The sequence below is a fragment of the Lepidochelys kempii genome, chromosome 6 (assembly GCF_965140285.1).
Source record: "Lepidochelys kempii isolate rLepKem1 chromosome 6, rLepKem1.hap1, whole genome shotgun sequence".
NCBI classification, from domain to species: Eukaryota; Metazoa; Chordata; order Testudines; family Cheloniidae; genus Lepidochelys; species Lepidochelys kempii.
This window is the reverse complement of record NC_136385.1, coordinates 123447464-123591642: the sequence shown is the minus strand read 5'-3', so window position 1 is coordinate 123591642 and position 144179 is coordinate 123447464. Positions and strand designations below refer to the sequence as shown.

The following is a 144179-nucleotide window of genomic DNA, read 5'->3' as shown; positions in this document are numbered from 1 at the left end:
AAATCACACACTGGATGTTGGGAAAATGTCAGTTCACCAACCAAAAAAAAAAAAAAAAAATTAAAGAGCATCAACATCCAGGAACCTTGAAGCAAAGCTCTGAGAAACTGTCCATCACAATGGAAAATCCTAAGGCTGGTGAATTTGGCTGTTTTCAACACGGTGTTCAGCAAGCAATGCCTGTTTCATTGGACACTTAAAGCTCTAGAGTCACATCTGTTTGTACCAGTGTGAGATTGGCACACTCCACTTGGCAGATGAAAGCTGAAGGGATGATGCCAAGCTGCCAGGTAAAAGCACGGCTTTCAGGATTTTCCTTTCTTTCCTTTTACTGCAAGTATTTTAAAACAGTGCCAAGCCAGAGAAGGTGTGAGCACACACAAGTTTCCTTAGCCTGTGCGAGAGAAGAGGGGAAGAGGGCCACACATGAAAGCTGAATTCATTCTTAAGACTATTTTCTATTTGATGATAATAGAGCAGATCAAAATCATGGAACCAGTTCTGGCATTGAAGTAGATGGAAGTGTTACCATTGACCTAAATAGGGGCCACTTTAGTCTGGCATGTTTACTAGTGGAGTCTAAGCAGAAGGTGCGTACATCTTGGCGAGGTCTACGTTTTCAAGAGTGAATAGTGGTTTTGGGTGCCTCACTGTTTGGGGCCCAGCTTGAGACACCTCAAGGGGCCTGATTTTTAGAGTGTTGAGCATCCACATTTTAAAAATTAGATCCCTTTAAATCGTGGCAAGTTTGGTACCCACGAATTTAGGCCTCACTTGCACACATACATGCTGCTCTGAAGAAAGTGAGACAGAGACCGTAGCCAATTAAACAGATCATTAAAATAGATCACAGATGTGTTACCCAGTTATGAACTGTGATTGCATTTAGAGTGAATTCCCAACACATTCAAAGAGCTTGATAATCTACAATAAAATATCCTTTGCACACAACTAGGAGTATGCGATATGTACTTCCCTTTATGCACATGAGTAGTGTGGAAGGGGACTGCTCAAGCATGGGGAGCAAGAATTTGGTAACAAAGGGCTCTTCAATTTAGCAGACAAAGGCATAACAAGAGCCAATGGCTGGAAGATGAAGCTAGGCAAATTCAGACTAGAAATGAGATGCAAGTTTTTAACTGTGTGGGTAATTAACCATTGGAGCAATTTATTGTGGTGGATTCTCCATCATTGGCATTTTTAAAATCAAAACTGGATGTTTTTCTAAAAGATGCTCTGGTTCAAACTGGAATTAATTCAGAGAAGTCCTATAACCTGTGTTATACAGGAGATTAGACTCAATCACAGTGTTCCCTATTGGCCTATAATCTATGAATCTACGAACCTAAAGTCACGCACAAGTGTTTGTGAACTCAGGGTCTTAATCCTCAAGCGTTAGTAGTGAAAGAATTCATTGTGTTTAATACAGTTTATCTGTAGAAGTAATAATGTGTCATATTATCAATAACTGGGCCTCTTCCATCTATTGCACTTCCTGGGTTTTACCATCATTAGCTGGCTGGAAATGGTGACTTTCCCTCTCTGATGCAAACCACACCATAGTTATGCATGTCCCACCACATCCTGGGCTACACTTCAGAAGCTTCATCTAGTCCAGAAAGTGGCCACGCATCTCCTGGGTCAGGGGTTAGGATGATGTGAGCAAAGAATGCTGATGGCTTCTTGCTTTGCAAGGGCTTCTAATCAGCTCTCAGGTTCAGCTCAAGCTTCTAACTATATAGTTAGCCAAAGGAAACAACTGTGGGGGTTGGAGATTGGGGTTGGATTAATTCATACCTTCAAGTGAAGTTGAGGGGGCTTGTTTGCCTCCATCCGGAACCCCAAAATGCATGGTTCAGTCCTTATCTCCTTTGACATTTTTTGCCCTAGACTGAGGCAGGTACTGGATGATATTTGTATTTGAGTTAATGATGTTATAATTAGAAATGGGTCTGAGCTGCAAAATTCTGATCCAGAATTTGACTTCTCCACATCTGGAGTTTGGTTTCAGCCCATTGTGGAGAAAGATAGGAGATGAGAAATCCAGAGCCAGATCTGGATTCAGCTTTTAACTCCCTCCCCATCTGTACTCAAATACATCTGTGAAAGTTTAGATCTGGGTGTTTTGTTTTTTTTTAATTAGGCCCACCTCTCCTGAGAGTAGTTCATTTTCATTGCCTTTATTTGTTTACTTTTCTAACTTTATTATATATATCTCACACATCTTTGCTTTTCTCATCATTTTAACTTCACCTTAAAAATCTCTTTTCCTTCCCTTAATGCTCATTGTTTTAATGTTTTGATGTTTCGCTGGCAATTTTTTTTCTCTCTTTCTAAACAAAAGATCTGTACCCAAAGTATGAGTGTCAACTACAACTTGGAATTTGACAAACAGGGCGGGCTCCAGGCCCCAGCGTTCCAAGCAGGTGCTAGGGATGGCAGTTCCTCTGGCCACGGCGGCAATTTGGCAGCAGCTCCTCTGCCCTGCCAGCCGTGGAGGCAGTTTTTTCCACTGCTTGGGGCGGAAAAAACTGTAGAGCCGGCCCTGGTGACAAAACAAGCTTTTAAAAGTCAGGAAATGCAGAATTAAAAACAAAAGCTCATCCTTAACTCAGCTTCCTCTTCTTATGCCTTAATATGATCTCTCTATGCAATTATTTGCCACTTAATACAATCTGGCATTTCTTGTACAGTCATGCATCCAACATGTTATAGTAGACTATACATAGTTTTCAGACTTGACTTGATTTTTAAGTCTCACTGAGCTCCACAGAAGAAACCAACTTAAAGAAACCAGCTATTCAAACCACTATAAAAAAAACCTAAAACGGCAAGAAAAAAATGCCTCTTCCTTCGGCATGTCTGCATACAGAAAGTTTCTCCCACAAAATTACAGTGGTCAAAGCCCACATATGCCAATATTGAACCCTGGAATAGTGACAGGTTTAAAGTGCAAAGTCTGATGAACCCACCAACCAGGAAACAATTGTGTTCTAACGTCAGAAAGCTCTGGATTTCCCTTTCCAATGGGATACAGCACTTGTGTCTAGCCCTGGCAGTTCATGAGAGATCAGATATTAAATATACAACACTACAGCTGGTAGAAAAAATTTGGATCCTTTTTAGAGGGCTCTAAACTCCGTTAGTTATCATTTCAGTCTTCTGACGGATGCCTCTCAGTACAAAAGTGCTTGATTTTACAAGCAGAGGGGTACATAAAAACAGTACCAATTAAAGTAATGTGAATGCTATTTTATAACTATTTCTGTGAAATATGCAGCATAAGCAAAATATATGATGGTAATGTGGAAAATATGTTTCCTAGGCAGTCGTCGGGAGGTCATATTTCACTTCTGAGTAATGTAGCTGTCCCAAAACATAACCAATAAAACCTTTATACCATACCCCATTATCCTGCATTCTCTCATGTTATACAGGTAAAGATAACTATTATAAAACAAAAAGAAAAGGAGTACTTGTGGCACCTTAGAGACTAACCAATTTATTTGAGCATAAGCTTTTGTGAGCTACAGCATCCGATGAAGTGAGCTGTAGCTCACGAAAGCTTATGCTCAAATAAATTTGTTAGTCTCTAAGGTGCCACAAGTCCTCCTTTTCTTTTTGCGAATACAGACTAACACGGCTGCTACTCTGAAACCTGTTATTATAAAACATATGATAGTGGGATGTGATATAAAGGTTTTATTGACACGAGTTTGGAGTGACCCTGGTACTCATTGGAAGGAAGTGGTTTGGGTGAACCCTACAGGTGGGGTTTTCAAAAGCTCCTAAGTGAACTGGGAGCATAAATTCCATTGACTTTCAACAGGATTTGTGCTCCTAAATCACTTAGATGCATTTGAAACTCCCACCCTACAACCGCAGCATGGTTAATATTAAACAACTATATTCCAATAACTCAACAGCCTCAATCTGTTTAGGGCTCTGTTGTCCTGTGCATTGTACTGACATGAAATAAATTGCAGTCACTACCCCAAAGCTATTCCAGAAATCCAAAACCGAATCTGAACTTAAGTGTTTCCCCTTTATTTGACACTTAAATCATCAGCCAGGGGAGTCAGTGGAAGTTTACTCTTGACTTCAGTGGGAGTTGGATCAGGCCTATAATCAAGATCACACAGAGACACAGTGTAGTACAGATTAGTTAAGCTTTGTTAACCTAACACTGATGATCTCTCTGGAAATTTCAAGTTCTTTTCCCTTTCCAATATTTTAAAAATTCCTACCAATGTATTTCAGCAATCAACTATGCAATAGCTACATACCCCACAAATCTTTGAATCCAGTGTAAAAAAAAAAATCCTAAGTGTTTGGCTGACATCTATGATTACTATTTATTTGTATAACGGTACTGCCTAGGGGGACCCAATCATGGATCAGACCCCATTAGGGTGACTAGATAGCAAGTGTAAAAAATCAGGATGGGGTGGGAGGTAACAGGTGTCTATATAAGAAAAACCCCCCAAAATCAGGATTGTCCCTATAAAATCAGGACATCTGGTCACCCTAGACCCCATTGTGTTAGGTGCTGTACAAATACAAAGACAGTCCCTGCCCCCAATCTACTTGTATAAATAGTGTCTGATCCCTCTTTAATATAGTGAGTTGAGGTGCACTTTGGGAACTGACTCTTTTGTAGGGTCACGCATTCCATGAGCAAATCTCCTTTGCAGTTGCAGCAGGGCTGATATTCCAAGAAGGCACCGTAAAGCCGAGCCGATGTTGCCAAATTCATCATAGCAGAGCGCCTTGGAAATATAGCGTTTCGATTAACGTAGCATGGAGACTGTTACAAGAGCTCTGTTTGTATATATAAACATGCCAGAAGATGGCGCTCAAGAACACCTAGTACATTTCCTGCAGGGTGGTTTTGTACAGACAAATACCACTTGTTGTGCATAGCAAATGGCTTCCTCTGTGAACTCTTTACATGAACTCTTAATGCAGGCAGGTCAACTGGGGAAAAGGAAAAAAGCCAAGGATTGGCAGAGAGGGGCCCGAGAGCAGCAAGATAGTGAGAGGAAGCAAAGCTGGAGGGAAGCACAACGGCAGAAAGAAAATCTAGAGAACCTTGCTTAGTGGAGGTGGTGGGGGACTTTTGTGCAAACCAACAGAGAAGGAGCAGAAGGAAAGACCGAGTAACGGACAGATGGCACTGTAGATGCAGAGAATGAGACAAAGGCCCTGATTCCAGGTGGTGGCCAAGCACCTTTGCACCTCCTGGGTTCTGGAGGCGACCGGGGATCAGATTGGTTCTGCTGTAAATTATAGGTGCTCAAGTGGCTGTCCATCAGTAACAGAGCACTTTGGCCTTGCCCCTTCCTTCTCAAGCCCCCCTGACATGGTTCTGTGCCAGGAGCTGCGAAAGGGTGACATACAGTCATTCCACTTAGGGTTGCCAACTTTCTAATTGCACAAAACCGAACACCCTTGTCCCGCCCCACCCCTTCCCCAAGGCCTACCCCACCCCATCCCTTTTCTGATGCCCCCCCACTCACTCCAGCCCCTCTCCCTCTGTCACTTGCTGTCCCCCACCCTCACTCACTTTCACTGGGCTGGGGGTTGGTGTGTGGGAAGGGGTGAGGGCGCAGGAGGGGGTATGGGGTGCAGGCTCCGTGATGGGGCTCAGGGCTGGGGGAGGGGTGCAGGCTTTTGGAGGGAGTTGGGTGTGGGAGGAGGTTCCGACCTGGGCAGGGGGTTGCGGTGTAGGCTCCAGCTGGGTGGGTGCTTACCTCAGGCAGCTCCTGGTTGGCAGTGCAGTGGGGCTAAGACAGGCTCCCTGCCTGCCCTGGCTCTGCAGTGCTCCCAGAAGAAGCTACATGGAGGCATGGCCAGGCGGCTCTGTGTGGTTCACGCTGCCTGTACCTGCAGGCACTGCCCCTGCGGTTCCTGGCCAATGGGAGCTGCGCAGAGCCAGGGCAGGCAAGGAGCCTGCCTTAGCCCTGCTGCGCCACTGACCAGACTTTTAACAGCCCAGTCAGTGGTGCTGACCGGAGTCACCAAGGTCCCTTTTTAACCGGGCTTTCCGGTACAAAAACAGATGCCTGGCAAGCCCTATGCCACAGGGGAATTCCCTCTGCTATCACTGGGTTATATTCCCTAGTAATGAGATGCTCTGGCTTTGCAGTTTCTGTACATTCACAGAGCCCGTGTACAGGGTTAGCAGTAGAGAGCAGACTCTGGTCCAAGGTCTTGTGTACACAGAGCCAGGAAGAGTCCTGCAATGAGACTGCATTAGAGAGAACCCCTCTGGAAAATGGTAAAACAGTAGCAAGATCACAGTGTAAATGACTCAGAGTGACTCAGGTCCCTTAGGAAAAGAACAGAATAATCTGGAGGTTGGTCCTGAACTCTTTACTCAGGCACAGCTAGGGGAGTGGGGAATTTCCTCTGTGACAATATGTACTGGAATAAAGCCTTGGCCCACCAGGGCTCCTCCCCAGCAGTTCAAGAAGGAGCCCCCAGTGCCATTCATGAGAGAAAGACAGAAATGAGTTAAATAGCCCCCCTCCCGTCTGGCAGTTCAGTTCCAAACACTGGAGCTATGCAAAATGAGTTCAATAAAATATTTTATCAGGTTTGGGGATTACACTATATTTTGTCTAGCACAGTACTGAACTCCACGTATCATCCTATAGTGATGATCTCCTGCACGGTCTAAACTCAAGAACAAATTTTGCAGACCAGGACTTGTGCTTATATTGCATTTGCAATATCAAAATATTACAATGTACAGTACACTGGATTACATTCCAGTGTAGCCAAAATCTCCAGCTGGTGTGAACTGGGATAGCCCCACTAAAATCCATAGAGATGCACTGATTTACATGAGCCGAGAGTCTGGTTCCACACTTAGGAGATGCAAAATAAACACAACTCCATCAACTATCTGACACAATGCAATACATCCAGGATGTACTTGCAACAGAAAGGGTTATGTAACTGGGGTTTACAGACGTGCATCCTATGGCATCTGACCCTGCTAGTACCCTCTATTGACTTGAGGAACTAGTATGTGTATCCAAAGCAATTACAGAAGCATGCCTCATTGAGGCAGTTCACTTGTGTAGATGCATTTTATTTCTCCCACCCAGCAAAGTAAAAGGCCAGGAAAGAATTGTCAGCTCAGCCCATGTGTTAATCTAGTCACAAGTATAATGTGATTTCCCTCCACCGCAGCAGTAGGTATCTCAACACCTTACATATGGATCATTTTAATCTAATATAATCTGGCTGGCTATAAAGGGGGTTTCCCTGCACCTGCTTGTGATTAATGCTCAAATATAGATGCCAGCTTTCAATCTACAGAAGTGTACAGTTTAGGAACCATGTATTTGGTAAATCAACAGTAAAGCGCCATCCTTTTAACAGACATGCATGAAAATCTGTGCGGTAAATCATACCAGTTTGCGTCTTTCTGTAGTAGTTTTTCTTTTTAAATATGTGCTGTTTTTCTCCATTTCTTTGAAATGAATAGAGACCTGTTACCATTTATCCTTTAAGCAAAACAGCTTTTAAAAGCTGCTGATCACAGAACATAAGCAAGTATCACCTTGCCTTTAAAAATAACAAATGTTTTGAAATAAGGTCATTTACCTGCTTGTCATCTTTATTTTGCATTTGTTTTCTATAAACGCCAGCAGGATAAAGATGACATTTTTGTGGAAACCAATATCCAGCATGTGTTATAGTAAAAAAAATGTTTTAAAGTCAATGAATAATAGCTTTTTAATCACTAGTCAAAACAAAGATATTTTATTATGATTATCAAATTAGGATTAATATAATCTTGTATATTGCTTCCCTTGTGGTGATTTAAATTTTGTGAAAAGTTTCCTACTAGTAGTCTTACCCAGCAAGAAACATTTTAATTGTAAATTTGCCTTTTGGAGTCTTTAAATTACACACACACACAAACACAGAGAGAGAGAGAGAGATGACAACGATGGGCACTGTGTATCCACTAATCTGTAAATAGACTCTCAGTCCAGGACTCATCTCTGAAATGTGGCATCAATTACTCAGGCTCCCATTTAGTTTTAGTTGAATAAAGCACCCTAGATATGCAAATAACATCAAACTTGCTGGATTAGAGAGGGGCACCTCATACTCTAAATCATGATTGTCAATCATCACCCAGGATTAAGGGATATAGTTTAAAAACCTAAAAGCAAGCACTTCCTTTTAACTTCTGCCTACTGTGCATTTTGGACTATCGCCCAGAAATAATATTACTTGAAACAAGAGTGCCTCCCTTCTACCATCTAAGGGAAGTGCATTGTTACCATCTGCTACCCTGGATTTGGCATAAGAATCAGCAAGGCGTACAATTTAGATCTGAGATCTATTGCTGAACTTGGTTATATTTAGGATTCGCTTGTCACATAAAAATGGGGTTTATTTTTGGCTTAAGCGTTTTCTGAACACACTAGCCATTCTTATCACAAAGATGTAAGACAGTTAAAAATCAGTGCAGCCAACCTATTCTCATACAGCATTGGCAACCTTCCTTATACATGATATTTTACATTGAGGATTTTGAGATAACGGCTTGCAGTTTATTTCCCTGCATTTCTAAAAACTGAACAACAGCATCACACAAATATTTCTGCCTGTTTCAATACATACAATACATTAATATAACCTTTCCATTCCCCCCCCCTTCTTAAATTCTTATGGTTGAATGGAATGATGTTTTTCCACAACCAGAGATGCTGCTTGCTTGCGTTGCACATAAAATCTCTTCTGCTTTACTCCAATTGACAATTATCAGTTGCTAATGTCAAATGCTAGGCATTTTTTTCAATGACATTATGATCCAGTGATCTGAGATGGAGGATCAGGAGCCACAGACTGTTGAGATATAATCCTGGCTACTCTGTGTGGCCTGTAACAACTCAGCACTTCGGGCTGGATTTTCCAAACAAGTCAGGCAAACAGTTGTACAACTCCCATTACTGTGTGCGCAAAGTCTGATAATTGCCTGTGCACGTGGCTGATTCTGGTTAATTGCTTGATTCAAACACAAAGTGGTGTGCTTGCATGCGCAAGTTAGGCACACAGCTGTGCACAAGTTTCAGCCCCAATTGTGTCACCAGATTGAAACAGCCACGTTATCCTTGCAGCCAAAGGGATCCTTCCATTGTAGAACTGGGATCCTTACAGAGTGCAACTGCGTGTCTTATCTGAAAACCCTGGTCTTCCTGGTCTCTGTGCTCGAGTTCCCCTATCTGCATCCTGGAGGTAACAATACTTATCTGGCTCTCAGTTTCCTCCTACTAACGTGGGTTGGGGTCACTCTACCTCATAGGATCTGAGCCAGTATAAAAATTTTTTCATATATATTTAAATATATAAACGTACAGAAACATAACACACACACACATCAGGTCTAATACAGTCAACATGCAAGTGAGGCACAACAGACCAAGCAGGGAAAGTATCATTATTGTTATCTATACTACAGACATACAACTAATTAAAAAAACGCATTTTTTAGGAATAGCTTCAATTAATCAGATCCTGTCCAGAAACTGAGGACTAAAATCAGATCCTCAGCTGGTGTACATGGTCACAGATGCATTGAGCTACAATGATTTACACAAGTTGATGAGCTGGCCCCTAAGATATAGTTTACGGCTAGATTTAAGACTAGAAAATATACGCTGGTTCTTTAAACAAAGGGGAAAACACAGCTAAGGCTAATCTTATCAACACAGAACCTTTTAATCAGATTATTGAAACAACGTGTTAATTTATGAAAAGTTCAGCATTCTATTAAATTGCAAACAACATAGTGAATTGCAACCCAACAGGTTGCTTCATTGAATTCATGCAGCCTCTCCTGGCAAAGGCATTCCAAATTTGAACTTAATTAATATTCCTACTCCTGGTTTCCATAGTTTCTTTTTAAACACAAGTACCAGCAAAAACTGGCAGTAACTTTACCCATATTCTCAATAATAACCCCCCTCTGGCTGTCAATATGTATGAAAGGGAACATTTTTTGCATACCCAGAACAGCCTGTCATTTTCCTGTCTTTTGTCAAAAAATATGTTGGTACTTTTTTTTTTTTTTTTTTTGCTTACACAGCTTAAGATGCTTAACTGTTTCTCCTCCTCACCTCACAGGTTCCAAGCCCAGAAAGGCCCATTATGATCATCTAGTCTGACCTCCTGCCTACCACAGGCCAGAGAGCTTTGCCAAAATAATTTCTGTTTGAACAAGAGCGTACCTTTTAGAAAAAACATGCAAGATTCAAACCATACTACGTATTTATGTATGTGAAATATACAGATTTCATTCCATGCTCACATACTCACGGAGCCACTGTAGACAGCCAGGTTGCACTTGCTAGCTCACTCAGGCTTCAATCATAGGCGTAGTTTGGCTTATGGATTTGGGGGGCAGCTCCAGCCAGGCCACCAGGTCGTGGGGAGGAGAGGAAGGAATTCTGCACCTGCCTGAGGCTTGCAGTTGGGGGGAAGCTATACCCTCCTCCCCCGATACCTCCCCTACGAACTACTCCCATGGCTTCAATCCTGCAATGAGTTCCATGCTGTTCTAAGAATCTGTTCACATAGCGCTCACTGCAGAATCAGGCTCTCAGGGGGGAAAATGCTCTCCTTTTTCCTGCATGGCCTCCTTCAAGTCTAGTTTAAGGTCTAAAACTATACAAATTTGACAGCTCCCATAGGAGTCCAAGAGAACAATAATGGTTATTACCAAGACACTGTCATTTTCTGTATGCAGCTTTGTGTTTCTCTGTTCCATCAGCCGCAGCCAAAATGGCCAATCATCTCACTCAGCGTTTGACTGAAACTGGGGCAGTAGAGGGGAGCCGGCTCACTGAGCCTTATTCCAAGCAAGGCTGAGGTGATACTGAGTTGGCTGAGGTTAGCCACTGGCCTGAGTAATATCCGTGCCATTGACTGAAGGTGCGCATCCAGCTTGTGTTGATCAGGTCCACAATCTAAAAGGACTGCTTGGGCTCCCAGTTTCCACTAGCAGATCAGGCAACAGCAACAATCCAGTTAGCTCGTTAGCTTTCACGTATGAGATGGTGGCTCTTCCTTTCGGCTGCCGACCTCGCAACCACCATCCGTGCCTCTGTCACCTCCAGATGCAGTATTACAATGCCTTCTACAGGAGGCAACACCTTGAACTCATCCAGAAGCTGAAGCGGCTGCACTGTGGGGCAGCATCCTTGGGAAGCAGAGGGTCTCTCCAGGAGTATATCCATGACGTGCACTGGCTGCCTGCAAGTTTCCGGGTGAAATGTAAGATGTTGATTTTGAACTATGAAGCCTTATACAATTTAGGACTTGCCTGAGAGCATGCCTTCCTTTCCGTGCCACACCACCACAGCTGAATCAGGAGAGGTGCTCAAGGTGCAGACCGAACGGTACAAGAAGGGGCTGTTGGCAGGGTATTCTGTATGAGGGTCCTGAGGCTTTGAATTTGCTTCCTTCCTTGGTTCAAAATAGCCTGACTGGGAAACGCCTTCACATTGTAAAGCTGGTCTATTTCCCCCTGGCATTTGATAACAGGTAGAAATGCTCGGAGTGGTGTTTGGTGCCATGGTGGTTAAAATGCCAGCAGCTGCCTTATGCCTTGGATACATCTGAGCTCCACTGTTGCTTTCACCAGTTCACCTCCCCCAGTTACCACAAGAGTGGGGTGTATTTGAGGGAAAGCCTATCGGAGAGATTCCCCTTCTTCCTGTATGGACATGTACATATTTACATATACATAAACATACACACACATTACAGCTGCTTACCTAATGAAAACGGTATTCACAAATAATGTATCTGCTAACTGATAGGAATAAGTGCTGAATAACGTTCTTGACAAATATATTTCCACCATCTATAGAGCCGACAATATTTTATTTGCAAATATTTTTTTAAATAAATGAATCGAGGCGAAATAAACTATTTGCAATTATTCCACCAGTTCTACTATACACACACACAGGGAGAACTGATCTGACTGGATTTCTTAGGTTTGCATCCCCACTCCCCTCTCCAACAGAATATTCAAATTGTAATAGAAATTAGTTTACCTAGAAATCACTGTACTACATACATGGTATTAAAGGGATTTCCCCTCCCACCGAACTAATGGGGACTTTCAGGTTAGCAGTGCTGAATGATTATTCATTTGCTCCCCGGAGGTGCTCAGAACCTGTAAGTACTTGTAAGTAGGTTTGGAAGAAAGATACAGAGAGCAGCCAGCCAGAGACTCCAGCTGATAGGGGCTGAAGCAGCCAGAGCAGGGACTGCTGCATTTGGGGGGTGGGGGAGAAATGAGGTTTGAGGGTTCCACCCCTCCCACTCAGCACCTCCTTGCACCCAGAACTCCCTCCTATGCCCAGGGGCACTAGGGATGGGTGTAGTGTCTTCCTCCCTTTCCCCCCATTAGGCTTGAGAGGAAGCTGAAAACAGGAGCCAGCCGTTGGGATACACATCTACGCAGCAATTAAACACCCATGGCTGGGACCCCAGAAGACAGGAGGGGCCCAGAACCCAGGCTCCAGCCCAAGTATCTATACAGCAGTTTTTAGCCGCGGAGCTTGAGCCCCAAGTCAGCTGACCCAGGCCAGCCACAGGGTCTTTTATTCCTCAGAGAACTTTCTAGTTTTGACTGGACTTTCTCTGCCCTGTGCAGATTGGCTTCTTTGCTCCAACCCTCGCCCCTACATCTCATCACCTCAGTATCACTCCTCTCGCCCTCTTCTCCCCTTCCCTGTCCCCCTCTCCCTTCCTTCTGAACTAAACCCACCAGAAAGAAACAAAGGTTGCCACCATCACAGGGTTCGCTCTGCTTGTGTGAGAGACCGCTCCCCCAAGCCTGTGCCTGCCCTCTGGTTTGTGAGCTCCTTTGGTCAGGGACTGTTTGGTTCTGTGTTTTCACAGCACCTAGCACAATGGGGTCCTGGTCCATGACTAGGGCCCCTAGGTGCAATGGTAACAAAAAAAAAAAAGATACTTAATCTTATTGAAGTCGAGGAGAGGCTTACTATCTCCTCCCCTTTGGCAGAAGTAGGCTAGGTCACACAGTACTCACCCAGTTCTCAGCAGCCAGAGGTCTCATCAAGATTCCAATGAAGAAATTAATCCTGGAATTCTCCACTAAATCATCCACGCTCGGGCGTATAATTAAAACCCGTGGTGGACCCAGCCTTCTATCCCTTGCAAAGAGCATTACAAGCAAGCTGCTCCTACCACGTGCCACAAATGCTAGAACAATTCAGCCAAAGCTGGGTCATAGAATCATAGAATATCAGGGTTGGAAGGGACCTCAGGAGGTCATCTAGTCCAACCCCCTGCTCAAAGCAGGACCAATCCCTAATTTTTGCCCCAGATCCCAAATGGCCCCCTCAAGGATTGAACTCACAACCCTGGGTTTAGTTAGGCCAATGCTCAAACCACTGAGCTATCCCTCCCCTGCAAACAGGTGGATAATGGTGGATAATGGAAATACAGGATTGCAGCTGATGGTTGGGTCCCACCAACCATCAGCTGCAATCCTGTATTTCCATTATCCACCAACCTGTTTGTCCAGCAGATGCTGCTTCGGCCACAAATCCAAACTGCAGGAGGGGAAGGAACACTCAGAAGTCTGGTATAAAGGAGACCTAGTTAAGAAAACTGATATTAACAACCCAGATCTTCCCTGGGGATGCCAAGTTCATTGCTTTTGGCATATATAGGAATAGAAGCAGTAAGATCCCCCCATGCCCAAAAATCCAGTGGGCACATGGCAAGTCCTGTTGTTGAGATGGCTACACCAAATTCTAAAGGTGTCTGTGCTATATTACAATGGTCTCAGGCTGATAAAGGCTAGCCTCTCTTTCGGTATCACATTAAACTGGTACTGGGGGCTAGGGGCTTATTTCCCATCTGGAGCAGAAGCACCCATTGATTCACTGCACTATCAAATGAGCTCTTAAATATTACCAGGCAGAAAGACCACCCTCTCCCCAAAGGATGACTTGAGATTCCAGGATCACATATCCCCATCTTCAAGAAGTGAACGGTGATGACCTGCCTTGTCTCTACACCATCCACCAACTAGAGATCATAAACGTTCTATTGTGTTCTGTGCCAAACCTGGAAACAGCTTCCTCCACCCAAAAAGTAGGTGTTCCTCCCTGCCGTGGAACGCACTCCTCGGACAGAATGAAAGGCTTCTGGGCGTCTGGAGCGTGATGGGCCAGCCTGGCTGTTCTTTGGTGGCAGAGCTGAATGCACAAGCTTCCTACATCCTGCAGGTTAGGAAAACTCTAAACAGAGTAGTGTAGCCAGCAAAATGCATGCACCCTGCTTTCTCACTGAATTATAAACAGGCAGGCCGGCAGCATCTTGATTCACCAGGGTTATGATGAATTAAGCTGTTACTTAAGGGTCCAGAGGAACTGGGGCATCACCGAGGGAGGGACTCAAAGGAAGACAAGAGGTGCCGAGGGTGCTACTGTTCAACAGTAGCATATGCCTAGCAGTGAAAATAATATGAACCGTCACAGGAACAAATGCACATTCATCTCATTATCTTGTGCAGATCACTAAACTGCCAGTTGCTGGTTAGAACTCAGGCCGATTGAAAAATGGTTTTTCAAATTATACAAATGTCTTTCACAAAAGCGTTCATAATTGTTTGAATTTTTCCAGCATTTGATTAATGAAAATGTTTCATTTGGAATCAAATTGAATGGAATTTAAAATGAATGGTTTTCGATATTTTGTCTCCCCCGCTCACCTTTCTTTCATTAGCATGTTTTGACCAGCCCTAATCAAATGGTCACTGAGTTGTTACTCCAAAAACAAAATTGCTTATCCTCTAGCTCAGTGGTTCTCAACCAGGGGTATGTGTATCCCTAGGGGTACTCAGAGGTATTCCAGGTACATCAACTCCTCTCGGTATTTGCCTAGTTTTACAACAGGCTACATAAAAAGCACTAACAAAGTCAGTACAAACTAAAATTTCATACAATGACTTGTTTATACTGCTCTATGTATGATACACTGAAATGTAAGTGCAATATTTATATTTCAATTGATTTTCTAATTTTATGGTAAAATGAGAAAATCAGCAATTTTTCAGTAATAGTGTACTGTGACACTTTTGTATCATTGGGTCTGATTTTGTATGCATGTCATTTTTAAATGAGGTAAAACTTGGGGATACACAAGACAAATCAGCCTCCTGAAAAGGGTACCGTAGTCTGGAAAGGTTGAGAGCCACTGCTCTAGTTTATCCCCCTGCCCCCAGATCAGCACTGCCATGAGCACATGAAGTTTTCATGCCTGTATCGCGCCCTGCACTGAGCCACCTCTGGGCACATCACTCTCATTGGAGATAAACCTAGATGCCAGGCCCTGCCTATACAACCAACTGTACTTGCAGTCCTGATAAAGATGCCATTATACACTTTTAGGAAGGAATCCACTCAATCCAAGCATTCCTCTCTTCACAGGATTTTCTAATGAAATTATGCCAACTATAGACTCTTCCGTTTGCAGTGGAAAAAATGAAACCCAAATGCCCTCCTGGGAGCCAGGCAATTTTCAGGTGTCAAAGCAATGAGGGCAGCTGGTTTAAAGTGACTTTCTTGGCTTGTATGTTAACAACGTTTGGAGACGGGCCAGTTCCTCACTGAGGGCCTGGATTTACCCACCACCAAGTGTACCTTGAAGCCCTGAGGAGTCAACCACCATTTAATGTCCATAAGCTATGGGGAGCCTTGTATGCCTCTGTGACTGCTCAACAAGATTTTAAAAACATGATCAGGCAGGTATCGGCACGCCTTTGATTTTTTGCGACCCGAAGAGAGATGATCACACTGCCCAGACTTCAGCCTGCTCTAAACAAAGGAGTTGAACTTTCATAAATGGTGCAGGAAACTTCATTATTCATTGGCATCATGTCAAAGAAAAATTGGCCAGAAGAGAAAATTCCTAGCCAGTCAGACTCTCCCACATACTGTACCCAGGAAGAAGGCAGATTTAATATATTTTGATATTAGCACTCACTCTCACCGTGTGTGTCGCATAATCATAAGACAGTAATACACCAGAAGGTCAGAAGCAATACAATTTTAACGGAGCTGTTCTGGGTATGGAATTAGTGGTGGTCTGAATTTCTCCACGGCCTTCTTGAGCATAACCCTTGAAGGAGATGTGCCCTCTGACTGGGATCTAGCCAAACCTTTCAATCCGCCTGGGTTTATATAAATGCCTATATATGCAGTACATTTACCTAAGATTCAGCAGGTGGCACTCCTCTCATTTTTCAGAAGAGAGTTCAGATGCTGACTATCCATAGCAAGTTTTTTTTCTGAAGAGCAGGGCTGTAGCCCTAGTGTCCTGCCCCCGAATACGGGTAATTATATTCCCCCCGTCCTTTCAGTGGTTCCACTTCAGACACACATTGTGGTGGAGAATGTAGCTGCATGCTTTACATCACAACACATTTCCTCCCTGAGCTGGCTGCATTCCATTTCCTTCCTAGAATTCATATAGCTCTATGTCCAAAATTAAAGTGAAACTAAAAAATCCCTGTTATTCCCTTTTCTTGGCTCCCCAGTACATCCAATCTTTTCTATGCCTATTTTTACAGGCTATAAACTCTTTAGGGAAGGGACCATATTCATTTTTGTCTTGTGCAGCACAAAGCAGATTGTTGGCACTTGAAAAACCCAAACAATAATAAATGCTTCAGATTAAAAGCACAATATATGTGCAAAATCCTGTATCTGATGCCACATTGTGTAATTAATACACATTTTCTAGCTTGGCTTGACAGTCCAACCCTCAGTCACTCTCAAGAATTCCCAAGGAAAAACACTTTTTATACACTTTAATGATCCAGTTCAAATCACCAAAAACCTGGAAATAAGGAGTCATGAACGCTGTCCCTTAGTTGATGCTGCTGTTCATTTCTGCCCTCACAACATGAGTTCACAGCTGAGTATTCAGCATCCACTTAGGGTTTTTCTTTTCCCTTCTCCTTTTATGCTAGGCCCCTAATGTTTCTAAAATGCACCATTTTTGTATGAAACAAAACACCAAGCTGCCCACCTCCATGTACTCTACCTCATATGGTGGGTCTGAATTGAAAACAGCAAAGCGGATTGCATTATTAGTTGCACAAAGAATTCCTTGGGTTTTCTCAACATGTGCGGTGTCTTAAAAGAGTAATGGATAAATTTTGGATCATCTCACTAATGTAAAAGGCATCCTCCCCCTGGTGGTATAATCTGAGTGTACACTTTGGAATAATTTCCTAGAGAGTCAGTCCTACTGCTTTTTTCCTATAAGTCCTGCATCTCCATTCATCCCAGATTTCTTATGCACTTTTTAGGACCAAATATTAATTTATTTTTATTCTGTAAAGTGTTTGAACTTCATAGTAGCCCCTATAAAGATGAGGAGTACTTGTGGCACCTTAGAGACTAACAAATTTATTTGATGGTACTCCTTTTCTTTTCGCGAATACAGACTAACACGGCTGCTACTCTGAAACCTATAAAGATGAGGTAAGGGTTTTATCTATTGTACTTCATACTGCAGATGTTTGTAATTCCCCAAAAGTAACTTTGAGCTATTTTTCAATTCCCAGAAAAGGATAATTTTCAACTTCTAACTGAAGTACCATCCAAATATCCAAGTCACCAAAAAATGAGCCATACCGAATATGCATACCCTAAGGTTAGCACTAAGGGTATGTACCAGCAACGTATCTGACATTGTGGTAGGTTGTGTCTTAGTTTGTGATTTGAACAGAAGCAGCTAAATAGAAATTGTAATGCCTACACACTACTTTAACTAATTTTGATCCTCAGCTGTCGAATTTATTTAGTAATAATCAGGGGGCAGAGGTTAATAGACCAACTTGAAAATGGTGATGCGCGTCTCCTAAATTAGATTTCAGCCAAGCAGTTTACCTAGTTTATCTCAAATGTGTGGGAATTGTTACACTGAAGCAGCATTAGTGGTTTCAAAGTCATGCTGGATTTATGCACCAAAGGAAATCTCCCAGTATATAAGAAGCCCAAGGTATGTGTCTAATGTGCATGATTATAATAAAATAATTAAATATCTTAATTCCGGTCATGGAGTTGTGCCTGTTACACTACCAATGAATTTGGCACAATATGCCTTATTTTGCCTAGGTAATAGATAATTCTGGTCTCAACCAGTAGAGCGACACTTAACCCTCTACCTCTAAATTATTACTTGTGCTCTCACTGTTACAGGGGAAAAGCAAGATGATTCACAATAGCTAAGCAAGTCTTTATTTGTCCATCTCAGCAGGGGGCTCATTCACACTGATGCGAATGGCAGGTGGTGTTAGATACCATATCAGACTGCATTTGCATTTTAAACAAGCTTTTGATACATGATGTTACTTCAAGATAAACAAGTTTCAGAGTAGCAGCCCTGTTAGTCTGTATCCGCAAAAAGAAAAGGAGGACTTGTGGCACCTTAGAGACTAACCAATTTATTTGAGCATAAGCTTTCGTGAGCTACAGCTCACTTCATCGGATGCATTCAGTGGAAAATACAGTGGGGAGATTTATATACACAGAGAACATGAAACAATAGGTGTTACCATACACAGTGTTGCGAGAGTGATCAGGTAAGGTGAGCTATTACCAGCAGGAGAGCGGGGGGAACCTTTTGTAGTGATAATCAAGGAGAGCTGAGGAAGCCCACATCCCCTGATGCCCCTACTCTACTTGCGCTACATTGATGACATCTTCATCATCTGGACCCATGGAAAAGAAGCCCTTGAGGAATTCCACCATGATTTCAACAATTTCCATCCCACCATCAACCTCAGCCTGGACCAGTCCACACAAGAGATCCACTTCCTGGACACTACGGTGCTAATAAGCGATGGTCACATAAACCCCACCCTATACCGGAAACCTACTGACCGCTATGCCTACCTACATGCCTCCAGTTTTCATCCAGACCACACCACACGATCTATTGTCTACAGCCAAGCTCTACGATACAACTGCACTTGCATTTACATTGGCCAAACTGGACAGTCTCTACGTAAAAGAATAAATGGACACAAATCAGACGTCAAGAATTATAACATTCAAAAACCAGTCGGTGAACACTTCAATCTCTTTGGTCACTCAATTATAGACCTAAAAGTGGCAATTCTTCAACAAAAAAACTTCAAAAACAGACTCCAAGGAGAGACTGCTGAATTGGAATTAATTTGCAAACTGGATATAATTAACTTAGGTTTGAATAAAGACTGGGAGTGGATGTATCATTACACAAAGTAAAACTATTTCCCCATGTTTATTCCTCCTTCCCGCCTGCCGCCACTGTTCCTCAGACGTTCTTGTCAACTGCTGGAAATGGCCCACCTTGATTATCACTACAAAAGGTTCCCTCTCCCCCCCCCCCCTTCTCCTGCTGGTAATAGCTCACCTTACCTGATCACTCTTATTACAGTGTGTAAGGTAACACCCATTGTTTCATGTTCTCTGTGTATATAAATCTCCCCACTGTATTTTCCACTGAATGCATCCGATGAAGTGAGCTGTAGCTCACGAAAGCTTATGCTCAAATAAATTGGTTAGTCTCTAAGGTGCCACAAGTCCTCCTTTTCTTTAAGCTATCTGTGTGGTCTTGACCAGAAATTCGAGCCTAGCCCTGAGAAATCTTCTTGACTAAAGTTTCACAGTGTCTGTGCAAACTTTTAGTTTCAATGAGTCAGTATTTTCTAATGGAAAAGAAATTGGGAAAAAGTTCCCGACCAGTTCTAACATTGGGTGCTCAACCTGAGACATGTTAAAGGGGCCTGATTTTCAGAGAGTGGGTGCTCAGCACTTTCTAAAGCTCAGGCCCTTTTAAGATGTATCACATTAAGTCACTTTGGAAGTGAAGACAAACTAAATCGAATTAAGGCCACTTTAATTCAAAAGGGTTTAATGCGGTTTTACCAATCCAATTTAAATTCCCAATTTTAGTTAATTTGGATTCATTTTCCTGAGCATCCCCATGTAGACAAGCCTTTATATCTGTAGTAAATATTCCTACATACTCTTAATTCTATACTTTATTTACCTGTCCTAGAGATAACTTATGTAAGTCACTTGTCTCTATCTCTTCACACTCACCTTGCCACCCTCTTTTAAATATCCCCTCATTCAGACAGTGGATACTATACACATTTCACTAATTCCCAATTTTACTGACATTTTAAAAGAAATAGCAAGGTATTTTGCTTTTTAAAGGAGAGAATTAATTCTGGTCTTTAAATATTTTTAAAGTTAAATCTAGCCCAGCTTTGCAAATTTTACCAATTCGTTCTGCTTTCTGCAGAACACAGCAATATAAATATTGGTATCGCTGTTAAAATGAATTATTGACCATTTTAATACATGTTGCACAGTACATATTAATACAGAAAAGTACATGTTATCAGCAATGTAATGTTGACCATGTACTAATCCATTCCACCTGCTCAAATATTAGTGCAAATAATTATATATTTGTAATGCATCATTGCTGTCTAGTTTGAATCTATGCCTCCAGAATAAATGTCTCTTCTCTGAAGTTGTTTGCTATTATGAGTTAAATGTTATACATTCAGACTCAAATTGACTTTGGATGGATAGGTAAGTAGAATGGCAGCTCATGGAAGCTACTAGATCGCATGCCCTGATTCTCATGGGTGACTTTAATTTTCCTGATATCTGCTGGGAGAGCAATACAGCGGTGCATAGACAATCCAGGAAGTTTTTGGAAAGCGTAGGGGACAATTTCCTGGCGCAAGTGCTAGAGGAGCCAACTAGGGGGGGTGCTTTTCTTGACCTGCTGCTCACAAACCGGGTAGAATTAGTGGGGGAAGCAAAAGTGGATGGGAATCTGGGAGGCAGTGACCATGAGTTGGTTGAGTTCAGGATCCTGACGCAGGGAACAAAGGTAAGCAGCAGGATACGGACCCTGGACTTCAGGAAAGCAGACTTCGACTCCCTCAGGGAACGGATGGCCAGGATCCCCTGGGGGACTAACTTGAAGGGGAAAGGAGTCCAGGAGAGCTGGCTGTATTTCAAGGAATCCCTGTTGAGGTTACAGGGACAAACTATCCCGATGAGTCGAAAGAATAGTAAATATGGCAGGCGACCAACTTGGCTTAATGGTGAAATCCTAGCGGATCTTAAACATAAAAAAGAAGCTTACAAGAAGTGGAAGGTTGGACATATGACCAGGGAAGAGTATAAAAATATTGCTCGGGCATGTAGGAATGTTATCAGGAGGGCCAAATCGCACCTGGAGCTGCAGCTAGCCAGAGATGTCAAGAGTAACAAGAAGGGTTTCTTCAGGTATGTTGGCAACAAGAAGAAAGCCAAGGAATGTGTGGGCCCCTTAGTGAATGAGGGAGGCAACCTAGTGACAGAGGATGTGGAAAAAGCTAATGTACTCAATGCTTTTTTTGCCTCTGTTTTCACTAACAAGGTCAGCTCTCAGACTGCTGCGCTGGGCATCACAAAATGCGGAAGAGATGGCCAGCCCTCTGTGGAGATAGAGGCGGTTAGGGACTATTTAGAAAAGCTGGACATGCACAAGTCCATGGGGCCGGACGAGTTGCATCCGAGAGTGCTGAAGGAATTGGCGGCTGTGATTGCAGAGCCACTGGCCATTATCTTTGAAAACTCGTGGCGAACCGGGGAAGTCCCGGATGACTGGAAAAAGGCTAATGTAGTGCCAATCTTTAAAAAAGGGAAGAAGGAAGATCCTGGGAACTACAGGCCAGTCAGCCTCACCTCAGTTCCTGGAAAAATCATGGAGCAGGTCCTCAAAGAATCAATCCTGAAGCACTTGCATGAGAGGAAAGTGATCAGGAACAGCCAGCATGGATTCACCAAGGGAAGGTCATGCCTGACTAATCTAATCACCTTTTATGATGAGATTACTGGTTCTGTGGATGAAGGGAAAGCAGTGGATGTATTGTTTCTTGACTTTAGCAAAGCTTTTGACACGGTCTCCCATAGTATTCTTGTCACCAAGTTAAGGAAGTATGGGCTGGATGAATGCACTATAAGGTGGGTAGAAAGCTGGCTAGATTGTCGGGCTCAACGGGTAGTGATCAATGGCTCCATGTCTAGTTGGCAGCCGGTATCAAGTGGAGTGCCCCAAGGGTCGGTCCTGGGGCCGGTTTTATTCAATATCTTCATAAATGATCTGGAGGATGGTGTGGATTGCACTCTCAGCAAATTTGCAGATGATACTAAACTGGGAGGAGTGGTAGATACGCTGGAGGGGAGGGATAGGATACAGAAGGACCTAGACCAATTGGAAGATTGGGCCAAAAGGAATCTGATGAGGTTCAATAAGGATAAGTGCAGGGTCCTGCACTTAGGACGGAAGAACCCAATGCACAGCTACAGACTAGGGACCGAATGGCTAGGCAGCAGTTCTGTGGAAAAGGACCTAGGGGTGACAGTGGACGAGAAGCTGGATATGAGTCAGCAGTGTGCCCTTGTTGCCAAGAAGGCCAATGGCATTTTGGGATGTATAAGTAGGGGCATAGCGAGCAGATCGAGGGACGTGATCGTTCCCCTCTATTCGACATTGGTGAGGCCTCATCTGGAGTACTGTGTCCAGTTTTGGGCCCCACACTTCAAGAAGGATGTGGATAAATTGGAGAGAGTCCAGCGAAGGGCAACAAAAATGATTAGGGGACTGGAACACATGAGTTATGAGGAGAGGCTGAGGGAGCTGGGATTGTTTAGCCTGCAGAAGAGAAGAATGAGGGGGGATTTGATAGCTGCTTTCAACTACCTGAAAGGGGGTTCCAAAGAGGATGGCTCTAGACTGTTCTCAATGGTAGCAGATGACAGAACGAGGAGTAATGGTCTCAAGTTGCAGTGGGGGAGGTTTAGATTGGATATTAGGAAAAACTTTTTCACTAAGAGGGTGGTGAAACACTGGAATGCGTTACCTAGGGAGGTGGTAGAATCTCCTTCCTTAGAGGTTTTTAAGGTCAGGCTTGACAAAGCCCTGGCTGGGATGATTTAACTGGGAATTGGTCCTGCTTTGAGCAGGGGGTTGGACTAGATGACCTTCTGGGGTCCCTTCCAACCCTGATATTCTATGATTCTATGATAATGAGCAACCTTCAAAAATCCACTTGTCTAAGCCTTAGCAAGTTATTTTTAATGAATTGTTTATAATAAAATGAATGTTATAAAAAGGTTTCAGATTAAAGCTCACGTTAACTGGCTTTTCTATGGCTGCACTATAATAGTCAATATTTTGCTAAGTTCAAAATTACTGCACTTAAACTGGCAAGATCGTTAGTCTAACCTAGGCTCAATGGAGACCAGCAACGCATTCTCCTCAGTAGGCAACGCCTAACTCATTTTGGTTTAGAAACAGTATGCTCTTTCCACACTATATATTGACTGAGTACACCTTCACTCATCAGGTTGGTCTACCCACTTTTAGATGTTGCCACCCTCCTTTGGAGACCACTAAAAAGAACTCATTTCCACAGAACTGCAATTCTTCTAGAGATCACTAAAATACAAAGGCATTTGGAAACAAAAGTTTTCTTACAAGCTGCAGAAAACTATCAAAGGTAGTCAAAAGGTGAAATCTACTCCAGTGATTTAAAGCCCAAGAAACTTGGCTCCAATGCAAGAGGAGTAAAGAGGGATTGGGAAGTGAAATCCACTCAATAGCAGCATTGCCAACTCTTGCAAATTTACTATTATTTATTAGTATTAGGATAATGCCAACCAAGAGTGAGGCACCATTTATGGAGTAAGAGACAATAGCTCCTGCCCCAAAGAGCTTATAATCTAAACAGGCAAGACAGAGATGGTAGTGGGGAAAAGGGATAAGCAGATTGACCGGAGTGATGGTCTGCAAACGTTAGTCCCACCATTTTTTTATTATTAAATTCACCTCAGAGAGGTGGATTAACTACGCTGATGGCAGAAGCTCTCCCATCAGCAGAGTAGTGTCTTCAAAACAGCAGCACAGCGTAGTACTGTACATGAAGACAAACTTTTACAGTGAGGAGGGTGTGTGCTGGACAAATCAGCCTGCAGGCTCCACTTCCCACCTGCAATGCTCAGAAAGAAACTACCCCTGTGAGGTGCAGAGATGCAGGGGTGCAGCCTTACCCGCAGGGAGATCGGGGAAGATCACAGCTAAGTGTCGAGTTGTCAGCAGTAACTGAACTCTGACTCCACTCCCTCAAATGAGGTACTTTTGTGGGGGAGGGTTTTCTTGAGGGTGAGAGAGGAAGGGGGGAAGATAGTTGCCTGCTCTTTCTCCTGATATTTGAGGAGGTGATGGCAATGAAGCCGTGCCTGTCCCCCAGCAGCCTGCGCTACCGAGTCAATTCAGGGGTCTGATACATATTGACAGAGCCCTTGCCACAGCAGTCCAACGTTATTTCAAAGGTCACCTTTCCTTCAGGAAGCCTCCACGGCAGATAAGATCAACCTGCGCACTAGGTTTATTGGCACCCATACACAGACTTGAGGAAGCTGGGGATAGAGCCAGCAGGCCAAAGCAGGGCAAACTTCCAAAGTAGGGCAGGATGAGTCCTAGCCTCTCAGTCATCAAATCACCTTGTAAGATGCACCTCCTTGCCATTGCATTCCCCACAGAAACAGAATGGAAACAGCCAGCATTAAACCTAATGCAGGGTGGAGACTGAACATCCACCCACAGGGACACCAGTTAGATACAAAAGACGTCTGACTGCCTCTGAATCACCTCTCACTGTATTTGTAAGTTACGTGCAGCACATCGTAGATGCTTTATAGGCACTTAGAGATAGGTAGAAAAAACAAAGTTCTTTTACCGATTGCTTGAGACCCACGGTAAACGGACATTCTGCATGACAGTATCTTGCGATTAAAACAGCCACGTACCATTCTACAGACCACTGATAGCCTTGAAAAAGAAAACAAGCTTGGCTCCAGGAAATTCTTTCACTCCAATTAAACTGCAGATTGCTGGTGTATTTTCCACTCCTCACAGAAAGCAGTGGAGCCCACATTCAGACAGGTATCTACCCTTCAGAGTAGATTTACACTCTGAATGTGGAAGCTTTTTCTTTTGCATTAAAAAGGATTTTGAAATCCATGATTGCTTCCAAAGTGTGGCATTTTAGCCATTCCCCTTCTCTAGTGTCTCATTTAATATAAGGATGTATAAAGACTTGTATAAAGACTTCTGATCACAATCCTATCTGTTCTCGCATGTTGTTGATATATGGGCCAGGTTAAATCATATTTTAGGACTCTAGCCTTCCCTTTTCAGGTGCTGGGCTTTTTACTTACAAATTGCTTGTTCTCCAGATGCTTTTAGCTTATGTCATCTTCATGGTCTTTTTACTACCCTCTCTTTCCACCCACCTAGAACTTCCTTTTCTCCAGCCTCATCTGCCACTTCCTCCATTTGGCTGATTTTTATTTTTTCTTTTATATTTGTTGAGTTATGTTGTTGAGAAGAGCCTTTTTTCTGCCCTCTGTACTTATGCAAATACAATAGCAAGTCATGTTAATAAATTATAGGACTTGTAAAAACAGCTTATTTTCTAACCTACAATAATTCACTGCAAAAACTGTTTTAACCAATTGGAGACAGCATAATTACACACACATACACATACCTCCTCTTAAACATTCACTTGGCTGCCAGCTTGTTAAAAGCCAATGTTCCAAGAGTGAACGTTAGAAAAGTAGTACTTTTAACTCATTACATGAACATAAAAAAGCATATTTGTATTTTTGATAGTACTGTTATTATATTCAGAAACTCCTGGAAATATTTTCCTAAATTACATGCTATAAAAGCTATAAACTCCGAAATGTATAAAAATTATAGCTCCCCCATCCCAACCCAAAATTTATTTTTAAAGTAAACTTCATGGTAATAACAGTCTCTTATATAAAAGGTTTGTGTTATGTTTTTTATTTTGTTGTTTAAAATTGGGAAGGGAAGGCCCACACTATCAATAAATTTGATCGGTAAAATTACTTTTATTGATTTTTTTAATAAAAGGGATTTATAAAATTGCATATAAAGATAAGAATATGGAAATGGAATGGAATGAAAAAGGCATGTGGAGGGAATATCTTTTATTGAGTGTTTACATGTCTAAGTATTCACCTATTTTTACCTCATCATTATTTTAATAGACATAATAGAGCATATTGCACAGAACTTATGCATGGAAAACACCACAGTTAAAGTAAAGTACATTTTATATAATTTTAAAATATAACTCAAAACAAGAAATTTACAACAAGACATTTTGAAGCACTTCTGTAATTTGTAGTCTTAAAATGATGCCTAGTGGTTTTGTTTAATGTTCTGAAGTGTATACAAATTGACACTTTTTGTGCAAAGATTTTATATTGGTTAGTAAAACCACAGTCCTAAAATTGTTGGCTTTAAGTTACAGAGATAACAGAGAGGTATAATTTGAATTCACATCAGAGCTTTCTAAAAATGGCAACAGTACAAGCATGTGCCTCCTCAGGTATCCAGAACTCTTTGTGATTCTGCCATGGCCAAGGAATAGAGCTATACATTTGGACAAAGCTGCCACAGTTTCCCAGGATGCTTTGGAGGAAAACCTGGCATACTTTATTTCTCTTGTTTACCAATATAATACTCTGCTCAATATAAAATAAAGGGGAAAAATCAATATTGACTGAGCCTTAGAAGTTTAAAAAATTTGGCAGAGAATAGCTGTAATTGAGAGACAAAGTAGATTTTAGGAAAACCTACTCTGAAGAAGGGAGAGAAAGTTCTGCAGAAAATATGCGAGGCCTGCAGAGTAGAACTAAGAGTGCTACAGATGATCCGCACAGTGATGATGAGTGGAACTTAGGACATTGAAACAGTGCAGTTCATACCTGGTTTCCACAGCTCTCTGGCTCTAAAACGTCTCCACTTACTACAGAAGTTTCAACGGTTAGAAAATATTACCCCAAATATTTCATCATCCCCATTACTTCACTTTAGCTACTGTACCCAACATGGATCCATCTCAGAGGCACCTTGAGTAAGTTCCTATTGTTTAAACACACATACAATAATAGTTAACTCCAGCACTAAAATTATATCGGGGGAAGAGAAGTTTCTGCACCTTCAACTATTTTATGTTGCTCAGGTATTGAAGGTCATGTCCTAAAGTTAAACTAAGTTTCAGCTTTGGATTTTGGCTAGATTTAATACAAATTCTTCCCATCTACAGATGAATGTGTGGGCTGTACCTCATCCCTTCACTTCTGTTACAATCTCAATTTCTTTATGTACAGAAGGAAAAACAGAAACAAGTTTCTATTATTGTAAACTGACAACAAGCATCTTCACCTCACAGTAATGAAATCTAAAACAAGGCAGTTGCATTCATTTAGGAACATATTTAAAATTAAAAGTGCCATTGATCAGACAGATAATAAACAGAGTGCCGTGAGTTCATACGAAGTTGATACATTCCAGTGGGCTCCAACAACAACAACCCCGCTCCAATTTAGCTCAGCTTAAAGTTCTATACAATGAATAAATTACATCTTTCTTGGGATAGTGTTTCTGTTACTCCTACATCTCAGAGAAATTCAAAGCTAATTAATTAAAGTAAGAAATTGTACAGCATGGGATAACATTTTGAAAGAATGAAATGATTTAGAAACACCAATCAGCAAAGATAATTTGATTATGATTAGCTGTGCGGAAGTTTAAGTCGTTAAAACTGATTAATTTTTTTACACAGTTTTATTCTATGTAATCCATTACCTACTCTATGCTCTGTAGTTAAAGTCTAACAAATGGTATCAGATAATTCAAGACTGAGGACTAAAATACTTTCGGTTTATCACTTGCCTTCCTTCACCAACATTCTTCCAATGGAAAATTAGTGGCAAGTAGTTTTGCAGAAATTCATATCTGGGGGAACTGTAGTTTAAGGAATCCGAATTAAGGATTATATCTGCTCACATTCTTCAAATAAATTCTGGTTTAAATATGGCTGCTGTTTTGTTCTGAACAGTCACTGTCCCACAGAAATTACAACTGCTGTTTAATAAGAAATTATTCCCTGTGCTTTCTAACACCCCCGGCCTGAACACAGTACAACGTGTTTGTGTGCACTCTCAGCTGAAGTGGCGAGCAAGGCGAGCAGATCTATAATCAGCTCGCAGCTGAACAAAGGAGTGAAGGATGTTCTTGTCCAGATTAGCAAGTTGCTCTCCAGAGCAGACCTGCTTTAAGTTATCTGGTGCTACAACCAAAAGATTGCAGAGCGCATGGAGGGTGTCAAAAAGCTGTAACACCAATGGAATCTGTTTGAAAGAGAAAAAAAACAGTAAAAATCCTCAAAGTGTAAGTCTTATAATGAAATAGCTGCTGCAAAGTTCATCTAGAATGTCAGTGCTATTTTCCACACAGGAGACTCATTTGTGTGTTCCGTAAAAAACAGACTAAAGCAATTTTTAAAAGCCAGATTTAATTTTTTAAAATGTATATGAATTTGAGTACTTTTGTTTTAGATGTGAGATGTGACCATTCAGAGAATGTTTGAAAATTGTTCAAAAAACCCCAAAACAAAACAAAAAAACCTGTAACAAACCACCACTACCCCTCACCAGTATTATAGTTACACTACTTATGACTGAGGTGGCATTTTTATAATACCCAGTTACATGCAATTATAGCTTTATGGAAGACGCTACATGCTTATTTCTCATTTTTGGTAAAGTTCAGTTTTATTTTTGTTATCCCACCATGAAAAAATAGTTTGCACAAAGAATTTTTCATATTTTTTGTGTGCTCTAAAATGACATGACCTTGATTTATTACAGCTTCAAAATTGTCATGAACTTAACTTTCATTAAGGACAAGTGCTTCTGCTATTTGAAGGAGCTTGGTTTGGAAATAAAAATGAGTCAGCTTCATAACGCTTTAAAAGCATATAACAAAATGAATTATATGGAGATGGCTGGGAGCTTCTGTTCGGTCTCATAAACACAAGAATTAGCGGGTGTTCAGTTAAATTAAATATGGCATATTCAAATCCAGGAGGAGGAAGTACTTTCATACAACATGTAAGTAAACTGAGGAACTAATTGCCACAGGAAGTTGTGGCCAAAAAGTTAGCACAATTCAAATACGGATGGGACATTTAGGATAAAAAGAATATCCAGAGTTATAATAGTTGACAGTAATAAATTTTGCAAGAGACTAATTCTCAGATGTTTGTAGTCTTAAATCTCTAACTAAAAGGAATTAGGAGGACACCTAATATGCGGGGCTGATTATATTACATCTGTCTAATGCAGGGTTTCTTGCACCTGCCTCTGAAGCTTCTGGTACTGGCTACTGTTGAAGACAGAATACTGGACTAGATGGACCACAGGTCTTACCTTGTCTGGTAGCGCGCACATTCCTAACTTATTTCAATATGCAATCCTACATACACATGAAAACACTCAGTGTATTTTTGAATTACATTGAAAATAATGCATGTTGGTGTGTAGCAGGCATTTGCTACTCCCTGTTGAAATACCCACAACGACCTTGACCTGCTCCACCTTAAGGTGTCTAACAAAAAAAGCAGCCAGTCTGAACCAACAAGAACTGTCTAGAGGCCATTCAAGGTCAGCTGCTTGCAGCACCAATAAGGATTAGTTCTCCAGCAGCTAGAAGGGCTGGAAGCAGGCAGAAGCCAATCAAGGCCCAGCAGGCAAGATAAAATGGGCTGACTGCTTCTTCCAAGGGCCAGTTCTGGTTGGCTGGGACAGGGAGGAAGATTTCTCCTGCTTTAACCCAAAAGGCCTGGCCTGGTCAGGGACCTAACTCTGACTACACCATTTGGTTAAGCCAGCAAAGGACTTATGTTTTGGAATTTTAAATCCCAGGTGGCTATTATGATTTATAAAATCAGGGCAAGCTTGCTTTGTGAGATGCTCAACTGACTCAGGTAAGCTCATGACACAAGGCAAGTGAATTTAGGAGACAGATATGAAGACTATTCAGAAAAGACGGTCTTGCTGGCATAATTTATTAAATGATTAAAGCTGCTGCCATGGTACAAGGGCAATCTAAAGTCTAAAATGTATGGTAGGTTGTGAATAGAAGGCAAAAGATGTGAAATGTGGCTATATGAAGGATGACATTTTTCAACAAAAATATTGTTTCACTATCCAGGCATTTGATATATGCCTCTATAACACCATATATATTAAGTATGCATACACTAACCTTAAAGTCTTTGGCACACTTCCTGTATTCAGCCACATCACAAATTGCTAACATGCCTCCCATGCAACTGTAGGAATATTGCTGTAGATGTTCATAAATAAGTCGATGAAAACGAACTCCAAGCTCCATCAAAACTGTGTCCACATTCTTACCATCCATAGACTTTCTAATCTTTTCCACTTGCTTTCTGACATAGCCACATACTTTGACACAGGCCTATAAAAGGATTGCTTGTAAGTTAACTGATTAGAGAGAAGTTTCCCCTCTTAAAAAACATTTGGAAAGCAGAGTCTCAGATTAATCACAAGCAACGTATAGAGCACTGGCTCACACATAATGGTCTGTGGATCAGCAGCTGACCACTTGCTGCTGGCATTCCTCATTTTTCAGGAGAAAAATTGCATTGAAAGACATCCATAAATACATTAATATGCCCTAATATTACTTTTCTGTGTAAGAAATTGTTGCCATTATCACTGGGAAGACCTGCAAATGGGAAGGCAGATCCATAACAAACTCTCTATTAAGTTTTGGTCCATGTTAATTTAGGTGGTATTTTGGGGAAGGGGGAAGTTTGTGTTTGTACAGCACCTAGTCCAGTCTGACTGGGGCTGTTTGACACTATGATTATACAACAAAACTGAGAATACTCCCACCAAGTTTAGGATCCACATTGTGAAGGCGTTTGAGAATCCTTGGCATAGAGTGAAACAAGCCTGAATGTTAACCAGATGTATGTGTAATTGGGCGTACACTATCAAAATGCCAATACTGGTCAAATTATCTTCAAAATGCTACTGTTTATTACTGACAAATCTCTATTTGTTTACTCACATTAGTATATTGAATCAAAACACTGTTTTCATCTTCTGGTTTAAAATCTGTCTTCTTTTGTTCTGCAGCCAAGATGTGCTTCATCTGTCCAATCATACAATTCAATGTCCTTTAAAAGTTAAAATATAAGACGTGTGTTTTAAAATAAAAGTTTTCATTTACTTGGTTTTAACATTTAAAAATTCTGAAGTTATCCCACATAAAATATAAGCAATTAGTGCACAGTGAAGTAGAAATCCCCCATGATCCACCACTTCTACAAATTCATGAACATTAAATGAGTTTCACCATTTAATAAAAAAAAGACGTTCACGGTAAAATGAACTGCAAAGACCAAAAATATTTTTGAAGCTGCTGTGCAATACAATTTTACTACACAAGACAAGTCTGGTTTTCTGAAGGTGGTAGGTGCATGAGAGACAGATAGAGAAGCCTTTGAGAAGTCTCTGCTCCAAAGTTCTCTTTATCCTGGAGTGCAATACAGTATGTGCTGATTTTAAAAGGAGACACATTAATTGAAATATAACCCATTTAAAGCCAGTTCTTCAGAATAGCCAGGCACTCTTCTTTGCTGGGGAAACCAGAAAGACTCTGAAGTGGACTTTCTAGACCTAGTTCAGTAACTTTATAAATAATAATACACGGTTCAAGCGAAACAGCATCACAGAACACTTGCAACAAGAAAGAATCTTTCCATTCACCAGTGCTGGTCACTTGTCTTGAAATATCCAGTGCAATTTTATTTGCATCACATTTCTTCTCTTCCCCCTAGCAGTTATCCTTCCTGAACATTATCTAAAAGTCAGAAATGTTTATTTTACAGTGAATCCCAAAGCTGATCCAGGCAGTGCTTGAAGAGCAAGCAGCTGCAACACATGGAGCTCATTCTCCCAAGTGACTCTCCCTGGAACACTCATTTTTGCAGAACAGATTCTCTCACTGTTTTCTAGGGACTGTAATCAGCAAAAATGAAGCTACATAGCTTGGCCTATGAAAGCTCCACACAATTTGAGGGAGGGGAAAATATACCTAATCCCAAAACAAGGAATCAAATTAATTATTTTCCATGCCTATGAAACTCAGCCTCCCATTCTGGCTGTACTTCACTTTACAACCTTGCCCCAGTCAATAACAGAAATCAGAGTCACATCCCCCTGCTCTTCCAATTCCCATTTTTAATATACATGAATGTAAGGCAATCTATTATGGATATGTAGAACAGCAATGCTAGTTCATTATGATGGCCCAGGGACTAAAATCATTTCAGCTAATCATTACAGGGGAAGAAACATCATTGTGAATACTCTTCAAGGGTCTGCTATCAGACATTGTCAGATTCTGGATAACATTGAAACCAACAGTGCCTGGGAATCTACCTTTATTTGTTACCAGACAGTGCCCAAGTCCAGCGTGATCTATTCTTGGGGCTCTTTCTGGTATTTTGGTGCTCATGTAGACAAAATGGTGTGCAAGTAACCACATTTTTATATAAGTGATTTGTCTCAAAATTGGTCTCTCTTTTACAGAACCACCACAAACATGTAGTTGTCTGCAACACATAGGGGCTTGTGAAAATCCCATCCTAGGTGACTTGGGAACACAGTGCCATTGACTTCCAACTGGACTTGTGCTCCTCCATCACTTTGGCACTTTTGAAAATCCCCCCACAGTCTTTAGAGATTATTTATTGTACACAGAACTTAATCATTTACTACGACACTGAGGGCTCAGGCAAACCTGTCTAGGTTTGAATCCGTGGCTCCAGAGAGTCTAAGTATTTCAGACTTGATGTTTAAACCATTAAGGCATTTCCAGCAGCAGAGGCTAAAATCTCCATTGTTATCCGTGTACTTTCTCCCATTTTTCCTTTCCTTCCATCGCCATAGCAAATATTTTTACCAAACCACCCCTCAATTCCTTTGCAATTTACATACTTTGAGACTCTTGCTCACCATGCAGAAGGTAACAGAGCTAGGATACAAGGATCAATGCTTGTTTTCTCTTCTACAGTTCTGTTATTTTCCCTTTGAGATGGAGTGGACACCTAATAAGTAATGCTTATATGGCACTTTTCAAGGCATCACAGACATTAATTTTCAATTCCCCCGGGGGTGTATTATTTATATCATGAAGGGGAAACTGAGGCATGGATCTTAAGTGACTGGTCAAAGCTCAAACAACAAATCATTTGGCGATATGGGAATAATACAAATCTCCTTGGTACAAGTAAACATATAGATACTCTGTAAGTAGAGTACTTACGTTGTGGCTCTGCTCCCTAACATTAAGCATTACCTCTTTCTTGTCTTTTTCAACTGCAAAATGACAATAATACTTGCATTTATAGTGCTTTTTCCATCCATAAAAATCACACCATTTTATATAGGAGGTAACTGATGGACAGAGATTAAATGAATCACTCTGTCTCAGAGCAAGTCAATGTCAAACCCAGAATACACTCAATTCTCTTGACTCCCAAGATATACATTACACCACGGTCCAACTCAAGCAAGCCACTTAATCTCTTTCAGTCTGTCACACATACTGCTCTTTAAATACTTTAACATTTCAAGTTTCAACATTCTGTATGTGAGCTTTTCCCCCGCAGCCCAAAACAGGAAGTGTTTTGGGTTTTTTTTTGTTTGTTTGTTTGTTTTTTAGAGAGACGGAGGAAAATTGTGAATTATCTCATTCCCTCAACACAAAAGTGGATGAAGGATTTTGCTTACTCTTCCCAAAAGAATTAGTCTCAGGTCAAAAATCAAGCATGGAAAAATTTCAGCCTCCCAAAATTAGTTTTTTCTTGACAAAAGTTCAGTGTGATCATTGATTTTCTGTCTGGATTTCAAAGAAAATAAATTCTGTGGTTCTAAATGATTACTTCCCAGCAGGAAAAACATGCTAAGGCAAAACTTTTATGTTAAAAATGGTAAGTAGAGCAGTGATTGATGGGAAGTTTAAAACTTCACTTGCCTATCAATGCCCACGTCCAGTTTCATCTCCATTTGTTCTATTATATCCTTTTTCTTCTGAAGGCATTCAGATAACTTAGGAGAAGAGCTATAAAATAGTAGGGAAAAAATCATAACATAGTCAAACATAATGCAAATCAAATCCATTTGCTTTGGTTGCTAGCGAGAACAGGAGTACTTCAGGATTCCCCACCCATCCTCTCCCAGAAAGTCCCAGACTGGATGCAGTTCTGTCTTTGTAATCAAGGACTGATGGATGGAGCTACTTCAAAAGCCAGAGACCCCACAACTGTATTTGCTGACCCAGAGGTGGGCGACACTCTTCTGTAGTTCAGAGGGAGTTGCCCCTGGACTGAGCACTCTGCTTCCATTTTGCTGCCAGTCCCCAGTGGACCAAAGAGTGAGCCAAGACTGCTGTGCATGCCAACACACTGCACATCAGCATAATAGACTAAAAGATTCATCTTCCAAATTTACTGATTACAAGTCAGATTTAAACAAACACTGTACTTTCCACAACTTCCATCATCAATAACTTGAAATTATTCTTAATCCAAATTTTTTTAATAAAAATATTGAACTGTATTAATAGTAACACAAATGAAATTCATAATTTCTAGCAATGATGACCATACATATTCACAGAAGAAATGCAAAATAGAACACCTGACATACCTGATTAATGGCATCAGATGATCATTAAACTGCTTGTCAAACAAGTGGAAAATAGTATTGGCCTGGTGTACAACATCCAGGAAATAAAGGTTTGCACTTTTAGAGTCAGGAGAAGGAATGCCTAAAGTGAAAACATTTATTTAGGATCATAAAAAAAGAAAATGCATGTAATCTGTATCACTATCCTAAGGATAAGGGTAAATTTTTCAAAAGTACTTAAGTGAAAATCAATGGGATGTAGGCTCCTAAGAACTTTGAAAATGGGAGTTAAGCATCTAAGAGCACGTCTACACTAGAAACATAAGTTGACCTATGTTAGGGTGACGTGCAAACACTGCAGTGGTGCATGTCCTCACCATGAGCGCTTCCACCGACTTAAGAGGGGCAGTGTGGAGGACTGAGAGCCTGGGCTTTAAGTTCTACATGTTGTTCCCCCTGGGGGCCGGACTGCGCCTCTGGCTCTCAGTTCCCTGCCGCTGGGCAGCACCAGGGCTCCCTGTGGGGAGCCAGGTGGGCGCAAGGAACCTGGGCAGCAGCTGGACTGGGAGCCAGAGGGCAGCCAGGCTCTGAGTGGGACATGTGCAGCCCAGCTGGGACTGAGGAGCCTGGGAACAGCTGGGCTCTAGCTGGAGCCCCTCCACCCACCCCAACTTTCTTGTCAATTTCATGGCTCCATGCTGGAATGACAGCCAACAGCCGAGTCAAGTAATGCAGTGTCTACACAGATACTGAGTCAACCGTCAACCTAATTATACCAACATAAACTCTACGCCTCTTGCGGAGGTAGAGTTATGATGTTGGTGTAATAGGGCACTTATATCGGTGGGAGCAAGGCTGTAGTGTGTACACTGACATAATTAAGGCAGCTTATGCTGCCTTATGTTGACCTAATTCTGTAATGTAGACCAAGCCTAAGTCAAGAGATTTTTTCATAATTACCCTAAAAGCCTATATACAATATTCCTTGTATGCAGATAGGGTAACTTCAATGGACTCCCGCTAATATTAACAGGAATTCTGCCCATCAATGAAAGGCAGCAAATTGTACTAAAGACTTATAACTATGTAACCATATCTATCATATGAAACAGGAAAAAAAAACCTTACTTTGATAAGTTTCCCTAAAATATTAAAATATACACACACAAAAGAGGTTTTTTTAAAAAAGTAAATACAATGAGAAAAGTCTTTCTATATAAGAAATGTTCCTCTATACAACATATACATGTAAAAACACAAACACACTAAATAAACATACTATATAAAAACCTTATTCTCTTTTTATGGAGAAGGTAAAAGAAGTAGGAAGGGAATGATCATACTCAGATTCTTATGATGCAGGAAATAAAGCCTCCAGATATTTCTGAATAATCACTGTCTTTCAATCTGTACTGATTTCCCATATGTAAGGTATGCTTCAGAAGCTTATACTTTGGCTTCTAAATAAATGAGATAAATTAATTCCCTTAATCAACACACCTTGCATAACACTAACTTGCACAGATCTCAAGCCCAATCACTGAAGAGTATGAAGTGCTCTGAATGCATTGACCAATGAAATTAGAAACATTAATATATGCTATTTTATAATGAAATACCACACATTTAAGAAAACAAAGACAGAATTATGCTTACCAGCAAGTCCAGTTTCCAAGGCATAATCAATGTGCTCAATACACAAAAACTCCACAAGCATAGAAAAAATTCTGAATGCATTCTTCGGTAAATCAGAATGATCAGAGAGCTTTAAAAAGAACAACAAATATTTTGATACTTTGTGTTAGAACTTGGTGTCTACACTTGGAAGTTTATTTGAATTAGAGTACAATGTGAATTTAAAGCATACAAGGTATTTCAGAATAACTCCATATGTGGACACACTTATTCCAGAACAACAACGTGACCACACACAGAGCTGTTCCCAAATAACTTCATGGGTAGACAATCCTATGTACACGCTTTTTAAAAATATATAAATAGTGATCGAAGACTTAGAATTACATAGCACTTTCAAAATAATAAAACAGATCCTCAGACATTATAGTTCCATTGAAGTCAATAAAGTTTTTACATTGGCTGAGGATCTGCCCCTATATATCAATATATAATATAGGACTATAGACATTCATCACATGTTGAAATTTTCATACATACATTTGAGTAGGCAGGTATGCTCAGATTTTTAGAGCTGCATGTTTGAATAACTGATACACACTTATTATGACCATATGCAGTGTCAGGGTAACAGTGCACATCTAACTCGTCTTTTGCATGGTCAGTTACCAAGCGCACAAATACAATTCCAGTAACTGCATGGTGTGAGTACATTTTTATATGCACATAATTTTAAAATCTCATCCTAGATATAAATCTGATGCTCTGCCTTTTCTTTTTCATAAAACAAGCAAGCAAGCAACACTATTTGGGCTTTTAGAACTTAAAAAAGGTGGCTCTTAAAGTTGTCTGAACATCAACTGGACTTTGGTCCTTTGTAGTTAAAAATATCTGCAAAAGTAAGATACCACCTCTTCCTGCAGCCCCTATGGACCTGGAATGGTGAACCGCGGCCTGTGGGAGCTGCGATCGGCTGAATCTGCGGACGCTGCAGGTAAACAAACCCTCCCAGCAGCTTTCCCTGAGGGGCCGCGTGCCAAAAGTTGCCGACCCCTGCTATAGACCTTTGCAGCACAGGAGACCTGGACCGCTGGCATTTGGAGTTAAACGTATGCTTAGTTTAGGTGTACAAAAAAAACAAAAATAAAAACGACACATTCTTAATTCTTCAAATGCATTCCTTTGAAGTTACTAATTTTGAATATTCTTTACCTTTAGAAGTTTTTATTTTATGTCTCCCTGATAAATTGTGCTTTAAAGTTTCTAGTTTCATCTGTTTTAGTTATGAAAGTGCAACATTCATTCATGCATGCAGAAATACCTGAATGTATTTTACTCTAACTTTACAAACAAATCAGTCTTGGGCTGAGACCAAACTTGAAAAATTTCATCCGAAAAGGAATTTGTTTGGGGGGGGGGGGAAATTATGCACAACTGAAAAGGAAGGTTAGAACAGAAGTTAGAACAGAGCTATAACTACAGCAGTTTTTACCAATGACCACTATAATGATAAAATGACTAATTTGTCTATGCATCATGCTGTCCCTTTGACATTCTCAATGTTATCTGGCTGTTATCTGAATATTAACCAGGGTTGTATCTATTTCTGCTATAATCATGGTTACACTGTATCCTCTCAATATCTAATATATTAAAAGCTATTTAACACACAGACGGTTCAGCAAAATATTTTAAGTTCCATTTTGTTAATTTTAAGGATAATTCTTATAAATAGATGTGTGTATTTACAAAAAATGGTTTTGGCTTCTCTTTAAGTTAAATTTTGTAATTAAACTTTAAATAAGTTAAAGTTTGTAATTAAATCTAAGGTTTTTATTAAACCTTTAAAGCACTACACCCACACAGCCAATAAGCCACAGAAAAACCTATGATTTATATCAATAGTAAAAATTCTATTTTGTATTAGGCACAAACATTTGAAAACAGTAAAGGATTAAAAGAAGGTGAACAATGCAACAGTAAAGATTATTCCCCTCAGTCTCTCAACGGTAGTATTAATTAATAATGGAAGATTGATACATGTGACAGTTGAATGTTTGGAGGGAAATTATCTACTATTTTATTTTATCTAAATTAATTTTATTTTTGTCACAGAGTTTAAAACAAGAAGTTACATTTGTACAACATATCAAAGCTGTTATACTAAATGCTAATCAATTCTAAGGACTGATTTAGAAACAAAAACAACATTAACAGCTATTTTTATTCCAATTGGTTATAAATAGTGTTTTTAAAACAAATGGTCAGAAGTTTCCTGTAACTCACTTTTGTTAAAAAACAAGAAGTCTATAAACAATGTCTGGCGTTACCTTACCATGACCCTGATTTTAAAAAGGTAATTAATTTAATTAAATAAGACCCAAGTCCTTGCCTCTGCACAAAGTCCCCTCACCACCTATTAGACTTCATCTAATGGTAAAACAAGATGTGATCTTTGCATTGAGGGTGTAAACAGTTGCTTCTTCTAGCTCAATTTTGGTTTTGTGTGCCATTCAAATTATATCTATTTATAGCAGTCACAGAAAGCAGACTTACTCTATGACATCTCTCAAAAGCTTGCTTGGTTTCTTGCAAAAGGTTAACCACCACCTCTTGGGAGAGAAAGGTTTCTCCATGGGTATCAATACTTGGGCCCAATGGCAAGTTTGTACGTTGTCTTATTCTCTCTTTGAGATCTTGAATACTAGAATACAATACACCAGAGGGAAATCTCACTGAGTGGAAATTTTAAATGTTCAAGTTTAACAATACATTGGGAATATTATAGTAGTTAACATGGTAAACAGAAGCATAAAATATAACTTAATAGGTGCACATCTCTATTTTGAGTAAAAACAAATAAATAAAACCTTGCGAAGCGGTCAAGAAAAACTTACCAGAGCTGACAAAAACCTATTGACTTTACCAAACACGTTAGTATGCACAACCCACTCCTCAAATCCCACCACCACGACCACACCCACACTACTCTGCTATGCCCCTCCACACCCTAGGGACTAGATACTCCCCACTGCATGACACAAGTAATTCCCAGTGAGTTCAATGGTGTATATTTATATCCTGTTGTGGGAGTTTAGAGCCTCCCCCCACCCCGAGACTCACACTTAACACACACCTCTAAGACACTCACAACTCCCATTGGACTCTCTTTCCACACTAGTTTTTCTGTCTCTTATACACCCCAATGCACCTGACAATCATACCACTCCAACATTCACTCAATAAGCAGCCCTGGCTCAGTCTCACATGCCCAGACTCCCCTCCATGCACACTCCCCCCAATTCTACCAGCACTCCAGTCATCTCAGTCTGTTTGTTTTCTCCCCTGCAACATCAGATCTCTTCCTGCCACGTCATTATTTTTCTCTTCCTTCCCTTCCCCCAAATCAGTTTTCTTCTGTGACCCACCAAATCCAGTAAACCTCAACAGCAGCTCTTCAAAGATGCGGAAGCCTCAGCCTCTGTCCCCCAGCTAAGTTTCAAGCACCCTCCTGATGGCAGGCACCTCACCCCTCCTCCTAGCTGCTCCACTTGCTGTGCCACGGTAGAGCCCTGCGCGGATACAAAATTTGTATCCGCAGCCGATCGACAGTCTGTAAACATGGTCTGTGAATACAAAGGGGATGTCCGCAGATTTGCGGGGCTCTAGTCATAGGGATGTGTTATTTGAGAGCTGAGCTTAAGAGGACTGAAGTCATCGTTGGTCACCAGCGGGTGGCACTTTTGGTCATACAGACCACTTTGGAGATAAAATCCCTGCACACTGAGCCCTGAAGACAGGACTTGCGACCAGGAGGGGACACTTCCTGGGCACAGACTGGTAGCAGCCACAGGGTCGTCCATGATTAACCTGGCTACACCAGATCAGTAATAACCCTGTGGAGCTTTTAGATGCCTGAAATAAAGCCGTATAATGTGGCTATGCGCATTCGGTGCTACAGACCCTCACCATCTAAGCGTGTGGTTGTTGCTGAGGAGGAGAACCAAGAGTTCAGCTCTAGCCCTCTCTGCTGCTGGATTCTTTGAAGCATTTTATGGAACTTACTCTCTTCTCCTCCCTTTCTTATGTCTCAGCATGAAACTGCCAGAGCTGGGCAGAAGAATACAGGGCAAAACAGCAGGGCGACTCCAACTCCTGCTCCAGTCAGCAGGGATAAAAGAGGGAACAGACATGACCCAGGGGAGCGGGGAATTACAACTGCTGGTCTTCAATCCCCTTCCCTCTATGCACTCAGGAGAGAGGGAGGCTGAAGGATCCAGCAGGGCCTATTGGAGCTCTCCTTCAGACCAACAGTGTAACTACAGCAGCTGCATGGCAACTTAAATATTAGGTACATTCAGTTTGTTTTTGGAGCCATGAGGGCTAACAACTACAGAGAAAACTTAGATCATACAATTGGTCATACTCTCCCACAAAAGCTTTGTATTTGCCCCAGATGAGTGGGATTTTACAAGACTGTCTTAAAACATACACATTAAAAAATTCTGATTCCTTCATAAACAAAAGGAAAGAATGCATAACTGCTAACACACTTTCAGCTGTGCACAGAGTCTACATTTCAAAGATCCCACTTTGAGTCTGTCCAATTTGATCACCTAGGCTCAAATGTAAGGCTTCTTCACTATATATTTTGCAAAAAAATTCCGAAGCACCAGAAAAACTACTCCTATTCAACTTTTAGTGGTCAACTGTTGCACAGGTGGTAGTGTGATGCCAAGTTATTTCAGGGTGTGTCAGTCTTTAGCCTTATTACAGTAATAAGGCTCACACTAAGCCTGAGAAAGATATTAGATAAAAGTATTATATTTGGTGCAGAAAGGTCTGCTAGACACTAAGGCTTAAGTTTCAACTTACTTGATGAAGACATTAAGTTTAATTTCATGTGACTATATAATGGATTTATCTAGCATTTCCTTTGTATCCAGAGGAGCAAACCTTTTAGTATACGGTAATATAATGTGACAACACAAGTAATACAGAAAATAACGATTGTTTTGGAAGCCAGCTTTTATGCAGATGATCAATGTACAGTTTAAGTGATGTTCACTGTATTTTTGCCCTTTATTATATTTTCCCTCTTTAAAAAGAAACTCACCCTCCAGTGCCAATGGACCTCTTCTGGTGGTTTTTAGAATCATAATAGCGTTGCAGAATCATAGCGCTCCTACTTTTCAAATAACCAATTTCCACCTCAATGTAATTCTCCAAGTAGGAAATGAAAATGGATTTGATAAGCTTAGACAAGAAAGTCTGCTTATCAGTACCCAAGTTAAACTCCATCAATTTGCTTGAAAGATTAGTAGTTCTTTATGCAAAGGAAACAGAAAAAAAATGTTGCATTTGTATGAATTACAGTATTACATGTTTGCAACGCACCCAGCACAATGGGATCCCAATCCTGACTGGGATATCTGAGCCTTACCAAATTTAAATGACAAAAAACTCTGTATAATTTATGCACATATGTACTGCTATAAGAAAATGGCAGGCTGTGATTTTGTTGTGGAAACTGCATCTTTCAACACTCACCACAACTTGGCCCAGCCACCCCTCTCCATCATGACATGGTGGGAGTGATGGGGGACGTGGAGGAGGACAACAGTGGGGCCTGGGACCCGTGTGGATGAGGGCTGCACAATCCTGGGGGCTCGTCCCGCTTGCTGCCTCCCCCTGCACCAAGTGCTCCCACCTGCACTCAGCCTCACTAGCACTGGTGCTGCCAAGTTTTGCTTCTGCCCAGTGAAGTGGGCTGGGTCTGCTGACCAGTCGTATCTCCTGCGTGACCTCAAGGATTTTGCCTTCCTCAGCTGCCAGAATGCATTGGGGGACAGACTTGGGGAGGACCCAGTGAGTGGCGCCAGGCAGGAGCTTATGCTTCCCACAGGGTGCAGGGCTGGGAGGGGGAGGCCCAGCAGTGCCAACCACCCACAGTGTCTCTAGGGTTTCTGAGTTATGGCCAGCTCTAGGGTGCAAGGGCTTGGGCCCCCCTACCCCACCCTGGGGATTGGAGGAACAGGGGGGTTCTCCAGACCCTTGTGGAGGGTAAAGGGCCCTGCTTCCAACTCAACACCTAGTCAGTTACAAAGCAAGAGTTTAGGTCCTGTAACCCCAGCCACATACACACCTGCACCCCAAACCACAACTTCCACAAATTGTGGCCACAACTTTTGGACCCGCCAAAAGTCACAACTTTCTTACAGCTTTATACATATGGGAGAAGTGCAGTCAAATTGTCAATTACACTTTTCATATTACAAGAGTAGGGTGTTTATATACTTTGCTAAATAATAATGTCAGTCTCTGATTCCTTAAAAATCTAGACACTTTCTTTAAAAGTACAACAGCTGTTTTTGAAAAGGTCACACAATTTAAAAAGGAAAACTGTCAAGGCAGATGGGCAGCAAAATAGTTGTCCAATTTTTAGAGGAAGTTGGAATTTTCGTCCTTTCTTCCCACCTCTTAACAAGAAATGAACCTTTCACAAGATGCTACTGACACAACAAAATGTTGATAATCAAATTTATAGCTACCTTGTATACATCTCATAAAGATTCTTAAGATACTGTTCTGCATCTGACTTCCTGTGTTCTTCTAAATGATCCTTTACATTACTCTATAAAATGGAGGCATAATCTCAGTTAATAGAATAAGAAAAATCAACATTTCATATTATCTACAATAAATAAGGCTCCATGTTTGTCATGGAGGTCACGGAAGCCATGGATTCTGTAACTTTCTGTGACCTCCGTGACTTCTGCAGCAGTCTGGTCAGGCTGGCCAAGGAGCTCAGGCAGCCCTTAGGTCAGGTGCACCAACTGCTGCTGGGGAAGTCTCGGGCTCTCCCCATTTTCCCAGGAGTTTGGGGGCGGGGAGGAGTCAGGGCTTGGTATTGGGATATGGGGTATTGCTTACCTGGAGTGGGGGGCTCCCCAATCCTCAGCTCCCCTAGCTCCACATGCTACCTCTGCTGGCAACCAGGCACCGCCCCCACTAGCCATGGTTCCCAGGAAATGGGAGCTGCAGAACTGGGGCTTGGGGCAGAGCGGAAGCAGCAAGTGGAGCTAGGGTTGCCTCTTCCCAGGAGCTGGATAGAGAGCCTGTCCCAGCCTCACCAACCCTGCACCCCCCCCCCCTCCCCGAGCACCCGTGGCGCCCTCCTCCTTCTCCCCCTCCACCCCCCCCCCCAAGTTTTAGACAGGGGTATTTTTAGTAGAAGTCATGGACAGGTCATGGACAGTGATTTTTTGTTTACTGCCAGTGACCTGTCCCTGACTTTTACTAAAAATACCCCTGACTAAAACTTAGCCTTAACAATAAACCCTCAAGAATGTACTGCATCTTATATAACATAGTCATAAATATTTACTTTTTATCTCAATTTACAGATATCTTACATTTAATTCCAGGGTTTTAGTTCAACGTGTTTAGTTTAAGAAAACTAGTTTGGAAGTGCAAGACATCTGCTGTTTGAAATATCTTTGAACTGCTTATGCACAAGACCCAAGAAATAAGTGCCAAAGCATCTGATTTTCTAAGCAAAAAGACTGGAAGTGTACATGCATTCTTAGCACACAGACAGAGTAAATGAACAACTGATGAACAAGTGAATAATTTAGATCCACTTACATGCTCGTAAGTGAACAGATCACTCCTCCTTCAAGGAAAGCCCAAGAATTAAATCTAAGGAACCTTCAATTTTATGAGTAGGTTCTGCCAATACTGTTCTAGATAGGAAGAACAAGATCTTCCACACCTACAGGGAAGTGACTTTACACACGTGAGTAGTCATGCTGACTTTACTCACATGTATAAATATTTGCAGAATGAGGGACTGTCATTTTCAGCTACAGCAGGTTTTCATACATTAGCTATAGGACCCTATTCCTTGGCATAAATTATTCTGGCATATTCGATGCTAGCCTCACACTGGAAATCTGATTCCAAGAGTGAAAGGATTAAAGACATTTACTAAACATAAATGTTTCTTCTCCACAAATTTTGGATGTTGGGTCTGCAGAGATAGACTAAGTACGTGCATGACATTACCAGAATCATTAGTCAATATATCTATTTTTCCAGTTTATGTCTGCATATATTTGTATTTTATGTATTCTTGATTACATTGTGCTTACAGTACACAAACAGCTACTTTAATATTCTTAATTGATAGTTTAAGTTGTAATTTTTAAAAAAGAGCAATCAAATGTGATTTTTCCATGATTAAGGTTACTCAAAATATTACAAACAATATAGATTCTTTGGGATTTTGTTACAAGAAGTACTTAAGGAATTGTCTTACTCATTCTTAACAACAAACTTTAATATGCCATATTTAAAATACCTGAAGTTTGACTTCAAATATATTTTGAATAAGTTTGGCCAATACAGTCTCTGGACTACTAAAGATATCTCCAACTTGTTTGTTCACTCGCTGACAGAGGATGGCTGTATCTTCAAATATATCATTCCTCAAGTAAGGTCCCTAGAGATTAAAGGCACATTACAGTGTAATATTTCCAAACCAATAGATATCAACAATAGTAAAATGCATGCACAAATAATTGACCCTAAAATAAAGGTACATCTGGTTTTAAAAACGTTACCTCTTGACATTGTTTTATGTATACATCAACACAGTGGGAATAGCCCTATGGGATGGAAAAAACAACCCAGAATTAAAACATGTTGTTTTCTATGCTTACAGTATTGTGAAATATCATTACACAAAGACAATTAAATAAAGAAAATGCAGCAATTATGGAAAACGGTCTGCTTAGTTTTAACAGAAAATTTATCAAAAGGATGAACTTTCTCAGACCCGTTTTCTTCAGAAGTCTAGATCAGCTTCATTACTGTATTCTGGTACAGGTACCTAATGCATCATGTGCTTTTAGAGTTAAAAACTCAGTCTTTACCTTGAAGTGAAGTAAAACAGCTGCTACTTCTCGCATTCTGGAAATTTCCCCCCTTCTCTGTGCATTGGTAAACTCCTGAATCAATTGCAACTCTAAATCATGGTACTTACCTGAAAAGAAAAAATATTCATCAGGCTTTGCAAGGAAGTTTTTGACAAAAAAACGAAGACAGCTGAATGTTATCAATAAAAGCAGATTAAAGAACTAAGCAACGCAAGTTAAGATTGAGCAAAACTGGTTGAATGGGAGAGGAAACTTACTTGCTATTTTTGATTTTACTTCAGAAAACCTGTTAAATCAAAAACATACTATTAATCAAAACCCACATCAAAAAAAAATTCAAACGAGTATTAACATGTTAATTGAACACTTTTGCTGTCAATTGTAGTTAAGGGTTTAACAACATATGGAGCAGGAAGACAATGATGTTTCAAGCTTTATCTGTAAGAAATCCATAAAAAATTAGTATAGAATTTACAAGGAAATAAGTACACTCAAATTAGGTTGTTTTCAGCAAAATTTATCAAGTACTTTGAGGTGTATGTTCAAAGGTGATCCTAAATACACTCATCATGTCAAAAACTATTTTAAAAAATCAGCTGAGGCCAGGCACCACGAAAAAAACCCTGAAGTTACACAATAAAGTTATAGCTCTTCCAATGATTATTTAAAATGTTTGAATTGGATTTTACCTGTCAAAAGGTAATTCCTGTGCAATCAGATGCAACTTCTGAATAATATCAGCTGCCTCTTTAATCTGTTGGGGGAGGGAAGTCACAAGTTTACTAAAAAAAACAACCCTAAAAGTTATGGCCGTAGGACTTCTCTTTTTCTTCACAATTTCCCCCCTCCCCTCTTTTTAAAGTTGCTTGGTATCCACATGGAAAGTAATACCTGCTTCAGAACTCTCAGCATGTTTTTATTAGGTCAGATCAATCTTCATGTCCCTACTAGTCGCTCATACAACTTCATGTAAACACAAGCCTCTTTTTGTTATAGGGTCACAATAAAGCATCTTAAATCTCTAAAAACCACTAGCTTACGTGTCTAGTGCTACTGCAACGTTACAGTGTGCAAGGGATCAGAATTCAAGATTGAGCTCAATCTCCCACTTCTGAACTAGAAAGGTCAGAGCAATGCTGTGATGTTCTGCTAAACCCCAGGGTAAAGTGGCTTGTGACCATTCCAGCCAGGTCAGAAGCAGCACTAATAAGTCCCAAGTAAAGCTGCACCCTGACTTTTTTCAACTAGAAAGGGCAATCATGACATGATGCCTGGAGGATTACAGTAGAGCATGGCGAGAGTTTCTAAGATCATGCTAGGGGAGGGGAATGGGGAAGATATCACATACAAATTATTTCCTCTGAGGCAGAGGCTATGTTTCAGATGAAAGGGAGTTTAATCCTGGGGCTATAAAATAACATCTTATAACAAACACCCTTGTCAATATTTAGTTACAAAAATATCCCAAGTGCAGTTAAAGCAGTTTGCAAACTCCTATTTGCCCATAGACAGGAAAACTTTTGATTGGTGACTAAGATAATTTGTCTTTTCACTGTCAGTCATGATAAAGGGTGGCTGAACAGATTTTAGTGACAGCTTTGGCAGGTTAAGTTAAAATTATGAAAATACAAATCACAGCTTTTGCAATTTTAAACATTACAGCTGGATGTTACTGAAGCCCTTTAAAAGCTGAAGTTTGTGGATAGCCCCAAACAAAATGCCTCCATGATGGTTTTGGAAGCTCTATTCTTGCAGCCCTGGGAACTGGAGGGCACCTTGAGGGTGGGGGGTGTAAAGAAAATCCTAGCCACTGTGTTAAAACTGGGGCTGTCAAGTGATTAAAAAAAGTAATCGCAATTACTCTTTTTAATCGTGCTGTTAAACAATAATAGAATACCATTTATTTAAATATTTTTGGATGTTTTCTACATTTTCAAATATATTGATTTCAATTACAGAATGCACTGTGCTCACTTTATATTTATTTTTCGTTACAAATATTTGCACTGTAAAAAACAAAAGAAATAGTATTTTTCAGTACATCTAATACAAAGTACTGTAGTGCAATCTCTTTATCATGAAAGTTCAACTTACAAATGTAGAATTATGTACAAAAGAAACCTGAATTCAAAAATAAAACAAGGTAAAACTTTAGAGCCTACAAGTCCAATCAGTCCTACTTCTTGTTCAGCCAATTGCTCAGACAAACAAGTTTGTTTACATTTGCAGGAGATAATACTGCCTACTTCTTGTTCACAATGTCACCTGAAAGTGAGAACAGGCATTTGCATGGCACTGTTGTAGCTGGTGTTGCAAGATAGTTACGTGCCGGATGCACTAAAGATTCATATGTCCCTTCATTCTTCAACCACCATTCCAGAGGACATGCATCCATGCTGATGATGAGTTTATAATGATCCAAAGCAGTGCAGACCGACGCATGTTCATTTTCATCATCTGAGTCAGATGCCACCAGCAGAAGGTTGATTTCTTTTTTAGTGGCTTGGGTTCTGTAGTTTCCACATCAGAGTGTTGCTCTTAAGACTTCTGAAAGCATGCTCCAACCTCGTCCCTCTCAGATTTTGGAAGGCACTTCAGATTCTTAAACCTTGGGTCGAGAGCTGTAGCTATCTTTAGAAATTTCACATTGGCATCTTCTTTGCATTTTGTCAAATTTGCAGTGAAAATATTCTTAAAATGAACAACATGTGCTGGGTCATCCTCCAAGACTGCTATAACATGAAATATATGGCAGGATGCAGGTAAAACAGAGCAGGAGACATACAATTTTCCCCCAAGGAGTTCAGTCACAAATTTAATTAATGCATTTTTTTTAAACGAGTGTCATCAAAATGGAAGCATGTCCTCTAGAATGATGGCTGAAGCATGAAGAGGCATATGAATCTTTAGTGCACCTGGCTCAAATATCTTGCAATGCCAGCTACAACAGTGCCATGTGAACACCTGTTCTCACTTTCAGGTGACATTGTAAGTAAGAAGAGGGCAGCATTATCTCCCATAAATATAAACAAACTTGTTTGTCTTAGCGATTGGCTTAACAAGTAGGAGAACTGAGTTTACTTGTAGGCTCTAAAGAAGATGGTATGATGGGATAACATGATTTTGGCAATTAATTGATCTTTAAATATTCATGGTAAATAGGCTCAATGGCCTGTGATGGGATGTTAGATGGGGTGGGATCTGTGTTCCTATAGAGAATTCTTTGCTTGATAGCTGCTTTCTACTCCCTGAAAGGGGGTTCTAAAGAGGATGGATCTAGACTGTTCTCAGTGGTAGCTGATGACAAACAAGGAGTAATGGTCTCAAGTTGCAGTGGGGGAGGTTTAGGTTGGATATTAGGAAAAACTTTTTCACTAGGAGGGTGGTGAAACACTGGAATGCGTTGCCTAGGGAGGTGGTGGAATCTCCTTCCTTAGATATTTTTAAGGTCAGGCTTGACAAAGCCCTGGCTGGGATGATTTAGTTGGGGATTGGTCCTGCTTTGAGCAGGGGGTTGGACTAGATGACCTCCTGAGGTCCCTTCCAACCCTGATATTCTATGATTTGCTGGGTATCTGGCTGGTGAATCTTGCCCATATGCTCAGGGTTCAGCTGATCGCCATATTTGGGATCAGGAAGGAATTTTCCTCCAGGGCAGATTGGAAGAGGCCCTGGGGGTTTTTTGCCTTTCTCTGTAGCATAGGGCATGGGTCACTTGCTGGAGGATTCTCTACACCTTGAAGTCTTTAAACCATGATTTGAGGATTTCAATAGTTTAGACATAGGTGAGAGGTTTATCGCAGGAATGGGTGGGTAAGATTCTGTGGCCTGCATTGTCCAGGAGGTCAGACTAGGTGATCATAATGATCCTTTCTGACCTTAATATCTATGAATCTAACAAAAAAACCTACATTTATAAGTTGCACTTTCATGATAAAGAGATGGCACTACAGTACTTGTATGAGGTGAACTGAAAAATACTATTTATTTTATCATTTTTACAGTGCAAATATTTGTAATCAAAAATATGAAGTGAGCACCGTACAGTTTTTATTCTGTGTTGTAACTGAAATAGATATATTTGAAAATGTAGAAAAACATCCAGAAATATTTAATAAATTTCAATTGGCATTTTATTGTTTAACAGTGCGATTAATCACGATTAATTTTTTTGTAGTTAATTGCGAGTTAACTGTGATTAACTGACAGCCCTAGTTAAAACCACCAACAAAACAATGATGCTAGATTTGACAGGATTAAGGAGATATGATCATCATGTGGTCTCCCTGCCAGTTCTGTTCTTGTGAGCTGGGAGAGGGCTCGTAGGCACTACAATCATACAAATATTTTTATTTTTGCACAATTAACCAACTTCTTAAGCGAAGGTCCAGAATTCAATAACACCTGTGTACAATACAGCCATAACAAATCAATTTTCCATGGCTTCTACTTCAATCCACATATTTAGTTTTTAATTAAATCAGACCTCAATGAACTGTGTTAAATCTAAATAAATACAGATGCTATAAAAAAAAAAGTTAAAGACTAGAAGTACCTAAAGAATTTAGAAAAATATGGACTGAGATAAACAGGAGGAAGTTTTAATAAATAATTCAAGGTAATATATTTTAATCCATGTAAAGGACAAAACAGCAAAATGCTGATTACAGAGCAGTAATGCAGAGAAGGATTTGAAGATGACAGCAAACACATTAAACATGAGCACATGGTGCAATGATGTCGCATAAAGAGCAAACACTAATCTGGGTATATCTGATAAAACTAAGAAGGTGATTATTTTATCCATCTTTAGAAAAGTGACATCTGGAGCACTTTGCTCACTTATAGGCTTCTCATTACAGAAAGAGGATTGGTTAACCATTCCCTCGAAAGCAGGGCAACAGAAGTGATGAGGAACAGAAGATATGCCTTCATAAAGAGGCTGAAGAAATTGGATACATACAGTTTGGGGAAGAGACTGCAAAGCAGAGATACAATATTACAGAAATAAAAATGTGGGAGAATTATGCAGAGTAGTTAAAAAGTGGCAAGATTGAAAGAACAATCCAAACGTAGAAAAGAGAAAAAAATCCAACTTCAGGAAAGAATTTGGAAGCATGAGGTCAATAAGGCAATAAGGTTTACTTATTTACAGGGAAATCACCAAGGCACAATCATTAAGTGTCCAAGAAAGAAATTATTTTAACTGTGGTAAAAATGTTAGAGTAAACCCTGCACTTATGTGGGGATAATGCAAGGGCAACCCAGGAGGTGCCATTAGCAGTGATACGTACAAAGACATTTGGCCTCTAAGATCATATAACAGACAAAACTATTGATATTTTATTTTTAGAGCGCACACAGAATTGGACTTAAATTGTTGTGGGTACAGGGTGATGGTAAAGCATATATCTAAGCAGGTTCTCCCTTATTCCTATAAACATTATCTCTATTTATGATTTGAATTAGGAAGTAATGTTAAAGTTACAGAGCACAATCAATATGCAAGCACCAGACTTACATGGTATCTACATAGGATTACTTGTACCTAGAAAACCTAGTTTTTACTCCCAGCTCTGCCACAGGCTTCCTTTGTGGCCTAAAACAAATAGTTTGGCCTCTGCCTCATTTCTCTCCTTCACACCCACATCTGTAAGATGTGGATCCTACTTCACCAGGTGGTGTTAAAATTAATTCATGTTCGTCAAATCCTTTCTCCACCTTAAAAATCTATTCAAATATTTTGGGATCTTCCAGTGGAAAGTGCTACGGAACTTCTAATTATAAACGGCATGAAAATACTAGCTACTTAACAATGACACTTACTGTAGTAGGCTGAAAAGTAACTATTCTAACCTGCGCTGTTCTATTTAAATCCCATGTTACTACATGGGATTTTATATGGGGGAGAATGGTAAGCACCTTTTTAAAAAAATGTATGCAAGTTTTATTTGTGTCTAGCTTAGAAAGTTACAACATTTTGACAAATAACTTTTATATACAGATCTGGAAAAGGTTTTGCCTGCTTGTGATGCTTTTTATTTATTTATTTATTTATTTAAACTTTAAACCACTTCTCATTTTTCTTGAAAGACAGGAGCACTTTTTCACACAATCTCACTGATTAATGCTGAGTACCAACCACCAATTACTGTATACCCACAATGATTCAAACAACACTGTGCAACTGGCTGCTACGGAGTATGGACATATGAAATGGTTAGTTTTTAATTTCCTTATGATATGTTTTCAGCTAAGCAGTAAGGGGATGACTATTAACACTGAGCTATGACTCACATCTCTCCTACACGATGTATTTCAAGTAGAGCCAGCCATCCTTAACATTTTTGCCAGGCCTGCAAAATTAATTTTTGCCATCCCAAATGTAGCAACTCCTATCCACCATGCACACCATGCACAGTAATTTGGGTTAGTGTGATGATTCTTTGGGATACATCTCAAATGTAACATTCATTTTACATACTGCATGGAGTTCTCTCTGTATACTGTTTCCTGCAGCAGCTGGGCTCCACTTCTGCAGTTTGTTCCTTTCAGTCCCACTGGTCAGTTTATACTGATTTATGCTTTCACAGTGATCTTTGTAAGGAAGGACAACTAGAAACTTTCTTCTTTTCAGTTCTTTTAAGAAGTAACTCAGCTTTCATGCCTAATTCGCCCAAATCTTGGTGAGGGGAGAGAACACACCACCATATGCTGTACGTAGCCCAAAAGGACACTCCAATTACAAGTATCCACAGCCAGTAAACTGGCCCAGCACAACAAAATCTCAGAAGTTGTGTTCAAAAACTTTATGGATTATTGGGTAGAATTGAAGTGAGGGAGGGGTTCAAAGAAAAAAAGCAAGAGATTTCTGTGTGCATTCTAAAGCTGCCCTCTCAGCATTTTTCAAATCTCTTATAATTTCATAAAATGAAAAATGCCAACACTGCCAAATTAAGAATCACTGAATACAAATGCTTTATCAGCAATCTGCAGGCTAGTGTTGTTAATTTACATTTCAGAACAATGAAACTTTAAGAAGTCAGTCACTCACTGGTTTGAAGTTTGACCATGGTAAGTCATGGTAGCAGCTTGTAATTAGGGCAGCACTGCTTATTGCTTTGAACTGCTTTTATCCCGCTGACAGCTCTTACCTTTTCAGAGTTTGTAAAAACATCAGACTTCAGCTCTCCATCCAGAAACTCATTAAAGTATTTCATCAGTTTCTGAGCCTCCACAGCCCGTTGCCGTGGCGTGTTTACCCCCTCCAGTTGGTCACCAAGGTGACAGACCTTAGTTGCTACATAGCTGATGTGCTCATCTAGTTCTTGGAAATGTTGGAAGGCAACCTGGGAGAACACAGACATGCCTATAAAATACCCAATTTTTCCACTTACTGTACTTAAAAAAAGTAAACAATCGATTCTATCTAGTATCAGTCAGAATGACAAGCAAACCAAACTGGACACCTAAATTACAAGCTCAGTGCTCTCAGAGCAGGAGAGACAACTCCTGTGATGGGAAAAGAGATATATGATTCATTTAGAGTGTACCTCTAGTTGCCCAGTGTTCAGAAAAGTGTAAAGCAAGTAAGTGAAGAGCCATATAACCCAGTGGTTCTCAACCCATGGCTGGTTTCCAGCCCAATCAGCACACAGCTGTGGCCCATGTGACATCCTCAGAGCCATACAGGTAGTATATATATCGTGTGGATTCAGCCCACATAACACAATGAGCTGCCAATGCAGCCCACAATGGTAAATAGGTTGAGAAACACTGATATAAGCAAACAGTGAAGATGAAAGGCAATAGTCTATAATCCGACCTGGAATTTTAGTATTTTAAAACTAATAAAACAGGTCGTGGCCCAATGCTCAGCTGATGTAAACTGATGTAGCTCTACTGAAATCAGTGAAGCTATGTTGATTTTCACCAGCTGAGGACCTGGACCCATATCTTTTAGCAGAGATATTTATGTAAAATACCAAAAATAACTTGTAAAGTACCAAAACTAGATGTGACTTTAGTTACAAATGTGTATTGTCTTTGTCTATGCTCAAACTTTGTCTTTCTCTATGCTAAAAGATATGGGGCCAAATCCACACACATCCATACAGACTTCGTATGTATATGGTTTGAAAATGAACGTTTTCAGTTATGCATAAGATATTGCAAATAAGATTCACATTTTATAATTTTATTCTTAGTTGACTGATACTCACATCCCAGACTAGCACCCAAAATTTGGATTTGTGAAGACATAAGAATGCCCATAATAACCCAGTATCCTATCTTCTGATAATGGTCAGTGCCAGATGATTCAAAGGGAAGTAACTGAACAAGACTGGCAAAACCACCTTCTCGCAGTCAGAGGTTTAGGGATACCCAGAGCATGGTGGGTTCAGGGTTGCATCCCTGAACATCTTGGCTAATAAATTCATTGACAGGTCCATTAATGGCTATCTAATTCTTTTTTTAACCCAGTTATGCTTTTAGCCTTCACAACATTCCATGGCAATGAGTTGCACACATTGACAGAAAGATACCCCTACCTTGTGTTCTGCATGTTCCTGAGCAGCTCAATAGCAGTGGTGACTCTTGTTTATCACTATTTTAATTCTTACATAATTATGCTCCAAATACTTGACATGGCTGGCTGACTATTGGTACCTGGCCCTTGCACTCACTTCACTGTGGAAACATACCAGTCCTCATACATTGTAGAAAGCAGTGCAGGGTTTGCTACTCAACAAAGCTTCACTCCACTATAAATGGGTTTCACTCTAGTACATAGCCATTAGCAACTACAGTTTAAGTACTGCATTTAAAAGATTATTTTCCTCCCATTTAGTCCTCTCCCCAGTAGATAGTTGCCAACAACTCCCAGGAGAACGGGGAGGAATTCCTAGCTCTTGGTTTTGTTGCAGAGGCTCCCAGCAAGGAACGAAGAGGAGCTGGTCTTGCTAAAGCTACTCGCACAGCGACTGAACATACGGCCTTCATGAGAACCCCAGCAGTTGCCAATACCTCCCGCAGGGGTTGAAGAGCCCAGAAATCCCTGAAGTAAAGACCTGTTTTACATATAAGACTAAGACACACACACACACTTTTTTTTTTTTTTTTTTTTTTTAAAAGAGAACTGTTTACAGAGATCTGATTGCAAATTATGGTCCCACAGTATTGAGAATTTTTGTATAGGATAACACATTTTTCAATAGCTTTTATAATTTAATACTGACTATACACCTTAGTTCTTACCTGGTTGCTTTTCTGCAGCTCTTGTACTTTCTTGGCAAATTCCTTGGCTTCTTTCTGGCAATGCTGTTCTAACTTCTCCACCTTTCTTTGAATCCTTTCATCCATTACCTGTAGTTCTTGGATATGATTTACAAATTCTTCTAATAATCTGATTTAAAAAATGATGATTTGATAAAGCAGATTTTAGTATGAAAAGGTTTATCTTACTACAGTAAAAACGTATTAAAGCCACAGGCCTAAGAAACCCACTCATCTGCAGGAAGTGGGAAGCTTTCTTTGGCTAGTGATTGAACCTAAGGTATCAATCTCTGTAGAATTGAAGCTTCTGGCTTTTTTTTAAATTACATTTATAGCTCTTACACCTGTGCATTTCATATTTTTATATAGATATAGATATAGCAGCTTGGAAAAAAATTGCCAGGCACTTACTAGCCCAAGGACTTGTCTCCATTAGGGATTTTTACAATGGTTTTCTTGCACCAGTGCAAAAATTCCTAATGTAGACAAACACTAGGCCTTCTCACCAAGGTGAAAAATGTAAGGAATAAAACAGTCACAGGACTAACCCTAATAACAAAAGACAAATGAAAGATCAGGGAACTCTGCATCTGGGGAAATGCTGGATTAGCCGAGGAGAAGGTGATGGCATTTCTTCCAGGATGCTGTTCCTGGACCCTGTTTGGAGGATCCACTTTTTCATATTAGCCTCTGGCGAGTAAGTGTCCAAATAATTTGAAGCCCTTCCAACCTGATCCAACTACTAGAAGGGAGAAGGAGCACACACTCTCTGCTCACTTCTTCCATCCCAAAGAGTCTCCAGGCAACTGTGAAGTGAAGGAAGAGTGGCTCTGCTATTCTACCCTTCCTGTGCCTCCTTCCAGTGAGTAGCTCCAGAGCCTACCTCCTCTGAGGCTTATAGCTTTTCCATCAAGCAGCTGCATGAAACTGACCTGATTCTTGTCAGTTTCACCACTGCTCCCACTGGTCTGAATGTCAGTGTTTACTGCTGCTAAGACTGACCAGCTTTCACTTAACTGCAGCTTCACAAAGTTATGAGCAGAAGCAGTACAGTGCATTAGTTTATATACTGTTCACATTTCAAAAGCCATCATTGTAACTGTAAGGACTAAAAAAAAAAAAAATCTTAACTTATTAAATGTTAGATTGTGCAGAAGTTCATGAAACTTACCCACCATGGGCAATATGGTAATGCTGCCACGTTATTATTCTTGAAAATCTAAGCTTATGGTTATGAAAGTAATCTTTAAAATGTGGCCTGAACGTAAACCACTGACACAATGACTACTGTTTAAAAATAATGACTCAGAAGTGTGAACCTCTTCCATTCATTTCAATGGGTGACTTCAGTTCTCAAGTCTAATTCCAGGGACAGGACCATTCTAGAAACCCCCATCCCAACTGCTCCAGCTGTCATGGAGGATAGGTCTATCAGTGGCTATTAGCCAGGATGGGCAGGGATGGTGTCCCTCACCTCTGTTTGCCAGAAGCTGGAAATGGGCAACATGGGATGATTACCTGTTCTGTTCATTCCCTCTGAAGCACCTGCCATTGGTCACTGTCGGAAGACAGGATACTGGGTTAGATGGATGTTGAATCTGACCCAGTATGGCCTCTCTTATGTCTAAAGGACTGGGCTTCTCACTAGGGGGTTGTCACTGAACCTTATTAATGAAGCCTCTATCTTGGTCTTTCATATGTACCTCTGGCTAGAATGGGCTTGTCCACATGTGGAGATATCTAATTCCATGTGCAGACATTCTTATTGTGGAATAAGAGTGTCTTGTTCCTCTTTAGCTTGATCTACTGTAGAACACTTAATCCAGAATGTGGGTATTCACACATGGAATTATTCAGGAATAGCTATTGTGCTCTAACTTAATCCAAGTTAATTTAGGTATACCCTAAATTGAGTCCTACTGAGCACTCCTAAATTGTGACTAAAAAAGGAAGAAGGGACACCCACCCACCCCCAAAATACTCATACTCTAGTCAGTGATGGCTTTAAGAACAGCACTGGTGAGAGTAAAGTCATAATGAACAGCACTGATTGAAACATGGATTCTTTTCAACATATCAGAAAATCAAAATTGCTTAAGCCAACATGGTCTTCCCCATGCTAACCAGGGTAACAAATGAATATGAATATTTTGTGGAAGATGCTGAGACAACAATGCTCCACCGTATAAAAAAACAAAGTGGTACAGAATATTTTCACTCCCCTGCCCCCCAAGGGTATTGCTGCATAGAATTTTTACTTAATTGACTTTACTTGGTGATTAAAGTTATTAACACATGAAAAAGAAGGCTGGCCTTGTTGCCTAAGGACACTCCTCAACCCACCTCTCCTTTTGACTGGAAAAAAATTACCACTGTCAAAGCATGAGGCCAAGTAGAAGCCATTCCCTTTTATTTAAAAAGGGATTTCCCTGCTCATTTCTTACTGCTATATTTTTTTCCCTAAATAAAATTGTTCTGAAAGTTCATTAAAAATCTGGCTTGTGGTCACATATTTTAGCAATTCTCCCAGTTGGAGATCTTCTTGGATACATGCCGACACTGCACATAGCTCTGCTACAGATGTAAAAAACAATCTGAATAATTAAAGATTGTTAAAACAAATTATACATTTTCATTTACCTTTTGGGATCAAAAGCTTCTGCGCCACCTCTGGAACCTCCTCCAGGAGTTCGCCATGCCAGGCGTTCAATGTACTCATCTGCCACAAAAGGCTCCTAGACACAGAATAAAGACTCTTTACAATGTGCCACAGTGGGTAATTTACTAAGTTGCAGTTTTCACATCATTACGAAAGTCGTTAAAAACTCTGTTGCAATAAAGGCCATACACAGTGTTGACAGTAACCATCACCTTTCTTGTTTATATATTTAATCTACAAATCTACAAACCATATAAGAATGGTATACTGAACATCTAATTCAAAGATTGCCAAACTATGGTCTGTGCGCTACTGGTGATCCACAGAACAATTGCTGGTGGTCTGCGAAGAGCTAACTGTTAACAGGGTGCTGGCTCTTCTTGTTTCCAGAGGAGACAAAAAGACCAGAGGGGAGGGAAGGGAAGGATACAAAGAAGAGCAAAGTGGACAGTGTGATTAATTTCAACAAAAGCAGAGAATGCCAATTATCATTTTTTAAAAAGGACAACATACTTGGACAGCTAAAATACAAATTTACTAAAATAACTTTCCCATAAAAACAAATGCTGTACCTACCAGAGACGTTACGCAACAGTGAATGGGAGGGAAGACAGATTATTTCTCCATTCATTCGATTAAGATGCAGTTCCCACTAACTAAAACTTGCAATTCTCTTATAAAAAATATTGAAAAATACACAATTTAGTGACACCCACCCTCCTTTAAATCAGTATATTACTCACCATTTCTACCCCAGTGCTATATTAGCAGCCACAGTCTCATGAATCCCAAGAGTTCAACATTAACCCTTTATGGGCCCAGTAACATACATAGGATCAGGATCTTCCCTTATCCCATTTGAAAGCTTTCAGATGATGTATAGTATTAGTTCTAAAAAAGAAAAGGAGTACTTGTGGCACCTTAGAAACTAACCAATTTATTTGAGCATGAGCTTTCGTGAGCTACAGCTCACTTCATCGGATACTAACATATCTTGAAATAGTCACTCAAATAGAGTCAGAACAAAAGTAGAAGGAAAGTAGAATTTTAATGTTTGATACTTGAAATAGAAATGTCTGCTTTCCAACTATTAGTTCATCAGACACATTAAAATGATTTCTGGTTGCTCAAACTAGCTAAGTTATTTTGGCACTAGTCCAAGACTTTAAATAGCAACTCCCAAAATTCTGACCAGAGTAATGCTGTGACCTATCCAGAAGAAAAAAGAAAAGCTCTAAATACACATTTTAATACACTGACACAGACTTTACATGTTGAAATGTGTCATCTGACAGAACACACAAGCTCCTCCCCTCCCACATGGCACTTAAGTGATACTGTGAGTTAGGAGCCTTTGCCTTTCAAGTTCGAGGCGTGATCTATATTACAAAATTCAGTTGACATAAGCCACCTTGCAGCGACCAAGTTGTGCACGTGTCTTCACTTAAATGCGTCTCCCACTGATGTAAGCGTCCCCTTACAGCAATGCAGTAACAGTAACATCACCGCCCCAACCAGCGTTGTGCCATGGTCAATATACAGAGGTTGATGCAGTGTGAGCACAAACACTGCACTACCTTTGTCGATCCTAACAGTCCTCCAGCAACTGTTCCACAGTGCCCGACACTGACCGCTCTGCTTACAATGAACTCCACTGCTCAGGGTCATGGAGACCAGCAGTCAATCCCCACCACTATGGTTTTAAAGCTTCACAAATTTTTGAAATGCTTTGAAATGACTGTCCAGTTGGGCAAGCACACCTAGCAGTCTCCATTATTGTGTATAACTAGCTGAGCATGCCAGCTAAAGGATCTGGATGAGCTTGCTTGGAGTAGACAGGAGATATTTTGTTGGGGATTGGTCCTGCTTTGAGCAGGGGGTTGGACTAGATGACCTCCTGAGATCCCTTCCAACCCTGATATTCTACGATATTGGATCTCCTGGGCCTGTGGGGAGAAGAGGCTTTACAGGCACAGCTACAGACCAGCAGTAGAAATGTGGACATCTATAAGCAAATTGTGCGTGAACGTGAAGGAACTGCAGCAGTCATACTGGAAGCCAATAGCTGATCTGGTGCTGAGCCGCAGAACTCCGCTTTTACAAAAAGCTGCATACCATACTTGGCAGAGACCCCATCACCACCCCACAGACCACCATTGATACTTCATAGACTCACAGACTTTAAGGTCAGAAGGGACCATTATGATCATCTAGTCTGACCTCCTGCACCACACAAGCCACAGAATCTCACCCACCCACTCCTGCAATAAACCTCTCACCTATGTCTGAGCTATTGAAGTCCTCAAATCATGGTTTAAAGACTTCAAGGTGCAGAGAATCCTCCAGCAAGTGCCCCACACTGCCGAGGAAGGCAAAAAACCTCCAGGGCCTCTTCCAATCTGCCCTGGAGGAAAATTCCTTCCCAACCCCAAATATGGGGATCAGCTGAACCCCGAGCATGTGGGCGAGACTCACCAGCCAGACACCCAGCAAAGAATTCTCTGTAGTAACTCAGATTCCACTCCAACATCCCATCACAGGCCATTGGGCCTATTTACCACAAATAGTCAAAGATCAATTAATTGCCAAAATCATGTTATCTCATCATACCATCTCCTCCATAAACTTATCGAGCTTAATCTTGAAGCCAGATAGGTCTTTTGCCCCCACTGCCTCCCTTGGAAGGCTGTTCCAGAACTTCGCTCCTCTGATGGTTAGAAACCTTCGTCTAATTTGAAGTCTAAACTTCCCGATGACCAGTTTATATCCATTTGTTCTTGTGTCTACATTGGTACTGAACCTCCCAGGAGCCTGAGGCACAGGCACCTGAATTGAACAGTGAGGACAAGAAGGTGGTGGAAGATGATGAGGGATATGCAACCGGGGGATCTAGCTATGATGTGAGCCAAGACCTGTTTGAGACTCAACCACAGTCCAGTCAGGCCCAGCAGTCACACACACAGGTGAGCCCAATGCGGGGGAAGTGTATAAATGTATTTTCCATGAAAATGATTTACTGATGGAGCCTCCAACTTAACATGACACAACTATCGACTTTTCATTAATTTATTTGTACTAGAAGAGGGAGCAGTAAAACAAGAAGTAGAGTTATCTGCTTTTCATTCCCCTGTAGAGTTAGGCGGGGGAGTGAAGGAGTGTAGAGCAATTTGTTTATTTACACAGGTATGTCCCTTAAATCCTCCCGAGAGATCTCAATGAAACTTTCATGGAAGTACTCTGCTATCCTCTCCAGAAGGTTTCAAGGGATGGCAGCCTTTTTTCTTCCTCTCCACTAGGACACTTTCCCCACTAGTCGGCAATAACTTCGGCAGGCACCATTGCAGTACACAGGCTAACAGCACACAGGCCCAGGCAGCTTCAGGTCACCAGCAGCAGCTGTGCGCTCTGTGTCTTTGTCACCCTCAGGAGTGAGATATGAGCTAAAATCACTCTCACCTATGGAAAATGGGGCCAGTATTCAGTGCCGTTGCCCTATACTTGTCATTTCATGTAATTGACCAATTCCCTCCCCTTTTCCTCATTCCTGGAAGGCCATTCTCACCATGGCTGGTGCTGCGAGTGGCAGAGGATTGCCAATTTTGGTTGGACATATTCCTGGAGATTTAATCACAACATAATCTTTAAAGATTAATCTTTAATTCCTGGAGACTCCAGGCCAATAGTGGAGAGTTGGCAACCATAAAGTGGCACCGTGCACAAGCGTTCTGAAGCAGAAGTGTCAGTGAGCATAAAACTTGCTTAAAACTTTAGCACAACAAGGGAAGGGAGTTCTGAATCTTAACTTTCGCTTTCCATTGACGATGGTAACTGACAATGGGTGTGTTTATTTGTAGCTGCTATGGTAGCAGTCTTGAGGGTTCGGCCTCCACACCCACAGAGTGCCTGAGAAGAGATAAGAAGGAGAAAGAAGAGGACTTGGGATAACAGATTCAGTGAGATTCTGCAAGCCAGTGCTGCATCACACCACGAGCAGAGGACCTGGGGTAAATAATGCAGACTGTAGGGAAAAGGAAAGAGAGGACAGTAAAAAAGGTTCAGGAGTCACAGTAGGAAAGGATAGGGAGATGCACCAGGACATAGTGGGGCTTCTCCAGCAGCAAACACAACTGCAAACTCTTGTGGTTCAACAATCATGGGCTCACCTTCACCTGCAGTACCCAGAGAACTCCATTATAGCACCTCCCTACACTCCCCTCAACATTCCACATGGCATCAGAGGCTGCATCCCTACCCCTACCACTCCATACCAAGGGACATTAAGGACAACCACAGCTTCACATACACTGACGTGAGAGCGCCCTGGTTGTTGTATGTGCAGCTAAAATGGATATGAACATTCTTTCCCCTTCTTAAACTCTGTTCCTAAGTTTTTAACATATTTGATTTTAATTTGCACAGTATTTTTTTTGCACTGTATTGGTTAGTAAAATCCTATTGTTTGGAAAATAATTCATCTTTATTAGTTCCCAACATATGCTGCAGAATGCCTAGTGGTATTGAAAACACCAACTTACTTGTTACTGTACAGTGTGACAACTCATAGGATCAGTGACAAAAAACAGCATAATAAACATAATTGTACAACAAAAAGAACAGGAGTACTTGTGGCACCTTAGAGGCTAACAAATTTATTAGAGCATAGGCTTTCTTGAGCTACAGCCCACTTCATTGGATGCATAGAATGGAACATATAGTAAGAAGATATATAAACACACATCCAGATAAGTTGGAAGTTGCCATATAAACTGTGAGAGGCTAATTAGTTAAGATAAGCATTTATCAGCAGGAGAAAAAAAACTTTTGTAGTGATAATCAAGATGGCCCATTTAGACAGTTGACAAGGTGGTGTGAGGATACTTAACTTAGGGAAATAGATTCAATATGTGTAATGACCCAGCCACTCCCAGTCTCTAGTCAAACCCAAGTTAATGGTATCTAGTCTGCACATTAATTCAAGCTCAGCAGTTTCTCGTTGGAGTCTGTTTTTGAAGCTTTTCTGTTGCAAAATTGCCACCCTTAAATCTTTCATTGAGTGGCCAGAGAGGCTGAAGTGTTCTCCTACCAGTTTTTGAATGTTATGATTCCTGATGTCAGATTTGTGTCCATTTATTCTTTTGCGTAGAGACAGTCCGGTTTTGCCAATGTACATGGCAGAGGGGCATTGCTGGCACATGATGGCATATATCACATTGGTAGATGTGCAGGTGAATGAGCCCCTGATGGCGTGGGCTGTGATTAGGTCCTATGATGGTGTCACTTAAATAAGTATGTGGACAGAGTTGGCATCGGGCTTTGTTGCAAGGATAGGTTCCTGGGTTGGTGTTTTTGTTGTGTGGTGTGTGGTTGCTGGAGAGTATTTGCTTGAGGTTGGGGGGCTGTCTGTAAGCGAGGACTGGTCTGTCTCCCAAGATCTGTGAGAGTGAGGGATCATTGTTCAGGATAGGTTGTAAATCTTTGATGATGCGCTGGAGAGATTTTAGTTGGGGGCTGAAGGTGACAGTTAGTGGCGTTCCGTTATTTTCTTTGTTGGACCTGTCCCGTAGTAGGTGACTTCTGGGTACTCTTCTGTCTCTTTCAATCTGTTTTTTCACTTCACCAGGTGGGTATTGTAGTTTTAAGAATGCTTGATAGAGATCTTGTAGGTGTTTGTCTCTGTCTGAGGGGTTGGAGCAAATGCAGTTGTATCGTAGAGCTTGGCTGGAGACAATGGATCACGTGGTGTGTCCTGGATGGAAGCTGGAGGCATGTACAACAAGCACCACAATATTAATAGGTGCATTGACAGTGTAACATTCATAGATATACACCAAGCACCAAACAGCTACTAACAGGCCCCAAAACAGCACAGTACACCACAGTGCATTACTGTTGCTCACTGTTAAAGCGCTCGTTCAAAGCCCGAGCTGTATAACTTCATGTTGAACTCTTTTAATAGCCCTTGTGTCTGGCTGTTCAAGCTCAGCAAATAGCAGCTCCATCTCCACCATCTGCCATGGCTAAAAATTTTCACCCTTTGCTTCACAAATATTATGCAGTACACAGCAGACAGCTACAACCATGGGGATGTTTTTCTCACTGAGATCCAATCTTGTGAGTTAAGGACACGAGCATACCTTCAATCTACCAAAAGCACATTCAGTTGTCATTCTTCATCCACTGAGTTGGTAGCTGAATCTTTCCTTGGTACTGTCAAGTTGGCCTGTATATGGCTTCATGAGCCTGGGGAACAAGGAGTAGGCTGGTCCCCAAACATCACTACTGGCATTTCAATCATAGCTAATGGTAATCCACCAGTCAGGAAAGAAAATCCCTGCCTGTAGCTTTCTGAACAGTCCTGCATTCTTAAAGATGCGAGTATCATGCAGTTTCCCTGATCAGTCAACATTGATGTCAGTGTCCCCATAGCAGAAAAGTAGCCCTTTCTGTTGTTGTACTCTGTGACAAATTGATCTTGTGCCAAAATAGGGATATGAGTGCCATCTATTGCCCTACCGCAGTTCAGGAGCCCCAATGTTGCAAAGCCATCAATTATGTGCAGCATAATGCCAAGAATCACAGTCCTGCACAGCAGGAGACAATTCATGGCCCTGCACACTTGCATGACAACTGCCCCCACCGTAGATTTTCCAACTCCAGAATGATTTCCCACTTACTGGTAGCAATTTGGCACTGCAGGTTTCTACAGTGCTATCGCCACTCACTTATGACCTACTGAGGTCCCTTTCAGCCCTACACTTCTATGATTCTACGATTCTCCACTGTCAGTGCAGCTCTCATTCTAGTGTCCCTGCACTGGTGGCCTGGGGTGAGCTTGGCACACAGAGCCAGAAAGGTGGCCTCTCACATCTGGAAGTTCTGCAGCCATTGTTCATCATCCCAAGCCTGCTTTATGATGCAATCCCACCAGTCAGAGCTCGCTTCTCGTGTCCAGAAGCAGCGCTCCACCATCAGTAACTGTTCCATGAATGCCACCAACAACCTTGAATTGATTCTTGCTTTGTCCCACAGCAATCTTCCCTGCACAAAATCACCATGTTCCCTGCTGACTGACTACTTCCTGTGGTTCTGCAAATACTAGAGAATCATGCACCCTGTGCTTGCAATGCTCATAACTATAGTGCGGAGCTGTGCAGGCTCAATGCTTCTGTCAAAAATGGCACATAGCGAGAAGAGCCACATGAGTTCATGGGATTTAAAAAAATACAACAATTATGGGATATAGATGACATTATGGAATGCAGAAAGTTGCATGCTGGGAAGCTGACCCCTTCTGCCCAGTTAACCCTGTGTGACCCATGTCTACCCCATCATGCACTGCCAAAACTTCACAAAAGACATGCACTTGTCGTGGTGAGTTTCACAGTGGGATACCTACACACTGTATATTGACACAAGCACTCCTGGTGATTACACTTGAGCCAAGTATGCATATGCACGTGCGATATACTAACCGTGGTGGCTTTATGCCAACAAAATTTGTGTAGGCAAAAGTTTGTAGTGTAGACATGCCCTGAGTAGCTACACTGGAATTTTGGCTTTGGTTTCAAGCAAATAAGTGAAGACAAGATTTTTCCCAAAATGCTTTTATTTTTTACCCTCACACATTCCTTACCCTAACACAAAGATCCCTCCCACTTTTACCTTAGTTTAAAATAAAGTAAGTAATTTAAACTTTCATATTTTTAAACTGCTCACTCTTTTCATAGAAGTTAGTAATAGAAAAGACTTAATCTCCCTTCAAATATAGATTTGCTCCCTAAAGTAAGTCTGAGTGCTTTGTCAAGTCTGGTTATAAAATTCCAAAAGTAACTGGGATTTCACCACATCTCTAGAAAGACTTCTCCACAAACTAGTACATCTCAGTGTCAAAGTTTTTACTGGTATGCAGACTGTCTCCCCTTTTTCAGATTCATCCCATTAGCTCTAAATTAAAATCCTGTGTATTATACTAAATTTAACTCCTCTCCTTCCCTGATCTTTATTATCCAAATATTTGTGAAGATGTTTCCATCTTTATTCATAATTTAGGTAAGCTATTCATAGTTATTTTAATTTTTTCTTCATAAGTCAATCTCTTCAGCTTCTTAGCCATTTTGTGACTCTTCCCTGAGCTTTTTCTGTAAAGATGTGCTAGGCACCTCCAATATAGGTAAGAAGTCCTTTCCCAAACAGCTTGCAGTCCAGTTGCAGCTACCTCATTCAGTGATGTAGTGTTCCAAACTGAGTACAATATTCTAGGTGATTCATACCACAGCCACACAGAGAAGAACTATTACCTCCTGTTTTCTTGATGTGACATCTTTGCATATGCATCCAAAAACAAAAAAAAAAAAATCACATTGTAAGATGTGGCGGCTACCAAAAAAAAAAAAGCGCCAGTTTGTCTAATGTGATAACCTCTATTGCTTCTACAATCTTTCAACATTACTGCTTTCTAGGTTTCTCCTTCCCCTCAAGTAAGTGTGTTTCAAATAATTTTTCCCTGAAGATTCATTAGCTTGCAAACTTACTTTATTTTACAAAAACTATTTTAAAAAAGCCTAAAGTAATGTGAATAGAAATGTCTTCTTGCGATTTTGTGTGTCAAATTCTTCAACTATTTGTTAAGCTTTGACTGTGCTTAGCACTGCACAAGGCAGTTCCTATACTATGGATCTTACAATCTAAACACACAGACAAACAGTTTTAGATAAAAGTTTTTTCCATGTGACCTGACACATAAGAATACAAGGTAAATGCTCAGATTTCATTGAGAGAGAGAGAGAGAGGTTTCAGTACATTTTACATTTGAGAATATTGCAGGGACTAAAATGCACATCAGTACATAATGTATAATATGACTCAAGCCCACAAACAGTACTGAATTTGAACTCATTCAATATGATATGTGTGGGTGTTTTTTGGTTCTTCGGAGTAATATTTTCAAGGGAAAGCAACTTGATATCTAATCAAATTTTTAATACAAGTTAAAACTACATTAATGTAGCAGACAAGTCCTTTTACCTCCTGGCCAACTTTGGTAATTTTACATTCACATTTTCTTCTCCCCATTGTTGTGTGAAAGTTACACACACACACACACACACACACAAGGGAAATACAAAATATTGATCAATGCATAAAGTAAACTTAGAAAATAGGTTTTCCCGCCAATCTTTCAGTTATAGTAATTTTAGAAGTTAGTGAGCTGTAGCTTATGCTCAAAAAGCATCATTGTCCAATCTTTCTGTCTCTTTAAAAACAAACAAAATATCATAGCTTTTAATCATCAACAACAAAAAGAATATTAGTACTGAATTATCTGTTGCTGCTTCTGTTTTGGCAAGAATTAGAATAGTGGAAAGTATTACATAAAAGCTCAAACAGCTGTGCAATAAAAGTATCTAGAGCAATCTGATGGCTGAGTAAGCATTTTATATTTCCTTTCCACAGTTGCAGAAAACAACAACATTTACTGTAAATGTCATTTCTAAGCACCCAATCCATAAAAGTGATATCATCAGATGAACTCTAACAGGCATTTTCTGTGCAGCTTTGAACCTCCCTCTAGCACCAAAGCAATATATGGGACCATATCTATAGGGCCAAAACAACCATTTAATGATTTAACGACAACTGTGGTTGAATTGGGCAATAATGTGGTTTGGTCTGGCCTGGGCAAATGGAACCAAACTGGATCAAACCATGTTAAAATCCAGCTCAGCCATAATCATGACTGAACTCTATTTTGGCTCAGTAGACAGATCGATCCTTCACGTCCACTCCGGCTCATCAATTTTCACTAAATCCCTGTCCACACCAGTGCACATAATCAGGTTGAAAATAGCTCTCAAACATAGTCTGCCCAAATGTGGCAGTAACACATCTTCTTTTATGTTCAACCCAATTACCACAATAAGATGCATCACTTTTCAAATTTAAACACTAATAGGAGGGTTCCCACAAGCAGCTTATTGACTAATAGTCATTTAAAAAGCTATTACAACTTATTTGCTTAAGTGGACAGAAAAATAGACTGTATTAGGGAACAATGTTTCAAACCTGGTATCTAGGGTAAGGCTTCATCTACACACTACAATTTCAACATGGCTGCTATATAGATATCAAATTCTGGTACATGATAGATACCAAATTTTGCCATCTGAAATGGAAATCCACAACAAAAAGAAAAAGGAAGCAAAACTTAACAGTAACATCTACTTCCTGGGCAAATGCAAGAAACAAAACATTATCAATAACACTCCGATCACTACATACAACTCCAAATACACTGAACAGCTCTGCAGCAGGACTTCAGAAAAACTGAGGAACCATCTCTTGTACCTTACATACTCCAGAAGAGACGACCTCAAACAAGAAATGATCACATACTCCCATACACTGGAAGGAAAAGAACAACAACAGGACAACTACCTGGGGATTATGCAAAAAAACTAAAACACCTATCAGAAAACCTGATGACAGCCATCCAACACCAAAACAAAAAGCAAAACCAACTAAAACAACTCCACAACCCCACAGAACCCCAACACCCCATCATCATCATTTATCAAGACCATCCCTAACCCGAGCTGAATTATCTTTAGTCTCCAAGGAGCAGAACTTCTGCCGCACCATAGAAACTGATACCATACTAACATGGAAAATTAGAAGAATTATTTTGCAGACCCATCCTCAACTAATTATTTCACAACAAAGAGACAACCCACAACTAACATCTCCACCAACAGTCATGAGAAAAAAGAATCATCTGACTGGATACCCCACAGTGATGAAATCACACACTTTATCATTACATTGATTGCTTTAGGAAAATTGACTGTGAAATCCGTAAACTTTACATCCACCACAATCTCTCTACCACTGAGAGGACAGCTACACAGTCCCTGAAATCATCAGTGATCAAACCAGCAGACAAAGGGGAGACATGTCAGTTCTCAACCATGATGAGATTACGTTAACAAGACAAAACAACAACTCTCTGACACCACCTACTATAAAGAAGTCAAAGAACACCCCATACCACAATTTACACAGGAACTTAAGGATATCACCAAGTCCTTCCACAAACAACTCCAGGAGAAACTCTACAACTTCATTTCCCATGAAGCCACCTGAGGGACCCTCCACATGCTTCCCAAGATACACAAACAAAGGAACCTAGGCAGATCCATCTTATCTGGTGATGGCACTTTTATTGGCAGATGATCAGGACTCAGAAACCATCCTCAAACTACTCACCGCACAAAGGGCCAGGATCCTCCAAGACACAACTGACTTCCTCCAGAAACTCCACAACATTCATAATTTCCCTCAAATCATCGTCCTTGCACCATGGATGTCACCTCCCTACACACCATTCCCCCTCATAATGACGGCATTGCTGCCTGCCTCAAATATCTACAAGACAATGGACAACACTCAGATAACCACTCCAAACACACCACCAAACTCATCCATTTCATCCTCACACATAACAATTTTACGTTCAACGACACTTTGACCAAACCATGGGAACAGCCATGGATACTAGGATGGCTCCCCAATATGCCATCCTCTTCATGGACCACTTTGAGGAAGAATTTGTAGCCAAATATACCACAAAAGCAATGATATGCCTGAGATACATCAATGATATTTTCATCTTCTGGACAGATGACCTACAGAGAACCACTCCAACTGCACACACCTAGTTGTCACCTACACCTCACACTGCAACCCATATGGGGTATCATTAAACAGTTACAACCTATACTCAGTGGGGACCACATCTTGAAAGAAATTTTCTCCAACCCACTCTTCTGGCCTTCAAACAACCCCTCAGCCTCTCCAAGCTCATCATCAGAAGCAACTTCCCCACAGGACCAACTCAAAGCAGCACCAGACCCTGCCAGAACAGATGAAAAACCTGAAAACATCTCTCCATTGCTATGATGATCAATATCCCCCACAAGATATCTTTCAAGATGCCTATCACAACATGTGGAGTAGTTCATCCAGTGCACTAAATGTCTCAATAACAACTATGTGGGTGAAACCAGACAATAACTACACTCTCAAATTAACTCGCACAGAAAAATGATAAAAGATAAATAAGTCACCCATGGGTGAACACTTTTCACAAAACCATCATTCCATAGCTGACCTCTGAGTCCTCATCCTCAAAGAAAACCTACACAACACCTTCAAAAGATGAGCCTGGGAGCTTAACTTTGCAAGATACTAAAAATCATGAACCCATTAAAGATGCTGGATTTATGGCTTATTACAATAATCTAACCACCCCTTTTTTGTCCTATGATTGTAGGCGTATTAACAGGCCATTTCCCCTTGAATGGTCTCTGACAATATGTGTTAGCTGCTTATACTAAACAATCTGCTCCACCTTGTATTTAGCTGTGACACTCTGAGTACCTTCCCTACACGTGAAGAGGAGTGCTTTGTTGCTCGAAAGCTTGTCTCTCTCACCAATAGAAGTTGGTCCAATAAAAGACATTACCTCACCCATCTTGGCTCTCTAATATCCTTGGACCAACGCAGCTAAACCACCACTGCAAACCATATTTTGTCATGTTACAATAAATTCCATTTGGTAACGCAGAAAAGACCTAGTGTTTTATGCATATCCAACAGCTACACTGCAAAATGCAACCATGTTAACATAAGAACGGCCGTACTGGGTCAGACCAAAGGTCCATCCAGCCCAGTATCCTGTCTGCCGACAGTGGCCAATGCCAGGTGCCCCAGAGGGAGCGAACCTAACACGGGGTGGGCAAACTTTTTGGCCCGAGGGCCACATCAGGGTTGCAAAACGGTATGGAGAGCCAGGTAGGGAAAGCTGTGCCTCCCCAAACAGCCTGGCCCCCACCCCCATCCGCCCACTCCGACTTCCCACCCCCTGACTGCCCCCGTCAGAACCCGCAACCCATCCAACCCACCCTGCTCCTTCTACCCTGACTGCCCCGCCCCGGGACCTCCACCCCTAACCACCCCCCGGGACCCCACACCCTATCCAACCCCACCGTGCTCCCTGTCCGCTGACCCCTATCCCCACCCCCTGACAGGCCTCCTGAGACTCCCAAGCCTATCCTCAGGGACCGGGCAGGATGGTCCCGCGGGCCGGATGTGGCCTGCAGGCCATAGTTTGCCCACCCCTGACCTAATTGGCAATGATCAAGTGATCTCTCTCCTGCCGTCCATCTCCACTCTCTGACAAACAGAGGCTAGGAACACCATTCCTTACCCATCCTGGCTAATAGCCATTAATGGACTTAACCTCCATGAATTTATCTAGTTCTCTTTTAAACTCTGTTATAGTCCTAGCCTTCACAACCCCCTCAGGCAAGGAGTACCACAGGTTGACTGTGCGCTGTGTGAAGAAGAACTTCCTTTTATGTGTTTTAAACCTGCTGTCCATTAATTTCATTTGGTGGCCCCTAGTTCTTATATTATGGGAACAAGTAAATATTTTTCCTTATTCACTTTCTCCACACCACTCATTATTTTATATACCTCTATCATATCCCCGCTTAGTCTCCACTTTTCCAAATTGAAAAATCCTAGTCTCTCTAATCTTTCCTCATATGGGACCCGTTCCAAACCCCTAAACATTTCAGTTGCCCTTCTCTGAACCTTTTCTAATGCCAGTATATCTTTTATGAGATGAGGAGACCACATCTGTATGCAGTATTCAAGATGTGAGTGTACCAGGGATTTATATAAGGGCAATAAGATATTCTCCATCTTATTTTCTATCCCTTTTTTAATTATTCCTAACTTTAACTAAATTAATGTTGTCTTCAGGCTGAGGGGCAAACGTATTTTTCCAGACACAATTATAAACTAAAGGGTGCGAATATATGGCTCCTTAATGTAGTTATAACACAGTGTTTCAACATTGCTTTTTTCTTTTGATACAAGCCAGAAAAAAGTGTTATAACATGGATCAGTCACAAATATGATTCACAATGTATCTGACTCAAATACAGTAGCAGAATAACTATTCCCAGGGCCAGGGTTAATGCAAATGTTCCCAAATTGGTCCACGGAACATTTCCAGGTGATGTGTGAAGCAAGTGCTGGGTACATGATGCTGACTTGCCTCCATGCAATGGCAAATGGAGATGGTCATAAGAACAATATCGCTACTACAACGGTCCTCACACCATGAAAAAGTTATATTATTTATAGCACCTAGAAGCCCTAGTCTTGGACCCCAGTACTAAGTGCTATACAAACAAATAGCAAAGAGACAATGCCTGGCCCCAAAAAGTTTACAATCCAAGTATAAAAGAAGACACAACAGGAATTTCTTTGTTGGGGCCCTCACTGCACTGAACCCAACACAGCCACTTCTATTTTTCCTTTCTATCCATTTCCCCATCCTTTTATATCTATTCTTCTCCCAGCACAGCAACCCTTGCTCAAGGTCTGCTTTCATTTCTATAGTAGCAGCCGTGTTAGTCTGTATTCGCAAAAAGAACAGGAGGACTTGTGGCACCTTAGAGACTAACCAATTTATTTGAGCATGAGCTTTCGTGAGCTAATTGGTTAGTCTCTAAGGTGCCACAAGTACTCCTTTTCTTTTTTCATTTCTATGTTGTTTCCCATTCCGTCACCTGTGTATGAAGTCGAAAGCTGCATGCTGTTTAGAGTGGGACAGGAGAATTTACTTTTGACAGCCAAGACAGAACTGAGTTTAGGCTGAGCTCACAACACTGGACATCTCCGTTCCTCCAGCAACCAGCTACGCCAGGGACCAGCACAGAAGGAAACCAGCCCCCCAGGGTCTCAGGTGTCCCGGCTTTTGCCACCACTCCTCTCCTGAGGGCTGCGGCACCCATCTATTCTAGCGCCCGCCGCCCGTGGGGCTGAGCCCCAGGGGAGGGAACACTAATTGTGGGAGAGGCAATCCCACCCACTGTGCCCTCTGCTTCACCTCAGATCAGACACCAAACGGACCTCAGCGTGACCTCCCCCCGCCCCCGCTGCCTGCCAACCTGTTGAGCCTCACATCATCCCCAGGACCCCACCCCTTCCCGGCCCCAGAGGAATCCCAGCCCGACCCCCTTTCCCGGCCCCAGAAAACCCCCAGCCCCAGAGGACCCCCAGCCCGACCCCCTTTCCCGGCCCCAGAAAACCCCCAGCCCCACTCCCCCTGCAGCCCCAGAGGACACCCTCCTTCCCCGGCCCCACTGCCCCTCCAGCCCTAGGCCGCAGAGAACCCCCCCTCCACCCGCCCAGGGCCGCCCCGACCCACCTCGAAGAGCTCGGCAGTGGCGGCCATGTCTGTGTTTGTGTCTGTGGCAGCAGCAGCCCCGAGCTCCGCCCCGCCGAGCCCCTCACGCCCCGCCGCCGCCGCCGCCCATTGTGCCCCTGACAGGCCCGCGCCGCGGCACCGCCCCCGCCCGCCGGAAACGGGCCTGGCCTGCGCAGAGGAGCCGCAGCCCGCGCGGTGCGCAGCGCCCGGCCCGGAAGGGCGGGAACGTCCCGCCCCCAGATTCGCGCTCCGCCATCGCCGGGCGGCGCCTCAGTCGGTCCTTCCGCCGGGCAGAGAGCGGCAGTGGGGCGGGGGTGCCCCGGGGCCTGCTCTGGCTTGGGGGGCTGCGGCTGGGCAGAGGCCAGGGGAAGGGGCCTGCTCTGTTTTGGGGGGCTGGGCAGGTGCCTGCTCTGACTTGGGGGGCTGGGGCTTGGCAGAGGCCAGGGGAAGGGCTCCCGGTTTGGGTCCGTAGGCTCTTACTGGGGGGCAGAGGAAGAGGGTGTTCCTGGTCTGGGTGGGGAGGGGTCAGAGATTGTGGGGGGGAAGCTTCTGCTTTGGGGGGGGGTATTTTCCAGCCAAGGGGCTTTCCCCTGGGTGGCTTGTGGGGGTGCCTGTTGCTGAGGAAGGAGGGGCTGGGGGGACGGGGACTTGTTAGGGGGAACAGGCAGGAATTTCACTGTTAAATAATGCCCTGGGCTGGCAGTAGGCCTGGGATGCTGGGCACCTCAGGTAACTGCCCATCATGGTGAACTGAAGTGCAGTGGTCCTGGTCAGCTCGCTGTCTGTGATGGCCCTGAGGGGACTGTGGCTCATCAGCTACGAGCAAGGGGCCTGTGGAGCCGTGATGTTCTCCAGGTAACGCTGCCTACCACCTGCCTGAATCTATGTTAATCTGAGTCTCCACTGCTTAAAGTGTGTGCCTGAGGGTGGCTCATGCAGACCTGGCAAAACAAAACAAAAAATAAAAATCGAGCCAGGTCATCGAGTGATTTTGTGTAAATACTGTTTTACTAAAATTGCTACTCTCAGATTATGATAGACCCAATAACTTTAATCATTGTGAATCTCATTGTGTCAGGGAACCTTGACAGGGCTAGTAAATATCTCTCAGTGGGCTTTGCTTCATCAGAAAATCAGGTCATGTTCGTACGTGACCTAGAAGAGGCACATTAACTGTCGCAATGTTGAACATGACTTTGCAGTCAGCATAGACAGGGACAAATAGTGTTTAATGTCCTGTGTACTGATCATGGCCCTAATAGGGATGCCCATGACCAGTGGCTCAATAGTAAATGTGATTTGGCTCAGTTTACACTGATTACAATGTTAGACAGGACTTTGCATTATTTATCATGACTCCGCAGGGTTAAGTTCTAACATATTCTAGTGAAGACAGACCCACTGAAACACACAGCAAAATCCTCCATCCTCTCTAGAGAATAACTGTAACACATATGCACTGCCCTTCAAATCCATCCTCACATAAGGAAGAGAGAAATGCTGAAAGGTCATTTAGGTCCTAGTTCTACAGTCTAATATGTGCAGGCCGGACCCTTGTGCTTTCCCAGAGCCTCACTGTGATTTCACTGGAGCGCCATGCTAGTGCATGTGTCTGCCCATGCAGTGCTTGTTGCAGGGCTGGGTCCATGGATTATAACAAAATGAAATAATTTTTTTAAACGTCAAATGCTACTAGGAACAGAGATAAGGATTTATTTTTTAAAAAAATCTATTTTCATTTGGGAAGAAAGCTGGTACTTTTTTCAGAAGCGTATGGAAACTCAAATAACTGCTCAAATTATATGGGGCTGATTTGAATGGACAAAAGCAATGTAGTGCTAAACTGAGACTCCCACTCCATCCTTAACCTGAAGCTTGGTAATTCAGTACATATGCATAACATTACCCACTATTTGGCACAATAGAGTGAGAAACTGAGATTCAAATTTTTGTTTATGTTGGGTTCTTTGCATTATTTAAAGACTAATATTAATTGCAGAAGAGTATACAAAGCATTAAACAACTTACATGACTGATCAAATGCCATAGTAAAGCTTGGTAAGTATGAGGACGGGGCTAAAAAGTGAATAACTAGATGAAATATAGTGGAAATATAGTGATGTGGTTGGATACAGTTTTGTCAGTAAGATTTTGGTATTATTACACTAGTGAAAATATATTTGATATTTCTGGGCTGTGATTGCTTATTTATTCTTTTGTTATAATTTTATTGCATTTGCTTTATTTTTGAATAGTAACTCTTACCAAAAAAATTACCAATTTGTAATGTAAGAACATCAGTATTTTCATAGCAGCTTGAATGATGATATATGGAACGTTTCGACTGCTTCTGCAAAATAAACAAACAAAACTAATCTCCATATTGGGTTTAAACTGCATGATGCCAATTAAATCCTTTTTCATTAATATTGTACTTCAAGTTGACAGTGTCTTTTTAATTTTAGAAAATAATTTTTAAAATTTCCAATATCTGAGAGAGCAGTAAAATAACCCATACTATTTAAATTCCTTTTTAACAAATGGTGGTGGTGGTGTTTTTTCTGTTCCTCTGATGTTAATGAGAGTCTTTTCATTAAGAGAAAAAACTACAGTATCTGGTGGCACACAGAAAACCATGAAGGTGACTCTACAAAACGTTGTCAAATGATCAACAGAAACAACTGAAAATGTAGAAAAACATTTTAACTTCTTTTGAGTTTTAGTACTCTTCTGTTTGTAACTGGAGAGTAGGTAAAGTATTTTCAGCCAGAAGTGTGATTTTTGCCCAAGTTGATTGTAACCTTCATATAGAGAGAGTTCTTTGGGCACTAAACAGGCATTTTCCAGGAAGAATTTATTTATTTAGGACTCTTACTCCTTTAGAACTGAAAGCACAGAGCAGAAAGGCTTCTGACTAGAAAAGCCAGTTGTGTTTTCGTGGGAAGTCTCCTGCCTGTTTGAGAGTAATCTGTATGATTCTAGAGGATTGTTGTTCTCTAGAGAATGAGAGAAGGGAACCTGGACATATTTGAGACAGGAAAAAATTGTGGGGCCTGAAGAAGGGGTAAAAGTGGAGGACTGCAATCTTATTCTCAATTCAACACAATCAAGAGAGAATCCAGAACAAGACAAAAAGAAAGTAGTCTCACCTCCAACCTCAGATGAAGACTGCTCTACCCTAGAAATTCCTCCTCTTATATGTATTAGAGTAGTATTTAGAGGTCTCAGCCAAGATTGGGGCTCTATTTTACAAACACATAGTAAGAAACAGTCCCTGCCCTGAAAACCTTACAGTCTAAACAGACAAGCTGGACAAATGGTGAGAGAGTAAACAGAGATAATTGAAGAACCAGGAAATAGAACTCAGGTTTCCTGAATCCTAGTCCAGTGCCCTATTCAGTAGACTATTCTTCTTTCCACAAAAACACTTTAATGTTTCTCAGTGAACTACATGGAAGAGGACAAAGAGCACCTTAGACTTCTAGTGATGTCCAGACAAAGATCCTGTCAGTTTTCTAGGGGAACTAATAAACCTGTTGCGCATAGTTGTGTTGGAATACCCAAGTTCATCATCATCAGTGACCTTAACTTCAACATAGATAATATAGAGAATGTCTTAACATCCAGTCTCCTATCTCGTCTGGGTTTCAGAAAAGTCATCTCCAGACTCATGCACTCAGCTGGATGCACGCTAGATCTGATGTTCAGCATAAGCAAGGACATTGGAGACATCACAAACATTCCACTCTCTTGGTCTGATCACATTCACATCCAGGCAAAGATCAGAGCATTCATACTATCTTATAAAGATAGGTGCACCACCACAGCTGATTCACCAGTGGAAACTTTTAAATTCATGAAATTGTCAGTGTATCCTTGAAGGGAAAACCACAAGGCTAAGAGACCAGCAAGTCAATAAAGCAATATAATCATCTGATGGTCACCACCATCAGTGCTTTGAATCCAAGCCTCTCCTCTGCATGCATAGAATGAGATCACTGTGGTTTGCTGACAAACTTCAAGCAGATGAAGTGTGCTGGCAGAAGACTAGGATATTAGTGATGCAAAACTTTACACCCCAAGCATTTTTTCGTACCATATTTTCAAAAAAACAGCCAAAAACAAGAGTTAATCCCCAAGGCAGAACTTGGTCCCCTCCTATTTAATTATGTTTCACAAGTCCTGAGAAAAATTCAAGCTGTGAAACAGATCCATGCCCCCTACTCTTCATCATGTATATGAGACCACTTGGAGAGATGATTCTCAAACTTTTTCGTGTGGTCCATGTGTAAATCACACAGTTCTGGCTTCTTTTTTTGTTATGCTTTCTTATCCAGGCTCTTCACTACAAAGGCCTAGATGCTTGTAAAAACCAGTTGAAAACAACCAGGAGAAGCCAGCGTAGCTGCCGCCAATGAGGGCTTCTGCCAAGAGAGGAACCAAAAGGGACTGGAGCTGTTTGCCAGCCAATGGGAGAAGAACCCTCAAACTAAAGAACTATGACCAGAGGAACAAGGAGTCAAAGGGAGCAGAACACATGGAAGGCACAGATAAAATGAAGTGCAAAAGGACTGAGAGACTCATCCTATCTTTTTAATTTCTGTAGAGTCATGTAAATAGTTTGTTTTAAAAATTCATATATATATATATATATATATATATATAAATATAACTTTTGCTCCACTATTGCTTAAAAGGGTCTTTTAGGTGGGTCTGAGAGCAACACCAGCAAACATGCTGTGGCCCAAATAGGAATCCATTTCAGGATGATTAGGGGAGGGAGTAAACCAGTGACAACACTCTTCCTCTTTTGTCAACTGTTAAAAAGTCAAATCTTCAGTTGTTCCTGGTAGATATAAATTAGCCTAAGAAGAAAATAGGGATTTCTCCCCCCAACAAATAAATAAATTAATATTGTTTGAGGATAAATTACCAGGTGTAGCATAAAATAGCTGGCTTGATTTTTCTCAAATTCTCTCACTAGAAAATCAGAGACAAATATGTAAAGAACATTTATACAAAATAAAAATTTTATATATTTTAAAATTTCTGATGTAACATTAAGATTATAACTTTTAAACAGTCAAGAGATGTATATATTAAGTAGTTACTGTAGTCTTAAATTACACATACTGTACATACAGTTTAGAATCCAATTTTACCCACACACAAATCCAACTCCTGTTGAAAAAAATGGACTTTTTTATTGTAAGACCTTTGTATATTAAAGTAAAGGTTGCTCACTAACCTTAATATTAGATTAATTTAAGTAATCACCACTCTACAGATTTTATGATGTAAGCTCTTGCCTATTCAGTTTTGGAATTACAGAATTATGGAAGTCCACGGTGGAATAGCAATGCAAAACTACATAGATTCATAGAACTGGAAGTGACCTCGAGAGGTCATCTAGTCCAGTCCCCTGCACTCAAGGCAGAACTAAGTATTGTATGTACAAAGAAAAGGAGAACTTGTGGCACCTTAGAGACTAACCAATTTATTTGAGCATAAGCTTTCGTGAGCTACAGCTCACTTCATAGTATGCATCCGATGAAGTGAGCTGTAACTCACGAAAGCTGATGCTCAAATAAATTGGTTAGTCTCTAACGTGCCACAAGTCCTCCTTTTCTTTTTGCGAATACAGACTAACACGACTGTTACTCTGAAACCTATTATATGTATGTAACTAACATTGATATTATGTATTTATGTTCTTCTATAGTCTTATAAATATTATTATAACAACACTAAAGGTAGCAGAAATGTTGTATTGCACAAATACAAAACTTATTTTTCATTTTTCCTGGAAACCAGTCCTCAGTGAATGAGACCTAGCTTCCTGGAAAGTTTCAACTTTTAAAGTTCCGTTGCACAGGTGTTGTTTATGCTTGTTTTATTTTAAATAGTCTGCATCTTTTTATAACAGAAAAAGATACATATCTTTATTCAAAAATGGGTGAGTACTTTTGCTCAAACTTTCCAATAAAAATCCACTTGTTGCTAAAAATCTTATTTATTATTAGCAGTGATTTAGGCTCTGATTTGCAAGTTGCTCCAGGTGGGCAGACTCATTCACCCACATGCTTCATTAGGGTGCCATAGGGGTCCATGAGCACAACATAATTTGCAGGATGAGGGCCTTCAAATGTTCTGTCCGTGCTTTTATATTTGACTGAACCTCAACCCTGACTATATCCATCTTCCATAGTTCTTTGTAATACTCCCTCTCAGAGCAGCAGCGGAATTTCTGCATTTGGATAATTAGAAAAGACAAAGTATAGCTCAGACAATATCAGGAAATGTGTGTGTTTTGTATTATGGGCGGGGTAAGATGAGTAATGCAAATGAATTTCTGCTTGTGTATTACAGGCATTACCCCACTGTTGAAAAACGAGCAAAAGCCTTCAATGGAGCAAGCTATGTGACTGTACCAGAGGACAGTGTTTTTCTTAAAGCATTGCTTTTTGAACTTAAGCTGACAGATCCAGACAAGAACTTTGTGGAATATCGAGATAGCTGTTCTCGAATCAACAAGACTTCTGTGTATGCGCTTCCAACAGGAGGAGGGGACCTCTGGCCTGTCCTTGCCTTTCAGAAGAGTGGTTTGATATATGTTTGTCTTCCCCTAGTTGAGCAATTCTTGAAGCCACGCCCACCCCTCATTAGCATTAGTGGAATCTCACAAGCCTTCGCTCTCTTGTCAGGATTGCTGGTCTTCATTAACTCCAGTCAGAAGAATGAAGCTGAGATGAGTGCAAAAGTGGGCCAACTTCCAAGTTTGCTCATGCAGGCCTGTCCATATGGCACCCCATTAGATACAGACTTGAATGGCTTATTAGATAACATTCATGTTTCTACAAACCACACGCAGAAACAACCAATTTGGAGAATTAGCACATACAAAGGCAAACCTCAGGTTAATGTTTGTATCACTGAAAAAGTCAAGTCTATGCAATATGACAAAACGGATGTTGCAGATATGTGGCAGGTTTATGGAACTGTGACTTGTAAGGTGAGGATATTTCTAGTACAAATCTGACTAACCTGTTTAGCATATGAGCGGACTAGGAAAAGTAAAATTTCAGTTCATTTTACCTTGGCATATGGGGCAATCGAACGAAATAGCTTTTATGCCTAAATGTGTACCAGAGGATATTTATTAGATTAGTGAGCTAAATCAGAATAAAAAATGTTGCTTTACTGTTATTTTCTTGCATTCTTCACACATTTTTTTCACTAGCTATTTATGGGAAATAAAACCAACACTCCTCTCTATCATCATCCATACCAAAGTATTTTACAATGTTCTTATTATTTTAAATGAAATAGTAAGTGTTTGCATTTAAGGACAGGGAATGAAAAATGACAATTACAGTGCTAAGTTTACCCCAGCCATCTAATAAATGTCTTGTTTAGTAATGATCACCAAAACCAAAATTCTTAAATGAGAATGTTAAAAGTGTCTTTGCATTAGCGCTTTAAAAATTGCTTGGTGGGTTTCAAGTAAATGAAAGTTTTTAATTTTATATCTTGCTTTCTTCTATTAAAACAAAATCATGCATCCACACATGCTATTTCTAATTCCTAATGTTGATAAATTTAAGAACATAGATTCTTATGAAAGAAAACAGGGTTATAATTGTTTTAAATAGCCTCTGTGTGTGTTTCAGGTGTTCATTTTCATTAGTAAAAATGAGGAAGCAAATTGGTTAAGTAGATCAATAATATTTTTATGAAACATGCTAATATTTGTATCTTTAATAGTGAATCCAGTAGCTGTATCAAATGATTTAAGGTTTCTCTTCTTTATCATAAATTGTGCTGGAGAAGTGTGTGACATTATTATAACTAACCATTTTCTTTAGCTGCTATTGTTTGATAAGGAGAAAAGAAATTCTGATAATGTGCATCATGGTAATTTAATTATTAGCAATAAGTGGCAGCATGCTCATCATAGGGAAGTTGACCAAAGTCTACTGTTCTTGAAGACTCTGGGTTATTTCCCACCAGTTGTGCTGGTGGGGATTATCTTGGTGAGAGATTCTTGTGCTCAGTGGAGTAGGTTTCTGGGTCACTTTGCAGAGTAGATACCAGCCATAAAGAGAAAGTATTGGTATAATTACGCACTGCTGAGCTGGTGCACCAAGTGACTAGACAGTGGATAGCACTGCAGGTCATCACTGTGAGAAAGCTGACATGGTATCTCAGTGGACATTAATAGCATGTTTGAATCTATTAAACAGATACATGAATAACTGAATTAATGGGACAGACCATTGTTGAATATGTCTATCAAATTCTTAATAATGTTACTGCATGTGCTTGGTTCAGTTGCATCTTTTACCAAGGAGTGCTTATTAATTAAAAGACTGTTCTATAAAAGATTCTGTGTTAATGCTCCTTAGGATATCAGAAGGTTAAAAACTGGGGAAAATACATGGGTTTGAAAGTATATCTGTCATTCACGTGCGAGCCCATTTAAAATTCTTTAGTGGGATCGTTTAGTTTTTGTTTTATTTTCAAATGTCTAGTTCTGATTTTAGAAATACTATTGAGTAATTTCCTGACATTTTGTGTTCAAGTGTGATTTAGAAGGAGCTACATCAAATGTGACTGTCAGCTTGAACCTCCCTGCCAATGGCTCTCCACTCCAGGATATCCTGGTGCATCCCTGTGTGACTTCTCTTGACTCTGCAGTTCTTACTTCCTGTAGCGTTGATGTCATGGATGATTCTGCATTTAGCGGGCCATATAAACTTCCTTTCACTCCTCCTTCTGACTTATTCAATTTGTGCTACTATACTTCCCAGGTAACTACATTTCCTGATGGATATAACTTACCAGTCTTTCAAGTGGGTGGGAAGGGGGGAGAAAATCTTTTTTTTGAGAGAGAGAGAGAGAGAGAGAGAGAGTTTAAATGAGCTTCCTCAGAGATTAGCAAGCTTTATTCTGACACAGCAGAGCAAAGATAAGGTGCCAGGAACTGTTCCTAGCACACCACAAATCTATGTAGCATAAGTGACCTGAAGAGCCTGGCTTGCAGGGTCATTAAAAATATATAGTTTTCAACATAAATTAATCAACTATTAAATTACTTATTATTAAAGAGTATAACTAACTTCTTGAAGGTATTGCTGAATTATTCCTAAAATTAGTCTACTCTTTTCAGGTGCCTGTACCACCAATTTTGGGATTTTACCAGCTGAAGGAAGAAGAATTGCAATTAAAATTAACAGTTAATTTAAAACTTCATGAAAGTGTAAAAAATGCTTTTGAGTACTGTGAAGCTCGTATACCTTTCTTTAACAGGTAAGAGTAAAGAAATCCTAAATAATTTTCTTCACCTCCCTAGTAGGCTTCTTAGAATGGGCTCTCATGGATCAACATATCAGGTTTTGTTCCCCCTCAAGCATATGTCCAAGGCTGCTGTCATTGAAAGTCAAGAAATCACCTAAAAAATATTCAAACTCAAATGAGATACTCAGGATATTCAACTGGATCCTGATTCTGGTATTCTTTTTTTTTTTATCAGCGATGCCAACAGTCAGGACAGATGCTTTCTCCAACCAGATTTATGCTACTACTCTGAAAGGATAACTTGGATCACTTTCACTGAATATCCTATTTCCCTCTACCATTCTTTGTGTCAAATTTAGCCACCACCGACCTGGTGGTGTAAGTCTTGAGGTTGCTTCCAAACCAGGATCTCCCAAATGTAAAAACTTCTAATCATTGTCAAAAATCAGCTTATCCAAATATAGGTTTCAGAGTAGCAGCCGTGTTAGTCTGTATTTGCAAAAAGAAAAGGACTAGTTGTGGCACCTTAGAAACTAACCAATTTATTTGAGCATAAGCTTTTGTGAGCTACAGCTCACTTCTTCGGATGCATAAAGTGGAAAATGCAGTGAGGATGTTTTATACACACAGACCATGAAAAAAATGGGTGTTTATCACAAGTACTCCTTTTCTTCTTATCCAAATATAGTTATTTAAAATTAAAATACAGTTTTATTAAGCCTGACGATTGGTATGAGTGTATTGTCATATAATTATCATTAAATTATAACTGAAATTCTACAAAGCTGCTGACATTGATCATAGCAGTGGTAAAATGCTGTCAAGGAAATAAATGAAATAAAATCACCAAAAGCTCTACTGCAGTTAATACGTTAAAACAGTAATGATCCCCCTTGGCTGTAATTTCTTTCCACAAGATAGCAGTATGTTCCGTTCAGTGTGATTTCTCTGTGCACACATAAATAGTGACATTGGTTTTAATACATTTCTTGCTTTATTCAATAAAATACCTGTCAATAAATAGTTGTCTGGTGTTCGTTCCAATGACATTTTACTCCCTTTTCTACAATAGGGGTCCAGTCGCTCATTTGGAGTACAAAGTTAGTTATGGCCAGCTAGATGTATCTCGAGAGAAAAGCTTATTGGTTTGGGTCATAGGTAAGCTGAATAAAATACATCGTTCTTTTTTCCAGAGTCATTTTTTGTGTACATTTGTTTATCTAATTTTTTTACTGAGGCAGTTTTTGTTTCTAGGACAAAAGTTTCCCAAATCATTAGAAATTTCTCTTACTGGAACTGTGACTTTTCGTTCTATGAGCAAAGAGCAACCAGTTGATCCAATTTGCACTGGGAGTACTGCATATGTAAAAGTGAGTTGTAGTCTTTATGAGAGTTAGTAATCACTTTTTATTAATTAAAATTGGCTATGAAACTACATTGATTTGTATCACACACAATCAGTATCTTTGTTCTCTATTTTCTCTAGGATGCTCCTTCCTATCAATTTTATGTCTTTGCACACCAAGAGTGGCATAATTTAGATTACCAGCATTTCTGAAGTAAGAATAAAAATATGCATCTGATCATGTTTTCTCCATATTTTTGTAGCTTTATTTTAGGATCCCAGACTACACACTTACTGGATGTTATGCAGATCAGCATTCTGTTCAGGTCTTTTCAACAGGAAAACCAAAAATAAGTACATGTGAGTTGTTCAAAATTATTGAATATTTAGTTGAAACGGTAAAGTGGAGTTGTGAAGTACAAATAATTGGCTGAGTTTTAAAATTAGATTATTTTTGTTGATTTTATTAAATATTATTTTCAAAGTTAGTGAATTTCAGTGTAAAAATCACTAAAGCAAAAAACATGTATCTCTTTTAAAAAAAAAAAGTTTGAAAGTACCTTTTTAATCAAATGATGTGACTGAGTCTGACAAGAATGTAAAGATCTAGTGACACGGTAACTAGAAATATCACACCCACTCTTACAATAAATAGTGCAGTCTTTCTGACAAGATAAACCATTATGAACTACACTTGGAAACTGAATTATGTACTCCAGGTAGAATAGCTACTGTATTCTAGCTTCAGCTTAAATTATGTCTTTTTTAAGATTCTCTTATAACATGTACCTAATAAAAAAGGGTTATAGAAGAGGAACAATATTCACGTGGCATAAGTGGGTAATCTCTATATTTTAAATATTTATATGGCCCCCATTATCAAAGTATCCAAGTGCCTACAGTCTTTAATATTCTTTAATATATTTATCCTCACTGCAAATCTGTGATGTAAGAAAGTGCTGTCATCCCCAATTAACAGTGGGCCATTCTTTTTCCGATGTGCTTGAACACTTAAGGTCCTTGGGTCTTCACCAAAAAAGTACCACTGTTGGGCAAATATTAGACACTCATTAAATGTGAGTAGGCAGTGGTGGCTAATAGTCACTGTTTTATTTGCTGCTTCTTTATTTTGTAACTTGTTCCAAGTACCTCAGCAGAAGCCCAGAAATTCCTCATGAGAACTCAAGCGGTGCCAAACCATTCATCACAGTAGTTAGTTGTCATGCCATATATATTTATATTGAATACACAGTTTATATTCACTAAACAAAATCCAAACCATACGCCTGCTTTTGAGTTAGCCTCTGTTTGAATTATAAGCTTGTGACCAATGTATTAGTAGAGGTAATTGAAGCTGAGACTTTAAATATCTCCTCTTCAGAAACAATTCCCAAATAATAATTTGGGTATTACAATTTAAAGAGTGGGTATTACACTTTTTGGGTATTACACTTTTTCTGTCAATTAGTAAGAATGGATCAATATTTTCTTAAATTGAATAAAGTCATATCTTAATGCAAGACACCATTTAATGTTTATTTTGTCTATCTTTTTTAGCCCGGGAATTGATTTCCTCAGATTATTACATCTGGAATTCCAAAGCCCCAGCACCTGTAGTGTACAGAACATTATTTTTCTAATTTCCCTGTGAAGAATTTTTGCATTTGAACAAAAAAGACCGCTATCAAAAGTGATGTTAATATATTGTAAAGAAAAAAAAAAGGTAGTATTTTTAATGAATATATTCGTATTTAAGTTCCTGTTTTGGGGGAAAACATCAATTTATTTCAATTAAAATTATAATTTATCTTGTTTGCTGTAACGTTTTTAGTCTTAGATACTATTTGAAAGAATACACTTTAAAGTCTGATTCCACCCCTCCATCTCTACCCCACACACATCTTCCTGCTATTTTTAACTTTTACAAAATAAAGATCCAATGCTGCAAGCTGGTATGGACAAGCCCTGTTCGTATGCAGAACGCCACCAACTTCAGTGTGGTTCTGTGCAGGCACCAGCGGTCCATCAACACACACAAACTTACAGGCCCACATAAAGTGCCTGATCTTACTCCTATAATGAAGTCAAGGAGTCAGACTGGACCCTAAATTAATAGGGCAGTCCAATAGCAAAGAATCATTTTAATCTTTGTCTTCATACAGTTGCTCTTCCCCATTTGTTTGACAAGATGATTTTTGTATGTGGTTCTGTATGAAGTACATATGAACACTTTAGCTCATTTATATTTTAGTAATGGCAAATGAATTGTATCGTGCTTTTAAAGTTGTGAACAATAACCACCTAATGACATTGATAGCAATGATCTGGAAATCTACCTTTAGATAGCATTGTTATAGGAGACAGTAGCAAAGATGATACAGAGATGCAAATACAGTTTAAAAAACAAATCATCAAATATTTACAAAAAATAGCGAACAAAATTATCCAAGTTTGTTAATGTGCTGAAAAGTATCGCTAACTCACTTTTGTTCGAAACCTGGGCTTCAAGCAAAGGGAATATGAGTTAAAACTCTAATTTTCAGAAGAAAATTAGTATCTGCAGGAACACAGGAAACGGACTTTAAGAGAGAGATCAGGAAATGAGCAAATTGTGAAAGGCTGGCGGAAAAAACTGTGGGAACCTGGAGAATGACACAAAAGAAGAGAAGAATGCCGCCTCTAATAACTGAGCACCGTGGTTGCTGCTACAGTACCTCTTGTTTAACTGTACGCTGTGTGATAATAAGATTAGTGATTTATATAAGGAGGAAAGTTTTAAGCTATAATTTAAATATGCTTAGATTGAGATAGTAATCTAATTGGTTGAACGTTCTAAAGAGTAGATTGGTTCATGTGAACCATGCAGCTCTGCTGAAACTGCTATGCAAACTTCTAAAGGACAGCTACAGTATGGTGGAATTAAAATGACGCATTTTACAAAGATGCTGCATTCATTTTTACTACTGGACAAATAGTGCATTCATAAATTCCCTAGAGTTTTGGCCCCTACCCCTGCCCCCCCAAGACCCTGTAGTACATACAGACCAACACTGTGCTTAGATTAAGTTAGAGAATTTTTTTTTAAAAAGGGAGGCGGGGGGCAGATCATGCCCTATGTACAAGAAAGCTACAGAAGGGCCATGAATCTGAATTTCAACTTGTGGGGATTGCTTTGCACCATCCCAGTAGAGGGAAAGGAGATTTGTTCACCCTTCATAGCAGGCACCACCTTTGTAATTCACAGGTGTCCAAGAATCTCCAGGACAATCCTGTGTATCTTGGAGCATCAACAGGGCTGAGGAATTCATTGTGTGACAGCAGAAGCTCCCTTGTCCATAATAGCAGGGCTGCTTCACAAGCTGTGCTCCTTTTGGTTCGCCTCCTGTCCATGCTTCCAAATCTCCCTAAGCGAGGAGGACTTCAGTATGCAAGAAGGGAAAGTGATTGGCAGGATTAATTTACGTGGGGATGTCAGTGAAGGTTTGGAGGGGGATGATAGTGCAGGTGATGTCTCTCCTCAGGCCATTACCAGCCTCTCTCACCTCACCTGAAACCATGGACATCACACAGCAGAGAAATCCTTTGTAGTCAGAAGATGAGGGAAATAATGCTACTAATTCTCAGTCCCCTTCTGACAAAATGTGGCTCATTGGCCTTCAATGGGATGTTTTGAGAGCATAATTTGACCCACACGTTGGAAAGCAGCTATGAACTAGTCAACCTCCAAGACAAACTTAAGTAGACCAAGCATGTTTGAGCTAAATTGTTTAATAGCCACAAGATCCCTCTTTGGTGTGGTGATTGCGAGATAGCTGCAGCCTGAACAATGGGAAACAGTGTTGTTGTTTTACTGCTAATTATAACCACCACAATCCCCCATGATACCTAATGGAAATGCTATCTGAAAATGTCATGTCCACAGCTGAGATTACTATACAGGAGAGGTTAGAGAAAAAATTCTCTTAATTTGTTTACTTTGTGTATTTGATGGTATGTTGTGTGGAGCCGGATTTGCTGTTTCCTTATCAGTTTTCCCTATTTGTGTGGGTCTTGCGAGAGAAACTTTTTTTTATATCAAGAAAATGTGATTGTGAACCCACAAAAAATTCAAGGGTAGGTGTTCCTGCAACTACTTCTGACTTGTTCTGATGTTAACTAGACATCAAGTTGATGTCCCTTTTAGTTGCTTAGTAATGTACCAAGCCTCTTTTTCAAGATAAGGTCATCCATTTAATACTTACTTCAAATAATTACTCAATATTTTCTGTACCAAAGGGCAGTTTTAAGAATCTTTTTTTATACATAGTGCTCTTTCTCAGAGGAAGGGCCCTGACTCTTGTAATTCCATATTTGCACCTCTCTCACAGATACAGCTGCTAAAGCTAGACATTTTTAAATCAGCATGTCCAGATAATTTACATCCAAGAGTTTAAAAGAGCTGGCCAATGAGCTTTCTGCACCATTAATGTTTATTTTCAATAAGTCTTAGAACACAGGGCAAGCTCAAAAGGAGAGGAAGAAAGCTAATGTTATGCCAATATTTTAAAAAAGCAAATGAGACAACATGGGTAAGTATAGGCCTATCAGCCTGACATCAATCTAGGGCAAAATAATGGAATTAACTTAATCTGTTTTGATTACATAAGCTTGTTTAATAAAGGTAATAGTGTTTCTGTAACATACTTTGTACTGCACTTCATTTTGATTAAGAAATTAGAACAACGGAAAGTCAATATGGCACACATTAAATGAACTAAAATCTGGCTGATAGGTCTTAGTGTAATTGTAAATGGGAACTTATCGATTGGGTGTGTTCCTAGTGATGTCCTGTCTTGATCAGTTCTTGGGCCCATGTTTAACTTTTTTATCAATGACCCAGAAGAAAACATAAAGCATCACCGGTACAATTTGCAGACCTAATTTGCACAAGTGGTAAATAATGAAGAGGGCAAGTCACTGATACAGAATGACCTGGATCACTTAGTAACAGGGCACAAGCAAACGATATGTGTTTTCATGTGGCCAAATGTAAAGTCATACTTCTAGGAACAAAGAATGTAGGCCCTACTTACAGGATGTAGGAGACTATCCTGGGAAGTAGTGACTCTGAAAAGGAGTTGGGGGTCATGGTGAATAATCAGCTGAACATGAGCTCTCAGTGTGACCCTGGCTAATGTGATCCTCCAGTATATAAATGGGAATGTTGAGTAGTAGAGAAGTTATTTTATCTCTGTATTTGGCTCTGGTATGACCACTACTGAAATACTGTGTCTGGTTCTAGTGTCCACGGTTCAAGAAAGATGTTGAAAAATTGGAGACGATCTTGTAGAAGATCTACAAGAATGGTTACAGGATTGGAAAACATGCCTTTTAGTGAGAGAATTAAGGGGCTCAAACTGTTAAAAGTAAAGGTTAGGTTAAGTGGTGACGATCACAGTTTATAAGTGAATACATGGGCAACAGAAATTTGATAATCAGGCTCTTTAGTCTCAAAGACAAAGCTTCAACAAAATCCAATGGCTGGAAGTTGAAGCTAGACAAATTCAAATAAGGTGCAAAATTTTAACAGGGTAAATTTACTTTTGGAACAACTTACCGAGGGTTGTGGTGGATTCTCTATCGTTGGAAAGGTTTAAAATCAAGAGTGGATATTCTTCTAAAAGCATGCTCTAATTCAAACGGGTATTCATTCAGGGAATTCGCATGACCTGTGTTACACAGGAGGTCCGCCTAGATGATCACAGTGAGCCCCTCTGGGCTTGGAATCTGAATTTCGACTTACTGTACAGTCTAGTCTCCCCATGCACTATTGTTGTAATCCTTTGGGATGAAATTCAGCAAGGGGCAGAGGGCACATACAAGACTCCCTGTGCCCTAAAGCACCATAATGGCACTGCACAGTGGAGGAAATAATTGCAGCTCTGTGTTCCCTAAATGAGCCTTTAGGAAGAGGCTAGTGCATCCCTGCTTGTGAAGATGCAGTTGTGGCATTATGCCCCATATTCTTCATAGTAGTAATATTATGAGTATGACCTAATTATGATGTGCAAGATAAGGCATGTGAGATATCATTGGAAAGGTTATGATTTACAGAATATGATTATTCTACTTGTATGCATGTAGTATTTGGATATCTGAAGTTAGGAATACTGTCTATGCATCCATTACAAATGTGTTTACAGCTGGGGAATGCCCACTAGACAGAATGCATCAGTCTAGATGGCTGGTTGGGAAGGGCCATTAAGGAAAACAATAGGACTTTGAAGATGCCAATCTCCCAGCGGGAAGCCTTCCTGAGGATGTTACAAACAGTCTCTCTCATGGCTGCTATGGCCTTACAGAGGCATGTGACCAAGTCACCTGGTACTGGACTCCATCAGAATACTAGTGTTTTTCCACTGACCAGGTGTGGGAATCAAACCGGGAGACAAAGGGTTCCTGCCATATGCTAAAACTATTTAAGGCAGGGGAGTGACATCATCATGAGTCGTTCTTCACTGACTCCCCGCCCAAGATTACTGCTGTAAATACCTAAGAAAAAAACACTAAATTGGGGGATGTGACAGGTTGGATCACAGAAACCCCCTGAGAGCTGCCACCTGATGTGCCAAGACTACTTCTGCCCCTGCTTTCCTGCCCTGTCAGCTTAGGACTTCAGTGCCCTGTCTGGTTTGAGCCTGCTGCAAACCCAGACCCAGGTCTGAACCACGTCCCTTAACAGCTGTAGGCTTAACTGAAAGCAGCTTACAGAAGTGTTCCTGTCTTTAACACTCAGATGTCCAACTCCCAATGGGGTCTAAACCCTAAATAAATCCGTTTTACCCTGTATAAAGCTTATACAGGGTAAACTCATAAATGGTTTGCCCTCTATAACACTGATAGAGAGATATGCAGAGCTGTCTCCGCCCTTCTCCCCCCCCCCCGGCAAGTATTAATACATACTCTGGGTTAATTAATAAGTAAGAAGTTATTTTATTAAATACAGAAAGTAGGATTTAAGTGGTTCCAAGTAGTAACAGACCAAACAAAGTGAATCACCAACCAAAATAAAATAAAACCTGCAAGTCTATGTCTAATAAAACTGAATACAGACAAAACCTCACCTGTTCTAGTAAGCTTCCTTTTACAGACTGATCTCCTTCTAGTCTGGGTCCAGCAATCACTCACACCCCCTGTAGTTATTGCCCTTTGTTCCAGTTTCTTTCATAGGGGTGGAGAGGCTCTCTTTAGCCAGCTGAAGACAAAATGGAGGGGTCGCCCACCGGCTTAAATAGACTTTCTCTTGTGGGAGGAGACCCCCTCTTCTCTCGTATGCAAAGTTCAGCTCCAAGATGGAGTTCTGGAGTCACCTGGGCAAGTCACATGTCCATGCATGACTCATGGTTTTTACACACACAAGCCATTGCCCACATGGTATCTTGAATGTCTCCAGGAAGACTTCTTATGTGGATTGGAGCATTCCAAGATACATTGTTCCTTAAATGCTTCTTGATTGGGCACTTAACTTTGCGAATTCCTTTCTCCAGGAACTGAGCAAATGCTCAACTAAGGTTATTTAGAAATCAAGCCAGTACACGGCCAATATTCGTAACTTCAAATAAAAAAATAATACATACAAATAGGATTAATAGATTCAGTAGATCATAACCTTTACATAGATATGTTACGTGGCATATGTAGCATAGAACATATTCCAGTTGTCATATATATTCATAAGCATATTTCCATAAAACCTTATGGGGGGCACCGTCACAGGGGAGAAGGGCTGAACCTAGGCTAGAGAGTTTTCTAGCCTGTGAAAGGAATACCTGGAGTTTTAAGCTGCAAGCAGGTGTAGCTTGCCCTCAAGAATCTCTGCAATCTGCCTAAAACAATATTTAGGGTGAGAATTTTCTACTTATGTCCAATTTCTTTAGTATATTAAGCTTAGATTGCATTTTGTTTTATTTGCTAGGTAATCTGCTTTGATTTGTTTGCTATCCCTTATAATCACTTAAAATCTATCTTTTGTAGTTAATAAACTTGTTTTTGTTTTGTCTAAAACCAGTGTGTGGAAATCATAACTGTGGGGCAGAAAGCTGTGTATATTCCTCTCCACATTGAGGGAAAGGGCGACTCTCATGAGCTCACACTGTACAATTCTCTGTGCAGCGCAAGACGGTCTAATGTTGGGTTTACACTCCAGAGGGGGGTGTGCACTTGAGTAACTGGGCAGTTCCTTAGCTGAGCCTTCCTATGCAGAGCTGATCTCAGCATGTGTGTGTGTAGATGTTGCTGGGTGTGTCCCTACCTGTGTGTGTGCTGGCAAAGTGTAGTCTGAAGCTTGGAAAAGGACTTGGCAGGCTTGCCTCAGCAGTAGTGTAAAGGGAGCCCAGGCTGGTGGGTCAGGAGAGCTCAGCGGTACCCCAGTTCCAAGTGGCACCCCAGGGGTAACCCGTGACAGCAGAAGCTCCAAACCTCAGCAGAAGAGATGCAGCATTTGCTCTTACAGTTGATTGCCACAGAGGGGCTGCATTGCAGCTCCATAGCCTGTTTATGGGTTAGCTCCCCTGGCACCAGTTCTTAATTTGCCACACAATGCTCTGTTATTCACACAGTGTGCAGGGGAGGGAGAATGAAACAATTGGGGCCTAATCTAGCTCCATAGAAGTCAATGGCAAAAATTCAGTTGACTTCAAGGGCAAGTATGGGCTCCTTGTAAACCACCGAGGTATGCACCTAGCAGATTTTCTGCAATTCTCTTCTCTTATTTCCATGAAACCACAAATCTGTTTCTGCTCTAAGATCCACTGATTGCAATATCAGGAACAGGACTATGACTTCAGGTGGGCAAGTGGGAACTGAAGAATTAGCTCCTGTTCTCATGTAAATGACTTTATTAATCAATAAACTAAGGCACGAGAGAGATTTCCTCCTGCCCTCGCCCCCTTAAACTGAATGCTCTAAGGTTTTCCAGTGAAGGGATGGCCTTCCACTTGGAATGAGGCATAGCTTGTCATGGTAGATCTTTGCAATGACACTTCGTAGTTTTTGACAACAAGGGACCATTGGGCCCTGATTCAGCAAGGTACTTAAGCATGTACCTGACTTTAAACATGTGAGTAGTCTCATGGATTTCAGCTGAAATCAATGGGATTCCTCATGTCCAGCTGAAGTCAGTGCTTAAAGTTAGGTATGTGCGTAAGTACCTTGCTGAATCTGGGTCTTGGTCATTAAAATCTCTCTGTTGCTTCCACCCACTGTCATTCTTAGTCACTACGTTTCCTTTCATGATTTCCTAATTCTTGCTGCACACAGCAGAACAGCAGAACAGCTGTCTTCATCCTCAGTTGAAGTTTATTCCTCATCTTGATCAACTGCTAGGGAGTGCCAACAAACAATGTGCCTTGGACTTTTCTCTTGGGAAGAGACCTTGAGGGAAACCATTACCCTCAAGCTGATTCTAGCCCCCATTGGCTGAAGAAAGACTCCCCCTGAGGTCATTCCTGAACGAGCATCTCTTGTGTGATAACGCTATCAGCAGAGTCATCTGACAGGCTAGGCTAACGTTTCTCTACCAGCTGAACAATTTTCTAGGCATTTCAGTAAAATGAAATGAGCCAAGTGCCGAGGTCAGCAATTGATCTTAGAGGTGGTTTGTATTTCACTGAGGCAGATCAAGGGCAGTAAGTAAAAATCATCTTTTTCATGCTAAGGCCTTTCCCTCTGCCTTAATAGAGCATTCTAGAAAGCTGGGTGAAATCTCGACAATTTTTGTTAATCTTCATGGTATCTGTAGCCATCCATAACAGTAGAGAACTAAAACCAATTCCAGTTCTCATCCCATTGAGATCAGCTGGTCTCACTGTGTGACGCATTTTGATTTTGTCTAGAAACCTATCTCTTCAGGATAATTTTTTTGAAGACAAAGTCTGTTTCCCATTTGGTAGGTGACCTGTTTAATGTTTTCCCTGTGTCTGGGAACTCCTTAGTGTAATTAGTGACCTTTGAACTCCACAACTAATCCTGAGCTATTTTGTATTCCTTACTCATCTTTAAGGCTGGACCTTTCTTTTCTTTTGAGTCCGCTGCCACAATTAAAGAAGAAACAGCTGCATTTCAAAGGGATTCCGATTCCAGAAGCTTAATCGTGATTGACATGTTCTTATTCTAAGCTATAAGAAACTCTAAGAGTCCTTTCTTGGGTTAAAACTTCAATCATTTTCTAAAAAATTATCTCAATATGGATTTTATTCATTTTCTTTGATAACCATTCTTTGCCATTTTTTTAACTTGAAAGATGCTTTGAGTTTGCAATGAATATGAACTGCTTCTATTGAAAGACTGAATGGTGTCAAACATATTCTCAATGTAAAAGTGGCTAAATTCCATTTAGTGTCAAAATCTGATTACGAAATCTGACGTCTGCCATGTATCCAAACTTCCTGCCATGTATCCAAAAGGTGAGAGAGGTAGAAAGCGCCTGAAAATGAGCACATGGAGAGGCTCGTCTTGAGACTGATGATAAAAGCAGTCACAACAATTGCACGGTCTTCATATTTTTTCCAAAGTTTTCATAGCTCAGACTAAGAATGCCACAGCAGTCTAAAACCAGTTTAGTCTCCTCATCTTCTGTTCCACCACAGTTGGGTTCCCTGCAACAACAACAATAAAAAAGACAATTTACTGGCTTTAAAAATCTTTGTATGATTACACATTGAAAGACTGTAGGTCTCTGAAACTCTTATGAAAATAGTTTCTGGAAAATGATGGAAGCCTGTTGTTTTCATTTATTTAACCCTATCCATCCTGCTTCTATTTGTATTCATTCATTAACTCAGCAACACAAGCTTTAAAATAAAAATCTGAAATTGTATCTATAACCCAACTGGTTTTATAGCTATCCTCCAAAATAAGTCATTAAAAGTAAATGTATATGAAATTATCAGAAAGGACTCCCGGAGGCTGGCAGGTACAGAATAGTAGTTTCTAAGACAAAGGTCAAATAAAAAAAAAAAGAGGATGTTAATAAACAGCCCTCAGGTTTAAGGGACTTTTTTTAAGGATTACATCTTAAATTCCAACAAATCAGATTTAGGAGTTACTGAAAGTGAAATTGATCCATCCCTCATCCAAACTTTGCAATACTTTCCTGTTCTGACATCATTTAGATAGTTAGCTGTATTATCAGATTAGAAGCCATTGTACAGGGCTGCTGAAAGGAAAAGGAGGCAAAAAGCTAAACACTGGATGAATTCTGAACCTTTTAACCTGGCTGAAGTACGTTGGTCCCTGTTATGCAAATACCTTCAATCCTTTGCTAAGTTCAGTGGAAATAATTTTCTTGAATGACAGGTTTATTCAGCAAGGATTCAGTTGGTGATTAATCCCCCTTTGATCTAGGGTATTTCACTTAACTACCAGTTACCTCGTTCTGACAAAGTGCAACTGAGATTAGGGAGATCACTAGAACGCTACCAGGGTGTGCGTTTATTCTCCATAACCTTTTCAAGCAAGGGCCAAGAATGCAATCTCTTTTCTGCATTTGAAGATGTAAAGTCCTCTCTTCTAAGTTAGAAAGTCAACTGAATACCAAATAAAGTTTGTTTCTTACATAATAGGACAAACAGCTCCTCTTGCTTTGGACAACAATGATTTTAGGAAATCTAGGCCTTTTCTTGTCCAAAACAAGATGGTCGAACTAACAGTATTTTTTGCTACATGCGCTATTCCACATGACGTATCTCAAGGGAAGGGCCTTGTCTTCTAGTGAGAGAAGAGCTTCTGTTCTGCAAAGCTGGTCCTCCAGTTTCCATTTGATTACCGAACAGCATGTGGCGTGTGTGAAGGATCCATGGTTTTGAAAAAGATACTAAAACACACAATTCTCTATCTTAATCTATTAAGCTTTTTCCCCTTAGAAGTCCAGTGTGGTGTTGACCTCTTGTCTTGGGCTGGAAAATCCCTGCTATATCTACATGGCTATTGTCAGATTCAATACACACATAGTTCTATATTTTGTTCCATAAAATATTTTTAAAGGAACACATATTATGATTGATGAGGGAAAAAAGGGTTCATTAGAAGCACGTTTTTCAAACTTAGATTTGCTCGTGGTCTCTCATCTGAATCTATATCCCCCCGCCCTTGTTTATGCATTCTCTAACATCCCTCTCTCTGTCTTGCCTTCTGACTTATTAAATAACTTTGTACTAATGTAATCTGCAAAATATGAGATATGGATGGTAGTGTAAGAATAAGACCTTGATTCTGTAGCTGGGTCTGCCACTGTGGTTCTCGTTGCAGGCCAGGGGCCTCAGACTGTATTTATTTTTAGTGAAATAAGAAAAGGAAGGCAATATTGTTTATGTCATTTCAGGTAAGGTGACTGCCAGCATTTTCACTCTACCCGCTCTCATTTTAAGGCTTTACTATTTGCACATAAATGAATGTTAATCAAAAAGGTTATCCCAAGAGAACATTTATTTTATTCCTAATTTAGGCTCTGATCCTGCACATGCTTAACTTTATGCCTTGTGAGTCGTTCCCATTCAGGTCATAAGTTAAGTTAACCCTGGCCCAGATCATCAAAGGTTGATTTCTATGGAAGTTAGGAGCGTGAATACCTTTGAGGGCCTGGGTGCTTAAGTCTTTGCAGAATCAGGGCATTAGAAGCTATGTGTGGCTACTTTTAAGTTCATGACTGAACTTTAAAAAGTTCTTAAAATGCATTTTTTTGCTAGTATTCTATTACTTAAAAAAGCCTGAATTTGTAAACAGCTGATCTATAGCATGAGTGTTTTAGGGCACCGGGGAATAAGCTTGACTTGGATATTCCATTCTGATTCAGTCCCCCATCCTCATTTCAGTGAAAATTTCATATGGATTTCAGAAAGCAAACTTATTGCACATGCCTCACAGCTGAATCAACACAATGGTTCCTGGAAGGCTCCATCACAGTCTATCAGGTCACTAATACACACACTAAGAAGGATTTACACTCTAGACAGTAACAGCTTCTTAAGAGCCATTACAGTGTAGTGGGTTTTAAAAAGAAATCCCTTTTTAAGAAATGCCAAAATCTGGAGTTACATGAGAGTTTGTAAAGGCTGCTGAGGGTGCTGTTAGGGTCTCTGGTAAATAAAATGTTACAGTTATTCAGTTAAAAACAAGTGTATGTAACAAAGTATTCTATGTATTTACTGTGATGATCATATCAATTTCATAACATTCTTGGGAGGGAAGAGAAATTAAACCTAGAAAATAAACCAACAAGAATTTAACCTACATAATAATTGTAAGACCAGATGGGTGAGGTAATATATTTTACTGGACCAACTTCTGTTGGTGAAAGAGCTACAGAGATCTCTTCCTCAGGTCTCAGAAAGGAACTCAGTGACATAATAATTGTGACATACTTAAAGAAACAAAAACAAAAAACCAAACCAGGCTAATCTTTCTACAGTCTAGCTGATGTTAGATAATTAGTTACTAAATTAAGATAATTAATTACCAAATCAAACAATTTAGCAAAATTCATTTTATCTATATGAATAATACAAAATGTTTGGACTGTACTTCTCCAAGATGAGCAGGAAGCAAGGTGCAGTGGCTTCATTGGTTTGTACTGTATATGTAATGAAGATGCAAAAAATTTGTTATTGAACAGCTGTATTGTGTTTAAGGTATTTGCATGTCAGTTCCCTAACAATAGAAATAAATTCAAACAAATAATAATAAACTTCCAGGAAATACGAGGTTAAGGATAATACTCCGCCCTTATTAAGTTAAAAGTTTTTATCCCAATTAATGTTGTTAAAACATTCTTGAATTTCTTAAGAAATAAACAGTTCATGAAATTAGAATAATTAGAAAAAATAACATTAACAAAAATTAGTGTGACACTGTCTTCTCTTTGTTGATCAGCTGGTAACACCTCTAGATTATATAGTTCGTAAAGCATCATCCTTCGCACAGGTCACTGTTTTAACGTTGTAGGATATGATGGGTCAACATATTATTTGTAAAAGAGGTAGGAATTACTCAGAAAAGTGGAAAACGTTAGTGTCGTCAGGAATTTTAGTTAGGAGTATGGCTGTTATGGAAAATTATACTCTTCAAAGGCCTTTTCTGCCCCCTGGCGGCAGTGAAAAAATCTACTCATTTAAAAAAAAAAAAGTCCACTGCAGAATTGATGAGAATGATGAAATATTTCTTATTGATGTGTATTTCTGTTGTTCCTAAGCGCCTCCGTCATGGATCAGGATATTTGTGTGCTAGACACCATGCAAACACAAAACATTTGGTTTTCGCTGCAAGTTTATGCTGTCTCTCTAATAACTAAAATGGGCCAAAGTATTCTGTCAGGCCAGGTTCAGCTGTTCAGTTCCCCGTCCTTTCTTAGTTTATTCATGTGCTTATTGCTCTTCCAGTTGAAAGGTGCTTGCCTGCAGTATTACAGGCACAGCTTGCTTATCTTTAGAGATCACGGAGACTGGAGAAATGCCTCACATCACCAAGGTTCTGATTCTGCAGACACCTGTGCATGCACTTAGCTTTACATCTGCCAGGAGCCACAACGGCTGACGCACACAATTAAGCAACTGTGTAGCGTTCTTGTCGGAGTTTTCCCCAAATCCACTGCCCTCCTCAGCCAAAGGGTGGTGATGCCTTAAGGACTTGGGGACAGTTAAGGCAGGGATAATTATGGGACTAATTGGGCCTGGGTGAATGGGATTTGCTGAAATCAATGGAAATCAGACAACTTGTTTTCTTTGAAATCCCACTAGGCACCTATCTGCCTCTTGAGGCACCTAAATAACTTTACAAATCTGGCCCTAAGTGATTTAGGAGCATAAATTCATTTGATTTTCAATGGGAATTGGGCTCCTAAATAGTTTAGGTGCTTTTGCAAATCCCTTGTAGAATTGTTAATTAAGTACTGTAGAGCCAAATTCTCCCCTTGTTTACACCTCTCGCAACTTGCTGAGAGCAAGAGGGGTTTAGATATTTAATTTGAAGGTGATGGGGCTCTAAATGTAGGGCAATAACTAATGGGCTTAATCTGCAGCAAGGGAGATTTAGGTTGGATATTAGGGAAAACTTTCTAGGTATAAGGGTAGTTAAACTCTGGAATAGGCTTCCAAGGTCAGTTGTGGAATTCCCGTCATTGGAGGTTTTGAAGAACAGTTGGGCAAATACCTGTCCAGGATGGTCAAGGTTTACTTGGTCCGGCCTCAGCGCAGGGGCCAGACTTGATGACCTCTGGAGGTCCCTTCCAGCCCCACATTTCGATGATTAGGTTCAAAGGATAATATCAATGGATATTCTAAAGCATTGTTTTCTACATTTATCTATTTGAATTTTCACAGTTCTGCAAAACTATGTATTTTAAAAGGTGTGGGGTTTTTTTACAATTGTATCAATTTAAATTTACACAGGTGTGGGAAATTATGGGGGAATCAGTCAATAGACAGGGTCAGATGGAAATTATTCAATGACCGTAGATGCTGAGATTCAAAAAGTTAAAGCTTGATAACTGTTAAAACACAAATTGTCAACATCACATGTTAAAATATACAAAGTAAATATCCTTAAATCAACTTCTAAGAAGTTCTCAAGCAACATTTTTATATTTCTTTGCCTATCTGTACATATTGATTATTACTGATAGAAATGTTTCATCGATTTGTGTGTGCATAGTGAAATTGACGTTTACTGACAGTTACCAACAAAAATCTAATCATTCCAAGCCTATTTATGATGTAGGCAAGGGCAGAATTTGGCTGGTTTAATATAATTACTTGTAGTTCTGTGGAAGCAGGAAGGACTCCAGGATGAGTTTGCAGAGTTGGCAATTGGAAAAAAAAAAATCTTTGCAAATTTGACCTCGAATCAAAGCGAGAGAATCAACATGGAATGACATCTTGCCATTTTTACAGAATCACTTCATTATTTAAAATGCAATTCTACTAAAAATGGAGTCTATTACATTTCCCTTTTTCATTATGTTTTGTCCAATGAATTGTGCTCTGGTATAATTGATATTACATAGCATGCAAAATGTGAAACACTGTTTTATTGTATGATCTATTTGAAAAGGAAGGGAGGAACAAGCAACTTAAGATATAGCGCAGAAATGTCTCTAGAACAGTCATTTCCACATTTCTTCACCTTCTCACCAGGTGCAGCATATCTATTTCTGCAGCAGAGAGGAGCAGGTTTTATATGTGAAACTGTAGAACTGCACACGGGCTACTGGTGGCACTTCTGATTCAATTAACTTACTCAGTGGAACTGCCAAAGAAACTAAATATGACTAGAACAAGAGAAATGACTGGGCCAAATTAATAGAACTAGATCCTTTTACCGGCTCTATAGCAATCCTGATCACAAACCTTGAAAAGCAAATTGGAACAAGCAAATTGCTGTTGAAAAATTCTTTCAGCACTATGCTGTTGCTACTCAGCTAGTCATTGCTGGGAGTCAGAGGTTGAAAAATCCAGGTTTGGCATTAACAATAGAGGCATTATAATGACTAACATTTAAATTCTATTTATTGAAGTGTTGGAAATTTATTAGTTGCATCTTCAAATTCACTGAAGGGGCTGCCTTGTTGTGCAGAACTGCTAACAGAATTGAGCACTTTATTTTGAAGAAAAAACCCAAAAGCATTCCAATTTTGCTCATATTTCCCACAGCTAACCAAGTGAAAGCAAACTCAGGTCTGAAGATTATACTTTAGAGAGAGCTTGCCCCATAAATTATTCTTTTCAGGAGCCCGTATTGGGAGGGAAGGAGATTTTTTCCAGACAATAAATCAAGTTATTTTTAAATTAAGATAATTTTACTCATAAGACTTCACACATGCTTCATGCAATTGTGCTGCTGATCTTCAGCACGCATAGCAAACACTCTGTTCAAAGAGAAAAATCAAAGCCTCACAGAACTGCAAACGAGTGTGTATTGTTTAAATGGATGTGTAATTGAATATAGTGATCAAATATGCGTGGGAAAACATCCATAGTTAGCCTGTAGAAAGAATAATTGCATGTTATGCTGCAATTTACACTGAACCCTTTTACTGTAAAAGAGCAGTAGATGGTTGAATTGTGTGGCAGAAGAGAGCTAGCATATCATCTGTATGTCCTTCCACCAAATTTATTTCCTAGTTGCTATTTTACATTGCAACAACACTATGTTAGCTTGTAGAATAAAAAAAAAAACTAGACAAAAAGCATTGTATTAAGCGCTCAAACCAATGGCCATTAATACTAATTCTAAAGATTATTAATTAGGTTGTTAATAATAAAGGTTCTAAATCCTGCATTGGTACTTATGGCTCTAGAGTGACAATATCTATTGCTCCTGCTCCATTCTCTCCATGATCTTGCAATGACAATCCTCTGCTCTGGTCAAAAGAAAATTACATAGGGGCCGGTTCTCCAAATGATAATGATGAGCACATTTCTGCTGATGTCAAGTGGAGCTAGGACAATTTGCACTAGCTCTAGATCAGTCTCACTGACATTTCAGAAGCCTTGTGTCTTGATGCGTTAGAATTTGTCCATCCTATGAGATGATGTGATGTGGTTGGTTCTTCATTAGCTGAACCACTTGTCTCTAGTGTGTTTTGCAACAATAGATCAGAGAAATTTGTTCCTTTCTCTGGCCTTCCTAGAGTGCTCCATCTTCTCCGTTTGTGTCTATTAGATGGCAAGCCCTCTGGGGGCAAGACTGTCTTCACTTTGCATCTTGTACAGCACTGGGTATATTGTGGGCACTTAACCAACAATAGTAAATGCGTCCATTTCATATCTATCTATACACACACACACATACACACACAGAAGCAATCTTAATGATCGCAATGTCTGTATGTATTACCTGGAAAACATGCCATTGGCAAAATCATTCTGTGCTCCTCATTCACAGTTCATTTAGGATGTTCTAAAGCAGTGATACTCAGACCTCAGTGATTCAGGAGCCAAATAAACGATCAGCATTACCCCAAAAAGCCACAGTGGTGTGAATTCATTGTTTCATTTACTAGAGTACTGTATAGTCCTATTTAAACAGTCTGATGGCAAACATTTAGTTTATGTGTGTGTGTATATTTATATATAAACTAAATATTTGCCCTGTCATGCTGTTTAAATATATAGTCTATATAATATAGTAAAAGCATCCTGATTGGTTAATAACTTAGATGGGTTAATAATTCAGTCACACAGTGTTTTAATATTCTGTGCTGCAAAGAGCTGCAGGAGACCCATTAAAGAGCCACTTGTAGCTTGCCAGCCTCAGTCTGAGTATCAGAGTAGCAGCCGTGTTAGTCTGTATTCGCAAAAAGAAAAGGAGGACTTGTGGCACCTTAGAGACGAACCAGTTTAGTCTCTAAGGTGCTGCAAGTACTCCTTTAGTCTGAGTATCATTGTTCTAAAGATTTAATTAATTAAATGGCATGTTAATTAAATAGAATGGGTTTTGCTAATTGAACAGGATGGATTCTGACTTTTTCACTGTTTCATTTTTCGCCCTCTTGATTTTTGAGCTTGGTCACAGGTGAGATGCAGTGGGCGGAGGAGGGGGAGGAGGAGTGGGGGAAGGGAGTTGGTTGCAGCCCCCTGATCCTTGGGCCAGTTGTACACTGGCCTTAGCCGTAGCTCCAGCACAGATTGGAGTAGCCTGGGGGGCGAGAGGGGTGTAGTATCCTGTCTGACCCCATCTGCCAGCCAGGAATGGCTAGAGCATCTTGCACTCTGGTCCTGCCTTTACTCTGTTTGTCAAGTGCTTTGAATGTGGAAGTGGAGTGTTAAATATCTCTGACTCTTCATAGGCAGCACAGACCAGAGCAGAGCTTCAGCTGCTCTTGCTTGTGCCAGGGGCTGGTTTGGCTCTCAGCCGGTCTTCGGATCAGGGGAGGTAGAAAGGTGGCTTAGGGCCTCCTTCGCCTCCTGCCCCTTCAGTGCACCCAGCCTGAGGCTGCTTAGATGAGGAAAGTTCCATACTTCACATTTTGCAGACTCAGGATCCTAGGAGCTGCAGTACAGGTGGGATTACCATAATTTTCCCATCAGAGCTGGAAACGTGCTGCCAATTGCCCAAATTACATCTTTGCTCAGAGAGAGCAGCTGTTATGCTTTAGACAACAGCAACCCATGTGAGCTGTGCACGTTGAAAATCTATCGGCTGCTTCTTTTCTTTTTTTTTATTAAACTTGTTATTAAGGGTACAATAAAATGGTAACATACTTCATTGTATATTTCTAATTACTTATTCAGGATCAGGTTAATATTCAAAGAACCTGACTAAAGATTCTGGCTTGCTGGCTGGGGACCCCTCCTCCACTGAATATGCTAGAAAGGGTGACCACATTTCTAAATGCCCATCCTCTTTTTGGCACGTCTCTTGCCTACATATAAGGTGTAAAAGCTTTTCTATTATAAGGACAGTCCACATTTTACTATACCACGCTTCTGTAGAAAGAGGGGTCACATTTTTCTAATAATGTGCAGTACAAAGTCTTGTGGCTAACAATAAAAAATAAATGAATTTGTCATTCTGTTTAAAATGCAGATCCTTTTCTGGAGCAATAGGGAAGCAGGTCAGGGGATCTCTGGGAAGCTGGTATTTTGTCATAAGATGAACCTCTTTCATAATTCCCCCCCGCCCCCAAATCCATCTTATTCCTGGACACAACCAACATATGTGCAAATAATCCCCCCTTTTCCCTGCAACCCCTCCAACAGAGCACCTCCCTAGTGGCTAAAATACAATGGATCTTAACTGGAGTCAAATGCCACCGCTATGGTAATTTATAAACATTTTTGTTCTGTGCTACACAAGTTGAAGATATGTATCCTCTTTCCCACAGAGAGACCCACTCATCCAGATCAGTTTCTTTGTCTAAATCCCTCTTCCATCTTTTTGTCTGGATTCTTTTCTTACCAACGTCTTTTTCAATCAACATTGTACATATATTAGTAATTCAACCTTTTGTTTCAGCTTGGTCCTGGGTCAACTCCTCCAGTGTTGTTAAGGGTCTAGATAAAGCTGTCTTGTACCCAGATTTCACAATAAAATGTTTGATCTGTAAATACTGAACATATGAGATCTTTGTATTATTTATGTTACGACATATCTCTTGGTATGATTTGAAATCAGGATCCAGGAGCAGCTGTCCAAATTGAGTAATCTCAGTTCTGACCCACAAAGACTAGCCACTATAATGTTTCCTAGGGATAAACTCCCTGATTATCAATGAAAGTAGCTAATGGAGAGAGCTGTGGTTGCAGGATTTTATAACATTTATCCAAAGCTGGTAAGGTGGTCTGGATGAATGGTTGTATTTTTATTTGGGGTGACCTAAATTTTTTTTTAACCCAACAATTACTATAAATAGCTATATTTGGGCTCCAGTATTGTTCAAGTTTTACCCAGTGTTTGGATCATCTATTGTTAAACCAACAGATCCCATCTTTAAGTGTAATGCATAATAAAAAGATAATTTAGGGAAAGCTAGTCCCTCCTGCTTTGTAGGCTTACATACACGTTTAGAACTCGCCCGTAGTCTGCGTGACAGGGAACCAACAGGTGAGACAGCACCCTGGGCACTTACACATCAATTCATTCCCCACAGGGTGGACCTGATGGGCCTGATTTGTGGCTTAGAATGGGCTGGGGAGGACTAATGAGTAAATTGGCCCATTAACACAGGAGATATAAGAAGGCCCAGGAAGGGTTTGTGGGCTGGCTCTCCTTTCTTGGCAGAGAACTGAGGCCACACCGTAAATAATATGGTGTGTGGCTCAGCAAGGTGGTGGGAAGAGAAAATGCAAATTAACTGCACCAGGGGGCTGAACAGCGGAAGGTCTCTGAGCCTGGATAGACACAGCAGAAGGCAGGGGCAGAAGCTTGCCCTGTCACAATCTTTTATGTTTCCATCTGAATTTTAATAGTGCACCCTGCCATGGTTTTAATGTCAGGGATACCAATAGGGATGCACTGAAACAAAAATAATAACTTTGGGGGAACATCCATCTTTACCAAGGCTACCTTACCTAGCCAAGGCATTTCTTATTTGTTCCCTCCCACCAATTTTTTAAATTATTTTACGCCATGGTGGAGGGTAATTGGCTATGAAAAGATTTTTGTTTCTCCACAATGTTGATTCCTAAATATTTTAAAGACCTTATTACTCATTTAAATGTGTGTAGTTGACAACAGTTAGTTTTGACCCTTGCAGGAGTTTTCATTCCCAAACTTTCAGATTTTATTGTAATTTATTTTGAAGCCTCTTGCCTGCCTAAATTCCAAGATCAATTGTTCTATAATTCTTAATTATGCTTCTCAATCCTGCAAATATGACAAGATAGCATCAACGTCCAAAGCTATTTTGTGCTCTGATCCAGATGATGTTTTGATAAAATCTATCAGTTTCTAATGTAGCTATGGAGATATGTTACATACTGCAATTCAACCGGATGCAATCCCAAGTTTATGGTGCACTAAGAATGGATGCATTAAACAAGTGGGAGGAAGCTTGTTCCCTAAGTTTTCTTTTTCAAAAGTATGATTTCATTAAGAAGAGACTGTAGTGCCCATTTTAACTACTCAATCCTTAGCTGCCCATCTGGGGCAAGTTTAAGATTATTTTAATAATTAATCTTGAAGCATTTTACAAAGGAGATCAGTATCATTATTCTCATTTCACAGATGGAGAAAAATGATGCACAAAGATTCAACCATGGTCTAGCACTCCAATTTTCTGGATCTCTGGCTACTTAACAATCTATTAAGCTACAGAGCCTCTCTAGTAGCATTTACATTCCAGTGGTCTAAAGAGATGTTACCAGACCCAGGACTCTGGCCTATCGACTTTAGTAGGCCCAAGGTCTGGGACTGGTTAAATAAAATAACATAGAAATAAATGTCATTTTCTGGACTTTTTTAATCACAGAAACTTTTTGAAAAATGTTAGATATTTTCTAATATTTTTAGTTCAACTTATTTTTAGCTTTTTTTTTCCATCCACAAATGTACAGAAGCTAACATAATGAGCCCTCTGCATTCCCCAGAGGCATGTATTTACCTATTTGTTAAAAGCTTTTTTTCATGCTGCCATGCTGTTGCTGTGACAGGATGAATTTGAAGGCACAGTAGGTGAAATAAGATTGTATATAGCACAGCATCCCCAACAACTGAATGTTAATTTAACCAATAAAGTAAGAGCACAGTAATTATAATAATAATAATTTCTTATCTCTTAACTGGGTTAAAAGTGGAATTCAGCATTACCACGTAGCACTCACTGGCTCAGAAATCACCACATAAAACACTCAGGGAAGCCAGCTTTTAGTGCCACTGCCATTAGCTAATGCAGATGCCAGGAGAGGATTCAGATTTGCTCTCACCACGCACACCTTCCTTCTGCTCCATCTCCCTCTATTTCTAACGTTCCCCCTTCGTCTCTCAGTGGATCACCATTTCTCCAGGTGTGCAGGGACAAGGGGGGAGGAGGGGTTCTTTACATCCTATAATTTCTCCAGAAACTGTCAGTGCAGCTCTTGGTTTTGCAATATTATAGATCAAACGAAAAGCTTCCTTTAAAGCAATATGGCTCCAAGCTGTTAACAACCAGAGACATGGGTGAAAGATAACAGGCACTAATATGGATGCATTCACTCTTCATCAATCCATTGAGCAATTGAGCAATCAATCCAGTTCAGGTTTTCCAGATGTTGGTCCTATGATGAAGTACAAGCCATATTTGATTTTTTCAAAATAAACGGTGGGATTTAGGTGTAAAACTCCCATTAAATTTGTGCACCTACATCCCTTGGATGGCTTTGAAGCTCAAACAATTTTTGAAAAAATCAGCCAACTGGAGAAACTGAGGACTGTGACAACTCTGGGTAAGAGTTGATTATTATCAAAGGCTGCACAAAGAAATTAGCATGCCGTGGTCTTCGTTTATTTCATAATGGTTAAGCAACCACTGAGATAATTACCACCAAGTTTGAATCAGAGAGGTAGTCTGCCAATGAAGACTTCAGGTGTGACTCACAATGAACTACAATCATGCCAGGATATCTGCCTGGTCTTTCACACGCTGCACGGAATGGTACCTGTGCAGATCACCTTGTGCGGTGAGCACTGCAGACTGAACACATAAATTCTGGGGATTAATTGTTGAGCCAGGCCTCCAGTTAACCAGCTTGGGAAGTGTTTTCAGTCCCTGCTAAACACACTGATTTTACTGGTTTCAGAGTAACAGCCGTGTTAGTCTGTATTCGCAAAAAGAAAAGGAGGACTTGTGGCACCTTAGAGACTAACCAATTTATTTGAGCATAAGCTTTCGTGAGCTACAGCTCACTTCATCGGATGCATACTGTGGAAACACATGAGCTGTAGCTCACGAAGCTCATGCTCAAATAAATTGGTTAGTCTCTAAGGTGCCACAAGTACTCCTTTTCTTTGTACTGATTTTACTGCCATTGTAGTTTATCCAATTTACATTTTATAGGGTGTGGAAATAAAGCCATTATAGATTATGGACCAGATCCATGGCCAGCGTAAATCTGGCTCGATGATGCAACCATCCAGCCAATTGCAACTTGTCACCTGAGCAGCGACTAGAAAATAGAGTCAAATTTATCTTTAGTGTAAATCGGGGCAACTCTCCCAACAGAGCTGTGCCCACTTACACTGGGAAGTACCTAATCTGTGTCACTTAGCAGTCACCATCAAAATGTCAGTTTCCACCAACATTGGCTACACTGTGATATCTGAGATACTGCAGGATTTCCCTGGTTTTATAATAGATAATAACTAGGGTATGTCAGGTACCGTGTTGTGGCAATTCTTGGTAAATGCTGGCTTTCAATTTTGGCTACCATATGGACCAGATTCACCCCTAGTACAAAAGGATGCAACTCTCATTGAGCTCAATGGGTATTATATCCAATTATGCGATGGCTGAGATTGTCCCTACATTGTTAATCACACACATTAAGGGCCCAACTTTTTCCATCTCCTAAGCCTCTATTCCGTCTCTCTCTTGTTTTTCCTCTTTTATAAGGGTATTGCAGTGGCAGTATACACCAGAAAATTACCCACATCATTTCTGTCCACCTTTCCCCTCTTTAAGTGGGGTGAAAATTTAACAGCAACTCTTTCATCTCTGTTAAATAACAAAAAACTTAACCATCTCTGTGTGCCTTCCATTGACTCCAGGACTAGCAAGCACATTTGACAATGATTCTGGACACACAGTGCTACACTGCCCAGGTCTGATGACATTGTATAGGCATCATGCACACCTGATCCGAGACAAACTTGTATTTGCTCGCTCTCTCGTCAGCAAACTACGCATCGTAGATTGCAGAAGCTAATGGCGAGAAAATGTAAATCTGACTCTTTTTAATTTTCTCATCAGGTTAGAGGCATGTACATCATAAGGGCCGATTGCCAGAAACTTTAATTGTTACCCTATGATTCCTGCTTCCCTTGTGTGTTAGTGTCACGCTGGAGGGGCTAATAGTGAGAAAAATTGACTGGAGCTCTAGTACACGTTCTTCATTAGGCTAATGGAACATTTCCCCTCTCATTTTCTCCCTAGGGTGGCTGTAGGAGTACAGCCTTATAATTGTTGCTCTTACTATAATTGGAGGTAGTAGGAGTCTATATAATCTCATTGTCTTTCCTATGTGGGGGTAGGTTTAGGACCTATTGACGGTTCCAAGCCAGCAGCTGCAACTCGGTGAGTATTGCATTAGCCTTCCCTCCTAGGAAAGGAAGGCCTGCACAAAGGCTATTATTAACTAGAAAGAACATGAACTCGAGATGTCCCACGGTACCAAGTATTAACATTAGGAATAGCAAATGAAGGTGCTCTTGACCCTTAAGTGTTGGGGGCATTTATTCCCTGAGGTAAAAGCCACCCATTGCAGTTCTGCTAGTTGAGATACAGTTCTCTGCCTTGCTTCGCATCACTGTCAAACCATGATGGTCCAAATTCTTCTGGGGTGTAACTCCCTTGACTTCAGTGGAGTTATATAGCTGGGATTCCTTATGAGACCTCTTTCCACTCAGCTTCCCCAGGTCTCAGTTTGACCCCAGCCTTTGTCATTTAGGTACAGCACTGCTAGGCTAAGTGGATTAGGCTCAAATGCAGGGGGAAATGGGAGAATTCAGGAAATGAGGCCTCCCTTCATGTGTTAATCACTCATGTCAGGCCAGGTCTCTATTACATACATCCAGGTGGGATTTCGCCCATTATTCCCACCTGCTATGTTAGGTTGTGTCATATCTAGACGAAATGACTAAGGCCCAGATCCTCAATGGGAGTTAGGTGCCCAAATACTTTTGAGGATCTGGGCCTAAAGCTTTGATTCAGCAAAGCGCTTAAGCCTATGCTGGGCTCCATCCCTATTCAGCAAAGTACTTAAGGACATGCTTAACTTTAAGCACTTGCTTAAGTGCTTTGCTGAACTTGGGCCTAAATCTGTTGCAGATAAATGATGTTCTTTCAAGACTGTTGGGCTTAGCACCTCTGAAAAGTAAAGAAGGGATTGTTAAAGGAACAAATGGGATTTAGGGGCCCAACGCCTGTCGACTTTCAACAGGAAGAGGGCATCTGCCCCTTGTGCCTTTGAAAATCTTCCCCTGAAGCCACTTGTGTCTTGATGTAGAGAGCATCTTCAGGTGCTTTATACACAGATCCGGTGATGCAGCATTATTCCAGTTCCAAATATCTCTACAAAGTCTGATGATATCATCCTTTTTGGCTCCATTACAGGGCCCAATCCTGCCACCCTTGTGCAGGCAAAACTCTCCTTAATGTCAATGAAGGTTTTGCCTGCATGACAACTGCACGATCGAGTCCTTATCAGCACCCATAAAAAGGATGGTACATATAGATAGCATAGATTTTTGGAACGGAAGTGGTGGTTTTGCTTATCTTTTCATTGCACACAGATGAGCTTATTAAAGTAAAGTAGGTCAAGCCCACGCTATAACAATATGATCTGCGTAAAAGGCACGGGAAGGTGTTCTGCATATCAAGACTCCAAACTCTGACCAGCTATTATTCCTTTTTATACACTGTGCCTGACTTTGGGTCAAATCTTGTTCCCAGGGAAAACTCCCATTGACTTCCTAGGAGGCCAGGACTTGGCCCATCATTCTGATTTCAGTAAACGTCGATCTGTGCAACCATTGCTGTATTGGCCACAGCAATGGATATACTGTCTAATCTCATGGGAAAGGGGGTACCTGGGATTATCAACCATTGACAGATGTGCAGATTGGGTATTTTATTGGAGAGACAAAGTCAGCGAGGGAATATCTTTTATTGCAGACATGCTTTTTGAGTTTACACAGAGCTCTTCTTCAGGTGTAAGCTCACAAGCTTGTCTTTTTCACAAACAGAAGTTGGTTCAATAAAATATATTGCCACACCCACCTTGTCTAATATTCTGGGACCCACACGGCTATATCAACACCACATATAGAAAAGGGTATTTTATTATCGTTCTCTTCTCTGCCCATGAGAGAGAATATGTTACCTCTCTAGACTGCTAGAAGAGCCACGTCTCAGGAAGGTGGTGCCATATTTCCAGCAAAGCAGAACTAGCTGTAGATGTCACGGTGCCCTAAGCAAAGGACAATTTTGCTCCTCTGCTCCTTCCAACTATATACTCAAGTGGTGATAATTCACTGTTGTTTATTACACGTCCATCAATTCATGGCCACATACACACAGACACTAAGGTCAAGGGCAAGTATCAAACCCAGGACATACACACACACAGCGTCAGCACCATTACGAGCAAAGAGATGACCATGTGGTATCAGCAGAACAGGGAGAGAGTGTGCAGGCAAGGTGTGGAGAAGTCAAGGGTATATGTTGTGTATATATTTTCAGTCGAAGGTATGTGGGAGGTAAAATACATAGTTGGAAGAGAGACAGTGGTTTGAAACCCAAGGATTTTGTCAGTGCACTTTGGGTTGCTGGGAGCCACCACTGCGTGTTCATTCAAAAGTCAGCCGTGGGAGAAGGACCATTGGTGGTACAAGTGTAGATACTTGCCAGCTGGAGGCAGCTCAGGTCAGGCTTGCTGAAGGCTGAGAGAGGTCCAGGGTGGTAGTGAGATCAGACTGGAAGAACGTTGGACTCCATAGCTTATGAAAAAGAAGCCTGAACTGGGATATGAATAAAACTTTCCAGGGCTCGAAAAGGACAGTGGGCACTGCCAGATGATCAGTACTGGAGTTCATTCATAGGTTTTTAATTGTAAATAATAAATTAAAAGTTTGTTAATTCAGTCTGGAGTGGAGCGGTGGTGAATGGGAATCCTGCAGGGACCTTTGAAGAACACCGACCATACTTATCAGGGGACCCCTGCTCCTGGAGACAGCATCCTTATAACAAAAGAGCAGAGGGAGGGGTTCTCTGAGATAACATGTCCAAGTGAGAAGCTTGGTGGTGGCAGCATGTATCTGAGACCAGGTCATAGGAAACCCAGGGTGGTGACAAGGGGGCAGAGGATTTGGGGAAAATCCCTGCAGAGTGGTACCCTATATACACATTTACTGCATCCATGCCTATGGCTACCACGGCAGTAATGGTACGTGAGAACGTGCTGATTTGCTGTCGTCATGTCAGCTCCCAGAATTCTGAAGGGAGGTGGCTCTAAGGCCTGGGCAAAGAATTTACAGGTCTTTTGACAGTAACAGAAAGTAAATGCACACTGAGGCCTCTAAAATACTCCCATAGCTCTAATTCAATCAGGAACTCACTCCTGAGATTTCAGAAACCTGGGGCCTGATTCTCAGCTGGTATAAATCAGTGTTACCCCACTGAGTTCACAGGAGTGATGCAGGCCTGCACCACCTGAAGATCTGGCTCCTTATTTTCTGCGTCATGAGGTGCACCTGTATTTTTCTAGGCATTTTTATTGCTCAGAAAGGACTGAATCGCTTTCATTCTGTGTTAAGTAGAAGTGAACCAATGTATGCAAACTAGATGGAAGTGGTGATCTCTGTAATTATTTTATTTTAGTCAATAAAGCGTGTCTCTGTGTGTGTGTGCATGTTCAAAAGCAGGATGGCAGATTTTATTTCCCCGAGAAGTAGTATCTTACGTGGCTATCTACTCCAGTTTCAGCTCAAACAGTCTATCTAGCAAATCCAGACTCTCACTAGTGAGCTGACTGTGTGTTTCAGACAGTCATGCCTTTGGAAAGAAATCTAATATATATATTCTTTTGAATCCAGTAAGACTGATTTTAAAACACGTGGGATTCGTTCGCTTTTGAAAAATTTAATCTCAGTAGGCCCGATCCTCAGCTAGTGTGAATCAACACAGTTCCACTGACATTACTAGAGCAACAAAGATATATACCAGTAGGAGATTTGACCCCAAGAGTAGATTGTCAGGAGCAACTGTCCCCACTCCAGAAATGATATTTCTAACTCAAACGGGTTGGCCTGCTTCATCAGCTGCAGTGTGTCTGGAATGTTGCTACATTCAGGGTTTATGCTAATATTTAGACAACAATATTTACAAAGAGGCCCAGAGAAGGGGACTCTGGAGGCAACAGGCACTTGGGTAGCTCCTTAACTTTGGCTGTAGTAGCAATGGATGAGCAATGACCATTATCTGAAGGCCTTTTATTTGCAGGATGGCTGGTGGCATGCAGCAGCCACAACGAGGTTGCAATGGCTCCACGGAACATTCCTTTGGGGTTTAGGAGCAGCATGGGGCCAGAGCACACAGCCTGAGGCTGCCCCTCCTGCAAATCCTGCAGCCCCCCAAGCCTGGGAGGTGGGGGTGAAGAAACATTTGATACAGTTGTTCATGGGAAATTATTAGTTAAATTGGAGAAGATGGGGATTAATATGAGAATTGAAAGATGGGTAAGGAACGGGTTAAAGGGGAGACTAGGGTGAGTCATACTGAAAGGTGAACTGTCAGGCTGGAGGTTGGTTACTAGTGGAGTTCCTCAGGGATCAGTCTGGGACCAACCTTATTTAACATTTTTATTACTGACCTTGGCACAAAAAGTGGGACTGTGCTAATAAAATCTGCAGATGATACAACATTGAGAGGTATTGCCAATACAGAGGAGGACCAGAATATCATACAAGAAGATCTGGACAATCTTGTAAACTGGAGTAATAGAAATATGATGAAATTTAACAGTGCAAAGTTCAAAGTCATGCATTTAGGGACGAACAACAATATTTTTTGCTATAAGCTGAGGACATATCAGTTGGAAGTGACAGAGAAGAAGAAAGACCAGCGTGTATTGGTTGGTCACAGGATGACGATGAGCCACCAATGTGATGCGGCTGTGAAAAAGACTAATGCAGTCCTAGGATGCTTCAGGAGAGGTATTTCCAGTAGAAGTGGGAAGTGATATTACCTTATACAAGGCACTGGTGAGACCTCATCTGGAATACTGTGAGCAATTCTGGGGTCTCCCATTTTTTAGAAAGATGAATTCAAACTGGAACAGGTGCTGAGAAGGGCTCCTAGGATGATTTGAGGAACGGAAAACCTGCCTTATGAGAGGAGACTCAAAGAGCTTAGCTTGTTAAGCCTAACCAAAAGAAGGCTGAGGGGAGATGTGATTGCCCTTGTTGTCAGTAACTACCAGTGTGGTGCTCAGCTCTTGTTCGATGATGATAACAGTCGGCTGCGTGCTTGTTCCCGCTGTGTGTTGCTCCAGCTCTGCGCAGATAGATGACACAGTAGACCCTGAGAGAACCCCCAAAGACCACAGACTCTAGTAAGGTACGAAGGCACCCGGCCAGGTTTATTGTCAAACAAAGCACAATAATAGTTTCCTATAGACTCTACCGGACATACTACGAATATGTGCCCCCGGCAATGGACACAGCTCAGTCAGTGGCGGGACACTCCACTGCCGCCTAGGCTGGACGATGATGTGCCCTTCCAGACCTTTTCTTATACAGGTGCAGAACAGATTACTCATCCCTCCTGACATATTGAGGTGCAGCCCCTTTACTCATTAGGGTGCTGCTTCTCCCCTATTACATGTTGGTTCAAACAAATCTATCCATCATGTTGTCCTTTTGACCCTGTCTTTAAGATGCACCTGCCTGTTCCTTGTTATCTCTGTGGAGGGTTCTGATGCCATCTTGGCAAAAATTCCTCTTATTAGCACTTATGTGTGATGCACCTGCTTCTAGCAGCCCTTTTCTTGCCAACTTCTGTGAGATGGCCTACCTATGGCTCACAGCCCAGCCTTTGCTTAGCAATGCCTGGAAGTACTTTGGTTCAGGCTTCAGGCCTCAGACTGGGCCTCTGATACAAGAGTTTATGTTTCAGGGCCTCATCTTACTACATTCCCCCACTTTTTGTCTTTTTAAGGGGAGGATGTTTACCCTTCATCCTGGAAAAGCATAATGTATGGACTGAGGACAACCTAGTGGGCTAAACACTGTCATGTGGTTATCCCATTTTACCATCCATACACTCATGCCCCATCCGTCGTTCAGTCTGCACATTCCCTTGTACGACTGATAGACAGATTTTATTATCCAATTAATTTTAGTCCCTTATCGTAGGCCTGGGAATGTTAGTTCCGGGACCGGATATAGATGTGCAGGGTTTGTGTATGTGTCAGAGTTGTTAAAAGACATGCAATGGCCTGTTGGTCACCTGAGGGCTTTGTAAGGATAGGATAAATATCCAAAGCAAACAGATATCTAAGTCTATTGATATGATTACATGGCTATATATCAGTATATATGTTTGTTGGTAAATGAAAATATATGAAGGTTAATACTGGATGAGTATATGAGTACATGAATATATATGGAGATATATATGTGGATAACTGCTATGGTTATTCATGGATAGATATGTTATGTGTTATATAGCATACTACCTTAGCTCCTTACTCCTTAAATAATTATTTGGTCGTACCACAGCAGTATTAACTGCCATTTCAATCCCTTTCTTCATTCAACGCTGTAGCTTAGCTTTCTTAGTTTGACATACCATGTAATAGCACATTCCCATGAGGGCAACAACTGTTAGTGCCTGGATTCCCATCAAAATTACGCTAAGGGTTCGGACCACTGGATGTAACGTCACATCTTCTGGAATCGCCCACCATGGTGTTTCCACCTCTTTTTCTACATTTTCTATTTCAGTCAATTGTTGCTGGATCAACTGAGTTATTGGTATCAATGATCCTTTAGTTCTTGCTACCAACTCATGTATATCCAACTGCAAGAGTTTCACTGGGGGGAATAAGTTAATCAATAAATCTTATAAATGTTCATGTGGAGTGATTGTTTCTTTGACAGTATTACCTTTGCTTGTTGGCCAGAAGGCATGGGTTCCTATTTGGATAGTATTGGTGACAGGCACACAGAACCCAGCATCACTTGTAGGGCAAATGTTTCCATTAATAGAAAAATTACGATAACCTATAGCACAGGCCAAGCCCTGGATGCGTATCACCTCCTTAACCAGTTCCTTTTGTACTAATCGAGCCCAACCTTTCCCTGTAGAATTAATGTCAGTTGCGGCATAGCACTCAAACAGCCGTCATCCATTATGTTTAGTGCAACAGGCTTGATTAATTTCTGAGCCAGTTTCAGTGACTAAGCGCACGGAAGGATAATGCTGTACGTATTTCTTATTTACAAATGTTCCCACACTATTTGCACAACATACCTTAACTGGCTCTTGCAGCCATCGAGGGACCGCCATCATGAGGTAAAAAGAAAAGGAGGACTTGTGGCACCTTAGAGACTAACCAATTTATTTGAGCATGAGCTTTCGTGAGCTACAGCTCACTTCATCGGATGCATACTCTTTCCACAGTATGCATCCGATGAAGTGAGCTGTAGCTCACGAAAGCTCATGCTCAAATAAATGGGTTAGTCTCTAAGGTGCCACAAGTCCTCCTTTTCTTTTTGCGAATACAGATGAACACGGTTCTTACTCTGAAACCCATCATGAGGTACACACTTTTGCTGTCCTCTTGGTCCCATTGTGGAACTCTATCAAATTTAGCAAATTGTAAAAAGATTGGTTCGATATGATTAATGGCTTGTTGTTGTACTTGGTTTAAGGTGGCTGTGTGGTCTAATATCCGTGGCCAATTCTGAAGCTGTAATTGCAACAAACTTTGTTGTACTATTTCAATTATTCTACTGCCATGGGCCATGCAAGCAACTGCCAATGAAACATCATTATTTTGTATGCTGTTGATAAGGGACAGAATGGTAAAATTTAAGTGGCTAAATCCTTGAGCAATCATATGCATATTATCAATAGTGATTGCATGCTGGTCCAGTAATAGACTGCTAATACCTCCCCCTGTTTTCACTGCTTTGCCTATTCCACTCACCATAGTGTTTATTTTTAAGTGAAGATTTTCAATATCTGCAGAGTTCCATATGGACATGCCAAGGCTGGAGCCTCTCAATGCTGTTCATAATAAATCCCTTTTGTCCCTATCATGTTGTGGAGCGATTTGAATGTCCTTCCAAAATTGTAATTGCCTTTCTACTTCTGAATTAAACCAACCTTTATAAGGTTTGGGACACTGCCTTGGTATGGTCATACTGCCAAAATTGAGCGTTAGTGGCACATAGATCCATCCTACATTTTCTACCATATATTCCACAGTAGGGTGTAGGAAGATTCCTGAGCTAGGCCATGGCTGCATAGTGGGACATTCATTCCTTGGGGTAGGGTCAGTGTGTGGAGGGATGGGAGGAGGTGGCGTTGGGGCTGGTGTTAGACAGGCCTCAGACTGGGCCTCTGATACAAGAGTTTATGTTTCAGGGCCTCATCTTACTACAGCCCTCTATAAATACATCAAAGGGATCAATACCAGGGCGGGAGAGGAGTTATTTAAGTTAAGTGCCAATGTGGACACAAGAACAAATGGATGATAAACTGGCCATCAACTAGTTTAGGCTTGAAATTAGATGAAGGTTTCTAACCATCAGAGGAGTGAAGTTCTGGAACAGCCTTCCAAGAGGAACAGTGGGGGCAAAAAAACCTAACTGGCTTCAAGGCTGAGCTTGATATGTTTATGGAGGAGGGGATGGTATGATGGGACTGCCTATGCTAGCATGTAGCTGATCTGCTACTGCTAGCAGCAAATATCTCCTCCAATGGCTGGTGATGAGACACTAGATGGGGAGGACTCTGAGTTACTACAGAGAATTCTTTCCCAAATGTCTGCCTGGTGGGTCCTGCCCACATGCTCAAGGTCTAACTGACCACCGAATTTGGGGTTGGGAAGGAATTTCCTCCTGGGTCAGACTGGCAGACACTCTGGGAGTTTTTTTTGCCTTCCTCTGCAATGTGGGGCCTGGGTCACTTGCAGGTTTAAATTAGTGTAAATGGTGGATTGTCTGTAACTTGAAGTCTTTACATCATGTTCTGAGGACTTCAGTAACTCAGCCAGAGGTTAGGGGTCTATTACAGGAGTGGGTGGGTGGGTGAGGATCTGTGGCCTGCAAGGTGCAGAAGGTCAGCCTAGATTACCACGATGGGCCCTGCTGGCTTTAGTCTATGAGAAGCAGAGGTGAGGCTGGGGGCTGAACTTGGGATGGGGGAAGAACGGAGGGGTTGGGGGAGTGAACTGTGGTGGGGAGCCTAAACTGATAGGGGGCTACACTGGTGGGATCGGAGCTGGGAGTAGAATTAATTGCTTGGCAGGGGATGAGCAGATGGGGGGGGAAAGCTCCTTCAGTGGGACCAGAATTACCTTAACCAATACATTTGGGAGAGTGGGCAACACTAATTGTCATCACACCCACGTACACTGAGGAATGGGCAGTGGGAGTTCAAAAATCAACAGCAAACTGTTTGATCTGTGTTTTGATTTTTGAACTTCTCCTGCCCCTTCCTCGGTGAGGATAATTAATTAGCCATTAGAACAACCTCTCTAGGGATGTGGTGAATTCTCCATCCCTTGAAGTCTTTCAGTCAAGACTGGATGGCTTTCTTTATGATCTACTGAAACAGAAGTGATGGGCTTGATGCAGTAATTACTGGGGGAGGTTCTAGGAATGTGATAGGGTGCCCACCCCACACAAGACTAGAAGGGGTTAAGATGGGCAGGTGGGCCAATTAACTCCCCAGGCTGCACCTGGAGGGAGAGCCAGGGAGGAGGGATTGATTAAATGAGGCTCAGTGGGACAGGAACGGGAGGGGCCCAGGAGCTGAGAGCAGCAGAGAAGCAGTCTGCAGTCACTCCCTGGGAGAAGTGAGGTGTGTTTAGGGCTCTAGAGATAAGTAGCCTACAGTTACTCCCTGGGAAGAGGGAGGTTGGGCTGGCAAACCCCGGAGAAGGGGGTGAGCCAGAAAGGCTCAGGTGAAAGGCAGCAAGGTATGGGGTAGGGCAGACCTTGGCAGCTGAAGTGAGGGCCCCTGAGCTGGAACCCAAAGAAGAGCGTGGGCCCAAGTTCCCCTCTTAGCCACTGCAGAAGTGGTGCAGACCTAACAGTAGAGAACGGACTTCCTGGGATAGTTTGCCTCAGAAGACTTTGATACCCTGGAAGGGGAGGAATATAGTGACCTGGCCAGAGGGCCAAGTCACAAACAGGAAGCTGCAGCTCCTGGGGTAAGAGCGGCAACAGGGTGACAGCAGAGATAGGTGGCAACACCACCAGAGGAGTGTGTAGCAACTGGAGTGGAGCTAATCCCCAGAGTGGCCAGGAGGAGGGGCCCTTGGTGGTGAGTTAACCCTGTGACAAGGAGGTCAGACTAAATGATCCCTTGTGACCTTACAATGTATGAACTTATAAAATCCAGTCACTCTTTAAAAACAGCTAAATTAAAAAAACAAATGAACCTGATATTTATCTAGTTCTCTGGGAGTCAGCATTACCTGAAGTTTATTAAGATGAACTCTTTCTTTTCCTGTCCTCCTAGTATAATGCACCAAGCAATGTCATACAATCCAGCAGGGCTGTGTGAGTGTCTGTCACTCACTCACTGACTTATTTAGAAAAGTCACTTTGCTAATTGAGAAAAGTTTAATGAATTTTTGTTGTATAAAAAAAGTGATTACTTTATATTACCAATGTGTTCATTTGAGAAATTCATTACATTTTTGTATTGTGTTTTTTATGTAAATAGCTCTGCCAGAATGCATTAGCAAAGAATATAATATGATGGTTCATGTAGTATCTGAAAGGAATAATTGTGTAACTAATCAGTGAAAACAAAGTAAATGTTCCTCTTTAGCTTGTACAATAAAAAAACTGAATTAAAACTAGTCAGGCTCAAAAATGCAAATATGGCATATTTCCACCAACTGGAAAATAAAAAATTAATATGTAGAACCCTTATATAAGATTCAGAATGTCTTGGATCTTTTAATGATATTTTTGTGAGACACTGGTGTGTTTATTGTTCAAGTGCACTTTTAAATAAGGAGTTTTTATAATGCTAGGAAAGATTTCAGCGCTTGTTTGAGCTGATGTTTTTTAAGCTAAAATTATACTGTCAAACAATCTTACTGTGGTCCGTGAATAATATATGTGACTTAATGCAATGGAAGCAGCCAAGCTGGTACATTAGTATCCCTAATGCTAACATGAGATGAAATACCTGGTATGTTCAAAACACCAATGTTTCTAATTTAAACAGAGTAGCTGTCAGTGCAAACCAAGGTTGAGGGTGATCTGGCTGTCGTGATCTCTGCCCTGAGGAGGAGAGGGAGCCCTTGCTGGACAGCTGAGTAGCTGATGGATTGTGAAGTGTTCTGTGCAGGTTTCCATAGGTGGCGGCTGGAGACTATAGAGAATCTTTTCATTACTGCCTTGCTTTTCTCCATGTTGCTGACCCAAGGTTCTCCCATCATTCTGATAGGCCCAACTCATTCCTCAATGCTTCTCTCTGTCCAGGCGCACATGTTGCGGGAGGACGCAAGGGACAGTCTCCCCGTCCCGCTACCATCCTGGTCCTTGCTCTCCCAGTTGCTACTGGACTGAGGAGATTTAGCATGGACAGCAGCTCCACACTCCCCAGAAGGGCAGAAGAAGGCAAGGGCAGCACCATTGCAACTTCCTCTCTCCCCATACTCCCCTAGGCTCCCATATTCTGGCAGTAGAGATGGCCTGGCAAAGAGAAAAGCACATACCTCAAAATGAGGAGGCAGAGGCTGCTCCCAAAGTGCTCCTCAGGCACAGTGCTTCTGGGCGTGGCTGCGAATAAACAGCCCCTCCTCACCCTGCCCTGAGCAATGGCCTCAATCTAGAATCTTTCCTACCTAATTAAGGGAAAGATTGTGTCCAGCCCTGTGTGAGTGAAGAGGGTTCCCTGAGTTAAAGGACGATGTGAGACAAATATCACTGGTTCAGATGAACCGGCTTAAAAACTGATTAGAGATATGGGGGAAATTTCCCCAGAGTCGGCTAAGCCTTGGTGTACCGGATGATAGGGGGATGGATAACTCATAATTGCCCTGGTCTTTTCATTCCCTCTGAAGCACCTGCCGCTGTCAGAATACTAGGCTAGATGGACCGTTGGTCTGGCCCAGTCTGACCATTCTTATCATCTAATGTAACCCAGCCTGGAGCTATTTGCTGATTGTCACAGGACTCCAGAGATAAATACAGCAGAAGTAATGGGAAACACAAATTGGTAGATTCAGCTAGATGGAAAACAAGTGATGCTTGTGTGCAAAGACCAAGAGGCAGATCCTATGTGAAAAAAGTGAGGAAGCATTATTCATAAATACTAAATATAATAATTAATACCTACCCCTTAAAAGAGCCCACGCATCAGAAGAAGGGGCTTATGGTGCAAAAAATTTGATGTTTCCACTTGCAAGTTCATGGAAACTGTCCTAAGAAGCAGCATGGTCTAGTGAGCTGAGCATGGGATTAGGCAGCAGGAACCCCTGTGCTCTAAACCTGGCTCTGCCACTGACTTGTGGCATTGCCTTGGGCAAGTTACATAACATCTTTGTGACTCAGTTTTCCTTGCTGCAAAATGAGGATTCCAATGCTGACCTTCTCCATAGGGAAATGGAGAGAATGAATTAATGGCTGCACAGTATTTTTAAGATATTAAATGCTGAATATTATTATATGTAATGACATGTTGGCAGGCAACTCTCTATGGACTACGCAACACAGAAAGGTCCCTAAATGTGTTTGCTGGGGTGACACCTGGTCAGATGGACCAATTACATGTGGAGAAACCAGAGGCATGCACTTTTAACCTGATTACCCATTAGAGTGACCTCCTTGTTAATAGTAACGTCCCACAGTAGTCATTCCAATATGAAAACCAGGCAAACTTTCCACAAAAGTGGATGCTTATAGACCTATTGTCCTCATGTCCTGTCCAGGTAAAATTATGGAGAGAATGGTGAAAGAAAGATTATTTTCCAAACAGGCACCAATGGCATTATAGATAAGGTGCAGAGTGGTTTTAGGAGAGTAAGATGCTCCGTTGATCACATGGCTAAATTAGAAATGGCAATACAATCAAAGGATAAGGCACAATGGTTTCATGATAGCGGTCTTTCTACATATTGAAAAGGCATATGACAAGCTATGGAGGGAAGGTTTATTGTACAAAGTGCACTAGGGATGGGGGAAGAAGGTATGGGTTTATTGGAGACTTTTTGAATAAAAGAACCGTGCAGGTCAGAGTTGGGGAAAGTATGTTGACTACCTTTACTGTTAAAAATGGTACACAACATGTTGTTAGCTCAAAGTTATTTAATATTATGATAAACGATCTCCCAAAACAAGTGCCAGAGTAGAAGTCACTCTATTTGCAGATGATTGTGCTTTACAAAACAGAAAGTTACAAAGGAATGTAAACTATATCTATATGGAGAACAAATAGATATAGTTAAAAGGTTTAAATTCCTAGGGATAAGTTTTCTACTAAATTACTTTGGAAAGATCATATAGAGGAGTGGTTCTCAACCTATTTACCACTGGGGGCTGCATAGGCAGCTTTATGTGGGCCACATCCACACCATATATATACTACCTGTATGGCCCTGAGGATGTCACATCGGCTGCAATTGTGTGCTGATTGGGCCACAAGCGGGCCATGGGTTGAGAACCATTGATATAGACCATGTTAAAGATAAATGTACAGGAAGGATTAATCTGCTTAAGAGTTTTGCTGGGACTAATTTGGGGGGGCAGATAAGAAAACACTGATGGTATCCAGAGCCTTAATCAGACTGGTTATTGACTATGGCTGCCAAACTTTTGGGTCAGCATGAAAATCAGAAGATAAAAAATTAGATTAAATACAAGCCCAGGCACTATGAATTGCTCACAGTGCATTTATTATAACACCTATATGCGTGCTATAAATACACTATGAAATTCTGGGCCAAAGTTAATGGGAATTGTAATAGTGAAAGCACCAAACAAATGTATGAAGATTGTTAGGAATTCGATAGGTGAACTGTTAGAATGTGTTAGATCTCCACATGCCATTCGAGTTAAAGGGTGGCTGCATAAGAAAGCTGAAAGACAAGAAAAAGCTAAATGACATCAACTTTTAGTAATGGGAAAATCAGTTATGGATGGTAAGTGGCATGTCCAAATGTGGATTTATATTTATTTTATAAACTTATGCGTAAAAAAGAGACAGTAGGTATTAAAAATTGTGTACCTGTATATGGATGAAAAGTGGAGTTGGTTTTGTCAAATATAGACAGATAAGTCCAAAAAAGAAAAAACAGGAAGAGAAATTTGGAATCAGTATATCTAAAAGAATTTCTGATTTTGTAGCTATCATGAGAGCCGAACTACAGTAGTTGCAATTATGCTACAATAGCACTAAATTAGATCTGTGACGTACAACCCTGCAGTGTTGATGATTTTTGAAAATTAAATCTCAGGCGCTATAGTGATCAAGGTATTTCCATCTGTAGAAATGACTTAATCACTTAAATTATATTTCTGATCGCAGTGAGTAGAGGTGGGGTACACATAGCATTGGCTTGGATCCAAGTGCATATTGGGATAACAGGGAATGAAGTGGCAGACAAAGCAGCTTAAAAACACCATAAGAAATGGAAGGAGTCGCATAAAAATACCCTCGAGTAAACAGCAATTCAAAAGCCTAGTACAGGAAAATTAAAAGAGGAATGGCAAACTTGAACTAATGACAAAAGAGAAAAGGAGGACTTGTGGCACCTTAGACTAACCAATTTATTTGAGCATAAGCTTTCGTGAGCTACAGCTCACTTCATCGGATCAGCTCACTTCATCGGATGCGCATCCGATGAAGTGAGCTGTAGCTCACGAAAGCTTATGCTCAAATAAATTGGTTAGTCTCTAAGGTGCCACAAGTCCTCCTTTTCTTTCTGTGAATACAGACTAACACGGCTGCTACTCTAAAAGAGAAAAGGGGTTTTTTTTAAATTGTGCCCTACAATTAAGGACAATGACATACTTCAGGGCCTGGATAGGACTAATGGAGTGACTTTGTTGAGAATACTAACTGGCCATTGTGGATTAAACAAAAATCTCTCTTGAATAAATAGACACACAGATGGCCTGTGCACTCTTTAAGGTAGAAGAAACAATGGACCACCTTTTATGGGTATGTACAGGCATTGATAAAGAGAGGGAAAAGCTTTCTGAGGAATGCAGTAACCATCTGAAGGTAACAGAAGTTACATTATGGTTGTTAGTAAAAAAATATTAGGGAAATGGGGTAGTACAAAAGCATTATTACAGTACCTGAACGAGACAGAGCAGAGTGAGAGAATATGAACCACTAGGTCTCAAGGAATTATAGTTGATTGCGCCTACAGGCTATTCAGTCAAGTCTGCTTCGCCATTTAAAACAAAAAGAAAAAGAAAGGGGCTGAAGGGAAAGGAGGCTGCAGTCACTCCTTGGGAGAAGGGAGGCCATCAGGGACAAGGAGGTAGTCCAGGGGGAAGAGTAAGCCCTGAGATCCTGCACTGGAGTAAGGAAGGAGTCTAGTAAAAGGATAGGAAGGGTGAAGTGGCCACAGGCAGTGGCGTAAGCTTCAGTGGTAAACCCAGAAACAGGCAAGAAGATAGAGGCTGGGTAGGAAGGAGACCAGGGAAATAGCTACAGGGATAGGTCTGAGCCAGAGGCCACGTGCTGTGGGAATCTGGGGGGGTCAAGTGCCCCTCCAGATTGGCCTGCCAGGTGCGGGGAGGGAGAGGGGCTCTCTCTTTCGCTCCCTGTGTCTCCTCTCCGCCCCCCAGCACGTTTGGCCACTCTCCCTGGCAGCTGGACAGGGAGTGGGACGGAGCCTCTTCTGCCTGAGGGAACCTGGCTGGGAGGCAGCAGTGGCCCACTCCCTATCCAGGCTCTGCTGCTGGGGATAGAGGCCACGCATGTGGGATGGGAGAGGGCCTCCGGCTCACTCGGCCCCTGTCCCTGGCAGCCAAGCCCACTGACTCCCAGCCAGGCTCTCCGAAGCAGAAGTGGCTCTGTCCCCTCCTTGCCTGGCTGACAGGGAAAGCGGCCAAATGTGCTGGGGGAGGCGCAGGGAGAAAAGGACAGAGCCCTTCCTCTTCCCCTCCCCCCCCCACCCGCAGGTAACGTGGGGCGGGGAGAGCATGGCGGCCCTGGGTATGGCGCAGTGCGGGGGGTCACTGGGCAGAGGACATGTGGGGCAATCATGTGTCCTCCCCTTTAGACTATGTCCCACACAGTATGGGAAGGAACCAGTTGTTTATGGCCTGAGCAGACCTGGATTGCTGGTTGTACATCCCTGGGCTCAGGTTTCCATGCCAGCCACTGGTGTAGGGGCATAGACCCTCGAGCTGGGGCTGAACTCCATCTGGAGATGGCATTTGGACAGTGGTTCCGTTTGGCTTTGTAACCCTAGAAGAGGTGGATTAAATGGTGACCTAGCCAGAGACCAAGTTACCAGAAGAAAGATTCTCACCAAGCAAGCAGCAAGGAGGCACCTGATGCAGTGAGAGATACATTGCCAGATCTAGATGCAAGGAGACGCACCAGTAGTGAGCAGCAACCCCATTACACAGACCCTATAAGATCTCTTGAGTTGGGAACCCAAAATCAGATTCAAGGGGTTTGGAGAGGATGGGGGATATAAGATACAATTAAATATTTATGGTGGTGATTTTACATTCCAACACTTACATTTATTCTCATCCAATTCCTGCTAAGTGAGTTGGTCTCCAGATAACCCCCTCGGTTGTCCAATACCCAAGATGTCCATTTCCCCAGAAATACACTCTGTTCTGCAGAAATGGGAGTATAATAATTGTGCTGAATTACACACTGGCCTTGGGTGAGTCACAGTCTCTCTGAGAACTCAGGTTTCATCATCTGTAAAATGGGGGCCATGATGCTCACCCAGCTTTTATAAAGTATTTGGCGATCTACAGAAGATAGGTGGTATATAAGTGCTATGGGTTATTATAACAGTATTACATATTTCTGACTAGTGTATATAAACACTGTTGGCTCTAGTCTTCAAATCTATCAGCTGGTGTTTGCTCAATTACCTAAATTCAATGCCAACTTATACCCTATGCAAAAGGGAAGACAGGCAGCATTGCATTTGTTCCTGCACATTCATTCCCTTAGGATGATGAAAGGGCATCATTCAAACGTGCATTAACTCCCTTTCACCACAAGAGTGTGTTTTACAATACAGTGTGGGGAAAATGTTAGCAATTGACTGGAAGTCTGATCGCACCTTTTCACGTAGGCCTCTGTTTTAATCGGTTTCTTTTCATTTAGGCCCTTATTCAGGAAGTATGATGGGACTACACTTAAGGTTCAAGTTAAGCACATTCTTAAATATGTTGCTGAACCAGGATTCTAATAATTAGTGATGAGAGAGAATTCAGTATTAATATGCAGCCAGAAGTTTAAATGCTTATTCTAACTTTAATCAAACTTCCAGTCTTGTACTTCATTCCCTATTCTCCAACAAGCACTTCCTCTCTCCTCACGAGGGAACCCCCATCTTGACCCTGCCACCCTCCCTTGCCCCCCAATGGGATACCATCATCTCTTTTGCCTTACACCTTACCTCTGCCCTTTTTGTAACCCGATCAGCTTCTCCCATCTTGAAGGATCTTTGGTGGGGTTCAGGTGGCTCTTCACCATGCCATGTGTAATTCCACCTGAAGTTCAGTGAGCATTTGATGTAACTCGGATTGCCACCTGAAATTCAAAGCATGTAAGTCTTAAAATGCAGAAATCTGTGGCCCAGGGTTGATAACAGCTGGACTCCACAAAAGATTGTAACATGAGGTGGGAATACAAGCAGTGCATTGTGTATGCAGGTGTGGGGGAACAGAGATGGTCTAGTAAGGGTGGGAGTTTATTCAGGGTCTCTGGGAGATGGCTGATTTTTGAGGATTCTCAGTAGATAGAGTTATTATTGATCCTATAATCGCACTTAGAAGCTTCAACAGAGATTGAAGCCTGTTGTGGTAGGTGCTGTACGTAACACAGAGAAAAGACAGTCCCTGCCCCAAATAACTTACAGGCTAAATAGACAAAGGAAGCATTATTATCCCCACTTTTTAGAGGGAGAACTGAGGCACAGAAAGACTAAGGCCCAGATCTTTGAAATCAGTGGGAGTTAGGTATCCCACTAATCCTTGGAGGTATTTAAGCACCTAAGTAACTCATCCAAGTTCACACAGGAAGTCCATGGCAGAGCCAGGAACCAAACCCACAGCTCTGGCCCAGTGCCTTAACCACAAGTCCATTCTTCCTCACTGAAAGGGCATAAGTGCAAGCTGGAGGCTACTGCGAAGAAAGTTGGAAATGTGGTAGAACTTACCTGAAGGGTTTTTTAATGAATCATTTCCTCAGCACTTACAGGATTTTGGCAGTGTACAAAGAGTCAAACAGGATCTTATGTTACCAGAATTAATTCACTATCTTTATAGGTAATGGGCTACCTTGGGTTTTCAAGTTCCATCTATGCTACTCCATACAGAAAGGAAATCTAGATTAACACTTCCTCTTAGTTGCAGAAAGACTAATCACTTATTCACATCTAGAATAGATCTCTATTTCACTGAAAAACAAAAGATCAGACTATCAGCAGTTCCTGTTTTGTTGCATTGCCATAGAAACAAAATAGGGGCATACCCCCAAACAGATCACATACATATTGTCTAGGTCTTCAGCTTTCCTTTGTTTCTCTCACTTCCTCTGTCCATTTCCCTTTTGAGATAATATCTATGTAATTTTTAAAATTAATATAACAAAGAAAAAGAGAAAATGTGTGAAACAAGGGAAAAGATGTTGAATCTGACTCTTCTCCAGTGTTGGGGTATTTTATCAAATTCAAGCTCCATAAGTAAATACTGGAACAAATATTTGTTCTAAAGGCAGTGATAACATACAAACCTGCCCACTGTACATCTTTCTTTAAGAAAGTGTTTTGCTCCATTGAGGTAGTGATAATCTCTGCATTTGTTATTGTTCAGTTTTATTAAAGGGACTAGTCAAATAATTTGGACCAAAAATAGAGAGACTAATATACAGATGTTATGATCTTGTGTCTAGATCCTCTAAAGCATTTAGGTACCTAATTCCCATTGATTTCAATGGGAATTAGGTGTTTAAATACCTCTGAGGATCTGGGCCTTGGTCCCTGATCCTCCAAACATTTATGCATCTCCATAGCTTTAAGCACATGAGTAGCCCAATGCTACTCATGTGGTTAAAGTTAAGCATGTGTGTATTTTCACGATGGGAACCAAGCCAGTGGGGGAAGAGTTTATCTTCAAGGATTTTGCAAACAAAGGCGAAAGTTATAGCTCTGTCCTTTTTTCATCTTCACAAAGTCTTTAATATTTTAAAGAGAACAGCAGCATTCATAACAAAAGGCCCATGCTCAAGTCAGACCAGGGTCCACGCAACCTCATGTCAATGGAACATAAAATGTCCCACAACTATTACCCACTACTACTAAACTGCCGAGACACATTAGTCATAGATGAGCATCAAAAGGCTCAAAGATTTAGTTCAGATCAATCTATAATCAGAGCTGGGCTAGGAACAAGATGAAAAATTTATGAATATTTTGACATTTCTTTTTTCTTATCAACATTTCAACTTTCATGATCACTGGTCAAAATGTTGAAGCTGTTTTCATAGTTTTGGAGGCTTATCTAACTCTCTTGCCTGCCATCTATCCAGCCCAGTTGTGATAGACTGGGATAGGACATTTGGGTTCTAGTCCAGGCCCTTACATAGGACCTCAGGCAAAGCTCTTCCTGTGTGTTTCTTCACTAATCTTTTGTTTATTTAGATTGTAAGCTTTTGGGGGGCAGGGACTGTCTCTCATTCTGTCTGTACAATATCTAGCACAATGGGGCACTGACCTCAGTTGGGGTCTCAATACATTTCTGTAATAAAATAGTAATCATCAGACAACCCTACCCACCAACAAGTCCCATGTTCAAGCTTCGTACACTCCTTGCCTCTTTTAGGGGCAGCAGGATCCTTGAAAGTCACTCCACCTGTTTCCTGGTATGTCCAAGGGCAGGTAGAAGTGACAGGACCTTACCCAGAGGCAGCTCAGCCTGGAGACACAAGCCAGCAGCCACTATCGTTCGTTTATAAATGCGGCACCACTCTCTGGCCTCCCCTTGATCTGTCCCCCTAGTGCTTAGTGTGTCTCTGGGAATCCCCAGAGCAGCGAAACCTCTTCCCTTTTATAACTTTTCCACAATAGCTGCTAATTTTGCAAAGAAGGAAGAGTCTGGTCTCTGCCCCTCTGAGACTCCATAAGTAATATTTGCCTGTTAGGACACAGATAATCAGCTGTTGAACTTCAGGTGTAAGCTGATCACCATAGAGGTCAAGAAAGAACCTATCCTCTTGGACAGCACTGCACCATGTACTGAGTCAGTTGGGGGATCTTGGCCTTCCTTTTGTCCCAGCCTTTGAGTGGTTAAAGAAGCCTTGGATTTCTGGTGTGGGTTGGAAGAGAAGAGCTGGCACAGATTCAGAATATTCTATTACAGAGGGGCTTTATTCACAAATATTTACCTGCTTGCCCAAAGACAGCAGAAGCAGCAGTAAAGCTCCAAGTTCAAGATCTTTGACCAAACTGTTTCTCTGTCCCCAACACACAAGGGGGTCAGCTCTGGCATGTGTCTGTCTTACACCTTTTTCTAGCACCCTAAATTCACTTTGTGTTAAATGAGTCTCTACTCAGCTCAGTGCCAAGCCATCTGGGGGCTCCCTGGTCCAACAAAGGGAAGCCAATATAACCTCCTGGATTTGCAAGGCACTTCTGCTTTTTAAAAGCAAAGGTTTCAGTGCAGTACTGATAATGTAAAAACCTCACCCAAGAAGCTTTTAATGGCACTGGGTGTGGCTGCTTTAGCTTGTTTCCTTCTTATCCCATCTCAGATCTTTTACTGCAATAAATCAATTTTGCCATAATGCTCTGAATCATTTCACGCTGGTTAGTGCCAGAGGCAGGATACTGGGTGATTTAATGCTGTACAGCAAATCCTATATTCGCCTTGCACGCAGACAGTACATTGAAAAGAGAACAACTTCAATGCCCAGCAGAAAGACTGTATGAGCCCCTGTTTCTTTCAATTCACAGTGAACATGCATGCTGCATAACAGACTAATAAAAGCTTTGAAATGACACTCAGCCACTATGGAGTTTACAGTGTTAATAACAGCTAACTCCACAGAATGGACTCAGTTGAAGGATCTGGATTCAGAGCTGAATTTTCCTGTGTCCAGTGATATTTGGATTCAGGATTCCAGTCTGGACCCATCTGAGAGCTTGATCTGAACTGCCAAGTATGGAGATGGGTGCAAATCTGAACTCTCCCAAGTTCAGGGTGCTTTGAATGCAGGGTTCTAGTTCGGGCCCCCCTGTAACTTTATGTTTGCAAACAAAGACAAACATGTTGGAAGTTGCCATTTGTAGATGCACATTACCCTCAGGTCCACTTCTGCAGGTGCAATCAGTTCAGATGTAAAAACAGTGGGTGTGCAAAATCAGAAGGAAAAGCTAAACATTTGCTTCTAAATGTTCTTACACCCTTCCAATAAAGCTTCCAAAAGTAAAATGATACATTGCTCATTTGAAATGCCTGGCTCTTTCTCAATCCTGAAGGTTTCAAATCTGCTGTCTCCTGTGCAAAGCATATATTTCAGATTATGTATAAGGTCCTAGCCAGAGCTCTAGATGCATGTATTTCCCAAATATAAATTGGATCAACTCTCCACCTGCTCATCCACTCAAATGACTTTGCTTCACTTTTCTTATGCATGTAAGTAAAATTAAGTACTATATATGTTCTGTTGAACTGTTCAAGCATGGAACATATTCAGATACTGCCTGACTATCACATATCTGCTAGTAATGTTGAGCATCGTGTCATCAGTGCAGTGCTGGTTTCCATGGCTATCCATCTATCTTTCCTGTGCCTCTCCAGCTTGTTATGAGACACAAAATGCTCAGAGTGCTGCTTTCAAGTAAAAGAGGGCTTGCAGAGCTTTATAGTTAATCTCCCACAGTTCTGTTCTAAAGGATTTGGCCACTAACATGGGCATTTAGAATCTATTTTGTACGCGACTTTGCAATTTTAATCTGTTGCTTTTCTCAGTTACTATTACATTATTTTTTTTTTTACTTAACTCTTGAGTTAACATTATGGTTTACTTGTAAGCAACATATGGTTTGCTTTCTCCATTTGTGCCTTAGCATCGTTCATTCAAAAATATGCTGTAATTAAAAACAAGGCAAAGGAAAAAGACTATAACAAGGTATCCTCACAAGTCCCAACAGATACTAATTAATAAACTCAAATAGAGTATATGATTACAAATAAATACAGGAGCCTAGAATTAGCTGATGTGAACAGGCCCCCAAATTTGTTGAAGATGTGTTCCTCAGGCTTTTGGTACTACACACATCAAGCTTATCAGAAAGCTTTTGTTCTTGTCATACTGCAATCATAGAATATCAGGGTTGGAAGGGACCTCACGAGGTCATCCAGTCCAACTCCCTGCTCAAAGCAGGACCAATCCCCAATTTTTGCCAGGGATCCCTAAATGGCCCCCTCAAGGATTGAACTCACAACCCTGGGTTTAGCAGGCCAATGCTCAAACCACAGAGCTATCCCTCCCCCCAATGTTTTGTCTGACCCAAAAGATTTCAATACTTTGGCAATGAACCGTGGATTTGGCCCTGTGTAAATGGGGATTGTCACCTGTACAATAACTATAACAAGTAAGTCCCCTTCTATGTACAATCTTACCGACTGTACCCATTTAAAAGAGATTATTCCTTTAAACTGCTTTCAAACTTAGATCTGCATTTCACAGGAGCACTCCAATATGAATTTTAGGTCTACAACTAGCCAATATTCAGCTTAGTTGTACCATTATGTGATTTATTTTACCCCTGTGTCTTTCCAGATGAAAATCTAATTCCCCGCTTTCTACAGTATATGGCCCAGGACTGAAGAGTAAATTAAGGACTTTTGGTAAAATTTTTATTTGTAAAAGTGGAGACTGCATCACTTCTAACTGCAAAAGAACCTGTGTGTTTACAAGCACACACAGAGATTTTTCTCGCAGACTGAATAGCATATAGACACATACACGCAAAGAGAAAGTGAGAGAGAAGGAAGAGCTACACTGCAATTTTATAGCATTGGAGCCTGAGTCATCTTTGAGGCCTTGTCTACACTAAAGGGAAAAGTCGATCTAAGCTACACAATTTGAGTTATGGGAATAGCGTAACTCAAATCGATGTAGCTTAGATCAACTTCCTGCGGGGTCCACACTACGCGACATTGATCCTCTCCCATTGACTCACCTTACTCTTCTCAATCAGGTGGAGTACAGGAGTTGACAGGAGAGCCATTGGTGGTAAACTTAAATCGACCGCTGATGCATCAGTCGCCGCAGCGTTGATGCTCCAGTACATGTAGACAAGCCCTGGCAGAGGCCAGCTGCAGGTGTTTTGTTACAATGCAGACATACCCTAAGGGAGAGAGGAAAATAGGATAAAACCCACTAAGTTACTAGAAAGAACTTTTCTGCATCTAAAAGTGTTATAACCGTAAGCACCAGTCCTGCAACTTCCAATGCATGGGCACCCACACACAGCCCCACTGACTTTATGGAGCAGCCAGATGGCTGCAGCAGTCCATCCCCACATTGCCAGTTCCACAATCAGGGCCTTAAGGCTCAGATGGTCAAAGGTAGTTAGGCACCTAACTCACATTGATTTCAATGGCTGAGGATCTGGGCCTGATGTCCAAGAGCTGAGACTCCCCTTTCCAATGCTAAACTGTGTGAGTCATAGCCGGGGGAGTTGTGAGATACCAGACTTTAACAAGCGATTCTGCCCGGAATAGTGCTGGTGGGGGAAAATGGTCACGGATCTGCTCCCCGTGTCCATTCCAAGTCACGATTTCTGTCTTTACTGATTAAAAGTGAGTTGGTTCTAGCTCTCCTTGTGCTCTCTAACCATAGTTATTTACTAAGTTTCAATGACAAGCCTAAACTGTTACATCTTTGCAACCTCTTTTAAGGCAGAGGGCTTACACAGCTGTCACTGAGGGCCTAGTTTGGCCTGCAGAACCTTTATTAGTGGTGGTTAGAGCTGGTCAAAAAACAAGAACAAATGTTGGCAAAAGGGTTGAAGACAGTTTTCATCCTGCCAGTTTCTGAAACAAGCTGATTTTGTTTGTCTTCTATGAAAATTTCAGCTTGTTTGATTTTTGTGCTATTTACATATTTTTCTCCTGGCACTTTAGTGTACTGCAGGCTGGGGGCACCTGGGCTGATCAGCTCTAACTCTGTTCTGCCGTCCTCTTTCCCCAAGACAACAGGTGGCTTTAGAGTGCCTATTGAACAGGCACTGCTCCTTCTACTAGCCTTCAGTGGGGCTGACCCTGCTTCCACTAGATCTGAAATTGGCCAGTAACTCCATCCATTTCAAACACAAGGTGATGGACTGCCTTCAAATGTTTAGAATTCTATTGCACTAACCTGTATTACATCAGAGAGGCATGTGGCCAGAGAGCTGGACTAAGTCAGGAAACCTAGGGTCTAATCCCAGCTCTGTCACACTCCTGCTGTGTGAACTTTGGCAAGTATTCTCTCTGTTTTCAGTCCCACCCTTGTCGAGTCTGTTTAGACAACAAGCTCATGAGGGCAGGGACTGTCTCTTCACTGTGAGTTGGTACAGTGTCTAGATCTTTGTCTTTTGCAAAAGTAATATGAAAACTGTGTGACTGACTAATCTCTCTTGCATTGTGCACTTTTTAAAAAATATTCTTGTCCTGAGAAATTTTACATGACTTCCACTGAAACCCGGCAGCTTTCTCTTTTCCTTTCTTTTCTACAATTCCCATTGCCAGAGTAACTAGTATTATGTACTGCTACAAGTGAAGTAATTCAAACAGAACTGCAGGATTACGAGGGGCACGTGTGGAATGCAATGCAATGTTATTTCAGCTAGTCTCTTTTCTTAATGTTGCCTATATGCGTTTTTAGAAAGGGAGAGGGATGGTCATCTAATCAAAGCACAGAATAACAGAAACTAGTGCAACAGGCTTCTAGACCATATAAGGGGTCCACTTTCCAATGTGGCTTCTATAAGAATGGCACACATTACAAAATCTTCCTGTCCTCCTCCATAGCACAATGCATCACAGGTGCTGACTCCGTGGGAGGAGAGCACAACATGGCTGTCTCAGGAGCAAACGGTGGAAGCGTGAAGACTGTTTCACACAGAGATCCAAAGGAAGGACATGAAAATGAAGTCGGATACAGAAGTGGATTGGAGACTGTTCTGCTCAACATTTCATCTGGATTGCAATGAAAGTAGGATACATCAATCAATTTTTTTAAAATGGACCTCCACGGTCTTGCTGTCTGGTGTGGCTCATGACCGTGAGTGCCAACCTCAGGTCAGAGACCCCACACTGGCTGTATGTTCGAAAAATTGGATTTCACCAACCCATCAACAAGTGTGAATGCTTAAAACACTGTAACAGTTTTACCATGGAGTCACAGTCCCCATGGGCATTCCAGTCTCTTGCCACCCGGGCAAGCCAGCCTTTGTGACAGTTGGTTGTTGTACACCAAAGAACACAAAATATTCAGTTTCTTTCCAGTCCCAAGAGAACAATCACTTGTCTCAGGTCAATTTGTACCTCAGTCTCTCGCCAAAGGCCACATTTGTAGCCAATCCTGTAATAAATTACTTCATTTGTGTGTGTGTGTGTGTGTGTGTGTATTATATATAGTTTGCCTGCTTTAACCTTGTAATAACTCTCGTTTCTTTTTCCTAGTTAATAAATCTTTGGTTAGTCTTTGGTTTTAAAAGGTGATACAATTGTAATACTCGGCCAGCTCTGAATGTTTTTTAGGGCTAACCCAGGTTGACCCTGGGGATCTCTGCTTCTGTTTAGTAGCTCTGTCTCCATGAGAGCCCAAACAGCAAAAGAGATGAAAAATTTTCTTGTCAGCCATTTTTATTTCCTGCTTCCGCAATTCAAGCTGATGGGACAAGCCCTTTTGCAAGAAGCCTCTTCGTGGTATAAGGGGGCAATTAGAGTCTTTGCATTGTGATATTCTACAATGGCCCATTTAGTTTTGATAGCCCTTCTTGCTGGGCAGGAGACAATCCCTCCTGACTAGGTTCACAGTTTCAGAGCAAACAATGTTTATAGTTGTAAAGCAAACACTTGAATATTTACCTTATAGCAGGTGATAAAGATATTATAAGTGAGAGATATTATAAGTTGCATGCAGCAACTTGCAAGCATTTCATAGTCTAACCACATTGTTATAAGTTCAATACCCATCTTAACCATACCAATGGACTGCTTTCCAGCAATGAAGTTGTCAGTGCTTGGCTGAGACCTAAAGCCTTGGCAAGAGCTGACACATGTCACATCCACCTCACTGCTACAAATCCTCACAGCTCCATTGACGTCATTCAAGCTGAGTATCTGGCTCAATAAGTGGAAAGAGTCACTACTAAGCTTCAGGGTAAATTCTGCCCTATCATATGGACAATGACACCTGCTATGCAATGAACCAGTGTGAGATCCACTGTGTGGTAGCAGAGGCAGAACATAAAGAGCCCATGGAAAGAGTACGCATACACACTGGGCATCATGGAGCCAACCCTTCACCAAATGGATAGAACTGGCTGCAGGAAGAGAAATAGAAATTGATGGTGCATCAACAACTTCACAGATCCACCAGCTAAGCCCCATCACACAGGGAGACTGCAGCAGTTGCACAGACTACTTGAACCCCTGAGGTGGAAGTAGCCATGTGGAGAGGATCCTTTACTGTTCCGTAGCCTGGCATGGATGCAGTATCTGGGTTTGGATTAGTACATGTCCTGATTGACTGATGCCTTGCCCAGAGCTATCAATCAATATATTAACCCCTTGGCTCTGCACATGTTGGCTGGCAAAATCTCTTTTTTGTGTTACTATGCTTGTGAAAAGCTTGTCTTAATTATCCCTTCTTTAAGGGGAAAAAAAGGGTTTAAGTACTACTGTTTGTTTGTTTTTGATGTCGTCATACATGTATGTGGCGCTATAGGAAAAAGCGAGAGCAGACCCCCAGCCACCATGGAGCTTAACACATATATCAGACAAATACAAACGGACAATGGGAAGGGTGGGGGAGCATTAGAGAGGGGAACCACATTTGAAGGCAAAGAAGAAGTGACCTTAAAGGAGGGATAGGAACGAGATGGCTTAGCGCAGGGGAAAAAGGGGTTGTTCCATGCATAAGCTCGGGGAGTGTGAAAGAAGGCCTGAAGTCAGGCATGGGAGAAGGAGACTAAGGTCCCAATCCTGCAGTCATATCCGCTGTCATAGTCCCCTGTACCTGTATGGAGCCCCATTGGCATAGAGGTCTACACTAGGGGATTTGATCATGAGGTCAGTGCCTACAGTGCAGTCAGGAGAAAGAGGACTGAGGAGAATGTAGAGTGGGGGTTATACGAGCTGAGGTGTGGGAGGGGGAAGAGCTGTGTGTTGAGCCTTAGAAGTGAGGGCAAGAGCTTGATGCGTGGAGGGACGTGGAGTGGCTTCCCTCAGAGCAGGAGAGCGAGGGACTGCTACACTCCCCCTGGTGGGCAGAGCTAAATCCACCCTGCCCCGCTCACTGGAAGGCCCAGGGCGGGACAGGAAGTATAAAAGGAGAGCCCCAGAGCTCAGTTGGAGCTGGAGCGAGCAGACGGCTTTCCCAGGGAGCTGGGATCTCAACAAGATCCCAGACTAGGCCCTGACTGGAGCTGCAGCTGCAGCCGAAGGAGACGGATGAGTGCCTCGAGGAGCTGCCAGGACGGCCATCAGACGAATGCCCCAAGGAGCTGTGAGGACGACTGGTGGCTGAGTACCCCGATGAGACAGAGAACCTTTGGACTACAAAGCCCTACATCCAGACTGCGGTAGGAAGTAGCTCAGTGAAAACAGACTCCGGTCCAGTTCTGTTGCTGGAGTGTGAGTCAGTGTGTTGCACTGGGATTCCCTGACCCAGTGGTGGAACTCTCCTGGGCTGGGACCAGGTGGAGTTGGAAGGGCCCGGATCCCCCTACCCCTACTACCCTAACCCTGGGGTGGCAGCCTCCCCTCCTTTAGGCCCAGAGGCCTGCATCTGTCGGCCGTCCACTGGAGTAAGGATGCCCGACTGTTTGGTACCCTGCCCTGCCTGAGGTTCTGGGCCCCTAGACTCCTTTGCTACCCTGCCCTGATTGCAGGCCTTGGCTGTTTGGTACCCTCCCTCCCTGCACCTGAAGGTGCTGGCCTATAGATTGTTTGTGCTCTGCCCCATCCAGGGGGAGAGAGCACCCTTATAGACTGTTAAGTACCGTTGGCCCCAGCCAGACATGCTCGGCTATAGACTATTTGTGGCTCTGTCCCACCCAGAGGGCTGAAGTTTCCCCTACAAACTGTGGCTTGCTATCTGCCTGCACCCAGGCAGGTTTTAGTTCCCACTCGAGAGCGAGGGACCACTGCAATGAGGAAAGACAGAAGGTGGCAGTAAAGGGGTGGGGGTAGGGCCCAGATGCCAGGGAGCCAGCAGCCCTTTTCCAAACACTACACTTTTTATTATTCATATCACTTCTATTCGTTGTTAACATACATCTAAAAGCCCTGGGATCCCATCTCCATTTAGTTTCTTTCTGGCAGCTCTCTGGTCCTTAAGAGGATGCCTGAGTCCAAGCCCAGGCTTCCTGGGAAGGGCTCCCACCAATATGACTTTGCCTGTGGACAGGCTCTGAGGGAAGAGAGACTCTTTTTAGATTTAAGCCTCTCTCAGTTTTTTGCAGCTCGGACCCGCCCCTCAGTAATAATACTTGATGCGACAGCACTTTACATCTTTCAAATGCAACACAATCATTACCTAATTAATCCTCCCCACATGCCTGGGAGGTACTGCAGGGAAGCAGATGTAAGCAGTGTCAGGATGAGCTCCACCCTGACATCTGGTGGTGAGGTGTGGCAAGTTGTGGAAAAGAAGTTCAGGGGCTGATCTCATTTGCATAGGCACACCCACCCCGCCTAGAATGAGGCCATAGCTGCCCAAATGGTCACTTTGGCTGCTGTGGGATCCCCAGTGTCTCTGTTATTGGGGCAGGAAGAATAAATTGTTATTACCCTGATTATGGGAAGTGTGCTTGGAACTGTACTTGGCCTTTTGTTATGATGGAGGGACTCACCATCAACTAAGTAGCACTCGCTAGGCAAGGGTCATGGGTTCCAAAACTCTGTGAATTGAGAGAGGCTGGGGACAAGTATTAATACTTGGTGGTATAGGCTCCTTGGTGAGGGCCTTACATGCTAATTGCACTTTTTCCTCTCTCTACTGTGGAATGTCAGAGCTAATTTTGATTTCATTAGAAATCTAGTTACAGGCTGCTGAGCTCACTTTGGGCTAATGGTGCACCAGTACTGAGGCTCCCCTACTACAAGCTGAATTCACCAAAGAGCTGAACTGACTAAGAGCTGAAATCACTGAGCGTTGTGTTAAGTAGTGGGGGAGCCTGAAGATGTATTGTGGAGCAGTTTGCGGGACGGCTGGAGCGCCTTGTGGACAGGCTGGTGGAGCAGTTCATAGGATGGCGGGAGCAGCTGGTGGGATGCGGAGCAGTTCGTGGATCGACTGGTGGAGCAGTTCATGGGACGGCAGGAGCTGTGTGTGGGCCGCGGAGCTGAGCTGGACTCAAGAACCAAAGGGAAAGGGGCATGCCCCAATTTGCTTGGGGTGGGTTTTTTTGCTCATGGGTTGTGTTATGAATCCTGTTGGTGGTGTTTCCCCAACATAATGCCACATTGTTTCTCTCTGTTATTAAAAGGCTTTTTGCTACACTCAGACTATGTGCTTGCGAGAGGGGAAGTATTGCCTCTTGGAGGCGCCCAGCGGGGGTGGTATATATTTGTCCCAGGTCACTGGGTGGGGGCTCGAGCCGGTTTTCATTGTGCTATTGGAATGGATCCCCTAGATATTGAACCCGGTCCTTGTTGCTGCCAACTCTGACGGGCAGAAGGGTTACACAGGTATTATGAAATGTCTTTCAAAATGTCCTCTGCTGCTCCCAAGCACCTCTGGGGCTCTGTGAGCAGGTCCCCAAGCTACCTGCCTGTCTGCTACTTGCATTTCCTCTTCAGAGAGTGCTGCCAGGGCCACTCAGAGCCTGGGAGGAAGTGAAAACCTTTGAAATTGACACAACTTTCTCTGATCAGTCAGAGAGCTGGAGGGAGAGGTGTTTTTACGCCCATTGCTTTCAGAGGGCAATGGGGGAAGGGTGGAGGCTGAGAGCAGCCAAAGCGAAGGATTAAAGGTGACCTGCTAAAGGAAAATGAATTGAGCTTTGCTTTTTCACAATGCATGCAGAAGGCTCGAGGGGCTTATGTGCCTTCCCTTGCAATTTTTTCCCCCTTTTTTTTAATGTTAGAAGTTCATGTTCTAAGACTACAGTGACTAGAGGGCTAATGAAATGGTGACTTTATCTAAGTCAAGAGGGAAAGCTGAGCAATTGAGAGGGCAAGGGATTTTCAGTCAGACCATTTAAAATTCTTTGGGCCAGATTCTGCCCTATGTCAAGGTCACTTTGCGCCCTGACCAAAGTTACTCTAAAGGGGCATGTAGCTAGGCAGTTACCCCGCTCCTGAGAGAAAAGACTAGGCTGACTGGGGAAGCAGGCCATACCTGGACCTGTTATAAGGGCAGGGGGGAGGTGGGTCTCTAGCTGTGGAGAGAGAAGGACTGGCTGCCTGGGAGAAAAGGGTACCTGGAGTGGAGCAGGGCCGGGGAGGGCATGTCAGGGACAAGGTCAGAGTGCATTGTGCTCTGGCTGATCCATACCAGTGTAATGGCTCTTAGGGGGCCATTGTAAGATGGCAGAAGTTTAAAGCAGAGCTGAGGTTGCTTTAAATTGCAGCAGAAGCCAATCTGGCCCCAAGCCCACCCTATGCCACCCTTCTACCTCCCCTAAGCGTAAATCAGCTCACAAAGGTGCAAAAAGCAGGGTACGGGTAACGGGATGGATCACTTGATTGCCTGGTATGTTTATTCCCTCTGGGGCACCTGGCATTGGCCACTGTCGGAAGACAGGATACTGGACTAGATGGCCCTTTGGTATGACCCAGTATGGGCATTCTTATGTTCTTGTATTACAAAGTTACACGATCCCAGTTCAGCAAATTACATAAGCCTATGTATAACTTTAAGCATGGGAGTAGTTCCAGGTTGTGTTTAAATAACTTGCTGAACCAGAATCTTAGGCCCTGATGCTCAAAAGGCATTTAGGTGCCTAACTCCCATTAAATGGAAGTTAGGTGCTAAATACTCTGAGGATCTGGGCCTTAGTGATTTTAAAAATGATTTCATGAATGCACAGTAAACAAACAAAAAAACCCGACAGTGCTTTAAATTGCATAACTGCCTACCCTGTGGCATTTTGGAGTTGCTGTATCTAGGCATCTGGAATATTTACATTGTGTCTGAGTTTAAAACCTAGGGAGTTACAAAAGCTGGACTGGGCAAATCCACCATGCAGCACACAGGGTTTTCCTTTTCTTTCCTTTCTTAAAAACAAACTGAGGAAGTGTAAAAGCCTATATTAAAGCTCCAAATTGAAATGTGTAAAATTAATGGGTGGGTTTTTTTGTTTTTGTGGTTTTTTGCACAAATATGTAGGAAAACATGATCCCTGCCTTTCTTTGTTTAAAGGAAAAGTAATGAAGATTAGGGTTTGTTTCCCGCAGGCAGATTTTAAGATTATATATGATCAGAATAAAGATACATAGTCTTGATTCTCAATCTGCCTTAGCTGTGAGGGAAAGGTAGATTTATACTGCTTAATACTTCTCCATTCTGTAGTGCCAGCCGGGGGTGTACCCCAGCCCCTGGCATCAATTAGACAAGTCTCAGGGCTGCTCTAACTTAAGCACAGCTGCAACAGTCCCCTGAGGGCTATTGTGTTAGCTGAGAATAGCCAGTGCAGCAGTGTTCTGGACATGCAGCCACAACTGAGCCTATGATGGGGGGGAGGGGCACAGAGCCAGCTACCTTAGCTATATGCTCCATGGGGAAATCACTACGCTAGCAGGCCCAGATTTCCAATTAGGCACAGTAGGCACGTGTCTAGGAGCGTTCTAGGGGCGCAAAAGTTAAAAGTGGGTTAAAAGTTTCATTTTTTTTAATGGAAAACACAAAGGTCAGCTGTCGGCAGGGAGCGTGCTGAAGATGCTCTGCCTAGGGGCGTGTAATGTGTAAATCGGACCCTGTACATTCGGGATTTGCTACTGGATCAGTATAAAAAGGCCACATGCCCCCATAACGCTTAATAATAATTAATCCTGCCATGAGTGCAGGGGACTAGACTAGATGACTTCCCGAAGTCCCTTCCAGTCCTCTGATTCTATAAGCATTTGTTTAATAGTCTGTGAGTAGTAATCTACTATATAATTAAGTACCAGTTATGTAACAACCTGCTAGTTCTAACCTCATTTTGCTTCAAATGAAGTGTAGGTTACAATTTTTTTTTGAACTAATGTTATGTGTATCTAAATTTATAGTAGAGCTTTGTGGCTGATATCCACCCATCTGTAGTATAAAATCCACAGTAGACTACAGCTGAGCAGCATAGTGCTACAATCCAAATAAGATGATCATAGAATATCAAGGTTGGAAGGGACATCAGGAGGTCATCAAAGCAGGACCAACCCCAACTAAATCATCCCAGGGCAAGCCTGACCTTAAACACCTCTAAGGAAGGAGATTCCACCACCTCCCTAGGTAACCCATTCCAGTGCTTCACCACCCTCCTAGTGAATTGTTTTTTTTTACTAATATCCAACCTAAACCTCCCCCCCTGTAACTTGAGACCATTATTCCTTGTACTGTCATCTGCCACCACTGAGAACAGTCTAGATCCAATCTCTTTGGAGCTCCCCTTCAGGTAGTTGAAAGCAGCTAACAACTCCATTTAACTCAGTACAGTAAAAACAGTGACCTGCTGAAGAGTTTAAACTGCTGTAGACAGATTAAGGGTTAGATTTTTCAAAGGCCCTCAGCATTGGTCTAACTCTGCTCCCACTGAAGTAACTGAGGGTGTCTGCATTGCAATTAGACACTCAGCACTGGCCTGTGCCAGCTGACTGGGGCTGTTTAACTGCTGTGTAGATGTTCAGGCTCAGGTTGTAGCTTGAAATCTGGGACCCTTCCACCTTGCAGGGTCCTAGAACCCAGGCTCCAGCCTGAGTCCAAATGTCAACAGTGCAATTAAACAGCCCTTTGGTCCCAGCTCAAGTCAGCTGGGATGGACCAGCCATGGGTATTTGGTTTTTTTTTTGTTTTCATGTTTTTGTGTCTGTGTGTGTTTTTTTTTTTTTTTTGCAGTGTAGACATATGCTGAGAGTTTTACCATTAATTTTAAATTGGTCCGATATTAGGCCAGCAAGCACTTTTGAAAATTCCACCCTAAATCTTCAGTTCTCTGACGTGGGAGGTTTTAAGGTAGATGAGAAACCTATTGGCTACTGTACAGTTTTCAGGAAAGGATACAGAGACTCAATTTTAAAATGGACTCAAATGATTATCTTTTGGGTTTGGTAGAGTTGATTAAAGTGGTTGAACTGATTCTGAAACTGCTCACTGGCTTCACTGGAACACAGCTTGTACTTGTGTCAGATGTGTTCCTTGCCCCTGCTTGCTTCACGTAATGAAGTAAGGCTGTGCGAGAGAGTGGTTATGTGGTTTTGGTGAGAAGATTAAAGCATTAACTCACTTGAGGTACAATCCCTCCTGGTGCAATATGGAGTACCTTGTGCTATTCAGGCTGCACTTTTGTTGACTGTGTAGTAAATGGCTTCCATGGAGCCCACTTATTCTTTCTTTCTCCATCATTTTGATCATACATCTGGATGACTAGGTGAGAAGAGCCGTTCCTAGTGATTCACATGAAATATGTGTCATTTGTAATCGAACCGTTCACCATTAGCTTCATCCCCACAAAAATCTGCTTGTACTGCACAGTAGAATCTTCATCTAGTGAAGGCATTTTTTTTCATGGGATAGCTTCATTGTGAGCTGACCCACCAGGGGAAATTTGGTACATCATGTTCCCCGGAGTCCCACACCCTCCCATTTCACTTTATTTACACAGATGTTTGTGGGGAACCACCTGAGCTCCAGGCCCCAGTACAATTGTCTCCTCTTTCAACCCCTCTCATCAGCCCTGAAATTTATGATACATATTCTGAATGGGCTTGTGAGCTCCCATGAGGCCCAAATGCAGCAGGAACGCTAGGAGCATCCTTCATTCCCTTCTGCAACTTCAGCCAACTTCAGAGAGGGCTAATATGTAGCTATGAGAGTGGGAGAAGCCAGAGGCAGTGCAGCTACCAGGGCAGACATGCTAGTATCAGCAGAAGCATTGATACAGAGGAGTAAAAACAGAAAGGTCCTCCCCTAGATGGTCGAAGTCCTGCGTGATTGGGAATAACACTCCCTGCAGATCATTAGGTTTTTTTGGCCAGACCTCTTGCCCTTTCCACTGGGCCATCAAGTTTTCCTCTTCAATGGAGCATGAGACACCAGGAACTTATGTACATTTCAGGATTTTGGCCCATGTGTCCAACTTTAGTTACCACGAAATCAGGGAACCTCACCAGTAGTACAAAAGAAAGAAACTGAATAAACAATATCAAAGCTAACTCACCCTGCACAGATCTCTGGTTTTATTACTGTATCAAAATCTGACCTGCCAAATCTCTATTATTTATCATTTCATACATGGCTTCAGTGTAGCCAAAAAGGTGAAGATGGCAATTTTTCGGTTGTATTGATGTTGAAACCAAGTCCTCGCTTTACATGTAAACAAATGTCATCTTCCCAGAGTTTCCTGTCTGAACAGAATCCTGACAATGATTTGAGTTTTCTTCTGGTAAAAATAAGCTCAGCTTATTAAGAGTTGGTGCTTTCGGATTTCAGAGACATTTGAATCCTATGCAACACTGCCCTCTTGTGATTTCTCTTGTTAAAACATTCTCTCTTTTTTTTTTTTTTTCAAGCATTGCACCAGATCAATGGAGGAGTGTTAGTGGGCCACTTTACCTGGAATGGTTCCTTGAAATATGGCTTAACTACTTCTGCTAAACAATCTGTTCCATCGTATATTTAGCAGTGACACAGTTAAGTTCCCCACACCTGAAGAAGAGCTCTGTGTAAGCTTGCAAGCTGGTCTCTCTCACCAACAGAAGCTGGTCCAATAAAAGGTATTACCTCACCCACCTTGTCTCTCTTTTTCAAGAACACATATAGAGAACAATTTTAAAGAGCAGACTCCCTTTCTGAGAACATTTTTAGTGGCACAACTCCTATCATTTAGATAGCTAATTTCCTGATTCTCACAATCAGGGGTTTAGCCATCTAATTAGTAGTATTTGATACGTACACATAAATTTGGCAGTTTTGTTTTTACTGATGTCCTCTTTTCCTACGCATAAACCTATGACTTTCTAGGAAGTTGAGTCCCATGAGGAAGGTTTCAGAATTTCTTGTTTCAGCTGACATGGGCCAGGTATTTCCACTGAAAGCAGAGGGCATTGCACCGTATAACTGAATGCAGAATCAGGTCCAAACATGCTAAATATACTTGAACATTTTTCCTTGCCATTATACTAGTTAGAGGTGTGGAGTACAAGAGTCAAACAGCTTTAGTTTAATTACACAGCATCTATGTCAAAAACAATTTCTGAGGGACAGAAGACAAACAGGTCCTACCTACAAGAAGGAGATGCAGAGTCTGACAGAAATTTTCAAAGGAGCCCCCATGACTTAGGATCATATGTCCCATTTTCAGAAATGACTTTTACATCTACACTACAAACACTACAGTGGGACAGCTGCCGTGTTTTAGCTATGTCGTAGTGTAGACACTTACTACAGCGACGGAAGGGGTTTTTCTGTCACTGTATTAAATCCACCCCCTTGAGAAGCCGTAGCTAGCTGCATATACAGTGGTGGTTAGGTTGACCTAGCTACATCACACAGGACATGAAACTTTTCACAGCCCTGAGCAATGTAGCTAGGCTGACCTCAGTTGAAGTGAGCTGTAGCTCACGAAAGCTTATGCTCAAATAAATTGGTTAGTCTCTAAGGTGCCACAAGTACTCCTTTTCTTTTTGCGAATACAGACTAACACGGCTGCTACTCTGAAACCTGTCAGTTTTAGCTTTAGACTAGGCTCCTAAATGCCTACATCACTTGAAAATGGGTCTTAGGCTCCTAAATCATTTAGGAGTTTTAGAAATTTTTATCCTGAGCCATTAACTCCTAATAAGGTTTCAGAACATAACCTGAACTAGAAGGTACAGGGAAAGTTCTTTTTTATTTGAATTGCTGCTCTGAGTCTGAATAACACATTTAATATTACAGGTCAGTCAACCCTACTTGGCTTTAAAATATCTTTACATGGGGCCAGCAAAAAGGAACCATGTGGCATCAAAA

General features: G+C 41.4%; 2 protein-coding genes and 1 long non-coding RNA gene across 6 annotated transcripts; 1 reads left to right on the top strand and 2 right to left on the bottom strand.

The window, feature by feature from the left end:
* Positions 1 to 26147: 26147 nt before the first annotated feature.
* EXOC5 (exocyst complex component 5) lies at positions 26148 to 72704 on the bottom strand. The gene is made up of 18 exons (XM_073350016.2): positions 72541 to 72704; positions 57242 to 57336; positions 54584 to 54731; positions 52480 to 52674; positions 46015 to 46079; positions 45583 to 45611; positions 45323 to 45432; positions 45011 to 45055; positions 44749 to 44889; positions 42938 to 43020; positions 41503 to 41712; positions 38943 to 39090; positions 36408 to 36516; positions 34773 to 34893; positions 34099 to 34185; positions 31126 to 31234; positions 30292 to 30507; positions 26148 to 28373 (listed from the first exon to the last, which is right to left on the bottom strand). The coding sequence occupies exons 1-18, from the start codon at positions 72565 to 72567 to the stop codon at positions 28185 to 28187; spliced, it is 2127 nt and encodes a 708-aa protein (XP_073206117.2). The 5' UTR covers positions 72568 to 72704; the 3' UTR covers positions 26148 to 28184.
* Positions 72705 to 73180: 476 nt separating this feature from the next.
* On the top strand, positions 73181 to 87860 carry AP5M1 (adaptor related protein complex 5 subunit mu 1). 4 transcript variants are annotated; one of them, XM_073350014.2, is made up of 9 exons: positions 73181 to 73395; positions 76878 to 77152; positions 78910 to 79552; positions 81123 to 81350; positions 81710 to 81849; positions 82910 to 82995; positions 83092 to 83207; positions 83446 to 83542; positions 84740 to 87860. In XM_073350014.2, coding segments are annotated over exons 2-9 (1395 nt in total). In that variant the 5' UTR covers positions 73181 to 73395; positions 76878 to 77150; the 3' UTR covers positions 84823 to 87860. The 4 variants fall into 4 exon arrangements, with proteins under 4 accessions (XP_073206115.1, XP_073206114.1, XP_073206113.1 ...); XM_073350013.2 differs by lacking the exon at positions 76878 to 77152 and adding an exon at positions 84199 to 84258 and having other exon boundaries at positions 84740 to 84841; XM_073350012.2 differs by lacking the exon at positions 76878 to 77152.
* Positions 87861 to 93209: 5349 nt separating this feature from the next.
* Positions 93210 to 131162, bottom strand: LOC140913492 (uncharacterized). Its single transcript, XR_012159603.2, has 4 exons — positions 130999 to 131162; positions 125209 to 125342; positions 124308 to 124408; positions 93210 to 93816 (listed from the first exon to the last, which is right to left on the bottom strand). It is a non-coding gene; the product is annotated as an uncharacterized LOC140913492 (long non-coding RNA).
* Between the last annotated feature and the right edge of the window lie 13017 nt (positions 131163 to 144179).

Bases quoted from the DNA above. Each gene is read 5' to 3' on its own strand.
- EXOC5 (XM_073350016.2), bottom strand. From the start codon at position 72,567: ATGGCCGCCACTGCCGAGCTCTTCGAG. The intron at 44,890-45,010 runs GTAACGTTTTTA...TTTAATCTCTAG, and splicing joins ACATAAAACAATGTCAAGAG to GGACCTTACTTGAGGAATGA. The intron at 36,517-38,942 runs GTAAGTCTGCTT...TTCTTTTTAAAG, and splicing joins CTTTTGAGAGATGTCATAGA to CTCTCTGATCATTCTGATTT.
- AP5M1 (XM_073350012.2), top strand. From the start codon at position 73,328: ATGGCCCTGAGGGGACTGTGGCTCATCAGCTACGAGCAAGGGGCCTGT. The intron at 73,396-78,909 runs GTAACGCTGCCT...TGTGTATTACAG, and splicing joins GGAGCCGTGATGTTCTCCAG to GCATTACCCCACTGTTGAAA. The intron at 83,543-84,739 runs GTGAGTTGTTCA...TATCTTTTTTAG, and splicing joins AAAACCAAAAATAAGTACAT to CCCGGGAATTGATTTCCTCA.